This window comes from Trachypithecus francoisi, unplaced genomic scaffold, assembly GCF_009764315.1.
Source record: "Trachypithecus francoisi isolate TF-2019V2 unplaced genomic scaffold, Tfra_2.0 Lachesis_group21, whole genome shotgun sequence".
Lineage (NCBI taxonomy): Eukaryota > Metazoa > Chordata > Mammalia > Primates > Cercopithecidae > Trachypithecus > Trachypithecus francoisi.
Genome location: NW_022681467.1, coordinates 26,967,999 through 27,109,518, shown reverse-complemented (window position 1 = coordinate 27,109,518; position 141,520 = coordinate 26,967,999). Strand labels below are relative to the sequence as shown.

General features: G+C 50.2%; 4 protein-coding genes and 1 pseudogene across 13 annotated transcripts in view; all 5 read right to left on the bottom strand.

The window, feature by feature from the left end:
- The window catches only part of LOC117068615, a 10,355-nt gene extending 7,379 nt beyond the window's left edge, over positions 1–2,976 (bottom strand). The window contains exons 1-4 of one of the 6 annotated variants that reach the window (XM_033186025.1): positions 2,865–2,976; positions 1,731–1,812; positions 761–925; positions 74–148 (exon numbers count right to left, since the gene is read on the bottom strand). In XM_033186025.1, coding sequence (XP_033041916.1) covers positions 74–148; positions 761–925; positions 1,731–1,812 — 322 coding nt within the window. In that variant the 5' untranslated portion in view covers positions 2,865–2,976. Of the gene's footprint in view, positions 1–73; positions 149–760; positions 926–1,730; positions 1,813–2,040; positions 2,310–2,864 lie in introns of those variants that run through there. The other 5 variants (XM_033186028.1, XM_033186029.1, XM_033186024.1 and 2 more) reach the window with 5 other exon arrangements.
- Positions 2,977–30,934: 27,958 nt separating this feature from the next.
- On the bottom strand, positions 30,935–32,176 carry ID1 (inhibitor of DNA binding 1, HLH protein). The gene is made up of 2 exons (XM_033186023.1): positions 31,631–32,176; positions 30,935–31,387 (listed from the first exon to the last, which is right to left on the bottom strand). The coding sequence occupies exons 1-2, from the start codon at positions 32,051–32,053 to the stop codon at positions 31,346–31,348; spliced, it is 465 nt and encodes a 154-aa protein (XP_033041914.1). The 5' UTR covers positions 32,054–32,176; the 3' UTR covers positions 30,935–31,345.
- A 23,893-nt stretch (positions 32,177–56,069) lies between these two features.
- Positions 56,070–56,187, bottom strand: LOC117069208 (annotated as a pseudogene).
- Positions 56,188–65,226: 9,039 nt separating this feature from the next.
- HM13 (histocompatibility minor 13) lies at positions 65,227–122,287 on the bottom strand. 5 transcript variants are annotated; one of them, XR_004431186.1, is made up of 13 exons: positions 121,952–122,287; positions 110,011–110,109; positions 97,731–97,813; positions 90,058–90,146; positions 85,930–86,015; positions 85,712–85,837; positions 84,869–84,926; positions 79,488–79,571; positions 74,971–75,007; positions 72,915–73,017; positions 68,529–68,614; positions 66,527–66,729; positions 65,227–65,688 (listed from the first exon to the last, which is right to left on the bottom strand). XR_004431186.1 is itself a non-coding variant. In XM_033186021.1 (13 exons), exons 1-13 carry the CDS (start codon positions 122,132–122,134, stop codon positions 65,592–65,594), a joined length of 1,278 nt encoding a protein of 425 aa, XP_033041912.1. In that variant the 5' UTR covers positions 122,135–122,287; the 3' UTR covers positions 65,227–65,591. The 5 variants fall into 5 exon arrangements, 3 of the variants coding, with proteins under 3 accessions (XP_033041912.1, XP_033041910.1, XP_033041911.1); XM_033186021.1 differs by having other exon boundaries at positions 66,583–66,729; XR_004431187.1 differs by lacking the exon at positions 79,488–79,571.
- LOC117068613 (malignant T-cell-amplified sequence 1-like) lies at positions 86,086–88,215 on the bottom strand. Its single transcript, XM_033186022.1, has one exon. The coding sequence runs from the start codon at positions 87,536–87,538 to the stop codon at positions 86,993–86,995; it is 546 nt and encodes a 181-aa protein (XP_033041913.1). The 5' UTR covers positions 87,539–88,215; the 3' UTR covers positions 86,086–86,992.
- Positions 122,288–141,520: the final 19,233 nt, after the last annotated feature.

The following is a 141,520-nucleotide window of genomic DNA, read 5'->3' as shown; positions in this document are numbered from 1 at the left end:
TTCCCAGTGCATGGTATTGCAGTAGGTGCTCAATAAGATGTTGACTGAATGAATGAATTTGAGAAGCACGAACCTTTCCCCACTAGGAATCCCTTGAAATCTTGGAGGTCAGGCTGAGTGTTCCCATTCATGGAATGAGAATAAGGTGCTAAAAATATCAAAGGGTCAGCTCAGGGGTGCTCTGGTGGACATGACAAGGGACCACACATCCCTCCAGTCTCCCAGGGTCAGAGGGCTCCTCCCCAACCGCCTCACCTGCCTCTCTCTGTTCCATCTCCCCCACATCACTCAATTCCAGGAGCCTCCACAGTCTCCTGCTCTGACACCCTTCCCCATGCACTTCCCACTCCCTGGCAGTGCCCTCCTCTTCACCCTTAAAGGCCAGCTGGAAAGTGCCCTCCTCTGGGAGGTCCACCAAGATTTCATCTCACAGTCCTTGAACACACCTCACCCTAGTCACATATTCTGTATTACAATTATTGGGGTCTGTACTGGTTTTTCCCACGGGACTGGGAGCACCATGGGGACAGGGACTATCCAGGTGATTCACCTCTTGTCCCCAGCATTGCCTAACATCAGGCTATGCACAAATAGGTGAGTGAATCAACAAGCAAACAAAGGCATAAACTTCACCCCTCAGGTGTTTGGAGGTTTCTGGTTGTCTGGGGGCTTCTCTCTGCCCTCTGATCCCTGACAGGCCCTTCTTTCCAAAGCCAGGCCCCAACCCACTCTCTCCAGCCATCCCCACCCTGACACCTACGGGCCACCTTTTCGGCGTGGGTCAGCAGGGTCCAGCTTCCCTTCTCCTTCTCCTTCAGGGCCTGCTGCTCAGCGTTCAGTTCTGTGCAGAAGGGCTCTTCTGGCATGGGGTAGTGGCGCTGGGCATAGCAGTTGGTGTAGGGGGGCGTCTTCCCCCCACCACGGGCTGTAGACACAATGGAGGGAGCTGAGTCCAGGCTGCCCCTTGGATACCCTATCTCTAACTATATTAATAAAGAAAGTGGCCTGGCTTGGTGGCTCATGCCTGTAATCCCAGCACTTTGGGAGGCCGAGGCGGGTGGATTGCAAGGTCAGGAGTTCGAGATCAGCCTGGCCAAGATGGTGAAACCCCGCCTCTACTAAAAATACAAAAATTAGCCGGGCACAGTGGTGGGCGCCTATAATCCCAACTACTCGGGAGGCTGAGTCAGAAGAATCGTTTGAACCCAGGAGGCGGAGATTGAAGTGAGCTGAGATCACGCCACTGAACGCTCTAGCCTCGGCGACAGAGCAAGACTCTGTCTCAAAAAAAAAAAAAAAAGGTTTATAATAGCTTGGGGTACTAGCAAGGGCTCAATAAATGTTTCTTTGTTATTCTCCATGGGTCAGCAAGGCCCTTTTCTATCTGGCTGAAGTCTCTTCTGCTTTAGGTCTCTTTCTTCTTACTAGCATTCAAACTAGGGTCTGGAAAGGAGGAATCAGGGTCCAAGGTTCTGTCAGCATCCTCCACCTCAGCACAAAAGACCTAGGGACCTGAGGCTTGGGGGCTGGCTCCTAAGGAAGCCTGGAATGGAGATGGCCACTGTCTGCTCACCCCGCGGACTCCATTTCCTGGAGAAACTTGGCCTGGGACCAAGGAGTGGGATCATAGGAAGTGTGGTAGGAACAGGCCCAGTGTGGCATGGAAGGGCAGAGGGGACCCCTGGCCCCATCTCTGGAGTTAGGCTGGGAGGAAGGACTCCAGGTCTCACCGGTGCCTTCTGAGCTATGCATCCCTCGTCTTCCGCGTCCACCTTTCCTCAGCAACAAACTCCAGGCAGCTTTGGGCAGCATCTGGGGGCATGAAGGTATAGATGAGTTCTGACCCCACATCACCCTCTGCCCCCAAACCTTAGGGCCAGATGGAGAAACCCTTTTCCACTGGTACGGTAGTGGTAGGGATCCCAGAGTTTCAAGGTCGCCCTCAGGCCCTTGACCCTTCTAATTTTGTCTGATATCCCTGGGAGGGGGGGCAATGGGGGTCCTAGACCTTTGGAGCCCCTTCTTGGGACCTCAATTCACCATCTGAGAAGTGGGAGGAGGCCTAAGTGTTGGGCCAAGGTCTGAAGAGTTTGAGGCTGAGGGCTTGGGTTCTGGTGCCAGTCCCAGCTCAGTCTGGCCAGACTGGAGAACTCTGCTCAGTTGTTTGCTCCCCAGAGGAAGCTGGGTGGGGGTCCAGGCTGAGAGGGAGCAGGTCCTGAGGCTCTCTTCCCTGCACTGCACAGGCAGAACAGACAGACCGTCTGGCCCCCACCCCTTCCCCCGTAATTGGCCGCCTACGTGCACACACGCCTGCTCTGCTGGATCTGGTCGGGGCTAAGGGACTGGGTTCAGCCAGACCGGCTAAGCCCAGTCCCCCACCCCCAGGGAAGCCTGGGGGTTTGGCATCCATGGGGGTGGGGAGGGGCTTTAGAGGATAGGGACTTAACTGGGTCAGAGGGAGGGAGACACACATCTGGGGAAAAGAAGGGGATCCCACATCTAGGGAGAGAGAGAGGGACACCCAACAAATAGAGTGAGGGAGGGGGTACATTACAGGTGATAAGTGGGAGGGGGCGGCCCGCACTTCTGGAAAAGAGGGGCTCCGGCCAGTGATTATGATTAGTGGGTGGGAGAGCTCCACATATCCAGAGAGGGAGGGTGTAATCTGTATTTGGGGAAAAAGATGGCATACATATGCAGACGGAGGACTCTCCAGGAACCCTCAACTCTAACCTGCATGAAGCCCCCCAACCCTCTAAGACAGGGACCACTCGGGGCGTGACCCAGCGGCGAAGGCAGGAGACCGAGCCGCGCCCCTGACGCGCGCGGGCTTGGGTTGCAGGGTCCTCCGCCAACTCACTCACCTCGCGGGCTCGGCAGCGGGAGCGCGACCTGGGTCTGCCCAGAGAGCAACTGAGAACCCGCTGCGGAGGGACCTGAGCGCGGGCGCCCGCCCCCGGCCCGCCCCACAGCCTTTCAGGGCCGCCCCCGCGTGGGAACGTCCTGCTTCAGCTGGGCGTGGGAGCGCACAGCCCGCGTCCCTGGGGGCACCCCGGCCCACAGCTTCGGGGGAGGGGCTGCAGAGCGACTCCTGCATCAGTGTCCCTACCCCTGGGGTCCTGCCTCTGGACACCCTCTGCAGACAGTAGTCCCAAGAGCAGGGTCTCCCTGCCTCCTCCACACGTTCCCTCCTTGCTGTTTCTCCCACCTGGGATGTTCTCTTCAGGCCTTTGAAGACGCAAACCTTCCAGCTAGGCCCAAAGCCTCCTACTCCAGAAACATCTTTTAGGCCAAGCGCTGTGGCTCACGCCTGTAATCCCAGCACTTTGGGAGGCCGAGGCGGGCGGATCATCTAAGGTCAGGAGTTCGAGACCACGCTGGCCAACGTGGCAAAACCCCATCTCTACTAAAAATACAAAAATTAGCCGGATGTGGTGGCATGCGCCTGTAGTCCCAGCTACTCGGGAGGCTGAGGCAGGAGAATCACTCGAACCTGGGAGGCAGAGGTTGCATTGAGCCGAGATCCCACCATTGCACTCCAGCCTAGACAACAAGAGCAAAACTCCATCTCAAAACAACAACAAAAACAACAACAAAAGAAGAGAAGTCATCTTGGCCAGAGTGTCATGGTTAAAGGGGAGGCTGGATTGAGGGAGAGGTGGGCTGGACCACCAAGAAGGTCCTGTAGGTCATGGTGAGGAGCTTGGATTTTATTTAAAGAAGGTGATTGGCCGGGTGCGGTGGCTCAAGCCTGTAATCCCAGCACTTTGGGAGGCCTAGATGGGCAGATCACGAGGTCAGGAGATCGAGACCATCCTGGCTAACATGGTGAAACCTCGTCTCTACTAAAAATACAAAAAACTAGCCGGGCGACGTGGCGGGCGCCTGTAGTCCCAGCTACTCGGAGGCTGAGGCAGGAGAATGGCGTGAACCGGGAGGCGGAGCTTGCAGTGAGCTGAGATCCGGCCACTGCACTCCAGCCTGGGCGGCAGAGCGAGACTCCGTCTCCAAAAAAAAAAAAAAAAAGAAGGTGGAAAGAAGGTGATTAAACTGGCGTGGTGGCATACCTGTGTAGTCCCAGCTACTCAGGAGGCTGGGGTGGGAGGTGGAGGTTGCAGTGAGCTGAGATCACACCACTGCTCTCCAACCTGGGCAACAGAATGAGACCCTGTCTCAATAAATAAATAAATGAATTAATTAAATTAAATTAAATTAAATTAAACAAAAAGAAGGTGGGAGGCAACCAAAGTTAAGAAGAGGAGTGATGTGTTCGAATGAAGCAGAGCACGAGTTCAGTAAATGTGTCCCGGGACTGTCAGTATACGGATGGCGGATGAATGGGCGAGGGCTGGGGGTCCCCTCGGTGGCCTGGAGACAAGAGCTTTTCAGATCTCCCTGCTCTAGGTCCCTGAGGTATGCCCAGCCTCCATGCCTTCCATCAGGGTTCCTGTACCCTAACGAGGCCATAGCGGCCTGCTCCAGACAGTCTCTAAAGACTGGCCAGGTGTGGTGGCTCACGCCTGTAATCTCAGCACTTTGGGAGGCCGAGGCGGGCAGATCACTTGAGGTCAGAAGTTCGAGACTAGCCTGGCCAACATGAAGAAAACCTATCTTGCTGGGTGCGGTGGCTCATGCCTGTAATCCCAGCACTTTGGGAGGCTGAGGCGGGCGGATCACACACAAGGTCAGGAGATCAAGACCATCCTGGCTAACATGGTGAAACTCCGTCTCTACAAAAAACATAAAAAATTAGTGGGGCATGGTGGTGGGCACCTGTACTCCCAGCTACTTGGGAGGCTGAGGCCGGAGAATGACGTGAACCTGGGAGGCAGAGGTTGCAGTGAGCTGAGATCGAGCCACCGCACTCCAGCCTGGGCGACAGAGCAAGACTCCGTCTCAAAAATAAATAAATAAATAAATATATAAAATAAGGCCGAGACGGGCGGATCACGAGGTCAGGAGATCGAGACCATCCTGGCTAACACGGTGAAACCTCGTCTCTACTAAAAAATACAAAAATCTAGCCGGGCGAGGTGGCGGGCGCCTGTAGTCCCAGCTACTCGGGAGGCTGAGGCAGGAGAATGGCATAAACCCAGAAGGCGGAGCTTGCAGTGAGCTAAGATCCGCCACTGCACTCTAGCCCGGGCGACAGAGGGAGAGTCCGTCTCAAAAAATATATATATATATATATATATATATATATATATATATATAAAATGAAATAAAACCTATCTCTACTAAAAATACAAAAATTTGCCAAGCATCATGGCATATGCCTGTAGTCCCAGCTACTAGGGAGGCTGAGGTGGAGGTCGCAGTGACCCGAGATTGCACCACTGCACTGCAGCCTAGGCGACAGAGCGAGACTCCGTCTCAATAAATAAATAAATAAATAAATAAATAAATAAATAAATGGGGGGGCTTAGTCCTGGGGGCAGATAAGCCTAGAAGGGAAGGTGTTAGAGAGACCCTAGAGTGCACATCACCTCCATTCTGGATGGTGCCAGAGACAAATCTTCGAGAAGGCAGCTTGGGAGTCTTCCCGAGTTCCAAGAGATGTCCAGCTCCCAGAACTGGCCAGGTTGGGCCCACTGCTGGTCACTCTGGGAGCTGCTCCTTCCCTCCCCCAACCAAGGTAATTCCAAATGTGAGAGACCCCCAAAAGGACCATCTTGGCTGGGCGTGGTGGTTCATGCCTGTACTCCCAGCACTTTGAGAGACCGAGGAGGGTGGATCATCTGAGGTCAGGAGCTCGAGACCAGCCTGGCCAACATGGCGAAACCCCATCTCTACTAAAAAGACAAAAATTAGCCAGGCGTGGTGGGGGGCACCTGTAATCCCAGCTACTTGGGAGGCTGAGGCAGGAGAATCGCTTGAACCCAGGAGGCGGAGGTGGCAGTGAGCCGAGATCGCACCACTGCACTGCAGCCTGGCCCACAGAGTGAGACTCCCTTTCCAAAAGAAAACAAAAAAAGACCACCCCTTACCTCTTGGTTGCTGAGCAGGGTGTTCCATAGAGTAGTCCTATGGACAGAGGACAGGGGAAGACGCTTCTTCAAGAATCTGGAGGAAAGCATGGCTTTTTTTTTTTTTTAAAAGCTTTGTAGAGACAGGGTCTTGTTATGTTGCCCAGGCTAGTCTTGAACTCCTGAGCTCAAGGGATCCTCCTGCCTTGGTCTTCCAAAGTGCTTGGGATTATAGGCGTGAGCCACTACGCCAGGCAGAAGGTGATGAGTCTTGCCAGACCTTTTTCAGGGTGGCTGGGAGGCTGGTGGCTGCACTGGAGTGAGTGGCCTGTGTCTATGCATGGCTCTACTACAGCCACTCTGAGTGGCCAAGCGGCACCATTTCTGGGTCTAATTTTCCCCTCCTCTCCTCAGTTTCACAGGGTCTCCCAAGGGAAGGCATTTGGGAAAGGCGTCCCTCTGTTCTTCCCTGCGCTCTTCCGCCCCAGTCTCTGTGGGAACATCAGGTTCCAGAAGTTGAGTGATGCTGTGATAAGGAACATCTGTGGGGGAAGCCCACCCTTGGGCTGAGAGCCATGGGGTGGAGGCAGGCCCTGAGCAGCTCACAGTGAATATAGCCTGCAGGACGATTGCGGAGCCTCCTTTCGAGGTCCTGAACCTGGGAAGAGACGGACTGTCCCTTAAGGCAGGCCACTCGGGGTCCCAGAGCCAAAGAATATGGGTCTTCTGGAACCCTGGTGGGTCCAAGGGTGGAGAGGGCTCCGGAGAGGGCATTCAGGCCACTTGCCACAACAGGGCCAACATGCCGAGAGCTCTGGGACAGGTTAAGACCTACCAACGGGAGGGATGGCAGCTCACACTCACTTGGTCGGCTCCAGGGAGCCCCCCAGATTCTGCCCAGACGCTAAGACCTGAGCCACAGCCTCAGCATCCCCCTGCCAACAAGATCCCCACCCAGGCTCTAGGTTTCACAGAGGACCCACCTCCGGCCTGCCAGCCTAGAGGGGATACTGTGGAAGAGCTAGGCCTCACACAGGACCCTAAGGTAAAAATAGGAAGAGGTGCTGGACAAAACGTCACAGACCTGGACTCCCAGCCCTTCGGGAGACCCGAGGGCCCCTTGAACCCAAGGAGGAGGTCTAGTACAGAAGGAGCAGAGAGAGGAGGGAATGGGCAGAGCTAACCACGAGGAGCGAGGCCAGGGTACAGCAAGGAAACCAGGAGCCCAGGGGGCAGGGCCAGCGAGCTGATGGGCGTGGTCAGTGAGCCGAGGGCTGTGGCCAGGAGCAGAGAGCAAGGCCCACCCAGCTCACCTGTGAGAGCGGAGGCTCTGCGGAGCCGTGGGAATCGCTGAACAATGAGAGTGTCCCGGCAGCAGCTCGGGCTCGGAGGATGTCGCGGGAGGATGTCGCGGGAAGACCCGCAGCTCTGGTGGCCCGTCAAGCAAGTGCTTCTAAAACCCTGGACAGGCACGCCAGGTCAGAACTGACACTGAGAGCTGGGCGTGGTGGCTCGCCCCTGTAATCCCAGCACTTTGGGAGGCTGAGGAGGGAGGATTGCTTGAGATCAGTAGTTCAAGACCAGCCTGGGCAAAATGGCGAGACCTTGCCTCTACAAAAAATAAAGAAAAAAATTAGCAGGATGTGGTGGCACACACCTGCAGTCCCAACTAAGGAGGCTGAGGTGGGAGGATTGCATGAGCCCAGGAGCGCGAGGCTGCAGTGAGCTGTGATTGCACCACTACATTCCAGCTTGGGCAACAGAGCAAGATCCTATCTCAAAAAAACAAACTGCCAGGTGTGGTGACTCACGCCTGTAATGCCAGCACTTTGGGAGGCTGAGGTGGGCAGATCACGAGGTTAGGAGATTGAGACCATCCTGGCTAACATGGTGAAACTCTGTCTCTACTAAAAATACAAAAAAATTAGCCGGGTGTGGTGGCGGGCACCTGTAATCTCACCTACTCGGGAGGCCGAGGCAGGAGAATGGTGTGAACCCAGGAGGCGGAGCTTGCAGTGAGCCTAGATCGCACCACTGCACTCCAGCCTGGGTGACAGAGTGAGACTCCGTCTCAAAAACAACAACAACAGAAACTGACGTTGAGCTGGGACTGCCATAGGGGTGGATGGCCACTAATGGCAGGTTTCCTGGCCTGCCACAGAGCCCATAGCATGATCGGGGTAGATGAATGCCCTTAGCTAGATTTCACTGGGACAGGACATGACAGGTGGCCTAGAGATGGAAACCTCCTGGGGGCAGGTCAGATCTCTTCATACTATTCCTGTTTCCTCCTCCCGACCAGGGCAGACACACTAGAGGAGGGGGGCTGAGGGAGGGATCCAACCTGGCAAAGGGGCTGAGGTGGTGAGATCTGGGAGTGCCCTAGGGTAGGCACTAGTCCCTTCACATCCTGGAGGCCAGGGCCTCTGTCTTCGCTGAGACACAATTGGCCTGCACATGGGCATGGGTATTTGGCCCCCAGATGTGGGGACAGCCTATGTGGGGACAGCCTCATGGCATCCTTGAGCCTTTCTTGGCACCGCTGGCTTCCCAATAAACTCCTTAGCCTGACGTTCAAGGTCCCCACTACCAAACCTTCCAAACACAGCTGCTTCATCAGCCTCTCCTGCTCTCCCACCACGCCCCAGCCACACTGGACTTCAGTTCCTAGAACACACCCAACCTTGCCCATGGCAGGGCCTTTGTAATTGCTCTTCCCTCTGCTAAAATGCTCTTCTCTCAAGGGCAAGTCTTATTCCCACTCACCTGTTTCCATCTGAGAAAGCTCTACTGGAGCAACACACCTGGCCTCTCACTCACAGACCAAAGCTATGCTTTGCTAAGTAGTTTATCAGGAATTGTGGCAAATTGTATTTTCAAAGAAGATACCCTCATCAGTATCTCCAATTCCACATGCTCATTGGACCATTGTGACCTTGACACTCCTGCCCTGGAGTGGTGGGATCTATGTCCCTCTTCCTTCAGCCAGGATGTACCTTTGTGACCGCATTAAACAGCAGAATATGGTGAAAGTTGCTATGTGACTTCTGGATCATAAAAATGCCATGTGGGCCCAGGTGCGGTGGCTCACGCCTGTAATCCTAGCACTTTGGGAGGCTGAGGTGGGTGGATCATGAGATTAGGAGTTCAAGACCAGCCTGGCCAAAATGGTGAAACCCCATCGCTACTAAAAATACAAAAAAAATAGGCTCGACGCCGTGGCTCATTCCTATAATCCCAGCACTTTGGGAGGCCGAGGCAGGTGGATCACCTGAGGTCAGGAGTTTGAGACCAGCCTGACCAACATGATGAAACCCTGTCTCTGCTAAAAATACAAAAATTAGCCCGGCGTGGTGGTGGGCGCCTTTAACCTCAGCTACTCAGGAGCCTGAGGCAGGAAAATTGCTTGAACCCGGGAGGCAGAGCCGAGATCGCACCACTGCACTCCAGCCTGGGCGACAAGCAAGACTCTGTCTCGGCCGGGCGCGGTGGCTCAAGCCTGTAATCCCAGCACTTTGGGAGGCCGAGACAGGCGGATCACGAGGTCAGGAGATCAAGACCATCCTGGCTAACATGGTGAAACTCCGTCTCTACTAAAAAATACAAAAAACTAGCCGGGTGAGGTGGTGGGCGCCTGTAGTCCCAGCTACTCGGGAGGCTGAGGCAGGAGAATGGCGTGAACCCAGGAGGCGGAGCTTGCAGTGAGCTGAGATCCGGCCACTGCACTCCAGCCCGGGTGACAGAGCGAGACTCCGTCTCTAAAAAAAAAAAAAAAAAAAGACTCTGTCTCAAAAAAAAAAAAAAAAAAAGCCGGGCGTGGTGGCTCAAGCCTGTAATCCCAGCACTTTGGGAGGCCGAGGCGGGAGGATCACAAGGTCAGGAGATCGAGACCATCCTGGCTAACACGGTGAAACCCCGTCTCTACTAAAAATACAAAAAACTAGCCGGGCGATGTGGCGGGTGCCTGTAGTCCCAGCTACTCGGGAGGCTGAGGCAGGAGAATGGCGTGAACCCGGGAGGCGGAGCTTGCAGTGAGCTGAGATCCGGCCAGTGCACTCCAACTTGGGCGACAGAGCGAGACTCCGTCTCAAAAAAAAAAAAAAATTAGCCAGGCATGGTGGCAGGCGCCTGTAATCCCAGCTACTTGGGAGGCTGAGGCAGAGAATTGCTTGAACCCGGGAGGCGGAGGTTGCAGTGAGCTGAGATTGTGTCACTGCACTCCAGCCTGGGCGACAGAACATGACTCCATCTCAAAAAAAAAAAAAAGAAAAGAAAAGAAAAGAAAAAAAAAGCCACGTGGTTGGGACACTCTCCCCGGGAACCCAGCCATCATGCTATGAGGGAGCCAAGCCCGCCCAGGTGGAGAGACCATATGGAGAGGTCATGTGTAGATGTGCTGGCTCAGGGCGCTGCTGAGGTGCCAGCCTACAGCCAGCATCCACTTCCAGACGTGTACAACTCCAGATGATTCCAGCCCCAGCCATCAAGGCCCTCGTAGCCATTGAGTCTTTCCTGCTGAGGCCCCAGACTTCACAGGGCAGAGACGAGTCATCCCTGCCATGCCCTCTCTGACTTCCTGGCCCACAGAAACCATCAGCATCAGTTATTTTACGCACTAAACACCAGGTGGCCTGTCATGCAGGAACAGTGACTGGAAGAATAAGGAAGTGTTATTTTGATTTCAATATACCTGATTACTCATCTGGCTGTCTGTTGTGTCAGAACTTGGGCAAAGAAGAGGTTGTTATATATTGACACCCAAACCCCAACCATTGTCCTTCAATTTGCAGCTCAAATGTCCTCTCAGAGAGACTTTCCCTAAGATCCCTATGCAGTTTAGATCTCTTTTCTTTTTTTCTTTTTTTTTTTGTTTTTTTTTTTTTTTTTTTTAGTAGAGACGGGGGTTTCACCATGTTAGCCAGGATGGTCTCGATCTCCTGACCTCATGATCTGCCCGTCTCGGCCTCCCAAAGTGCTACGATTACAGGCTTGAGCCACCGCGCCCGGCCTCTTTTTTTTTTTTTTTTAAAAAAAAACAGGGTCTCTTATGATCACCCAGACAGGAGTGCAGTGGTGTGATCTCGACTCACTGCAGCCTCAACCTCCTGCGTTCAAGCAACCACGCCTGGCTAATATTTTTATTTTTAGTAGAGACGAGGTTTCACCATATTAGCCAGGATGGTCTCCATCTCCTGACCCCGCGATCTGCCCACCTTGGTCTCCCAAAGTGCTGGGATCACAGGCGTGAGCCACCGAGCCCGGCCTAAACCAGGTTTTTTTGTTTGTTTGTTTTTTCTTTTCAGACAGAGTCTCACTCTATGGCCCAGGCTGGAGTGCAGTGGCGTGATCTCAGCTCATTGCAACCTCCGCCCCTGAGGCTCCAGCGATCCTCCCACCTCAGCCTTCTGAGTAACCGGGACTACAGGTGTGAGCCCACCACACCCAGCTAACGTCTTGTATTTTTTTGCAGAGATGGTTTCACCATGTTGCCCAGACTGGTCTCAAACTCCTACACTCAAGTAATCCTCCCCTGCTCAGGCTCTCAAAGTGCTGGGATTACAGGTGTGAGCCACCACACCTGGCACCAGCAGTCTTTTTCAATCTGTGACAGTTCCTCAGTCTTTCCTTCTTTTTTGTGACCTTGACACTTTTGAAGAGTCCTATTCAGCTGCTTAGTAGAATGTCTTTCAAGTTGGATTTGTCCGAAATTTTCTTGGGATCAAATTGAAGTCATGAATTATGGGGAAAATGTCACAGAAGTGGTGTCATGCCTTCCTCAGTGCATCCTTGCAGAAGCACCTGATGTTGACATGTATGACCAACGACATTAACCTTGATCAGTTATCTAGGGCAGTATCTACTGGACTTCTCCACTGTAAAATTATTATCTTAGGCTGGGCGCAATGGCTCACGCCTGTAATCCCAGTACTTTGGGAGGCCGAGGCGGGTGGATCACGAGGTCAGGAGTTCAAAACGAACCTGGCCAACATGGTGAAACCTCGTCTCTACTAAAAATACAAAAATTGGCCGGGTGCAGTGGCTCACGCCTGTAATCCCAGCACTTTGGGAGGCTGAGGCGGGCGGATCACAAGGTCAGGAGATCGAGACCATCCTGGCTAACACGGTGAAACCCCGTCTCTACTAAAAATACAAAAAAAAAAAATTAGCCGGGCGCGGTGGCGGGCGCCTGTGGTCCCAGCTACTCGGGAGGCTGAGGCAAGAGAATGGCATGGGCCCGGGAGGCGGAGCTTGCAGTGAGCCGAGATAGTGCCACTGCACTCCAGCCTGGGCGACAGAGCAAGACTCTGTCTCAAAAAAACAAAACAAAACAAACAAACAAACAAACAAAAAAATACAAAAATTAGCCGGGCATGGTGGTGTGCATCCATACTCCCAGCTACTTGGAAGGCTGACGCAGGAGAATTGCTTGAACCCGGGAGGTGGAGGTTGTGGTGAGCCGAGACTGCGCCACTGCACTCCATCCTGGGTGATAAAGAGAGAATCCATCTCAAAAAAAATTATTATTTTACTCTGTGTAGTTATTAAATATACTTAGGGAGATACTTTGAAACTATGAAAATATCCTTTTTCTGCTTGAAGTTTAACCCCTTGAATTGGGCATCCTTTGGTAGATCATTATCGTCACAGTCAGTGCTTAGTAAATTACAGTCATGATGATGATAATGGTGATGATGACGATGATGATAATGATGAACTGGATCCCAGAAGAGCACCTGCCAGCCAGGTACCTGGAACTAGTGTTTCCTCTTGGAGCCTCACCTTTTTCATTCATAAAATGGGACAATCATGGATCTGACCTCACTGAGTTGTGGAAGTGTGTTGAACTGAGATACTGGCAGCAAAACACCCAGCACAGGATTTGACACATAGCAGGTATTTTGGGTAGGGAATGTCATTGCTAGGGGACTGAATTGTGCAGGGTGGGAGGTGGCCGTATGGGGCACCTGGGGGCTCTGGGTGGGAATGATCCTAAAGCAATCCCTGCAACTGTCTGTAGTCAACAAGCGGGAGGAAGGTTGTCTCTGGATGTCAGGAAGGGAGCCTGAGAGAGTTTCCAAACTAGACCAGCTTTCTGGAGGAGGTGAATTCAGACAAACGAGGCTTGGAAGACATCACCAGAAGTCATTTGTGCAAAGTCTGGAGGTTGGAACAGAAAAGAGAGGTAGGCATTAACTGAGCCCTCATGCAACAATAGGTTTTGGTGACCAAAGCCACTCTCAGTACCCCCTTCCAGGACTGGGGACTAGGCTGCCAGGGGATGGCAGGTGCCTGAGTGCCCCTCTTCCCAATGCCAAGACATATGCAGGATTATCCCAGAAACGCTACCCAGCTGGATGAACGGAGTTGAACCCAAGTGTGGTGGGCATACATCTATTCATCCACTCTCTCATTTATTCAGCAAATATTTATTAAGCACCAGCTATGTGCCAGGCTCTGGGCTGGACAGTGAGCACATGGCAGGGAACAAAGCAGTTCATGGAGCACCCATTCTAGAGGCAGAAAACATGGTAAGCAATCAAATAAACATGATGGCTCTGGCTACAACAAATTACCATAACAAATGCTCCATAACAAATTACCCCAAAACTTAGTGGCTTAAAACAACAACCATTTTACTATATCTCACAGATTCTGTGAGTCAGGGATTAAGGTGGATCATAGTTGAATAATTCTTCTGTTCCCTGTTTTTGTTTCTGTTTTGTTTTTGTTTTTTTTTTTGAGTTAGAGTCTCACTCTGTAGCCCAAGATGGAGTGCAGTGGCATGATCTTGGCTCACTGCAAGCTTCACCTTCCTGAGTTCAAGCAATTCTCCTACCTCAGCCTCCCAATTAGCTGGGATTACAGGCATGCACCAACATGCCTGGCTAATTTTTTTTTTCTTTTTTAGACGGAGTTTTGCTCTTGTCACCCAGGCTGCAGTGCAGTGGCACGATCTCGACTCACTGCAACCGCCCCTTCCCAGGTTCCAGCAATTCTCCTGCCTCAGCCTCCTGAGTAGGTAGCTGGGATTACAGATGTCTGCTACCATGCCCGGCTAATTTTTTTGTATTTTTTTTTTTTTTTTTTTTTTTTTTTTTTTTTTTTTGTTGAGACGGAGTCTTGCTCTGTCGCCCAGGCTGGAGTGCAGTGGCCGGATCTCAGCTCACTGCAAGCTCCGCCTCCCGGGTTTACGCCATTCTCCTGCCTCAGCCTCCCGAGTAGCTGGGACTACAGGCGCCCGCCATCTCGCCCGGCTAGTTTTTTGTATTTTTAGTAGAGACGGGGTTTCACTGTGTTCGCCAGGATGGTCTCGATCTCCTGACCTCGTGATCCGCCCGTCTCGGCCTCCCAAAGTGCTGGGATTACAGGCTTGAGCCACCGCGCCCGGCAATTTTTTTGTATTTTTACAGGTGAGAGCCACGTGCCCAGCCAGCTAAGTTTTTTTGTATTTTTAGTAGAGATGGGGTTTCACCATGTTGACCAGGCTGGTCTCCAACTCCTGACCTCAGGTGTTCCACCCACCTCAGCTTCCCAAAGTGCTGCTATTAAAGGCGTGAGCCACCACGCCCGGCCCCCATCTCCTTTCAACCTGGTTTTTGTTGTTGTTATCACCATTCACATCTGTAATTGTTCTCCGGGCAAGGAACTGAACCTCTCTGAACATACTGCACTTAGAATAGCTTATTGTCCTCATGACAGTTTTTGTTTGTTTGTTTTTATAATTAGCGACAAGGTCTCATTATGTTACCCACTCCTGGGCTCAAGTGATCCTCTCGCCTCAGCCTCCAAAGTAGCTGGGACTACAAATGCACACTGGCACCCCTGGCTCAGTTTCTTTTCTTTTGTTTCTTTCTTTCTTTTTTTGAGACGGGGTCTTGCTCTGTCACCCAGGCTGGAGTGCGGTGGGACGATCACGCTGACTGAACTCTCCACCTCCCGGGTTGAAGCAATTCCCGTGCCTTAGCCTCCTGAGTAGCTGGAATTACAGGTGTGCGCCACCATGCCTGGCAAACTTTTGTATTTTCAGTAGAGATGGGGTTTCACCACGTTGGCCGGGCTAGTCTCGAACTCCTGTCCTCAAATGATGCGCCCACCTCAGTCTCTCAAAGTGCTGGGATTACAAGCCTGAGCCACTGCGTCCAGCCTTATTTTCTTTCTTTTTCTTTTATTGTTCTTTCTTTCTTTCTCTTTTTTTTTTTGAGACCAAGTTTGGTTCTTGTTGCCCAGGCTGGAGTGCAATGGTGCCATCTTAGCTCACCAAAACCTCTGCCTCCTGGGTGTTTGGACGAACGGAGGCAAGATGGTGCACTTCCGGGTTCTTCTTCACCAACTTTTCCCGCGCGCGCGAAAATGCAGCCGGCGACCCGGGCAGGTGCAGACCAACTAGGCATGCGCCAGGTGATGTCAATCCGAAGAGACCAAGATTTACCTGGTCGCACCTGCGGAACGCCCCCCGACACGCCCGTGCCCCGCCTATTGCCCTCCCACTCCTAGAAAAGCCGCTCCGGAGGGACGCCACACGCGGCCTTCTCACAGCCCCACTCCTATCGGTATGTCAGGACTGTGGGAACTCCGTCCGAGAGCCCCACCGGGGGACTCTGTCGGCCTTCTTTGCCGGAGGCCGACAGACCTCTTCCCCACACCTTAGGTGACCAAAATAAACTTGCAGTTTTGCTCCTACACTTGCCTAGTCGCTGGTTCTTTTGTGCCCGCTCTGGTGGTCTTAGAAAAACAAATCAGTTGGTGCCGAACCCGGGAGGAGACCCCTCCTCAGGGCCCCCAGGGTCTGGGGAGCCTCCTCCTCCTCCTCGTTCCACGCCGCAGACGGACCAGGACCTGAGACCCGCTTCCCTCACTCTCACGGCCTCTCTGGGGTAAGTGCCCTTGTCTCCTCTTTACCTCCCTCGGCCAAAATCCTGCGCAGGTCCGAGGTCCATTTGGAGCCACCAAGTGGCTCGGGAGACCCGTTCAGGACGGAGACGTCCGCCTGAAGGTAATCTCCACTTTGGCTCCATGAGCCTCCAGTCTGTCTCTGCTGGTTCCAAAGGACGCTTTGAAGACAGGCAGGGATCCATTTCCATTTCTATTGTGTCCATTGTGTCAGTAAAGAGGAAACAAACGGGAAACTCCCCAGTCTAAATTTCCAAAGAGCACCCCCTTAGGGTGCCTCCTAGCCAATTTAAAAACCTTACAGCTCGAACAAGACCTTAGGAGGAAGCGGTAATTTTCCTTTCCACTGTGGCATGATCGACCTCAGCAATTTCTGCCAGTGGCTAGGCAAGTGGTCTGAAATTAATTACATTCAAGGCTTTTGGGCCTTACGCTCTCGTCCCGACCTGCCCTATACTCCTCCTCCTCTCCCCGCTCTCTCCAACCCTCCCTTCCTGCCCAGACTCCTCCTCCTCCCCCCATCCAGACTCCTCCTTCCTCTTCCTACCTACTAGTAATCCACTCGGTCCCGTGCCTCCTTCGGGGCCCCCAACTGGCTGTCTTGAGTCCCCTATCTCTGCCCACAACCTCCTACAGTGTTAGCGCCTTTGCGAGAGGTGGCTGGGGCGGAGGGGGTAGTCAGAGTACATGTCCCTTTTTCATTGGCCGATCTTTCCAAAATTGAGAAGCGTTTAGGGGATTTCTCAGCTAATCCTACCGTATACATAAAGGAATTTAGATACCTTTGTCAGGCCTATGACTTAACTTGGCATAACCTCCAGGTTATCCTAACCTCTACCCTAAACTGACTGAGGTTCTAACCCAGTACACCCGCTTAGATCCGGCCTCCCTCACAGGGGCCACCATTTTGGCGTCTTATTTCATTTCTCAATCAGCTCCTGACATTCGTAAAAAACTTCAAAAGGTAGAGGATGGTCCTCAGACACCAATACAAGACCTGGTTAAATTAGCCTTTAAGGTCTATAACTCCAGAGAGGAGACGGCAGGCTCACCTCAAACAGAAGTTACAGCTCCTAGCAGCGGCTTTACAGCCCAGTCGTAACCCCAGGCCAGAGAGTACACACTCCGCAGACTCCAAGGCTACGAAAGGAGCTGCTATAAGTGCGGCAAGGCAGGACACTATGCCAACAGGTGTCCGCAAGGTCCCCGAGCCCCAACGCAGCCTTGCTATAAGTGCAAGGCATCAGGACATTGGGCCAGTGAATGTCCTAACCCTCGTCCACTAGCAACTCCTGCCCTGCTTGCTAGCAGGGAGGACACTGGAAGTCTGATTGCCCCACCCTGAGAACAGGTGCTGCGTCTCCACGTGACCCCCTTTCCCAGGATCCTGGGAGCTCCTTCCAGTTCCTACATCTGGACGACGACGACAACTGAAGGTGCCGAGACTCGGGGACCCCCATCACCCTCGCAGAGCCGCGGTAACTCTCCTGGTAGCGGGTAAGACAATCAATTTTTTAATCAACAGCGAGGCTACCTATTCTGTTTTGCCGTCCTTCTCTGGACCTAGCCTTCCATCCAATATCTCTGTAGTAGGAGTAAGCGGAAAGCCATCCACCCACAAAAACTCCACTCCTTAATTGCTGCCTGGCCAACAACTACTCTGCACACTCGTTCCTCATTCCCAGCTAAAAAGGGCCCCTACCGAAAGCAATCAGTGGACATCAGTTTGGCTTTCCCCCACTCGCCTCAAACTTACTAAATTTTCTTAACTATCTCATACTCCTCAACCTTGCTGGGACCTTCCTTCTGGGTTTTGCCCCTATTCCAACAAATGCTTCCATTCCTCATTCCTATACTAATACTGTGCCTTATTTTATTTTTCATCCGTGCGTCCAAATGCCAACCATGGGCCCCGACCTTAACGACGCCCCTTAACAGCAGGAAGTAGCCAGACAGACCACGGCGCCCCTTATCACTATTACCAATAAAAGGTTGGAATGTTTGGACGAACGGAGGCAAGATGGTGCACTTCCGGGTTCTTCTTCACCAACTTTTCCCGCGCGCGCGAAAATGCAGCCGGCGACCCAGGCAGGTGCAGACCAACTAGGCATGCGCCAGGTGATGTCAATCCGAAGAGACCAAGATTTACCTGGTCGCACCTGCGGAACGCCCCCCGACACGCCCGTGCCCCGCCTATTGCCCTCCCACTCCTAGAAAAGCCGCTCCGGAGGGACGCCACGCGTGGCCTTCTCACAGCCCCACTCCTATCGGGATGTCAGGACTGTGGGAACTCCGTCCGAGAGCCCCACCGGGGGACTCTGTCGGCCTTCTTTGCCGGAGGCCGACAGACCTCTTCCCCACACCTTAGGTGACCAAAATAAACTTGCAGTTTTGCTCCTACACTTGCCTAGTCGCTGCTGCTTTTGTGCCCGCTCTGGTGGTCTTAGAAAAACAAATCACTGGGTTCAAGCGATTCTCCTGCCTCAGCCTCCCGAGTAGCTGGGATTATAGGCATGTGCCACCACGCCCAGCTAATTTTTTTGTATTTTTTTTTAGTAGAGATGGGGTTTCTTCAGGCTGGCCTCAAACTCCCGACTGTCAGGCCTCTGAGCCCAAGCCAAGCCATCGCATCCCCTGTGACTTGCACGTATACACCCAGATGGCCTGAACTAACTGAAGAATCACAAAAGAAGTGCAAATGCCCTGCCTCGCCTTAACCGATGACATTCCACCACAAAATAAGTGAAAATGGCCGGTCCTTGCCTTAAGCGATGATATTATCTTGTGAAATTCCTTTTCCTGGCTCAAAAAGCTCCCCCACTGAGCACCTTGTGACCCCCCACTCCTGCCTGCCAGAGAACAACCCCCCTTTGACTGTACCCAAATCCTATAAAACGGCCCCACCCTTATCTCCCTTCACTGTCTCTCTTTTGGGACTCAGCCCTCCTGCACCCAGGTGAAATAAACAGCCATGTTGCTCACACAAAGCCTGTTTGGTGGTCTCTTCACACAGATGCGCATGACACCAACCTCAGGTGATCCGCCTGCCTCGGCCTCCCAAAGTGCTGGGATTACAGGTGTGAGCCACTGCACCCGGCCATTTTATTTCTTAATGGCCTCAAATTTTTGACACTTCCTGTCAAAACGCGGGTGTATGTCTACTCCCCATGAACCTGAGAGGGCTTCTGTGACTGCTTGAACCAATAGATTACAGAGAAATGATGCTGTAATCCCAGCACTTTGGGAAGCCGAGCCAGGTGGATCAATTAAGCCCAGGAGTTTGAGACCAGCCTGGGCAACATGGTGAAAGAAAAAATACAAAAATGAGCTGGGCATGTACACCTGTAGTCCCAGTTACTTGGGAGGCTGAGGTGGGAGGATCACTTTAGCACTTTGAGAGGCCCTAGTTGGAAGGACTGCTGGAGCCCAGGAGTTCGAGACGAGCCTGGACAACAAAGTATGACCCCGTCTCTACAAAAATTTTTTTAAAAAAGGCCGGGCGCGGTGGCTCAAGCCTGTAATCCCAGCACTTTGGGAGGCCGAGACGGGTGGATCACAAGGTCAGGAGATCGAGACCATCCTGGCTAATACGGTGAAACCCTGTCTCTACTAAAGAATACAAAAAACTAGCCGGGCGATGAGGCGGGCGCCTGTAGTCCCAGCTACTTGGGAGGTGGAGGCAGGAGAATGGCGTAAACCTGGGAGGCGGAGCTTGCAGTGAGCTGAGATCCGGCCACCGCACTCCAGCCTGGGCGACAGAGCCAGACTCCGTCTCAAAAAAAAAAAAAAAATTAGCCAGGCATGATGGCACACACCTTGGTCCCAGCTACATGGGAGGCTGAGGCGAGAGGATCACTTCAGCCCAAGAGTTCAAGGCTGAAGTGAGTCATGATGGCACCACAGTACTCCAGCCTACAGACTGAGACCCTGTCTCAAAAAAAAAAAAAAAGAAGGAGATGGGATGGTCGGGGAAGACCCTCTGAGCTAACCTTTGCGCTGAAAGCTGAAGGACATGAAGATTTGCAGGGTGTAGAATTTGAGGCACAGGCAAAGTCTCCCCAGTTAGGAAAGAGCAACTGAAAGGAAACCAAAGTGACTGGAGGGGAGTGGGAAAGGGAGAGTTAGGGGAAGTGGGTGGATGTAGGCAGGAACCAGGCCTTACTGTGCCTTGTAGGCTATGGTAACAAATTAGGATTTTATTCCAAGAGTAATAAATGCTACAGGGAGCATTTAAGTGGGCAAGTGACATGATCCTTATATTTTTTAGAAGGATCCCTCTGACTATCATGTGGAGAATGAGGGGGAAATGGAAGCAGGGTGACTGAGGAGGCTACTGCAGTATCCCAGTGAGATGACGGGCACCAGGGTAATGGCTAAGGGGAAGGGCAGAAATGCATAAATTTCAGATATATTTACAAGTTAAGGCTGGGCACAGTGGCTCATGCCTGTAATCCCAACACTTTGGGAGGCCGAGGCAGGTGGATCACCTGAGGTCAGGAGTTTGAGACCAGCCTGGACAACATGGTAAAACCCCATCTCCACTAAAAACAAAAAAACTAGCCGAGCGTAGTGGCACATGCCTGTAATCCCAGCTACTCAGGAGCCTGAGGCAGTAGAATTGCCTGAACCTGGGAGGCGGAGGTTGCAGTGAGCCAAGATCCTGCCACTACACTCTAGCCTGGGCAACAGAGCAAGACTCTGTCTCAAAAAAAGTGGTAAGACCAGGTTCACTGGCTGACGTCTATAATCTCAGCATTTTGGGAGGCCAAGGCAAGTGGGTCAGTTGAGCCCAGAAATTTGAGACCAAGGCCGGGCGAGGTGGCTCAAGCCTGTAATCCCAGCACTTTGGGAGGCCAAGACGGGCGGATCACGAGGTCAGGAGATCGAGACCATCCTGGCTAACCCAGTGAAACCCCGTCTCTACTAAAAAAATACAAAAAAAAAAAAACTAGCCGGGCGAGGTGGCGGGCACCTGTAGTCCCAGCTACTCGGGAGGCTGAGGCAGGAGAATGGCGTAAACCCGGGAGGCGGAGCTTGCAGTGAGCTGAGATCCGGCCACTGCACTCCAGCCTGGGCGACAGAGCGAGACTCCGTCTCAAAAAAAAAAAAAAAAAAAAAAAAAATTGAGACCAGCCTGGGCAACATGACGAAACAAAAAATACAAAAATTAGCCGGGTGTGGTGGTATACACCTGTAGTCTCAGATACTTGGGAGGCTGAGGTGGGAGGATCACTTGAGCCCAGGAGACAGAGGTTGCAGTGAGCCAAGACTGTACCACTGCACTCCAGCCTGGGCCACAGAGTGAGACTGTCTTTGGTGGGGTGGAGGGAAAGAGTTAGAGTTGGCAGGAGGACTTGGAGGTGCAATGAGTGTGAATGTGTATTTGTCTTGGGATGGTTTTCTTTTTTTTTTTTTTTTTTGAGATGTAGTCTCACTCTGTCGCCCAGGCTGGAGTGCAGTGGCACAATCTCGGCTCACTACAAGCTCCGCCTCTCAGGTCCACGCCATTCTCCTGCCTCAGCCTCCCCAGTAGCTGGGACTACAGGTGCCCACCACCACACCCGGCTAATTTTTTGTATTTTTAGTAGAGACGGGGTTTCACCATGTTAGAAAGGATGATCTCGATCTCCTGATCTCGTGATCTGCCCGCCTTGGCCTCCCAAAGTGCTGGGATTACAGGTGTGAGCCACTGCACCCAGCGGGATGGTTTTCAAAGAGCATCCTGGGCTTCTAGTTTGCCCAGATTCTTTTGTTTTATTTGTTTGTTTGTTTTTTGTTTTTGACGGAGTCTTGCTCTGTTGCCAAGGCTGGAGTGCAGTGACCAGATCTCAATATGCCCCCTCCCTGTTTTTTCTTCTTTTTTCTCCTTCTTCCTTCTTCCTCCTCCTCTTCCTCCTTCTTCTTCCTTCTTCTTTTCTCTCTCTCTCTCTTTTTCTTCTGCCTCTTGGATTCAAGCAATTCTCCTGCCTCAGCCTCCCAAGTAGCTGGGATTACAGGCGTGCACCACCACGCCCAGCTAATTTTTGTATTTTCAGTAGAGACAGGGTGGCACCATGTTGGTCAGGCTCGAACTCCTGACCTCGTGATCACCCACCTCGGCCTCCCAAAGTGCTGAGATGACAGGCGTGAGCCAGCGCGCCCAGCTGCCCAGATTCTAAAACCAGCCTAGAAGACAATTTTAAGAGTAAAATATATCTTGTTAATCTTCAAAATGAGAAGGAAATATATTCTCACGCCTCACTCCCAGAATCACTTCCAAGGCTGTGACCTTAGCCCAAGAGGCCAGGTCTGAGGGATTCTGGGCAAGTCACCGAACTCTAGGCTTTCCTTTTCCTATCTCTACAATGAGTGCGCTGGGTTAAGCTGTATGTAAGGGACCGCCCAGTTCTGATTATTCTGTTTAATCAAAGTAGACTCCAGATCGGGCACAGTGGCTCATGCCTGTAATCCCAGCACTTTGGGAGGCTGAGGTGGGCGGATCACGAGGTCAGAAAATCGAGACCATCCTGGCTAACACGGTGAAACCCCGTCTCTACTAAAAAAATACAAAAAATTCCTGTAATCCCAGCACTTTGGGAGGCCGAGACGGGCGGATCACGAGGTCAGGAGATTGAGACCATCCTGGCTAACACGGTGAAACCGCGTCTCTACTAAAAGATACAAAAAAAGAAACTAGCCGGGCGAGGTGGCGGGCGTCTGTAGTCCCAGCTACTCGGGAGGCTGAGGCAGGAGAATGGCGTGAACCCGGGAGGCGGAGCTTGCAGTGAGCCAAGATAGCGCCACTGCACTCCAGCCTGGGAGACAGGGAGACTCCGTCTCAAAAAAAAAAAAAAAAAAAAAACGAAAAATACAAAAAATTATCCAGACGTGGTGGCAGGCACCTGTAGTCCCAGCTACTTGGGAGACAGAGGCAGGAGAATGGCATGAACCTGGGAGGTGGAGCTTGCAGTGAGCAAAGACGCACCACTGCACTCCAGCCTGGGCGACAGAGCAAGACTCCGTCTCAACAACAACAAAAAATCCAACCTAGTAATGTTTAAATTGTGCATCACCTAGGATGCAGCCATCCTCCTCCTTTTAACACATATTCACTGGAGATAGGTGCCAAGGCATTCAGAGCAGCACTGATGATAACAGGTAAGCCCATGAAACAATTCAAAGGTCCATCACAGGAGCTTGGGGCAATAAATCACATAATAGAGTACTACAAAGTGGGGTGGGCGCGGTGGCTCACGCCTGTAATCCCTGCACATTGGGAGGCCGAGGTGGGCGGATCACCTGAGGTCGGGAGTTCGAGACCAGCCTGACCAACATGGAGAAACCCGTCTCTACCAAAAATACAAAATTAGGGCGTGGTGGTGGGCGCCTGTAATCCTACTACTCGGGAGGCTGAGGCAGGAGAATCGCTTGAGCCCAGGAGACTGAGTTTGCAATTAGCCGCTGCGCTCCAGCCTGGGCTACCAAAAAAAAAAAAAAGAAAAAAGACATTTCCAAGATTAACCCAAGCTCCCCTCCTTTAAAAGGGAGGGAATGAGGCTTATAGGGGGTTGTCACAAGAAAGGAAGAGGAAAGAGGATGAGAATGGGGGAAACGGTAGCGAAGGGGGCCCTGGGAGAGGGAGCTGAACTTTCTTGTGGGCACAACTCTTCTCTCTCCTAATATGCTTACAACTCTGGCTGCAGTTCCCAAGACGTCCACTAGAGGTCACCAAGGCATCAGCCTCCGCCTCTCGCAGCAACCAGGTCGCCTTTCTCGCCCACGGTGGCGCAGCCCGGGCTCTGCTCGGGAGGGGGCGCTGGTGGCCAGAGGAAGACAGGAGCCGGGCACAGCGCCTGCGTTTGCAGCTGCATGCATGAGACCAGCTGCTCTGGACAGCGCTGGCCTGCCTCCCAGCTCTTCTCTGCTGCCCAGATATTTTAGGGTCTCAAACCCAAAAGCCGGGCCGGACAGGGTGGCTCACGCCTGTAATCCCAGCGCTTCGGGAGGCCGAGGCGGGAGGACTGTTTGAGCCCAGGATTTTGAGGCCAGCCTAGGCAACCATGCAAGACCCTGTCTCTATTAAAACAATAACAGGCCGGGCGCGGTGGCTCATGCCTGTAATCTCAGCACTTTGGGAGGCCGAGGCGGGTGGATCACCTGAGGTCAGGAGTTGGAGACCATGTTGGCCAATATGGTGAAACCCCATCTCTACTAAAAATTCAAAAATTAGCCAGGCGTGGTGGCAGGTGCCTGTAATCCCAGCTACTCAGGAGGCAGAGGGTGCAGCGAGCCGAGATCGCACCATTGCACTCCAGCTTGGGAAAGAGCAAAACTCCGTCTCAAAAAATAAAATAAAATAGGCAGGCTGTGATGGCTCACACCTGTAATCCCAGCACTTTGGGAGGCCGAGGTGGGCAGATTACGAGGTCAACAAATGGAGACCATCCTGGCCAACATGATGAAACCCCATCTCTACTAAAAATACAAAAAATTAGCTGGACGTGGTGTTGCACGCCATAATTCCAGCTACTCGGGAGGCTGGGGCAGGAGAATTGCTTGAACCCAGGAGGCAGAGGTTGCAGTGAGTCGAGATCGTGTCACTGCACTCCAGCCTGGCGGCAGAACGAGACTCCATCTCAGAAAAAAAAATTAGCTGGGCGTGGTGGCAGGCGCCTGTAACCCCAGCTACTTGGGAGGCGGAGGCAGGAGAATCACTTGAACCCAGGAGGGGGGGGTTGCAGTGAGCTGAGACGGCGCCATTGCACTCCAGCCTGGGCGACAAGAAGGAAACTCCGTCTCAAAAAATATATAAATAAAAATAAATCAATAAAATAAAATAATAAAATAACAAACCCAAGAAACGAACAGCACCCACAGACACGATTCTTCCTGTCTTCTACAGCTGTATCTTCAAACTTGGGCTCTGCTCTGTCTCCTCTAAAGGAGAGGATCTAGGTTTGTACAGCCTCTAAGGAAAAGAATACAACATATTGCAAATCTTGCAAAACACAGAAATCATGTGAACACATGGCTGATACTCTTTCCAGGTGAGGAGGCTTGAAGTTTAAGCTTCAGTAATTTCCAGGTAAATGCACCTCTGATTACACATATGCATATTTATCTACTGCATGTCTCCCACTAAGAATGTAAGTTCCAAGACGGCAAAAATTTGTATCTGAATTGTTAATTCCTGGGACCCTGTTCCTAGTATATTGTAGAAGCTTTATAAACTATTTGTTGAAAGAACCAGTTGGGGCTATTAGTTTTCCAGGTAGAAGTACAATGGCCTAGCCTGAGGCTTGAGGAGTGCAAAGGTTTGGGATGCTATCACTGTAACTCAAAACAGTGAGTATAATACTCATTTAAAAGCTGGGAATGAGGCCAGGCGTGATGGCTCACGCCTGTAATCCCAGCACTTTGGGAGGCCGAGGTGGGCGGAGCACGAGGTCAGGAGGTTGAGACCATCCTGGGCAACATGGTGAAACCCCGTCTCTACTAAAAACACAAAAATTAGCTGGGCGTGGTGGCGCACACCTGTAATCCCAGCTAGTTGGGAGGCTGAGGCAGGAGAATTGCTTGAACCTGGGAGGCAGAGGTTGCAGTGAGCAGAGATCATGCCACTGCACTCCAGCCTAGCAACAGAGGGAGTCTCCGTCTCAAAAACAAAACAAAACAAACAAACAAAAAACCTGGGGATGGCAGGGTGCAGTGGCTCATGCCTGTAATCCCAACAATTTGGGAGGCCGAGACACATGGATCACCTGAAGTCAGTAGTTCGAGACCAACCTGGCCAACATGTAGAAACCCCGTCTCTACTAAAAAATATGCCCGCCAAAAATTGCTTGAACCCAGGAGGCGGAGGTTGGCAACAGAGTGAGACTCCATCTCAAAAAAAAAAAAAAAAAAGTGCTGGGGATCCTGAGAGCCCAGGAGGTGAAGCAGGTGCCCAACCAGAAGTGGCACTGGGCCTAGAACCCGCATTTGCCTTACCTCTCACCCTGCCTTTGCTCCCAGCCACTGTCCCCCACTTAACTACCCTTGCACAAGGCCTTGATGCAACCGGTACTGGCCTGGGGCACCCTGCTTGAGGACAGCGTTGGGAAGGAGGTTTTGCAAGAGTTGCAGCAGGAAGCAGCACCAGCCAGGGCGGGTCCAGGGAGATAAGGGCACCCTCGCCCCTCCCTGTGCTCCTCCTGGCCTTCTGGTTTCCTCTTCCCTTCCCTTTCCTGGAAAGTGGCGCCCGCCTGGACCCTGGCCCTAGCCTCGCCCAGCTCCTGGCCTGGCCCTGTGACTCACCTCCTTTCTTTCTGGCAGCTGTGCTGGGATGTGAGGCCTGCCTGCCACCAGGAAGGCCTGCTGTGTGTGACCCTGGGCAGCAGGGAGTTCTCTCTGGCTGGCAGTTCCTGGTGCTCAATAAGAGTGACTGGCATGGGTCAGGTGTGATGGCTCACGCCTGTAACCTCAGTACTTTGGGAGGTTGAGGCGGGCGGATCACCTGAGGTCAGGAGTTCGGGACTGGCCTGGGCAACATGGTGAAACCTCATCTCTACTAAATATACAAAAATTAGCCAGATGTGGTGGTGCACTTCTGTAATCCCAGCTACTCAGAAGGCTGAGGCACGAGAATTGCTTGAACTCGGGAGGCGGAGGTTGCAGTGAGCCAAGATCACGCCACTGCACTCCAGCCTAGATGACACAGCGAGACTCCGTCTCAAAAAAAAAAAAAAAAGCCGGGAACGGTGGCTCATGCCTATAATCCCAGTACTTTGGGAGGCTGAGGCGGGTGGATCACCTGAGGTCAGGAGTTTGAGAGCAGCCTGGCCAACATGGTAAAACCCCGTCTCTACTAAAAATACAAAAATTAGCTGGGTGTGTTGGCAGATGCTTGTAATCCCAGCTTCTTGGGAAGCTGAGGCAGAAGAATTGCTTGCAACTGGGAAGTGGAGGTTGCAATGAGTCGAGATCGCCCCATTGCACTCCAGTCTGGGTGACAAGAGGAAAATTCTGTCTAAAAAAAAAAAAAGGGCCGGGTGTGGTGGCTCAAGCCTGTAATCCCAGCACTTTGGGAGGCCGAGACGGGCGGATCACGAGGTCAGGAGATCGAGACCATCCTGGCTAACACGGTGAAACCCCCGTCTCTACTAAAAAATACAAAAAACTAGCCGGGCGAGGTGGCGGCCGCCTGTAGTCCCAGCTACTTGGGAGGCTGAGGCAGGAGAATGGCGTGAACCCGGGAGGCGGAGCTTGCAGTGAGCTGAGATCTGGCCACTGCACTCCAGCCTGGGCGACAGAGTGAGACTCCGTCTCAAAAAAAAAAAAAAAAAAGACATTCCCCAGTGTGGGTTGCAAAGGTTGTGAAAAGTGTGTATTTCTTGCATTTATCTGATTTATGCTTTTAAAACAAATAAACATAATGACCAGGTATTATTTCAGTTGGAAATAAGATGAAAGGCTTTATCAACTGGAATACTGTGGGAACATGAGGCCCCTCAGAAGCCTGATTTGGACAAGTCTGATTTCTGGAAAGTCCTGTAAGTCAATGTGCAATGTGGCCTTGGGCAGGTCACCTCACCTCTTTGATGCCTCCGTTTTCTCATCTGAAAAGTGAATATAGGCTGGGCACGGTGGCTCACTTCTGTAATCTCAGCTCTTTGGGAAGCTGAGGCGGGCAGATCCCTTGAGGTCAGGAGTTTGAGACCAGCCTGGCCAACATGGTGAAAACTATTTTCCACAAAAACATACAACAATTAGCTGGGCATGCTGGCACGTGCCTGTAATCTCGGGGACTCAGGAGGCTGAGGCAGGAGGACCGCTTGAACCTGGGAGGTGGAGGCTGCAGTGAGCCAAGATGGTGCCACTGCACCCCAGCCTGGGGAACAGAGGAAGACTCTGTCTCAAGAAACCCCCCTCCCAAAAAAAAGTGAATATAGCAGTAGGCCCACACCTGGCAGGGCTGTTGAGACAATCCACTCAAAACACTTTATTGCAACATGCACTAAGTATCTACTGTGAGCCTGTGCTGTGCTTTTTAGGTGCATTGGTTCAATTAATCGTTGAGGCCCAGGTTCTGAAGTCCACTTTCCAAAAACGAAAAGAGGCTCTGAAAGGTGAAGTGATGAGCATCAAGGCTGATTCTGGGCTTGGGTTCTACCTGCCTCCCTACTAAAATGTTAGCCTACTACTCTTGTGGTAGTGGTGGTTGTTACTGTTATTAAAATGAGCGTATGATGATAGCACTGGCCTCGTTAAAGTTCTGACGATTAAATGAATTGATATTGTAAAGAGTTTAGTATGGTGCCTAGCACATAATAAGCTCTCCATATTTCTTTTCTTTTTTTTTTTTTTTTTTTGAGACGGAGTCTCGCTCTGTCGCCCAGGCTGGAGTGCAGTGGCCGGATCTCAGCTCACTGCAAGCTCCGCCTCCCGGGTTTACGCCATTCTCTCGCCTCAGCCTCCCGAGTAGCTGGGACTACAGGCGCCCGCCATCTCGCCCGGCTAATTTTTTGTATTTTTTTAGTAGAGACGGGGTTTCACCGTGTTAGCCAGGATGGTCTCGATCTCCTGACCTCGTGATCCGCCCGTCTCGGCCTCCCAAAGTGCTGGGATTACAGGCTTGAGCCACCGCGCCCGGCCTATTTCTTAAATAATATTAACATTACATCCCCGGAAAGGCAGAGTTCAGTGCTCAAGAAACTTGGTCCTGGGGTTTCTCGGCATCTTCCACCCCAGCTCCTGGCTGCGGCCTGTCCAGGAGAGGTTAAGGAGTTAATGATTTCCAAAGGAGCAGGGTTTTGTGTGCTACACGCACACACACCGGTGGCCTCTGTCCCCCTCCCTCCCTCTCTCTGCGAGGCCCGGAGCCTCTTATGCAAGCCGCCGGCGCCCGCCGGTTCCCAGGCCAGGCTGCAGCTGCGGGCGCAGGGGCAGGGCGGGGGCGGCGCGCTGTTTGTCTAGCGCGGCCGTGCCAAAGACTGCGGGCCCCAGACAGCCAGGCGCCTCCGTACACCTGGGGATGCTCAGGTTAAATAGCTCCGCATTCCTCGGGCCCAGCTGATGGAAACGCTCCCAGGCCGCCGCCGAGCCGGCCTCCAGATGGGCTGGGCCTGGGCCAAAGGGGAAAAGAGGGGAACGTGGAATCCAGAGTGTGCCTGAATGGCGGGGGAGGTGGCCCAGGCCCCTGCCGCAGCCCCTTCCTCCCCTGGAAGAAAGGCCCTGCATGTCGGAGTACGCGAGGGGGAACCTGCTTACGTTCCCGTGGGTGGGCTTGCAGGCGAGGGCCCACAGGTGAGAGGGAGTGCGTGCACACGTGTGCCTCCGAGGACACTCCAAGGATGCACAGGCGACAATTAATCATGATAATATATAATTGTGCAACATTGTGCCAAGCATTGTGCTAAACGTTTTACCCGCTTTCATTTATTCTGTACTACTTTCCGTGAGGTTAGTAATATTGATACAGCAGCCGGTGGAGAGGGGGTAGTAAAGAACACAAATCGCCTGCAAATACTGTGTTTGATAAAAGCCATAAACTGCTTGTGGAGGGGGTGTAACTGGCTTAACGTTACTGCTCAAGGAATCTAATCTTTCATTTGATTTTCTGTTCATCTCGTCTGTGAGCTTGTTCCTTCTGCTGTAAAACTGGGACCACAATCCTGCCTTAAGCCCCACAGGGATCCGTGAAATCGTTTTTGTAAAGGGTTGAGTTGAGCAGAGCCAGGGTTCTGGTGCTACGGGCTATTTATTTGATTCTATCGTTTATTGACAAAATGTATGAATAGCCTTTACCTTTCTGGGACAAGTTATTTGCCATTCCTGGGACTCAGTTTCTCCGTATGTAATACATGGGGATTTACCTGGCATCTATTCTTGAGGGTTGGTGCCCCCAGGACCTAATGATAGCCCAGGGAGTTGCCACGTGAACTTTTGAGGAAGGATTTGCCCAAACACAGCTGTCCCCACCTTCACTCCAGATCCGCAGAGGCCCAGGAATGCCAACCAATCTATAGAACAACTATACACACAGAAACCCACAGTGTGGTTCTGTGGCCCCCAGACATTCAAACCCATCCATCATCCCAGACCCATGCAGAGATGCCCACAATGCATTTAGGCAGAACACACAAGCCCAAACAGCTGGAGGTTCCACACTTATCTGCAGAACACATGTGCTCTATTTGCCCTTCTGCACACAGCCCCGAGCATACCCCTACTTACACCCCCAGGCCTATATGTGAAGTTGGCCCATCCCCACTGTGGAGTAGCAGGGGGAGACCAGCTTACTCCTGTTACATACACAGGAGTAGACACCCATACATGCTCCCCAGAGTAGAAATCCACATACATGTCCAGGCAGATAGGCCGTTGCCAATGACATATTTATCCTGCTCAGGAGCTAGGGAATGAGATTCCACTCCTCAGATCCTACGCAGGAGCCCTGGGGTTGGGGGGAGATTTGTTTGAGCTGCCAACAGAGCCAGGCCAGGGTGATGGGGCTGAGTCTGGACCTAGAGCAGGTGTGCCAGCAGCTGTGCCCAACCTGGCCCTGCCAACTTGCTCACCCACTTGGATGAGCCAGGAGCCCCAGGGCGGCCTGCTGGAACCCAGAGGTAGGCTGTTGGGGGAGGCACCTCCTACTGGGGAATGGAGTGATAGAATCACTGCCTCTCACAAGCTATGGCCCTAAGCAAGTGCTTTACCACTGGGTCTCACTTTATCCACATCTTGGCAAGGAAGTGGGTGGTCCAGCGGCCAGGTTCTCCAACTTAAATGGGTTGCTCAATACTCCAACACAGAGGGGCCCTGGCAGGTTCATCTGCATTTTAACAACCTCCCCAGGTGATCCAGATGGCCCAATGATCACTTTGAGAAACCCCAAAGGTCTAGAGTATTTAGTTTTATAACACTAGGGAGCAGGGAAATGGCCGGGGATGGTGGGGGGAAGAATAGACTTTAAAGACACCGGAAACACTCATTCAGGCCGGTAAGAGCAACAGTCCAGATGTAGCCCTCCAGTTCTCCTCCCAGAACTAGCTGTGAAGAGGGTCAGGGGTCAACCCCCAGCCCAGGCCCCTCCCCTCAATCCAAAAAGTCACTGCAACTTTACCACCATCTAAATTATTTGTTTAATAACAAAGAAACAGCCCCACATAACTATTGTAAAACAATATTCTCAGTCGGTGATCATTGTAATATACAATACAAAGCAATTTCCTCAGAAATCTGAGAAGCACCAAACGTGACCATTTTTAAAAATGTCTGCTTTTCAAAAAATAGAAACACATGAGTGGAATCCCACCCCCTAAAGTCTCCGGTGACTAGTAGGTGTGGAGAAAGGGTCGCCCTCTCCTCTCCAGTCCCTCAGCCCTAGGCTGGATGCTGTAAGGGCTCAGTGGCCGCCGATCTGTCTAGTTTGCCCCCAGATCCGGCGAGGCGCGTTGGAGAGACCACAGAGCACTTAATTCCTCTTGCCCCTGGATGGCTGGGGTGCGCCGATCCCTGGGGAATGCGCTTCAGCGACACAAGATGCGATCGTCCGTAGGAACGCATGCCGCCTGTGAAAACGAGAAAAGAGGTGAGACGGGCGCGTTGGGGGGGGACGCCGCTCCGAGCGCAGCGGACGCCCCCTTCCCCAGGAGTACACGACGGGGGAGCGCTTTTTCCAAGCTCCTTAGGCACCCCCGCATAGCCAGCTACTCGCAAAGATGGGACGGAACTGGTGCAAGCGCCCACGCCCTCTCTGGCCTCAGTTTCTCCGTAGGTATAAGGATAATCTAGTGGTCGGATCTGGATCTCACCTCGGCCGTCAGGGCGCTGATCTCGCCGTTGAGAGTGCTTAGTGGAGCGCGGACCGGCAGCCCTCGGCCCCCGGGGGTCCCGACTTCGGATTCCGAATTCAGCTCCAACTGCAGGTCCCTGATGTAGTCGATGACGTGCTGGAGGATCTCCACCTTGCTCACCTTGCGGTTCTGGGGCAGGGTGGGCACCAGCTCCTTGAGGCGTGAGTAGCAGCCGTTCATGTCGTAGAGCAGCACGTTCACCTGCTGCTCGTCAGGCAGGGCAGGCAGGCGCGCCCCGGCGCCCCCGGCGCAGCGCGAGATGGCCACGCTCTGCTCAGACAGGCAGCGCACCACCTCGCCCGCGCCGCCCGCTGCCTTGCCGGCCTTCAGCGCGCAGCTGGGGCCTGCAGCGGCGGCGGTGCTGCCACTGGCTACTTTCATGATTCCTGGCGACTGGCTGAAACGGAATGGGAAAAGCGAACGCAGAAGGCGGGAGCCCGAAGCAGAGGTAAAAAACGGAGCAGTTAAGAACGTGGAATGAAAACTCGGAGCCACCGCAGGTCTTTCATAAACATGCCACGGCCCCCGGAGGGGCGGGCTCAGAACGTTCAAAAGCAGCCAATGGGCAGCATGGGGGCGTGGCCCGCGCTCCTAGGTCCCGCCTTATGCTCTTCTAGTGCACCCTCTCAATCTGGAAAAACTACCCGAGTTTCAAAAACAGCTAGGGTGGGTGGGTGGCAAGGCACCGGGCAGGGCAGCGGGTGGAGGCGAGGGCTGCACTGGGCTCCTCATGAAGGAGGCAAGGAAACTAAGCCGGCATTGCCTTATAATGAAAAGACCTCAGGTATCAGTTTTTCCCATATTCACTTTCTCACTTCTCCAGCTCCATTTCACAGATGAGAGAAGTTGAGGCCCGAACGGAGAAGCGGCTGGCTCTGGATAGCCCAGAGAGCCTGGGTTTCCGGACCCTCTTGGACGATACCTGTGGGACCCTGATCTACAAATATCAGGACCGAAATTTAAAGCGGGCGCTCCTTTACATCTGCTCCCCTGGGGTTTTTCAATTTCTAGATAATGTTGCTGTTCGTGTTCCTGAGACCCGGAGGGCCTACCCAGATCCCTCCTGGGTGGGAGCAATTAATTCGGGAAGGTCTAGTAAGTTTGGGGCTGGGTGGCTGGGAAGTGAACTAGATAGAGCGCAGTGGAGTGAGGCTGCATTCGATTCCACCTTGAATTTGCAGCCCCTTGCAAAAATTTCCTAAACCTGCAACAACTCGTGATTTTTAAATGTTTTTTCCCATTTTTGGCTACATTTTAAAATTTTTTTCTCAAAGACCTCAGAGCAGGGTCTCCCTCCCACGGCGCAGCAGCTGCGGAGCTAGTCTCCCCCCTCTCCTTCCCGGGCCGGTCTGTGTCAGCGTCTGAACAAGCGGCTCAGACCGTTAGACGCCAGGCTTGTGACGTCACCCATTCATAAAACCCGGACGGACTGTCAGGCTGGCGCCGCGCGGGCGGTCGCCATGGAGACGACAAACTGAGCTAGCTAGTTCCCTAGCTCCCCACAGCCCGTCACCTGGAGACCCCGGGCGGGAGGCCTGGGAATGCGTTCCTCGCGGGCGCGGTCGCTGAGCAAGGGTCACCTTACCTCCCCGCCCCACACCTGCGGATCTCCCCACCCAGACCACAGCACAGCCTGGGCCGCTTGGGAGGTTTCCTCACTGGTCCCCCCACCTCCCCGCCCCAGCTACCCGCTCCAGCGTGGGGAAAAAGGCCTGAGTTCCCTTTCCAGCTCTGGAGCTGGGTGGATTCAGGCGGGTCGCATGCCCTCTCTGAGCCCTAATATTTAATATTTGCCTGGTATTTAAATAATCACAAACGTGACCATTACTTTGTACACTGGGTACTGTGTGAAGAGTTTGTCTTGATCATCTTTTTTCATTTATTTCTTAAATTAAAAAATGAAGGCCTGAGCGATGGCTCACGCCTGTAATCCCAGCACTTTGGGAGGCTGAGGCGGGTGGATTGCCTGAGGTCATGAGTTCAAGACCAGCCTGACCAATATGGTGAAACCCCACCTCTACTAAAAATACAAAAATTAGCCCGGCATAGTAGCGTGTGCCTGTAATCCCAGCTACTGGGGAGGCTAAGACAGGAGAATTGCTTGAACCTGGGAGGCGGAGGTTGCAGGGAGCCGAGATAGAGCCACTGCACTCCAGCCTGGCCACAGGGTGAGACTCCATCTCAAAAAACAAAAAACCAGGCCGGGCGCGGTGGCTCAAGCCTGTAATCCCAGCACTTTGGGAGGCCGAGATGGGCGGATCACAAGGTCAGGAGATCGAGACCACCCTGGCTAATACGGTGAAACCCCGTCTCTACTAAAGAATACAAAAAACTAGCCGGGCGACGAGGCGGGCGCCTGTAGTCCCAGCTACTTGGGAGGCGGAGGCAGAAGAATGGCGTAAACCCGGGAGGCGGAGCTTGCAGTGAGCTGAGATCCGGCCACCGCACTCCAGCCTGGGCGACAGAGCCAGACTCCGTCTCAAAAAAAAAAAAAACAAAAACAAAAAACCGGGCGCGGTGGCTCAAGCCTGTAATCCCAGCACTTTGGGAGGCTGAGGCGGGCGGATCACGAGGTCAGGAGAGCTAGACCATCCTGGCTAACACTGTGAAACCCCGTCTCTACTAAAAATAGAAAAAAATAGCCGGGCGACGTGGCGGGCGTCTGTAGTTCCAGCTACTCGGGAGGCTGAGGCACGAGAATGGCGTGAACCCATCAGGCGGAGCTTGCAGTGAGCCGAGAGTGCGCCACTGCACTCCAGCCTGGGCAACAGAGAAGACTTCGTCTCAAACAAACAAACAAACAAAAAGATACCGGGGTCCGGGCGCAGTGGCTCACGCCTGTAATCCCAGCACTTTGGGAGGCCGAGGCGGGCAGATCACTAGGTCACGAGTTCGAGACCAGCCTTACCAACATGGTGAAGCTTCGTCTCTACTGAAAATAAAAAATTAGCTGGGCATGGTGGCACGTGCCTGAAAATAAAAAATTAGCCGAGCGTGGTGGCGCGCGCCTGTAATCCCCCAGCTACTCAGGAGGCTGAGGCAGGAGACTCGCTTGAGCCCAGGAGGCGGAGGTTAGAGTGAGCCGAGATCACACCACTGCACAACAGCCTGGGCAACAGAGCGAGACTCCATCTCAAAATAATAATGATACAGGGTCTCACTCTGTCACCCGGCTTGATCAAGTTCTGTAGTCTGTTTCACAACTCCAAGGAGAGGAGCTGTTTGGTGTCTTTATACAAAGGAGGAAACTGAGGCTCCAGAAGACTCCTGAGAGTTATAATCATAGTTGCGTTATTATAAGGAGGGTACAGTATTGCAGTGCAATCGCTTCCTGCTGAGAGCAGGCAGTCTGATTGCAGAGTCCTGGACATGCCACAGGTGGGGAAACTGAAGCTCAGGTTAGTCACCCAAAGCCAGACAACATTAGCAGGGGTAAAAATCTGTGCCCACCAGTGAAGGGTGATATTATGGTCCCTCCCTGCTCCCCTCCGACCCACTACCCCGCAGCAATGAATTCACTTGAGTTATCAGCAGGTTCCGTTTTCCCACAGAAGTTTGTGGGGGGAGGGAACAGTAAAGGAGCCTTCTGTCTCCACATCAGGAAACCAGGAAAACCAAACCAATCAGTGAGACCAGCTTCAAAAGAGAGAGACATCATCAATTAATTAGCTAGACTCCTCATCCCCTTACCACACACACCAAAACTCTCTAAACTCCCTATGCCTTGTTTAGTAATCCTAAATTAATGATGGGAGAGAATAGTTTGCTGCTCAAAAGAACTGCCAAAAATTGGAAGAACAATGGTCAACCAGAGGAAATTAGAGTATTAATTCATCACCAAGTGTTTATTTTTATTTATTTATTTTTGAGACACAGTCTCGCTCTGTTGCCTAGACTGGAGTGCAGTGGCGCGATCTTAGTTCACTGCAACCACCACCTCCTGAGTTCAAGCAATTCTCCTGCCTCAGGCTCCCCAGTAGCTGGGATTACAGGCACCCACCACCAGGCCCAGCTAATTTTTGTATTTTTAGTAGAGACGAGGTTTCGCCATGTTGGCTAGGGTGGTCTCAAACTCCTGATCTCAGATGATCCGCCTGCCTTGGCCTCCCAAACTGCTGGGATTACAGGCATGAGCCACTGTGCCCGCCATCACCAACTGTTTTATTTATTTTTATTTTATTTTATTTATTTATTTATTTTGAGACGGAGTCTCGCTCTGTCACCCAGGCTGGAGTGACAGCCTGGAGTGCAGTGGCGGGATCTCGGCTCACTGCAAGCTCTGCCTCCTGGATTCAAGTGATTCTCCTGCCTCAGCCTCCCGAGTAGCTGGGACTACAGACGCCCGCCACCATGCCCAGCTAATTTTTTCTATTTTTAGTAGAGATGGGGTTTCACCGTGTGTTAGCCAGGATGGTCTCGATCTCCTGACCTCATGATCCGCCTGCCTCGGCCTCCCAAAGTGCTGGGATTACAGGCGTGAGCCACCGTGCCCGGCCTATTTATTTCTTTTGAGGTGGAGTCTCAGACTGTTGCCCGGGCTGGAGTGCAATGGTGCAATCTCGGCTCACTGCAACCTCTGCTTCCTGGGTTCAAGCGATTCTCCTGCTTCAGCCTCCCGAGTAGCTGGGATTACAGGTGCCAGCCACCATGCCAGGCTAATTTTTTTGTGTTTTTAGTAGAGACAGGGTTTCACTATGTTGGCCAGGCTGGTCTCAAACTCCTGACCTTGTGATCTTTCCTCCTCAGCCTCCCAAAATGCTGGGATTACAGGCATGAGCCACGGTGCCTGGCCTTCAACTGTGAATTAATTGACCAGCAATCCTGTTTACTGCAATGAATTCCAGAGAAACCAGCCTGGCCAACATAGCGAAACCCAGTCTCTACTAAAAGTACAAAAATTAGCTGGGTGTGGTGGTGGGCGCCTGTAGTCCCAAGTACTCGGGAGGCTGAGGCAGGAGAATCATTTGAACCCAGGAGGTGGAGGTTGCAGAGAGCCAAGATCAAGTCACTGCACTCCAGCCTGGGCGACAGAGTGAGACTCTGATTCAAAAACATAAAAATAAATAAAAATGAGAGAAAAAATTATGCTGTAGAAATTAATTCAGGGTCGGGCGCGGTGGCTCACGCCTGTAATCCCAGCAGTTTGTGAGGCTAAATAAACCAGGTGGATAATCTGAGGTCAGGAGTTGGAGATCAATCTGGCCAACATGATGAAACCTCATCTCTACTAAAAATACAAAAATTAGCAGGGCCTGGTGGTACATGCCTGTAATCCCAGCTACTCAGGGGGCTGAGGCAAGAGAATCTCTTGAACCTAGGAACTGGAGATTGCAGTGAGCCAAGATCGCACCACTGCACTCCAGCCTGGGTGACAGAGCAAGACCCTGTCTCAGAAAATAAATACATAAAATAAATAAAATGACATAGTATTTGTATGAAACCTATGCATATCCTTCTATACACTTTTTTTTTTTTTTAAGACGGAATTTTGTTCTGTCACCCAAGCTGGAGTGCAATGGCATGATCTTGGCTCACTGCAACCGCTACCTCCCGGGTTCAAGCGATTCTCCTGCCTCAGCCTCCCGAGTAGCTGGCACCCACTACCACCCCCAAGTAATTTTTGTGTTTTTAGTAGAGACAGGATTTCGCCACATTAGTCAGGCTGGTCTCGAACTCCTGACCTCAGGTGATCCGCCCTTCTCCGCCTTCCAAAGTGCTAGGCTTGCAGGCATGAGCCACCATGCCTGGCCTTTTTTTTTTGGTTTTGTTTTTGAGACAGAGTCTCTCTCTGTCCCCCAGGCTGGAGTGCAATGGCGGGATCTCGGCTCACTGCAACATCCGCCTTCCGGGTTCACGCCATTCTCCTGCCTCAGCCTCGAGTGAGTAGCTGGGACTACAGGCGCCTGCCACCATGCCTGGTTAATTTTTCGTATTTTTAGTAGAGATGGGGTTTCACCGTGTTAGCCAGGATGGTCTCCATCTCCTGACCTTGTGATCTGCCTGCCTCAGCCTCCCAAAGTGCTGGGATTACAGGCATGAGCCACTGAGCCCGGCCTTTTTTCTTTTTTTCTTTCTTTTTTTTTTTTTTGAGACGGAGTCTCGCGCTGTTGTCAGGCCAGAGTACAGTGGCGCGATCTCAGCTCACTGCAATCTCCGCCTTCCAGGTTCAAGTGATTCTCCTGTGTCAGCCTTCTGAGTAGCTGGGATTACAGGGGACCGCCACCACACATGGTTACTTTTTGTACTTTTAGTAGAGATGGGGTTTTGCCACGTTGGCCAGGCTGGTCATCTCAAACTCCTGACCTCAGGTGGTGATCCACCTGCCTCAGCCTCCCAAAGTGTTAGGATTACAGGCGTGAGCCACCGGGCCAGCGGTCATTCCTTCTTATTGCTAAGTAGTGTTCCATTATATAGATATACCACCACTTGTTTATCCAGACACTTGGGAGGGGCATTTGGATTGCTCATAGTTTCTGGTTAGTAAAATAAAACTGCTATGAACTTGTGTGGCTGAGGTGGGCAGAATGCCTGAGCTCAGGTGTTCAAGACCAGCATGGGCAAGATGGTGAAACCCCATCTCTACACAAAATACAAAAATTAGCTAGATGTGGTGGTGCATGCCTGTAGTCCCAGCTATTTGGGAGGCTGATGTGGGAGGATTGCTTGAGCCCAGGAGGTTGAGGCTACAGTAAGCCAAGATCATGGTGCCACTACGCTCCACCATGGGCAACAGAGTAAAACCCTGCCTCCAAACAAAACAAAAAAACCCAGCCAAACTGTTTTCCAAAGGTGGTTGTACCGTTTTATATTCCTATCAACAGTATTGGAGAGGTCCAGTTCTTCCATATCCTTTCTAACACTCCAACAGTTGGTATGTCGCATAACTAAAATACAATATCGCAAGCAGAATTCAGGTGAAATTCAGTTTTCTTTTCTTTTCTCTTTTTTCTTGAGATGGAGTTTCGCTCTTGTTGCCCAGGCTTGAGTGCAATGGCATAATCTTGGCTCACTGCAACCTCTGCCTCCCGGGTTCAAGCAATTCTCCTGCCTCAGCCTCCCAAGTAGCTGGGATTACTGGCATGCATCACCATGCCTGGCTAATTTTTTGTATTTAGTAGAGAGAGGGTTTTACCATGTTGGTCAGGAGGGTCTCGAACTCCTGACCTCAGATGATCCACCCGCCTCAGCCTCCCAAAGTGCTGGATTACAGGCGTGAGCTACTACATCTGGCCTTTTTTTGGAGACAGAGTCTTGCTGTGTCACCCAGACTGGAGTGCAGTGGTGCGATCTCGGCTCACTGCCACCTCCGCCTCTCAGATTCAAGCAATTGTCCTGTCTCAGCCTCCCGAGTAGCTGGGATTACAGGCACATGCCACCACGCCTGGTTAATTTTTTTGTATTTTCAGTAGAACTGGGGTTTTGCCATGTTGGCCAGGCTGGTCTCGAACTCCTGACTTTAGGTGATCTACCCGCCTTGGCCTCCCAAGGTGCTGGGATTACAGGCATGAACCACCGCACACGGCATGGAATTCAGTTTTCGCCCGATTTATATGCACTAGTTTTTGTGTGTTTTCAGTTCTATGTAATGTTTTTTTTTTCTTGGAGACAGGATCTTTCTCTGTCCACCAGGCTGTGTACAGTAGTGCAATCACAGCTCACCACAGCCTTGACCTGGGTCAAGCGATCATCCCTATTCAGCCTCCCAAGAATCTGGGACTACAGGCATGTACCACCACACCTGGCTAATTTTTTATTTTTTTGTAGAGAAGGGGTCTTACTATGTTGCCCCAGGCTGGTTTAGAACTCCTGGACTCAAGTGATCCTTCCACCTTGGTCTCCCAAAGTGCTGGGATTTACAGGCATGAGCCACCACACCTGGCCTTATCTTTTACATTTTTAAGGCCTGACAAGGAGTTTAAATAAAGATTGCCCGCTTATCTTGTTGTCAGATGGGCATTCTTCTGGTCTTGTTGGTAGTTTGAATTGAGTGTGCGTTTTCTTCCCAGTACTCCTTCTCTGAGTCACCTTAAGAAAACAGACACTTCTTGCCGGGCGCGGTGGCTCAAGCCTGTAATCCCAGCACTTTGGGAGGCCGAGACGGGCGGATCACGAGGTCAGGAGATCGAGACCATCCTGGCTAACATGGTGAAACCCCGTCTCTACTAAAAAATACAAAAACTAGCCGGGCGAGGTGGCGGGCGCCTGTAGTCCCAGCTATTGGGGAGGCTGAGGCAGGAGAATGGCATAAACCCAGGAGGCAGAGCTTGCAGTGAGCTGAGATCCGGCCACTGCACTCCAGCCTGGGCGACAGAGCGAGACTCCGTCTCAAAAAAAAAAAAAAAAAAGAAAAAAAAAAAAAAGAAAACAGACACTTCTTCTGGTGGCCAGGAAGTTTGGAGGGCTCCTTAAATGAACCGCCATATTCCCAACCCAACATTCATGGTCATAGTCCCTGAGGAAGCCCTTTTCACATACCTGGCACATCTGATTTCACAACTGCTCCCTGGAGCTGGTGCAGCTGTATTATTGTAATGCCCCATTTCACAGATGGGACTGTTGAGCCCCAGAGAGAAAAAGGGACCAGCCCTTCACTGCTTCCTGTCCTGGCTGTGCCATTGACAAACTGGGGCACAGTTTCCTTATCCATAAATTGGAGCTAATGCTCATCATCCCTGGTCGTAAGGTGGTTGTGAGAGTGAAATGAGCCATACCAGGAGCTGACCTCAGCACCTGGTGATAAAAGGGAGTGTCTTTTCCTTAGGATTTTTTCTGTCACCACGCCTCCTCTCTGCCTTCCAGGGTGCCTCCTCTGGCCTCCAGGGCTCCAGGCAAATGGCTCACATTTACTAAGAGTTGCCTCAATGCCAGGCCTGGTTCTAAAGTATTGTGTGCTTAGAAGGGAAGGGTCCACGGGGGTCCTGTTCCCTGCTGTCGGGCAGCGCCTCATGCAGCGCCTGGCACGTGGGAAGTGCTCAATGAATATTTGTTGAATTAGAAATAAACAGCCTGGGAGCACTTTGGGAGGCCGAGGTGGGTGATTCACCTGAGGTCAAGAGTTCGAGACCAGCCTGACCAACATGGTGAAACTCTGTCTCCACTAAAAATACAAAAAAATTAGCCAGGCGTGGTGGCGGGCGCCTGTAATCCCAGCTACTAGGGAGGCTGAGGCAGGAGAATGGCTTGAAACCTGGAGGCAGAGGTTGCAGTGAGTTGAGATGGTGCCACTGCACTCCAGCTTGGGTAACAGAGTGAGACTGTGTCTCAAAAAAAAAAAGAAAAAGGAACAGCCTGTGGAACAGGTAGTAATATCATGTCCCCTTCACAGCTGAGGACATGAGACCTAGAGAGGTTGCGTGATTACGTGATTTGCTTCAGATTACAAAGCTGGGAGGTGGCATTGAACCCAGGCACTCTCTCCTGAGGCAGGGGCTGTGTGGGGCTGCAGAGGGCCATGTGCCTGGACGTCTACAGTGCACAGTTCCTCGTTGTTGACGCACGTTCTGGTCCAGAGTGTTCTCCACTGCCCCTCCTAGGAGTCTTGGCCTTGTAGGCTCCAGGGCGGTGCTGCCCTGTGCCACGTGACCCACTCTGGCCCTGGTTCGGCAGCTGCTCCCCAGATGTGCCCACAGTGCAGTCTTCCAGCCGCCAGGCCGGCGCCTCTGGGCTGGGACTGCCGGAGCTGCGGGGGAGAGACCTTTGGCTCTGGCTGTCCCCACACCCCCAACCCTTGTAACAGGAGACTACGGCCCACCCCCCACTACCACCATGACTGTGAGCCCAGCACATCGCATGGAGAATAAGATCCAAACTCCTCCCCTGCCCACTACCCAGCTGGGCCCCTTCCCTTTCTGTCACCAGCCTCGAGGCCTCCCTCCTGAAACTATTAATAGCTCCGTCCTGCCTCAGCGCCCTTGCCCTTGCTGTTCCTTGTTCCTAGAACACTGATCAACCCCAGGTCTTTGCCAGACTCCTCATTCTTCAAGTCTCAGGTCAAATGTCACCTCCCCAGAGGCCTTCTCAGACCCCTCCTCAGCTACTTTCTTTCAAATTCTCCTGCTCTTATTCACTGAATTCATTACTATAGGAAATGATCTTTGTTTTCTTGTGTATTTTCCATTCCTTGCCTCCTCTTCCCTGCCCAGGCTATGCGCTCTAAAAGAGCAGGAACCATGGCTCCTTTGGTCACTGCTGTGTCCCAGAGCTGAACTAGGGTCTGGCCCAGAGAAGTTAAGCAACTTGCTCAAGGTCACACAGCATGCTACTTGAAATACAGTAATGTTTAGAGTAGTGTCTGTTGAAGAATAAAATGTTGCCTTATGGTTCAGTGTCCTCCTGTGCAAAATGGGCACAAAATATGAACTTAACCTGCAGAATTATGACACTTCGGCACTTAGCACATGGTAAGCATTCAGAAATGGAAACCACAAGAGACCGTTCTGTGTCCATCCCGGGGTGTCATTTTTCCATCCCCCAAACCCGGCGGGAGGCTGTGAGTGGGCACATAAAGGGTGTGGGGATTCAGGCTCCCTCCCCTTTAACAAGCATGAAACCCCTCAGTTTTCTCATCCACACAATGGGGACTGTCCCCAGGCCCTCCCTCCTAAGGATTCCGCGCTGTGCCCCTGGGTGGTTTCAGGGAGTGTGGGGGTCCAGGCCTGTGTCCACCTTTCACCTCCCATCCTGTTTTCCAGAGAGGCCCCAGAACAATGGACGGGAGGCTGGAGCCTGCCAGTCTGGGCCCCTCCCAGGTCCCCTGCCGATGAAGGGGGGTGGGGCCTTCCTGTGGCTGGACAAAGGGCCACTGCTGCCCAGGTTCTCCAGCAGCCAAAGGCAGGGGCAGAGCCAAGGCTCAGGGAGCTCCCATCTTAGGTTACTCAGCACAGGCCAAACCTGCAGGGTTACACAAACACACTGCTTCGCACACCCACAGAGCAATATACAAATGCACACACCCACACGCCCAACGTGGCACTTATATGTACGATTCACACAACAGACAAACCCAACAGTCACACACCCATAGACACAACCTGCCGAATGCACAACGCACAACAGTACACCATCATATACAACCAACACACTGACCTCAGCGCACACCACCGAAACACCAAATCTGCACAACCAACACACCAAAAAATAGAGAATAAGGAAGCAATGTCTCAAAACAGCCCCTTATCACTCCTAACAGAACCACATGCAATCAATCCCCTCAACAAACAGGACACACAGACACGCGCACCCACACTACAACACTGCAAACATAACACGTACACCTATACAGTCCTGCTCACGCCAAAACACCTGGGACTCCAAGATGCCAACACACATGCCTGCAGCCTTAGAGAAATCCACCACCTGCAAAAGGATCAACTGGCTTCCTGCAGGCACCCATCCCCACCGTGCGCAGACCCAACCAACACCCACCTGCACCACGTCAGAGACCTCCCACCACAGCCTTTCTAGAGTACACAGTCCCCTTACTCTCCACACATACACAATTCAGAATCCTGAATAAAGGCCGGGCGTGGTGGCTCATGCCTGTAATCCCAGCACTTTGGGAGGCCAAGGCAGGCAGATTACATGAGACCGGAAGTTCGAGACCAGCCTGGCCCACACGGTGAAACTCCCTCTCTACTAAAAAGACGAAAATTAGCCAGGCGTGGTGGTGCGCACCTGTAACTCCATCTATTTGGGAGGCTGAGGCAGGAGAACTGCTTGAACCCGGGAGATAGAGGTTGCAGTGAGACGAGATCGTGCCATTGCACTCCAGCCTGGGCGACAGAGCAAGACTTCGTCTCAAAATAAAATAAAATAAAATAAAATAAAATAAAATCCTGCATAAGCCCCAAGGACACACAACCACACCCATCCAGGGCCCAGGCCTCTCTCTCCTCTTGCACCCATGAATGCAGACCTTGGCCCTGCCCATCGTGGAGGCGTGGGAGCTGACCTGACCCTGGCAGCCTGGGAGGCATCAGCCACCAGTCAGGAGTGCCCCGAGGCCAACTGGCTACACCCTGGGCAAAGCTCAGCAGAGACCACTGCCCCTAGCTGCAAGGACCTCTGAGGTGAAAGTGGAGAGACTGGGCAAGAGGCCTCCGGGCCTCAGTGGTGTCCCCATATGCCCACTGGGTGAGGGACGGAAGGCCCCAGAGGCCCGCTCCCAGAAGCAGTGGCCCTCCTCTCTGGCACCCAACCTGACCCTCCTTTGACTCACCTGCCTCCCATATAACTGGCTTCCCGCACTGCTCCAGGGCCCGGAACCAAGGAACCAGCTGAGGTTGAATGTCTCAGGACCCCGCCCAGCTCCCTGCCCACCTCACAGAGCCTGGGGCAACCACCACCCTCCTGGCTCAACCCAACCCCGAGTACCCAGTCACCAGGGGGCGGCGCCTCCAGCTGCACCCTCACCTTGGGCCGATTCAGAGCTGTACTCCTCAAATACTATGACTCATGATAATGTATGTTTTCTTTTAAAAAGTATTTTTTTTTTCTGGCTGATGCAAAAGCAATGATGTGCTGTTTAAAAGGAAGCTAAAGGCTGGGTGTGGTGACTTACGCTTGTAATCTCAGCGTTTTGGGAGGCCAAGGCAGATCTTGAGGTCAGGAGTTTGAGATGAGCCTGGCCAACATGGTGAAACTCCGTCTCTACTAAAAATACAAAAAAAGGCCAGGCGCGGTGGCTCACGCCTGTAATTCCAGCATTTTGGGAGGCTGAGGCAGGCGGATCATGAGGTCAGGAGATCAAGACCATCCTGGCTAACATGGTGAAATCCCGTCTCTACTAAAAACACAAAAAAATTAGCCTGGCGTGGTGGCCTGTAGTCCCAGTTACTCAGGAGGCTGAGGCAAGAGAATCGCTTGAACCAGGAAGGTGGAGGTTGCAATGAACTGAGATTGCGTCACCGCACTCCAGCCTGGGCGACAGAGCAAGACTTGGTCTAAAAAAAAAGAGTTTATGTGATTTAAGCCTGGGCGCAGTGGCTAATGCCTGTAATATCAACACTTGAAGAGGCTGAGGTGGGAGGATGACTTGAGGCCGGGAATTCAAGACCAGCCTGGGCAACATAGCAAGAACTCTCTATAAATAAATTAATAATAAAAAATAAAAATTAAAAAAATATCAGCTGGGCCTGGTGGCACATGCCTGTAGTGCTAGCTACTGGGGAGGTTGAGATCAGAGGATTCTTTAAGTCCAGGAGTTTGATGCCGCAGTGAACCCCATCTTGCCATTCACTCCTGCCTAGGCAACAGAGGGAAACCCTATAAAAAAAAAAGAAAAAAAAAAAGGATGGGCTGGGTGAGGTGGCTCACACCTGCAATCCCAGCACTTTGGGAAGCCAAGGCAGGAGGATCACTTGAGGTCAGAAGTTCAAGACCAGCCTGGACAACACAGCGAGACCCTATCTGTACAAAAAAATTTTTTAAAAAGCCGGGGCTGGTGCAGTGGCTCACGCCTGTAATCTCAACACTTGGGGAGGCCGAGGAGGACGGATCACCTGAGGTCAGGAGTTTGAGACCAGCCTAGCCAACATGGTGAAATCATCTCTGCTAAAAATACAAAAATTAGCCAGGTGTGGTGGAGGGTGTCTGTAATCCCAGCTACTCAAGAGACTGAGGCAGGAGAATTGCTTGAACCCAGGAGGTGTAGGTTGCAGCGAACTGAGATTGTGCCATTGTACTCCAGCCTGGGTGAAATTCTGTCTCAAAAAGAAAAAAAAAAAAAGCTGGTGTGGGTGGCATGTGCCTGTAGTCCCAGCTACTGGGGAGGTTGAGGTGGGAGGATTGCTTGAGCCCGGGAGGTCAAGGCTGCATGATGGTGCCACTGCACTCCAGGGTGACAGTCAGACCCTGTCTCAAATAATTAGAAGGAAAAGAAGGCTGGGCGCAGTGGCTCACACCTGTAATCCTAGCACTTTGGGAGGCCAAGGTGGGTGTATCACGAGGTCAGGAGTTCGAGACCAACCTGGCCAATATGATGAAACCCTCTCTCTACTAAAAATACAAAAAGTAGCTGGGCGTGGTGGCGTACACCTGTAGTCCAGCTACTCAGGAGGCTGAGGCAGGAGAACTGTTTGAACCTGGAAGGCGGAGGTTGCAGTGAGCCGATATTGCACCACTGCACTCCTACCTGGGCGGCTGGGCGAGACTCTGTCTCAAAAAAAAAAGAAGAAGGAAAAGAAAAAAAAAAAACAAAAAAGCCACGCAGGTTCCTGGCAGTCAGCATTCAGTAGGCACTAGTTATTATTACAGTGACTATACCTCTAATTGGGCATATCCTCCACCACTGAAATACACAGCTTTAGAATCATTAAATAATAAATGATTAGTGTGCACTTGCTTTGTGTTAGGCAAAGCATGGAAAGAACATGACCTAGGCTCATGGTCTTCAGAGCTACATTTAGTTGAGGGTACCCAAATGGGAATAAACACCACCAGTCATGTGGTTGCTTCCTTGCTGCTGTATCCACATCCGAGGACACAGAGGTGCGGTGGGTAGGTGAGCTACTGCCATCCCAAGGGTGTGCTTTGTAGGAATTAGAAAAAGGAACCCCTTACTTCAAGTAGATGGAGCCTTCCACAAAAGCACTATTTGTAGCACCTTTGTGTTCCTTTCAGCCTGCTCAGTGGCCCTGCAAATGTGACCTCTTCCTGGGGAGCTCATAGTCCGCTGGGGAAGACAGACCATAATGAGACAGTCACCCCTCAAGTCCCCAGTGCTGTGATGGGAAAGCACACGAGGTTATGGGAAGCTGCCAGTCAGCTAAGGGAGATCCGAGAGGCCTTCCTGCATGAGGAGGTGATAGTCCAGCTGACAGACAAAGTGAGGAAGCGTTATGCAGATGCTCCTGAGCCCCAGCATTTGCATATCTGGGATGTCAGCAGGAGACAACTGCCATGTCACCCTGCAAAAAACATTAAAGTCTGGCCTAGCACGTGGCTCACATCAATAATTTCAGCACTTTGGGAGGCCAAGGTGGAACGGTGACTTGAACTCAGGATTTTGAGACCAGACTGGGCAATATAGTGAGATCCCATTCCCAGCTCTAGAAAATATTTTAAAGGGCCGGGCGTGATGGCTCACACCTGTAATCCCAGCACTTTGGGAGGCCGAGGCAGGTGGATCACCAGATCACCTGAGGTCAGGAGTTCAAGACCAGCCTGGCCAACGTAGTGAAACCCCGTCTCTACTAAAAATACAAAAATTAGGCCGGGCGCGGTGGCTCACGCCTGTAATCCCAGTACTTTGGGAGGCCGAGATGGGCGGATCACAAGGTCAGGAGATCGAGACCATGGTGAAACCCCGTCTCTACTAAAAATACAAAAAAAAAATTAGCCGGGCGCGGTGGCAGGTGCCTGTAGTCCCAGCTACTCAGGAGGCTGAGGCAGGAGAATGGCGTGAACCCGGGAGGCGGAGCTTGCAGTGAGCTACTTGGGAGGCTGAGGCAGGAGAATCCCTTGAACCCGGGAGGCGGAGGTTGTGGTGAGCCGAGATTGCGCCATTGCACTCCAGCTGGGGTGATAAGAGCGAAACTCCGTCTCAAAAAAAAAAAAAAAAAGAAAAAATATTTTAAGGAAATAATTAGGCATGATGGCATGTGTGTAGTCCCAGCTACTGGCTACTGGGGAGGCTGAGGCAGGAGAATCACTTGAGCCTGGGAGGTTGAGGCTGCAGTGAGCAGAGACGCTGCCACTGCACTTCAGCCTAAGTGACAAAGCGACATGCTGTCTCAAAAAAATAAAATAAAAATAAAATAAAGGCTTGCCTTCCAAAAGAAAAAAATTAATAAAAGTTTAAAGTCTGATAATATAGAAAATGTTGGTGAGCATGTGGGAAAATAACGCTCATCCAGTGCTGGTGGGTGTGTAAACTGGTATGACTACTTGGGAACTCAATTTGGCAATATCCACCAAAAGTGAACATTTGAAAACACCCTATGAGCCAGTGATTCACTCCCACGGACATACCCTGGGAGTCCTGCACACAAGAAAGCAGATGTGGGCAAGAATGTGACAGCCATTTCTCCAAGAACAACAAATTGAAAACTAGGCCAGTCGCAAGCGGCTCATGCCTGTAACTCCAGCATTTTGGGAGGCCGAGATGAGAGGATCAGTTAAGGCCAGGAGTTCAAGACTAGCCAGGTCAACATAGCGAGACCCTATGTCTATTTTAATAATAATAATAATAATAAATTGAAAACTACTTACTTGTCCAATGACAAGAAAACAGGGAAATGAAATGGCAATGGAATCGTACCCAGTATTGAACAGGAATGAGCTACATCTGTGTGTATTCTGCTAGATACCTGCATAATAAAATGTTGCTTAGGGAAAATGCAGAATGTTTTTTTAGAAGTATAAATTTTAAAAAACATACAATGCTAATATATTTACATGTAGTAAAAGTATCAAAAAACATAACCTGGAAGAAAACATACCCAAGTCATTATATTAATATTAATTGGGGAATTGCATGGTGGGTGGGGTGGCAAATAGTCTTAGAGAAAAGGGAAGACGGCTCTGGTTCAAAGAAGGCTAGTAGCTTGGTTTGCTGGCTCATACCTGTAATCCCAGCACTTTGGGAGGCCAAGGTGGGAGGATCACTTGAGCCCAGGACTTCCAGGCCAGCCTGGGCAACACAGTGAGACCTGCTTCTCCAAAACAAAAATTAGCCGTTCCCGGTGATGGGCACCTCTAGTCCCAGCTACTGTGGAGGCTGCAGTGAGCAGATCCCTTGAGCCCTGGAGTTCAAGGCTGCAGTGAGCTGTGACCACGCCACCGCACCACTCGCCTGTAATCCCGGCATTTTGGGAGGCCGAGGTGGGCAGATCATGAGGTCAAGAGATCGAAACCATCCTGGACAACATGGTGAAACTCCGTCTCTACTAAAAATACAAAAATTAGCTGGGTGTGGTGGCATGCGCCTGTAGTCCCAGCTACTGGGGAGGACTACAGGGCAGGGGAATCCTTTGAACCTGGGAGATGGAGGTTGCAGTGAGCCGAGACTGCACCATTGCACTCCAGCCTGGGGACAGAGCGAGACTGTCTCAAAACAAAACAAAACAAAACAAAAAACACAAAAAGACAGGAGCACTCTCTGTAAAGGTTTGTTCTTTGGAGAAAGAGAAATAGGCACAAATACAGCTGACAGTTGTCAGTCTTGGGTGGTGGGAATGTGATACTAGGAACATAAATCGCTATATTTCTCGGTAATTTTTATATTTCACAAAATCAAGAGTTAAGCAGGCAATGAGGACAAGGTGTATTCCAGGGTGAGGGGCCACCGCAGTTGGGAGTTTTTATTTTCACACGTCCTCACCAGCATTTTATCAGACTTTAGCGTTTTTTGCAGGGTGACATGACAGTTATCTCCTGCACTTTGGAGGTTTGGGGTTCAGGATGGAGAGGACGCCTTAGTGAGCCCGAAGTGTTCGGTGCGGGGGAAGAGCGGGTGTGGGGCTTCGGCCAGGGGGGCACGCGGGCCCTTCTGGGGAGAGGCAGGAGGGGCGGCGGCCGCCCTTGGACCCAGCAGCCCCGGGCAGCGACTTTGGGTACAGCCGCGCGGGGAGAGGCCATTCACCCCGACTTTGTTCGGGGTCGCACCCGCCTGAAAGGCGTTCCTGGGCGCCGTGTCCCGCCCTTTGGGACGCCTGGGGGCTGGACCCGCCGCGCCTGGCAGCCGCTCGCGGCAGATGGGCCGCCCTGGCTTCCCGCACTCGGCCCGTGGGAACCGGGCCCGGCGGGCGGGGGCGAGGGCGCGGGGAACCGCCTCAGGGGAGCGGCGCGCAGATGGGGCGGGAGCCGAGAAGGCGGCAGATGGGTGCGAGGCCGGCCTGCGGCCGCGCGACAAAGCCGAAGGACAGATGTTCTTGGCCAGATGTTCCAGGAGCGGGGGGACCCTGGGAAAAACCAGCTTGCCTTCTCTCCGCCCTTCCCCAGCGGCAGCTCTGGGCGGGCCGGTGGAAAGTGCGGCTGGCTTGGCCGCCGCCCGGGGCCACTAGGAAGGTGGGAGCTGAGGTCAGGGTCTAAGGGCTTCTCAGGTGAAGCTTGTACCTCTAGCCTCCTCCACCACACCAGCTGTCCCACCTTCTTGCTGGAGAATACTAAAAAAAATGACATCTCAGGAATCTGGTCTGAACGCCCCTCCCCCATGTGACCGCCTTCCCCCCACCCCTCTTCTTCTGCACCCCGCTGTCTGCCACAACACCATCAGCATAGTGGCAGCAGTGCTCGCTGATATTTATAAAGCTCTTACCAGGGCTTTAAAGCATTATCTTATTTAATTCTTACACCCACTCTGTGCTGAAGGTCGTCTCTATTCTGATTCAGGCAGCCGAGACAGAATTAAAAAGTTAAAATAATAATAATCATAAAAATAAAAATCCGCCGGTCGCGGTGGCTCATGCCTGTAGTGCCAGCACTTTGGAAGGCCGAGGCGGGCGGATCAGCAGTTCGACACCAGCCTGGCCAACATGGTAAAACCCCGTCACTAGTAAAAATACAAAAAAATAGCTGGGCGTAGGCCGGCGCAGTGACTCACGCCTGTAATCCCAGCACTTTGGGAGGCCGATGCGGGCGGATCACGAGGTCAGGAGATCGGGACCATCCTGGCTAACACGGTGAAACCCCGTCGCTACTAAAAATACAAAAAATTAGCCGGGCGTTGTGGTGGTGGGCGCCTGTAGTCCGAGCTACTCGGGAGGCTGAGGCAGGAGAATGGCGTGAACCCGGGAGGTGGAGCTTGCAGTGCGCCGAGATCGCGCCACTGCACTCCAGCCTGGGCGACCCAGCGAGACTCCGTCTCACAACAGCAACAACAACATAGCTGGGCGTGGTGGCGGGCACCTGTAATCCCAGCTACTCGGGAGGCTGAGGCAGAAGAATCCTTTGAACCGGGAGGCTGAGGTTGCAGTGAGCCTAGATCTCGCCATTGCACTCCAGCCTGGGCGACAGGGCGAGACTCCATCTCAAAAAGAAAAATCCCTTTCAGGTGAGGGATTGTGAACAGGGAGCTCCTGAGTGATAAGTAACTTGTCCACGGTGGCAGCGAGTACCAGGCAGAGCTGGGGTTGGAGTCTAGGATTCTGGGAGCTGTGGAGCACCTCTTGCTTGCCAGGCTGTGGGCCAGCGCTGGCATATTACAGTAAGCAGAATATTGTTGCACTAATCGGACTGGTATGAACCCAAAAGCAGCTGAAACAGGTCTCAATCAATTTAGAAAGTTTATTTTGGCCCAGCACAGTGGCACACCTGTAATAGTAGCACGTTAGGAAGCCAAGGTGGATGGATTGCTTGGGCCCAGGAATTCGAGACCAGCCTGGGCAACACAGCGAGACCCTGTCTCTACATAAAAAAAAGAAAAAAAACGGCTGGGCTTGGTGGCTCAGGCCTGTAATCCCAGCACTTTGGGAGACCGAGGCGGGCAGATCACCTGGCATCAGGAGTTCGAGACCAGCCTGGCCAACATGGTGAAACCCCATCTCTACTACAAATACAAACGTTAGTTAGGCATGGTGGTTCGCACCTGTCATCCCACCAACTCGGGAATCTGGGGCAGGAGAATCATTTGAACCCGGGAGGCGGAGGTTGCAGTAAGCCAAGATTGCACGATTGCACTCCAGCCTGGGCGACAGAGCAAGACTCCGTGTCAAGAAAAAAAAAAAAAAAAGAACTTTTATTTTGCTAAGGTTAAGGACATGCCCATGATGCAGCCTCAGGAGTGTGCCCAAGGTTGTAGAAGGGAATGTCTGGGTTACAATAAGTGGTTGTGGCGACCAAGGTTTTATCATGCAGATGAAACCTCCAGGTGGCAGGTTTAAGTGAGAATAGATTGTAAATGTTTCTTATCAGACTTAAGGTCTGTGTTGATGTTAATGCTAGTCAGCGTTTCCTGAATTCCAAAAGGAAGGAGGGTGTCATGAGACAAGTTCGACGCTCCCCCAACACCTGCTTCCATCATGGCCTGAACTCATTTTTCAGATTCATTTTGGAATGCTCTTGGCAGAGAGGAGGGGTCCATTCAGATGGTTGGGGGCCCTTAGAATTTTATTTTTGGTTTTACTCGTGTATATAGTGAACAGCATCGACAGAAGTCTGTCTTGTGTGGTTTTTATTCTGGGGGACACAACACAGTAGGTGCAGTATCTATGATCTCATCTGGTGATAAAAACTTAGGCGCTGGGAGCGGTGGCTCACACATGTAATCCCAGCACTTTGGGAGGCCGAGGCAGGCGGATCCCCTGAGGTCGGGAGATCAAGACCAGCCTGGCCAACATGGTGAAACCCTGTCTCTACTAAAATACAAAAATTAGCCGGGTGTGATGGCAGGCGCCTGTAATCCCAGCTACTCAGGGGCTAAGGCAGGAGAATCACTTGAATCTAGGAGGCAGAGGTAGCAGTGAGCTGAGACCATACCACTGCACTCCAGCCTAGGCATCAGAGCCAGACTCTGTCACAAAAAAAAAAAAAAAATTAGCTACCTCTCCTATCCAGAAATGGAAGTTGAGGTTTCTGACTTCCCGGGCTCAATTTATCCTCCCGTCTCAGCCTCTTGAGGAACTGGGACTACAGACGTGTACTATCGCACTTGGCTAATTTTTTTTTTGTTTTTGAGATGATGTCTTGCTCTGTGCCCAGGCTGGAGTGTAGTGACACAATCTCAGCTCACTGCAGCCTCCGCCTCCAGGGTTCAACCAATTCTCTTGCTTCAGCCTCCCAAGTAGCTGGGATTACAGGCGTGCCCCACAACGTCCGGCTAATTTTGTATTTTTAGTAGAGACGGGGTTTCACCATTTTAGCCAGGCTAGTCTCAAACTCCTGACCTCAAGTGATCCGCCCACCTCAGCCTCCCAAAGGGCTAGGATTATAGTTGTGAACCACTGTGCCTGGCCAATTTTTGTATTTTTTTGTAGAGATGGGGTTTCACTATGTTACCCAGGCTGGTCTTGGACTACTGGCCTCAAGCGGTCCTCCTTCCTTGGCCTCCCAAAGTGTTGAGATTACAGGTGTGAGCCACCACACCTAGCCTGGAGTTTTCCCTTCTCCTGTGACCACCTATTAGTGTTCATGTCTCATCACCACCAGTGCTTTTTGTTCTTTTTAACTGACCCTGTATGGAAACACCACTTGTGTCTGAAGCTGGGCATGGTGGCATGCTCCTGTAGTTCCAGCTACTTTGGAGGCTGAGGCCAAGGATCACTTGAGCCCAGGAGTTCTAGGCCAGCCTAGACCCAGTTTCTTTAAAAAAAAAAAAAAAAAAAAGATTATATATGTATTTGCTTGTATCTCACTAGGAAACTGATGACTGTGGCTGCCTCCAATGGGGAAGAAGGGAGACATCTGTCCTTTTTGAATGTTGTATCAGGAACATGTATTACCTATTCAAAAATGAAATGAAATTAAAATAGAAAGGGGAGAGATCTGGATTTGGAAAAGATTAAGAAAAAGCTCTATGGCCCTGGGGTTTTTACCCACTCTGAGATTGCGTGGTTTGGAGACATCTGTGAACAAGTGGGTTAAACTCACCTGGACCCATGATTGATTAGGTCTAATAGTTGCTCAGTCATAGCCACCTGGAAGTGGGATGGGTGTGCAGTGGGGGAGGGGTGTGGGAAGTGGGGACCTTGGAGGTAGTGAATGCCTTATCATTGTGCTGGGTGCTCAGAAACAGGAGCATTTCTTTTTTTTTTTTTTTTGAGACAGAGCCTCACTCTGTCGCCTAGGCTGGAGTGCAGTGGCGCGATCTTGGCTCACTGCAAGCTACAACTCCCAGGTTCACGCCATTCTCTTGCCTCAGCTTCTCGAGTAGTTCGGACTACAGACGCCCACCACCACGCCTGGCTAATTTTTTGTATTTTTAGTAGAGACGGGGTTTCACCGTGTTAGCCAGGATGGTCTTGATCTCCTGACCTCGTGATCTGCCCCCCTTGGCCTCCCAAAGTGCTGGGATTACAGGCGTGAGCCATGGTGCCCGGCCAGAAACAGGAACATTTCTAGAATTTACCTTTTTTTTTTTTTTTGAAATGGAATCTCGCATTGTCGCCCGGGCTGGAGTACAGTGGCACAATCTCGGCTTACTGCAACCTCCGCTTCCCGGGTTCAAGCGATTCTCCTGCCTCAGCCTCCCGAGTAGCTGGGATTACAGGCGTGCACCACGATGCCCGGCTAATGTTTTGTATTTTTAGTAGAGACGGGGTTTCACCGTTTTAGCCAGGATGGTCTTGATCTCATGAACTTGTGATCCGCCCGCCTCGGCCTCCCAAAGTGCTGGGATTACAGGTGTGAGCCACCGCACCAGGCTTTTTTTTTTTTCTTGATGTGGTAACTTATTTTCTTTTTCTCCCCTTTTTTCTTTTTTCTTGAGACAGGGTCTCACTCTGTCGGCCAGGCTGGAGTACAGTGGCATGATCTTGGCTCACTGTAACCTCCACCTCCTGGGGTCAAGTGATCCTCCTGCCTCAGCCCCCCAAGTAGTTGGGACTACAGGCACATGCCACCACATCCGGCTAATTTTTGTATAATTTGTACAGATGGTGTTTCACCATGTTGTCCAGGCTGGTCTGGAACCCCTGAAGTCAAGGGATCGACCCTCTCAGCCTCCCAAAGTGCTAGGATTACAGGTGTGAGCCACCACACCGGGCCCTTTTTTTCTTTGAGATGGAGTTTCACCCTGTCGCCCAGGCTGGAGTGCAGTGGCATGATCTCGGCTCACTGCAAGCTCCGCCTCCTGGGTTCTCGCCATTCTCCTGCCTTAGTCTCCTGAGTAGCTGGTACTACAGGCGTCAGCCACCACACCCGGGCTAATTTTTTGTATTTTTAGTAGAGATGGGGTTTCTCCATTTTGGTCAGTCTGGTCTCGAACTCCTGACCTCAGGTGATCTGCCCACCTTGGCCTCCCAAAGTGCTGGGATTACAGGCGTGAGCCACCGCGCCTGGCCCCCTTTTTTTCTTTAACAGCTTTATTGAGAGATGATTCACATACCATAAAATTCACCCATTTAAATTGTACAACTTGGATGGGTGTGGTGGCTCACACCTGTAATCCCAGCACTTTGGGAGGCCAAGGTGGGCAGATCACTTAAGGTTGAGTTTAAGACCAGGCTGACTTACTTGGCAAAACCCTGTTGCTACTAAAAATACAAAAATTAGCCAGGAGTGGTGGCACATGCCTATAATCCCAGCTACTCAGGAGGCTGAGGCAGGAGAATCACTTGAACCTGGGAGGCAGAGGTTGCAGTGAGCCGAGATTGCACCACTGCACTCCAGCCTGGGAGACAGAGGGAGACCCTGTCTCAAAAAAAAAAAAAAAAAAAAAAAAGATAATACTGATTTTCTGTTACTTGCTATAATTATCCTCACCTCCCAGAGGCCTGCTGTGATTGCTCCCAGCCACCCCAGTCTCTGTCACTTCTCACAAGGTGGAATAGTGTATTTATTTGGTGAGTTATTTATTTCACCAATATTTGAGTTCCTGGTGGGTACAAATCAAATAGAAATAATAATTCCAGCTAGCCATGCTGGCTTACACCTGTAAACCTCAGCCTCCTGGGTTCAAGCGATTCTCCTGCCTCAGCCTCCTGAGTAACTGGGATTACAGGTACCCACCATCATACCTAGCTAATTTTTGTATTTTCAGTAGAGATGGAGTTACATCATGTTGCCCAGGCTGGTCTCGAACTCCCGACCTCAAGAAATCCGCCCGCCTTGGCCTCCCAAAGTGCTGGGTTAGTAAAGGCATGAGCCTCCCAGGGTGCTGGGATTACAGGCGTGAGCCACTCTGCCCGGCCTTTCCCGCTTTATTCTGGCAATCCAGTTCCCGAGCGTGTCCTTACTACCATTCCCATTATAATCCTCCCAATCACCCTGTTTGAGGGTGAGGAAACAGGGTGCTGAGGATGGACTGGGAGTCCGAGGACATGGGTGCCCTCGCTGACTGACTCTTGCAACCAGGGCGCAAATGGGGCTGGGGGCTGGGAGGAGGCGGGCTGCTCTTCCCCTCCATCCGCCTCCCTCCCTTCCCTGGGAAAATCCAACAGGTGGTGGGGCCGCGGCGCTGTGGGCCATTGTGCCGGCCCTGGGAGGGTCGGAGGGCCCAGTGTGTGTCTGGGAGAAGATGGATGCCTTCATTACCATGTGAATCCTGGGAAACCGCTGCCGAGGCTGGGTGGTGGGTGGGCGTGGGCCGCGGGTCGGGGGGCTTGGTGTTCTCAGGCCCAGACCACACAGCGGCTGGGAAGGGGGCGGGTCTGGTGGAATCCCGAGAGACCCATTAAACACCACCACCACCACCACCACCACCCAAAAACCAGAACAGATCATGGACTTCCCCTCTCATTTAATGTTTTATTTTAGGACATTTCTATCCTGTGGGGCTTAAAAGAGACACAGACTGGGGAAAAAAAATGTATTTTACTTTTTATTGAAAGCGTCACGAATTTGTGTGTCATTCTTGCTCTGGGGCAATGCCAATCTCTGTCTAGTTCCAATTTTAGTATATGTGCTGCCGAAGACAGCACCGAAACCAATTTTACTAAGGAAGTAAAAACCCTCGTGGTTTTTCTTTTTCTTTTGGCTTTCCCTGTTGCAACTTCCCCACAGATTGTGCTGCCCATTTGGGCCTGAACAGAAAATTCTGAGCCTTTCACAGCATGCGCACAATCAGCAGCTCTGTGGAAGCATTCCCAGGAGCACTTTCCCCCAGTGGCTTCACTCTGGATGATTAGCAAATAGCTGCTGAGCAAATTGGAAGAAGAAGGTTTTAGGCTTGAAAAACAAAGCTGTCCTCAATTTGGCCAGAGCAGAGAAGACTGGCTGGTGTTTTGGAAGGGGGCAGGTAGCAGAGAGAGAATAATCAGAATAATAACAAGGACCACTGACTATTTTTTTTTTTTTGAGACGGAGTCTAGCTCTGTCGCCCAGGCTGGAGTGCAGTGGCGCGATCTCGGCTCACTGCAAGCTCCGCCTCCCGGGTTTACGCCATTCTCCTGCCTCAGCCTCCCGAGTAGCTGGGACTACAGGCGCCCGCCATCTCGCCCGGCTAGTTTTTTTGTATTTTTTAGTAGAGACGGGGTTTCACCGTGTAGACCAGGATGGTCTCGATCTCCTGACCTCATGATCCACCCGTCTCGGCCTCCCAAAGTGCTGGGATTACAGGCTTGAGCCACCGCGCCCGGCCAGATTCTTTTTTTGTTTGTTTGTTTGTCTCATTTTGTCACCCAGGCTAGAGTGCAGTGGTGCAGTCTCGGTTCACTGCAACCTCTGCCTCCCAGGTTCAAGTGATTCTCCTGTCTCAGCCTCCTAAGTAGATGGGACTATAGGTGCCTGTCACCACACCAGAGTAATTTTTGTATTTTTAGTGCAGACGGGTTTCACCATGTCGACCAGGCTGGTCTTGAACTCCTGACTACAGGTGATCTGCCTGCCTTGGCCTCCCAAATTGCTGGGATAACTGGCATAAGCCACCATACCCAGTCCATTAGAATAGATTCTTACAAGAGCAGGCAGTCTCAAACACCTACCCCCCACCCCAGCAGGCACACATAATTGCACAGAGAACCTGTCAAGCAGAAAGGACCCCAGTCAGGCAGAAAGAGGCTCAGCTTCTCCCCCAAACTCCACACCTAAGAATCCTGCTTTCCAGACTCAGTGCCCTGGGTTTTCTCTTACCTTCTCTCCATCTGAGTGTTACCAGTGCCTCCACCTTCCCTCCCCTAGTTCAGAGCCCAGCTGGGCCCTGGGCTAGCCTGAGAGGGGGTGGGTGCCCAGCTTCTGGCAGCAAAGGAAAGCACCTGTCTGAGGTGGACAAACCCATGGGGGTCTTGAAGCAGCACCTTCTCTGGGTACCCCTAACTCTGGGCTGATTCCAGGGGGCACAGAGCTGGGACCTATGGCTTTGGGAAGGCAGTAGGGAGGGCCCATTGAAGACTCCACCAGGCACCCTCTGCAGCGGTCTGCCTTCACATGAAGATAGCCTTGTTTGTCACACCTGTCTGCCTTAAAATGACAAAGGTTGGAAGATGGGATGACAACTGACTGAAATGGGAAGAAGGTTGTTAACTATGGAAAAAATACCTCATTTAGATCTGATTTGGGTTAAAAAAATGATAAGCATAGAAAAAAATCTGAAAGTAATCTATGGGTGGCCGAATGTGCTGTTTTATTTTCAATGTTTTTTACATCTATTCTAATTTTCTTTTCTTCTTTTCTTTTTCTGAGACAGGGTCTCTGTCACCCAGGCTGGAGTGCAGTGGTGCAATCATGGCTCACCTGCGGTTCAGGTGATCCTCCCATTTCAGACTCCTGAGTAGCTGGGACCTCAGGTGTGAGCCACCAGACCAGCTAATTTTTGTATTTTTTTGTAGAGATAGTTTCGCCATGTTGTCCATGCCAGTCTGTAACTTCTGGGTTCAAGCGATCCACCTGCCATGGCCTACCAAAGTGCTGGGATTATAGGCTTAAGCTGTGGTGCCCGGTCTTTTCGAGACTGAGTCTCGCTGTGTTGCGCAGGCTGAAGTGCGGTGGCACTATCATGGCTCACAGCAGCCTTGACCTCCCAAGCTCAAGCAGCCCTCCTTGGCTCAAACAATCCTCCTGCCTCTGCCTCATGAGTAGCTGAGGCTACAGGTGTGTGCCATCATTTCTGGCTAATATTTTAATTCTGTAAAGATGGAGTCTTGCTATGTTGCTGAGGATGGTTTCAAACACCTGGCCTCAAGCAATCCACATGCCTTGGCATCCCAAAATGCTGGGATTACAGATGTGAGCTACCGTGTCCAGCCTAATTTTTTTTTTTGAGACAGAGTCTCCTTCTGTTGCCCAGGCTAGAGTGCGGTGGTACAATCTCAGCTCACTGCAACCTCTGCCGCCCAGGTTCAAGCAATCTCCTGCCTCAGCCTCCTGAGTAGCTGAGATTATAGCTGGCCACCACCGCACCTGGCTAATTTTTGTTATTTTTTTTTTTAGTAGAGATGGGGTTTCACCATGTTGGCCAGTCTGATCTCAAACTCCTGACCTCGTGATCCACCCGCCTCGGCCTCCCAAAGTACTGGGATTACAGGTGTAAGCCACTGTCCCCAGCCTTTTTTTTTTTTCTTTTTTTGAGAAGGAGTCTTGCTCTGTTGCCCAGGCTGAAGTGCAATGGCACAATCTCGGCTCACTGCAACCTCCACCTCCCGGGTTCAAGCGATTCTCCTGCCTCAGGCTCCTGAGTAGCTGGGATCACAGGTTCCCGCCACAATTCCTGGCTAATTTTGGTAGTTTTTAGTAGAGACGGGGTTTCACCATGTTGGTCAGGCTGGTCTCAAACTCCTGACCTCAGGTGATCCACCTGTCTTGGCCTCCCAAAGTGCTGGGATTATAGGCATGAGCCACCGCGCCTGGCCAAGGAAATTGTTTTTAGAGATTGGGAGGAGTCTTGCTATGTTGCTCAGGCTGGTCTTGAGCTCCTGGCTTCAAGCATTCCACATGCTTCTGCGTCCCAAAGTGCTGGGATTACAGGTGTGAGCCGTGTCCAGACTAATTAAAAAACTTTTTTTTTTTTGAGATGGAATTGCACTCTTGTTGCCCAGGCTGGAGTGCAACGGCACAATCTCAGCTCAATGCAACCTCCACCTCCTGGGTTCAAGCGGTTCTATGGGCATGTGCCACCACACTCAGCTAATTTTTTTTTTTTTTAATTTTTAGTAGAAACAGGATTTCACAATGTTGGCCATGTTGATCTCAAACTCCTGACCTCAAATGATCCGTCCGCCTTGGCCTCCCAAAGTGTTGGGATTACAGGTGTGAGCTACTGCGCCTGGCCGTATTTCTTTTTAATACAGACGGGGTTTCACCATGTTGGTCAGGCTGGTCTCGAACTCCTGACCTCATGATCTGCCTGCTGCGGCCTCCCAAAGTGCTGGGATTACAGGGGTGAGCCACTGTGCCCGGGCCAAAGGTTTAAAAATACAAAATGAGGCCGGGTGCGGTGGCTCACGCCTGCAATCCCAGCACTTTGGGAGGCTGAGATGGGTGGATCACGAGGTCAGGAGATCAAGACCATCCTTGTTAACACGGTGAAACGCATCTCTACTAAAAATACAAAAAAAAAAAATTAGCCAGGCCTGGTGGTGGGCGCCTGTAGTCCCAGCTACTTGGGAGGTTTAGGCAGGAGAATGGCATGAACCCGGGAGGCGGAGCTTGCAGTGAGCTGAGATCCCGCCACTGGGTGACAGAGTGAGACTGCTCAAAAAAAAAAAAAAAAAAAAAAAAACCACAAAATGAGCAGGGTGTGGTAGCACGCACCTGTAGTCCTAACTACTCAGGAGGCTGAAGTGGGAGGATGGCTTGAGTCCAGGAGTTTAAGGTTACAGTGAGCTATGACTGCTCCACTGCACTCCAGCCTGGACTACAGTGACAACCTGTCTCAAAAACAAACCAACAAGCAAAATACGCATCCATCCACACACAGCTTAGTTTACATATATAGCAAAAATATTCCAAGCCACCTAACTCCTTTGTATATTCCTTGCCCTCAAATTTACTCAAATAGTATTTCCCTTTTTTTTTTCATGTCTTGGAGACTCTTCCATAAATATCTATTGAGGACACACTATGTGTGATTTCCATGTATTATTTATTTTACTTAATCCTCACAGCCATGAAGCAGACGAGGAAAGTGAAGCTCAGAGATGGGAAGTCACTTGCCTGAAGCCGCAGGTTGGTAAACATTAGACTCAAGGTAATTTGATAATTTGTGTCCATTTATGAAGTGCCTGCCATAGCCAGGTCCTCAGGATTGTTCCAAACCTTTATATTCACTCCTATAACAAATACTGAGTGCCTTCATGTTTCAGGCAATGGGCCAAGTGTTGGGGCTACGGTGGGGAGGAAAACAAAGGCTTAGCCCATGGTTGAGGGAGGTTCAATTGTTCACCCCATTTTTTCAGGTAAGAAAACCAAGGAAGAGAAGGGAAAGAAATTGTCCTAAGGTCACACGAAAATAGCTGAGGCTAGGCGCGGTGGCTCACGCCTCTAATTCCAGCACTTTGGGAGGCCGAAGTGGGAAGGTTACTGGAGCACGAGTTCGAGACCAGCCTGAGCAAGAGTGAGAACCGCCGTCTCAACTAGTAAAACAAACAAACGAACAAACAAACAAAACAGCCAGGCGTGGTGGGACACATCTGTAGTCCCACCTGAGGCGTGAGGATCGCTTGAGCCCAGGAGGTCGAGGTTGCAGTGGGCCGTCATCACGGCCACTGCACTTCGGCCTGGGCGACAGAGTGACACTCTGCTGCACAAATAAAAAAGGAAAAAGGGAAAAGAGCGAAGACAAGCAGCCCCGCTTTACAGGTAGGGAAACTGAGGCACAGAGAAGTAAAACGACCTATCCAAGGAAACCCAGCTAATAAAGGCAGGAACAGGGATCGCAGGCTCTCGGAACTCACCAGTCCCCGCCGGGCGGCGTTTGGCCCCTCCTTTCCCCCCGGCGGGCGTGGCCAGGCCGGCCCGTCCCCTCCCCTGAGCGCGTTCCTGGCAGCCCGGCGGGCCGTTTCCTGCCTGCGTCGCTGAGCGGGCGGGCGGGCAGCCCGTCTGGCGGCCCCCGCGGGGCGGCGCGGGGAGGCGGCCCAGACTTGCTGGAGCCAGGCGCCTGCCCGGGGGCCCCCCTGCCCGCCTGGAGAACCCAGGTGTGGCCGCGGCGGGGGTGGGGGGTGGTGCTTTCCTTCCCGCTCGTTCGGCTCTTCCTGACGCACGAGGGCAGGATGCAGCCTCCTCCCGTCCTCTCCTCGGCCTCCGCCTCCCGCGCTCTGGCCCGGAATCCTGGAGGGAATCCAAACGCGGGGCGGGGAGGCCGGGGCAGGCCCCTGAGGCCCCGCCCCTGATAGCCATTTGATACCACCGCAAGTCTTGACCGTGTTTTGGGGTGACCCAGCTTCCTTGCTTGTGCAAGAACAGCTGAACTCTGACCTCCTGGATGGCTGACTTTTACCTTGCTCCTCAGGGACCCCAGACACGATCGTAGGAACCGTAGGCACTACTGCTGTAAGCCATAGCGCTTGACATTATCCATTTATTCAGCGGTTTCAAGTCGCGGCAAGCGGCGTTTGACCACTTCTGTTCCCTGCCCAGTGCTTAACTGGTACCTGGTGCCGGCCTGATGGAGGTTCTGAAGGCTTTCCCTCAGAAAGCTGGACCTGCCCTGGGAAGCAGGTCCTTCCCCGCTTCACAGTCGAGCACAGGACAGCGTGGGCTAGACCGCTCCATTCACACTGCAGGAGCCAGCCCTGCTGTCAGACAGACTCCGAGGTTGCCGAACCTTCTCCATCGCTGCCCGGCAAAAAGGGAACGAGGGATCCAGTATCCTGATCATGTCAAACAGCACCACGGTGAATACGAGTCTTGGAAGCCAGACACTCTGGGTTCACATGCCCCCTGGGCCCTTACTTACGGTCTCTGCCTCAGTTTCCCCATCGTAAGAATGATGTAGGTACCTCAAAGGGTGGTTACAGCGATTAAGTAAATCTAAGATACATTTGAAACTTGAACACGGGTTTGAACTGTGCGGGTGCACTTATACATGGACTTTTTTTTTTACCTCTGCCACCCCTGAGACAGCAAGACCAACCCCCTCCTCTTCCTCAACACAAAGACCAGGATGAAGATCTTTACCTGGTCACCCCAAACCAGGTGAGACTGGCATCAAGCCCACTCAGGGCCCTGCCCAACCACCCACACCCCCTCCCCAGCATGGAGGCCCAATCCTTTATGTATGATGATCCACTTTCACTGAATAATATATATATATATATTTTTTGAGACAGAATCTCGCTCTGTCCCCAGGTTGGAGTGCAGTGGTGTAATCTTGGCTCACTGCAACCTCCACCTCCTGGGTTCAAGTGATTCTCCTGCCGCAGCCTCCCGAGTAGCTGGGGCTACAGTAGCCTGCCACCACGCCCAGCTAATTTTTGTATTTTTAGTAGAGACGGGGTTTCACCATATTGGCCAGGCTGGTCTTGAACTCCTGACCTTGTGATCCGCCTGCCTCAGTCTCCCAAAGTGCTGGGATTACAGGTGTGAGCCATGGTGCCCGGCCCACTTAATGAATAATGTATTTTTAAAATTTATTTTTGCATTCCCTCTACTAAATATGTTTCTCTTTCTTACGATTTTTTTTTTTTTAGACAGAGTCTTGCTCCGTTGCCCAGGCTGGAGTGCAGTGGTGCCATCTTGGCTCACTGCAAGCTCCGCCTCCTGGGTTCACGCCATTCTCCTGGCTCAGCCTCCTGAGTAGCTGGGGACTACAGGCGCCTGCCACCACGCCCGGCTAATTTTTTGTATTTTTAGTAGAGACAGGGTTTCGCTGTGTTAGCCAGGATAGTCTCGATCTCCTGACCTTGTGATCTGCCCATCTCAGCCTCCCAAAGTGGTGGGATTACAGGTGTGAGCCACCGCGCCTGGCTCTTTTTTCTTAGTAACATTTTCTCTAGCTTACTCCATGATACAAATACACTGTAGTACATATAACATACAAAATGTTTTGACTGTTTTATGTTATCAGAATTATGTTATCAGGTAAGGCTTCTGGTCAACAGCTGGCTATTATTTGTTTTGGGGGACTCAAAAGTTATACACAGATTTTCGACCATGCAGGTTAGTGCCCCTAGTCCCTGTGTTCTTCAAGGGTCAGTTGCACTAGCAGAATGCTAGTGACATGTGAAACACAAAGCGCACACTGGGGTCTCAGCAGGGCTGGTTTTCCCCTTGGAGCCCTCTCTCCTATCGTCGTCCTGGGATACTGAGGCACAGAAACAGAACCGAATGAAGCAGGGTAGAACTTGGGTTCTAGAGCAGTTTCCTAAGAATCCACCCCAAACCAGGTGAGACTGGCATCAAGCCCACTCAGGGCCCTGCCCAACCACCCACACCCCCTCCCCAGCATGGAGGCCCAATCCTTGCCCGGCCTGGTGCCATTTTTCCATGGGACTCTGGCGGTGGCGGTTCACATCTGGAGTCTAGACTCGCAGGCTCTGCGGGCCGGGCCTACCGCCCGGGCTGGGCCACCACTGCCCGCTGTTTGCTCAGCTGAAGCTGGTTAATTGGAATTAGAGTGGCCTCTGCGGTGCCGGCTGGCCGGGCGGGCCCTGGTCCACTGCTCCGGAGGTCTGCGGAACATCTGGCTGGGCCAGGACAGTCATTAGGTGGCAGGCGCTTGGCGCCACTGCCACCTCAGCCTCTGCCGGGGGCTGGTGGTGACTCAATAAGGCTTTTGTGGGCCCTGGGCCGCAGAGCCAACCATGCTGTGTGCCTGGGCCGCCTGCCCCATCTGCCGCCCTCAGAGGGGCCTTGTTCCAGGACCACATGGCCTCAAGAGTCGGCTGGAGTGGGTAGAGATTCCAGAAGCCCCTGAGAGGGAACCCCCCTCCCTGAAAGGAAGAAGCCTTTTGAGATTTTCTACCCCTTTTCCTTCCTATAGAATCCTGGAGCCAGTAAAGTTGAGTGGCTGGGCCTCAGGGATGCCTAGCACACCAGCCACAGTGACTTGGTCACAGGGGTCTAGGGAGGAGCTGCGGTCCTTAGGAACTTGGAATTCAGTTTGGCTTGGCTAAGGTCAAATTGATGTCCATAGGCAAGCTGCCTCAATTCCCTCATCTGCACAGTGGAGCTAATAATAGCACCCACAGCCCAAGACTCAGAAGGCAGTGAAATCCTCTATCAAGGTACTTAGTACATGTTAATACCTAGTGAGGGTACTACAATCACGCTCCTGAGTCTCTGGTCATGATTGTCCTTCGGTCACTTCCAAACTGGAAGCCACTGTTATTTTCAGCCTTTGAACCTGAAGCTTTGGGTGAAGAAGAGCCCTGGGTCCGTCAGTCCAGTGGGCACCCTCTTCTGTTTCCCCACTCAGTGACCTCATACCAGGTGCGTGGATGAGGGTTGTGGCCACTGTTTGCCTGGTTTGGGGTGGTGCGGGATCGGTCTCCTGCTGGCCAGGGCTGCTGTCTTCAGCAAACGTTAGGGAAACCTGGGCCCTAAGATTTCAGCTCTTAGGCCCCAGAAAGCCTCTGACAATCACTAGGCTCAATCCTTCCTCACTCCAGCCTCTCTAGAGGTCCTGTCCTGGCCTTGTGCTGTGACTGGCCCCACAGCAATTTTGGGAAGAAACCCAGGAATGTGCAGAATGGGAGAGATAAAGCCTTGATCTTCAGGGTAACCTAGACTCCAAGCCCTCACCAGGCGAAGCCATATGGACACAGGGACCAGGGAGGTTGGCAGGTTCTACAGTTACTGCTTCCCTTGTGAGTCAGGTCAGCCCTGGGTACTCCGCACTGCTCTCACCACGGTGAGTGGGGGACTCTCATCTGCCAGCACCCTTGCTGCCCCCAAGTGTTTCCAGGAAGGTGGTGAGAAAAGTGACAGCTGGTGAGAGAGAAGGCTCGTGGGCCCCCTCTACTGGCTAAAAGGTGTTTTTGGGGTGCAGGGCTGGCCAGGCACTGGGGTGGGCACCCTCAAGGGGCTTGCAGAAAAGATTCTGGGTGGGCAGGTGAGACCTAGAAAACCTACGGCAAGACACTGGGTGCTTACGCAGAGAACCTTCCGGGAGCACAGTGGCTCGCCCTGGCCATGGGATGAGTTTTTAATGTGAGGCAAAATCAGTCCACAATACAAAATCTAAAAATCACACCCACTTTTCCCACTTGGCTCCGGGGGAGGGGGGAAGCTGGGGGTTTCTTTTGCCTGCAGGGTGTGGGGAGGAGCAAAGGAGGGCCAGGAGAAGGAGAGGGAAACAGAGGCCACAGAGGCCTGGCTGGAGGTATCCTGCTGCCCCCTGCCCTGTCCTGGAGCTGCCCTCAGCCTCCTGTGCCCTCTGCCCATGCACGCCTGTGTGGGCCCAGCCCCCATCTGTCTGGTCTGGCCCTGAAAGGCCCGGGCACCAGCCGCATCATTTCTCTTTCTTCTCCAGCCCCTTTGATGCTGATGCCTCTGTTCCTTTGGATTCTGTCACTGCCGCTGGATCCTTAGGATTTGACTCCTCATAACTGACCAAAAACAAAACAATAATAATTCATTTAGACGACAGGGTGAGCAGAACCTTGGTTGTCCCCTTCCCCCACCCCCATTCTAGGAAAGCGCCTGGTCACGTGCAGAGCGTCAGCCCTGTGTCCACTGCCCAGCACCTAACAGCACCTGGCCCCAGCCCTACCGCATGCCCTCCTCAGACAGGCTGCTCTGCTTTCTCTGAGCCCGGGGGTGCCAGGAGGCAGTAAGGGCAGCACCCAGTGGAAGAGAGGTTGGGCCTGGGCTTGTGTGGGCTGACTTCAAGCTTCCTGAACCTTCTGCTATAGCGTGGAAAAAGGGGCGGCCATGACAAGGCTACAAGAGGTGGAGATAGGCTGCCTTCCAGGGCACACAGCATCAATCAAACAGCTCAACCCCAGAGGTGAGGGCACTGCTGTATGGGCAAGTGGCAAGGTGCTGCTTTGAAGACAGACACCCTGGCTTAGCTCCTTCTATGGGCTTCACTTTTCAAGCAACTGAGTTCATGCCAAGGACAATACACATATTTCCTCAGCAGATCAACCCCGTAAGGCAGGAATGTGCCCACTTACAGATGAAGAAAGTAAGTGACTTGCCTAAGGTTATACATATTCCTTGAATGGTAACAGTATTTACTACTGCATGACAAGGGCCATTTCTATCCACTATGATGTGGGCCCCGCATTACTGTTGAGGGCAGGAAGCTTAGGCGTTGTCCTGCTTCCCAGCCCCATGGCCGGGTGCAGCCACTGCCCAGTGGTTGTGGAGGAGCTGCCTCTTGTGGCCTACTCCTGGTAATGTTCCCTGCCCTGTACAGTGGAGCTGCAGTGTCTGCCCTACCTTGGGCCTCGGGGCAGTAGGGGGAAGCGGGCAGGTGGGCACCCGCTGGGCATTACATGGCGCTGGGATTCTGCGGGCGCCGGCGGCGAGGGCCAGCTAGCTTCTGTTGCATGGAGTCGGCCAGGCTGGCTGGGGAGCCCGAGACTGTGGGGAAGTGGGTGAGCCTCGGGGTATGAGGCAGGATTTCCGCCGAGGACTCGTAGCTGTGTGAGAGACAGAGAAGAGACAGAAAAAAGAGATGGATAGGGAAAGACTAAGGGAAGACAGAGACTTCCTTTCCAAGGAGCAGAGAGCAGAACCATCTTGTTTTTACCTATTTCTGCACTTCCAGATTTTATGGAAAGAATATTTGGAAAATGAAAAAAGAAAAGATGTACCTAGACAAAGGGACATCAGGCCACTGTGCAAAAGAACAAGCATGCTCTAGAAGTGTATGTGCTGCTGTGGAAACACCTCTAAGAAATACCGTGGAAACGCAAGGTGCAGAATGCTCGAACAATGCCACCGTCTGTGCAAGATGATGTATACACACGTCTGCATTTCAGTGCACAGGTGTCTGAATGTGTAACACTGTTGGCCTCTGTGGGGTGGCTGGAGCATGAGGGTGCTCTCTCTGTTACAGCTCTGGAATTTTTAACTATGTGAATGTGGCACCAATATAAACATAAGTAAATCAATTAAAAAAAGGGGGGAATAAAAGGGAAAAGTAAAACAAAAGGTGGAGAATCAGGGGAGAAAATGGGGAGGAAAGAGGGAGAGACAGAGAAAGAGAGAGAGAGAGAGATCACTTGCTTTTCACCCCAATCTAAGAATGTCCAGGGTAGGGGTGGAGGACAAAAAGTGGGGGCAGGGTACCTGTATGGCAGAACATTTAGCACCAAGCAGGTAAAGGCCACGGGCACTCTCTGCCTTGTGTATTCAGAGCTTTGCCTGATGAGGGCACAATAGCATTGGGAGGTTACCCCAAGGGGAAGGGCAGGGAAACCTGGGCTGGATGGGAGGCAGAGGGAGGGTGAGAGGTGGGTGCTAAGCTCAGGGATGAGGTGCCATGCCCACTCCCAAAGCTCCCCGAGACCTGTCCCCAAGTTCACCCCTAGCTCCCACTTGCCTAAGACCACAGAGCTTTGCTGGGCGAGGCAATGTGGGCAGGCAGGCTGCGGGCTGGGGATTCTAGGCAGGACAGGGAGGGCAGAGGCAGGTCCGGGGGAGGGGTGAGTCACAGGCTCCCCTGCGGGCAGCCAGGTGCACAGGAGGCCCTGGCAAGCACTCTAGGGACAGCTTGGAGGCCAGGCAAGTGGAACTGGGCGGAAGGCACCCGAGTAGGCAGCTTTAATCGCAACTGGCAGCTATTTCTAGGTCCCTGGCAGGCAGGGTCGGCAGTGCTGGGGGCAGACAGCTGTTGGAGTCACGCAGGCCTTGGGGTATGGGTGGGGCTGTGTGCAGGATGTGGCAGGTGTGGATATGGCCCTGGGGAAGGGGTATCTGTGTGAGATACAAACAGATGAAGAGAAAGCAGTGAGCTGTGGGTTACAGCCACAGAGGTGAATGAACAGGGACTGACACCTGCCTTCTACTCAGGGCACTTTCTACCACACTAGGGCATCCCACACGCCCCCTGTTCTATTACTCACATGTGAAAACTGAGCCCATGAGACGGGAAGACATGTCTGAAATCACCTGGGGGCAGAGTCACCAGGGCTTCTGACAGTAGGCAGAGAAAAACCCACAACAGCTATTCTTAAGATCTGGCTAGCATTTGGATGGGGGGATGCCTAGAGGGCCCTGATGCCTTGTGCTCCCCTGGATCCTGGCTCAGGGGGAGGTTCCTACTGGTACCCACAGGCCAGGTACCCATGTACTACTGGTGGAAAGGGCGAGGGTGGGGCTGCTGGCAGGAACAATGTTCCCCCAGAGAGTTGTACAGACACCACCAGCAGGTTCCACTGACTGCCAGCAGGTGCACTGGTGCCCATGAGGACATCTGCCCCCCACTCTGCCTTACCTGAACATCTCTGTCACTTCTCCCTTGGCCAGCGCCACCAGGACAGGAAAACCGATGCAGGCGGGAACCAGGTAGAGGAGGGCAGGCTATGAGAGGACACAGGCTAGTGAGACCATGCTGGGCACAGCACTGCTTCAGGGCCACACCCAGCACCCCAAACCCCTCCTGGGCTGAACTGAAGGACAGTGACTGGTCCAGGACCACAGCAAATCAGTGGCTGGGCCTGAACCCAGGGCTAACTCCCAGACAAGGGTTGCTCCTCCTGAGAGGGAATGCAAGAAAACTAAGAAACTCAAGCAGGCAGGGCTTCATGGGTTCCCAGGGGTTTGGCTGGCAGCATCTGAATCACCTGGGTCACTAGGTTCAAAATGCAACTTCCTGGTTTGGTCCTACTCCCAGAGACTCTGCTTCCTGACATCTGGGGCTCACACCTGCATTTAGCAAATGCTCCAGATGCTATTATAGTGATGATGACGCCACAGCTGCTATGTAATGAGTACTTGTTGCAGCCTGTATTAAGATGACCTAGCTGGTCACTGGCTCCCCCAGGATTCACATCCAAGCAATTTGGCACGTCTGTGCCGAGACTCCTGATAAAGCTGGGTTTGGAGAAAAGGATAGTTATACTAAGACCCCAATCATGAACATCTACTGTACAGGCACTGAGCTTAGCCTTCCCAGGAATAGTCAGCCCACTGGCACATCCCATGATGGTTATCCTTTTGCAGAGGAGGAAGATCAATGCTTCACAAGGAGAGGGCTCAGAGACCCAAATATTTTTTTTGAGATGGAGTCTTGCTCTGTCACCCAGGCTGGAGTGCAGTGGCGTGATCTCGGCTCACCGCAAGCTCTGCCTCCCGGGTTCATGCCATTCTTCTGCCTCAGCCTCCCAAGTAGCTGGGACTACAGGCACATGCCACCACGCCTGGCTTGCTTGCTTGCTTATTTATTTATTTATTTATTTGTATTTTTAGTAGAGACAGGGTTTCACCGTGTTAGCCAGGGTGGTCTTAATCTCCTGATCTCATGATCCGCCTGTCTTGGCCTCCTCAAGTGCTGGGATTACAGACATGAGCCACCGCACCCGGCCTATTTTTTTTTTTATTTTTACTCCTTCTCTTCCTCTTTTGCTCTCCTCCACTTCCTGGTACTCATTCTCCCCTCCCTTGTCTTTCTCCCCAATCCCCCCACTTTGTATTCATAGTTCTTTATTGTTAAGAAACCTACCTAGAAACATGACAAGTAGGGAGAGGAAGACAGTGCATTTAATTAGAAACACCACGCCCGGCTAAGTTTTTATAGTTTTAGTAGAGACAGGGTTTCACTGTGTTAGCCAGGATGGTCTTGATCTCCTGACCTCATGATCCACCTGCCTCGGCCTCCCAAAGTGCTGGGATTACAGGTGTGAGCCACTGTGCCCGGCCGAGTTTCTTTTTTTGTTTGTTTTTTGAGACAGAGTCTTGCTCTATCTCCCAGACTGGAGTGCAATGGTGTGATCTTGGCACACTGCAACCTCTGCCTCCCAAGTATCTGGGATTACAGGTGTGCACCACCATGCCCAGCTAATGTTTGTATTTTTCAGTAGAGATGGGGTTTCACCATGTTGGCCAGGCTGGTGCACTTGCGTTCCTTCACATGGAGTCAAGTCCCTTGCTACATGCTCTGTAAGTCCCTCTAATTTCCCTCATAGCATTCCCCAGCAAAAAAATTTTTTTTTTTTTTTTTTTTTTGAGACAGGATCTCACTTTGTCTCCCAGACTGAAATGCAGCGATATGAACATGGCTCACTGTAGCCTTGACCTCCTGGGCTCAAGTGATCCTTTCACCTCAGTCCCACAAGTTGCTGGGCCTACAGGTGTGAGCCTCCATGCCTGGCTAATTTTTAGGGCCTGGTAAATACTCAATGAATGGCTCCTTCATGGTGCTTCTTCATGGGTGCTCATGAAGTGAAGAGATTGTCCTGAAGAGGGTGACAAGACTTCATTTTTTTTTTTTTCTGAGACATTGTCGCTCTTGTTGCCCAGGCTAGAGTGCAATGGTGTGATCTCAGCTCACTGCAACCAAACCTGGCTGGAGACTTCAATTCTTAATGTAAAGCCTGCCCTTGGCCAGAGAACAAATAAATCTTTCCCACATGCCCTTGATCCTAATATTCAGACTTATTTCTTGCCATCTGCCATAGGTGGGCTGTGATCAATACTGTATTATGTATATTAAATTATTGAATCTAACAATCCCTAAGTAGGCTGGGAGTGGTGGCTCATGCTTGTAATCCCAGCACTTTGGGAGGCTGAGGTGGGTAGATCAGCTGAGGTCAGGAGTTTGAAACCAGCCTGGCCAACGTGGTGAAACCCTGTTTCTACTAAAAATACAAAATCAGCTGGGAGTGATGGTGCATGCCTATAACCCCAGCTACTTGGGAGGCTGAGGCAGGAGAATTGCTTGAGCCCAGGAGGCGGAGGTTCCAACAAGCTGAGATCACACCACAGCACAAAGGCAGAGGTGTCCCTTACCTAGAGCACTGGGACTACCTGTGTGTTGGACAGCAGGAGACCCCATGGAACACGGTCCCCTCACGTCCTGGATCCCCTTTCCAAGAAGAATTTTTAGAGGTGCCCACTTGGATGACCAGGGAGAACGGCTGGGCTGCTGCCATTCTCCCTAGTCATCAGGACTTGGGCCAGGGTTCAGGAGTTCATTAGTCCGGAGTCCAGATAGCCACCCAGGGCCCAGCCTGGCTGCAGTTTCCCGATAAAGGCGGACTCCTGTGTGACAGAGCTCTGAATGGGAGCCTTTTCCCAGTCCACGAGGTTGCCACCTTGTGGCCACTGGGGGAACTGGCTCTGGGCTTGGACTCCAATAAGGGGCTGAGAGCTGCAGAGACCTCCAAAAGGCCTCTTAACTAGTCCTCCAATCCAGGTCCAGTCACTCTCTGCCACCCCTTGCCATATGCATGTTACTCTCAGCTTACACGCGCTTGAAGCCCTTGAGCAGAAGTGAGAGGCAGTTCCACAATGGTTCTTGGTTTTTCTACTTATGGGCTAGGGGCTTTTGACCTTCTATGAAGTAATACTAGGACTAAATGAGTCATTAGCAAAAGAGTTCAGCACACTGCCTGGCACAGAGTGATTTAAAAAAAACCCCAGTGGCCGGGCGCAGTGGCTCAAGCCTGTAATCCCAGCACTTTGGGAGGCCGAGATGGGCGGATCACGAGGTCAGGAGATCGAGACCATCCTGGCTAACACGGTGAAACCCCATCTCTACTAAAAATACAAAAACGAGCCGGGCGAGGTGGCGGGCACCTGTAGTCCCAGCTACTCAGGAGGCTGAGGCAGGAGAATGGCGTAAACCCGGGAGGCGGAGCTTGCAGTGAGCTGAGATCTGGCCACTGCACTCCAGTCCGGGCGACAGAGCGAGACTCCGCCTCAAAAACAAACAAACAAACAAACAAAAAAACCCAGCTTTGGTGATTAATTCAAAGATGACTCGTCTGTATTTGGGCCCTGGGGAAGAGGAAAAGGGACAGAAGCAGCAAGCCCAGAGTTCCATGGTTACTGGGTAGTGCCGGGATTCACAACAGGGCTCCCTTAGCCCCTGTTCCATGCTGTCTTTCCCATGGCCAGGGCTTGACAGCCTGGGTGTGGTTTCTATGCTGACCCAGGTTTGAATCCCAGCTTTATCACATACTTGCAGTGTGGCACCTCAACTCGTTTCCCCACCTGTTCACAAGGACCCTCATGGGTGCAGAGCCTGGCACGTGGAAGTGCTTAGCGAACAGGAGTTCTTATTATTTCCAGCGGAGAGTAGGGCAATCCTGTCTGCTCACTTTCCCCTGAATCTTCCCCTCTCAAGGCCACAATGAAGGCTCCCAGTCCTTGTGCTATGTTGCCTCATTCTGTGGCAGCTCAGTACTCCATCCTCATCTTGGTGGGAGAAGGAGGCAGAGCCTGGGCTACTTGGGAGTAGGGGGAGGGAGGCCCCAATACCCAACACCCACTCCAATCCTGTTCTTCTCTGTCTGCTTCCCACTACCAAGGCTGAGAAGCCAAACCCTCTTTCCTGGACTCTCCTGTAGCCAGGGTTGCTTTAGGACCCCAATCTGGCCCATGAGAGGGTTCTGGGAAAGTTCCTGCCTTCCTGATGAAGGAAGCAGTCATGGCTGTTATGCTTTTCCCTCCTTCTTGCCTCTAACGTGCCCATGCTACTTGGCGCAGTGGCAGCCATCTTGCAACCACAAATGAAAGGCCAAGAGAATCACAGACATGACTGCTTCAACACCAGTGGAGAGTGCTTATCTCTGGACTGCTTGCATTTGCAAATAAATCCTCTGTAAGTTCCTCTATTTGCAGTGAGGTGTTCTTGACACTCTGATACCATCCTGCTCACCTGAGCATGCTTGAAGATGTGCATGATGAAGATGGTAAGGCCCAGGCCAAAGATGTAGGCTGCAAAGCTGGTGTAGAAGTAGGTGTGGGTATTCTTCTTCAAGCTTCAGGGAAGGTGTGAAGAAAGAGGCGGGTTAGATATAGGTTAGATATAACACCCCTTCTGAGGGAGCTGGGGAAGACCCTAGAGGTTGTGGGGGTGGGAGTCTGGAGGTGGGTGTCCATGCTGATACTGCCCCCAGCTATGTGTCTCTGGACAAGTTGCTTTCCTTCTCCTAGCCTCAGTTTACTCATCTGCAAAATGGGAAAATGAGGAGCTCATCTCCTTGGTAGTTATGAATGTCAAATGCTACAACCTAGAACAGTGGCCATAAGATTTTAGTCAGCATAAAAATCATCTGGAAAGTTTGTGAAAAAATGCAGGATTCAAGGTCCCATCCCCAGGGAGTAGATCTAATAGCTCTAGAGCAAGGTCCAGGAATCTGCATTTTGAAAAAACATCTGCGGTGAATCTCATACTGTTGGATCATGCTTTGAGAAACACAGATACAGAAAATGCAAAGGTAAGTTACTACTTTTAAGTGCAGTGGACCTAATAGTTCAGTAGCCGATTTGTGGTACTAACAGATGCTGGCTGCATAAATAAATGCCAGTGGCTTCCTGGAGGTGATTCATCCAAGATCAGCTTCAGAACAGATGAATCACATGCAGCCCGACATTGCCATTACGTGACTTCCCTCTCCAATGCCAGCTCCATAACCTCTGCATGTCCCCAGTGCCTGGGATGTGCCCAGCCAGTAGTACTAAGGACTCAATTAACATTTGTGGAATGAATGAGTGCTTCTGATGCCCTTCTCTCCTTGTCCTGGGTGCTTCTAAGCCTTCAGCTGCAAGTACATTGAGAACTTGCCTATCGTGAGAACTTGGGTACAAGTGACTCCCTTTGGGAATGTTGCACTGATTCTGGAATCAGCTGAGGAGCTGCTTATGCTGTGAGCCCAGGCTAGAAATGAGACTGTCTCTGAGGGTGCTGGCAGTCGAATCTGTTTCCAGCAAATAGCCTGGGGGCTTCTGATGGGTTTCACTTTGTATTACCTCTGAACAGCCAGGAGTAGACACGGCTGGCATAGACATCCCTCTAGTTACAGACTGGCCAGGCCTCTTCCAAAGGTGACTGTGAGCCCATATGCTCCTAAGGTTCAAAGTGGCACTACACTAATAACCCAGGTGTATGTGAGTGGGAAAAACCTAAGTTTCACATGGAAACTGGATTTCAGTGATGCTGGTAGTAAGTCTCTCATTATCACTGTCACTGTTATTACTGCTTTTGCAACTATCAGGCATGAGGAAACCAAGAGTTCACAAACCACCCCAAAGTTAAGTGCACACACTGCCAGCCCTCACAGGGATGCGGAGCATAAAATGAATGGAGCTGTTGCTGGCGCCCCCTGCTGACGGCAAGTCCTGTTGCACACAGGTGCATTAACTCGGATAAGACCTTTCCTGTGTTTTAAATGCTGACCTAAGTTGGCCCATCTTCTCTCGTGCTGTCTACAACAGACTGAAAAATGTCTGAGTAAAGAGAGGGCAGGGAACAGCTAGAGCAGCTGAGACATGATGACCTGACCCTAGGCTGATAAAAGATGATGACGATGACTGCAACCAGGATTCAACCAAGAGCTTACTGAGGTCAGTATGTGCTCAGCACTCTCTCCAGATTTTCATGGTAGGAACTCTTGTTATTAACTCAAGATGAGAAACCGGAGGCTCAGGAAGGTCAGGCCACTTGTCAAGGTCACACAGTGAAAAAGGACTGTGAGTACCACCAGGCCCTTGTGGGTTTAAAACTCTTGGCCTGTGATTCTTAAAACATTTTTTTGACCACAAGCTCTTCAAACACTTAGAACTTCAAGATGCAAAATGCAGATAAAATCAGAATTGCTCTGGCTGCTGTGGGGTGGAGGGTCTGGTCCCCTGAGGTACCTTCTCTGGGTTCCTGAAGGCCACTGGAGAATCCCTGGAGAACCCCATGCTGGGGCAGGCCCTTACTCACTCACCTGATGTCAAAGCGCAGCAGCAAGGCAATGAAGATCCCTGTGGGAGAAAGCCGGGGTTAGAGAGTGAAAGGCAAGCAGCAGGGCAGTGACCTAACAAGAGACTGGGTCCTGGTCCCCAACCTGGTGTTCCGTCTTGGAGCAATCATTGGAGACCAAGAGTGTGGCCAATACTCTCAAGTGCCAGCAGAAAGTCCCATTTCTCTGCCTACAACAATGAGAGTGGCCCAGGATTTTGCTTTGGCCTGGGACTACAATGACCCAGCCCCTCACTGCACCATACTGTCACACTGTGACTGCCCAAATGCTTATCAAGTGCCTACGTACCAGACGCTATGGGCAATGCAGGAGTAGGCAAAATAACTGCTCCCACAGAGCTCATCCAGGGAGACAGGGTAGCCACACTATGACATACCTCAAATAGTCATTGTAATCACCGTGAGACTGCAACTGTTAAAGAGCGCTTCCACTTTGGAAGGCCGAGGTGGGTGGATCACGAGGTCAGGAGTTCAAGACCATCCTGGCCAACATGGCGAAACCTGGTCTCTACAAAAATACAAAAATTAGCCAGGCATGGTGGCACGCACCTGTAGTCCCAGCTACTCAGGAGGCTAAGGCACAAGAATTGCTAGAACCCAGGAAGTGGAGGCTGCAGTGAGCCGAGATCGCACCACTGCACTCCAGCCTGGTGACAGAGCAAGACTCTGTCTCAAAAAACAAAACAAAAACTGAAAAACAGCCAGGTGTGGTGGCAGGCACCTGTAGTCCCAGCTACTTGGGAGGCTGAGGTTGCAGTGAGCTGAGATCACACCACTGCACTCCAGCCTGGGTGATAGAGTGAGACTCCGTCTCAGAACAAACAACAAACAACAAACAACAAACAACCCCCCTTCCCCCAATCTGCCAGGCATGGCGGTGCATGCCTGTAATTCTAGCCACTTGGGAGGCTGAGGCAGAAATGTGTTTCCCATGTCTTGAGAAGGTGTAACAGGATGAGACCTAGGCTGGGCGGGGGCGAAGAAGGGGAAAGAAGGAAGGCTTCTTGGAAATGCCACATGCCAGGAGGAGAGAACAGCATGTGCAAAGGTCCTGGAGAAAGAGGGCTCAGGAGATGTGGCAGGGACTGAGGGGCCACTAAGGCAGCTTGCCTACCAGCAGGAGATGAGATGGACCAGCCCTGTAGGGCCCTGAGGATCATGGGGAGGAGTCGGGTCTTTATCCTCAGTGAAGAGATGCCCTGGAGGAGTTCTGAGCAGAACCACCTAAATAGATTTTGAAAAAGGCCCCTGTGGCAGCTGTGTGGCTGGATGGGAAAGGAGGAGGGGCAAGTAGTGGGCCATTTGAAGGCTCCACAGGAGCACAGGAGAGGGTTACCTCGGTCCACCCACCTCACTCTGAAACTTCAAAACCAAGCCAATTATAAGCAATGGTTCTGCTAAAAAAGAAAAAAGAGAAAGAGACATCCCAGAAGTCTAAGCATCCCCAAAACACAGCCAAGCAGTCCTGCCCCTGTGCTATACACAAACCCTGTGTGTCTGCCTCCCTCACTGGGCTCTGAGTCTCATTTACTTGAAGGAAGGCGTTGATAAGAAGCACTGCCTGGGCGGGCACAGTGGCTCACGCCTGCAATCTCAGCACTCTGGGAGGCTGAGGCAGGTAGATCACCTGAGGCCAGGAGTTCAACACCAGCCTGACTAACATGGTGAAACCCCGTCTCTACTAAAAACACAAAATTAGCTGGGTGTAGTGGCACATGCCTGTAATCCCAGCTATGCAGGAGGCTGAGGTTGCAGTGAGCTTAGATTGTGCCACTGCACGCCAGCCTGGGCAACAAGAGCAAAACTCCATCTCAAAAAAAAAAAAAAAAAAAAAAAAAAAAGAAGCACTGCCTGTCAACATATGATTAATTTTAAAGAGGGAAATGACTTAGTTCTCGATGAATACTCTGTAGGAGTAGGGAGTTGGTTGGGGAGAGAGCAGACAACTGCAGTTATTCTGCAAACAAACTGGGAACTCAGCGTCCCCTGGCAGCTGATTTCTACAAGTGTTCTCCAGCTAATCCAGGAGTCAGAGCTCTGCCAGGGGCTCTCACTCCTAAAGTGCATCTGGCCTTCCAAGCAACGCTCCACTGAGACTCTGTTATCAACTTACATTTATTGTGATTGCGGGACTACTTGGGATATATATAGAGGGTGGGGGAAGGACAAATATGCCGAGATACCCTGTGCTTGTCTCAAGCCCAGAACTTATGACAAGGACACGGGGCAAGTTTGTGTGGGTGCCTGACAGACCGTGCCCTGGAGAGTGAGTCAAATGCTTTACAGGACTCCATTTCTTCTTTCTGACGGAGATGCCTTCTACTGGGGAAGCAAGTCTCCCTGCCTCACAGCACTGCAAATTATGAAGACACATGGGTGCAAGCCCACACCCCCATGGCCTCCGGCAAGTCAAACCTGTGTCCTTATCTGTAAAATGCAAATGCCCTCTATCTCACTGGACTGCTGGGAGAAGTAAAGATAACATATAAAAAGCACCTAGCACCATTCTTGGTACACAACAGGTGCTTGATAAATGGTAGCTGTTGCGATTACCATCTTATTACCGCTAGTGCTGCTGTAACAGCAGTTCTGACAGCGTAGCCTTTCCTCCAGCCGGATAGCGCTGGTCTGAGTCCTGGCCTTGCTGCTTACTAGTGTGTGAATTTGTATCAGTCCCTTTACTTCTGAGCTTCAGTTTCCTCACTGGTAAAACAGGGAAAGCCTCTGTGTCACCTCCATGTGTCACAAGATGCAACTGTCACAAATAGAAGTGCCTGTATCAACCTAGGTGATCAGAATTGCTAATAGCATCCTGCCCTGAAAAGTAAGTCAGCCTTTAATCTGCTGCTTTAAAAGAATTCCTCTTCTTTTGAAAAAAATAGATGGGGTCAGCCAGGCGTGGTGGCTCATGCCTGTAATCTCAGCACTTTAGGAGGCCGAGGTGGGCAGATCACCTGAGGTCAGGAGTGTATACACACATACACATACACACACACACATATATATATATAATCTCACAATTTGCCCAGACTTTCTTAACAGAGTCTCACTCTGTCACCCAGGCTGAAGTGTAGTGGCACAATCATAGTCTCACTGCAACCTTAAACTCCTGGGCTCAAGCCATCCTCCTATCTCAGCCTCCAGAGTAGCTGGGACTACAGGCATGAGCCACCATAAACTGGCTAATTTTTTTTTTGGTAGAGATGAGGTCTTGCTATGTTGTCCAGACTGGTCTTGAACTCCTGGCATCAAGCGATCCTCCCCACTCAGGCTTCCAAAGTGTTGGAACTACAGGTGTGAGCCACTGTGCCCAGATAAAACCTTTTTTTTTTTTGAGACGGAGTCTTGTTTGTTGCCTAGGCTGGAGTGCAGTGGCACGATCTCAGCTCACTGCAAGTTCTGCCTCCTGGGTTCACGCCATTCTCCTGCCTCAGCCTCCCTAGTAGCTGGGACTACAGGCACCCGCCACCATGCCAGGCTAATTTTTTATACACACAGGGTTTCACCGTGTTAGCCAGGATGGTCTCGATCTCCTGACCTCATGATCCGCCTGCCTCGGCCTCCCAAAGTGCTGGGATTACAGGCGTGAGCCACCACGCCCGGACTAAAACCTTCTTCTAAGCAAGCTTCTAACCCTCTGACTCTGAGACTAGGAAGACAAGTACGTCCCCTGGGTTCACTGCTCCCATTACTGAGCCCAGATCAGCAGACACACAACACCTGAGCCTCAGTCACTTCAGCTGCCTTCAGAGTGGCAGCTCAGCTTTGCCATTAGTCTCTTTCTTGACTGGTAGTTTGAGCTGCTGCTGCCCCAAGGTGAGGCCAGGCTGTGGGTGTGCAGAATGTGCTCTCCTGCTTGGACCATGGATGGGGCCCCTGTATCCATACCCACAGACACACTGACTAGAACCCACACGCAGATCCAGGGACTCAAAGGCCAGTTTCTGCAGACAAGCAAGTTTGCATGCACATGCTCCTCTGCTGAGTAGGCACAGGAGCCCATGTGTGTGTTCTCCCTGGAGACATCTTGACACAGGGAGGAGGAGCAAGGGGGCTATGGCAATTCTGGTACATCTGTGATGCTTGCAGACACTGGGAAGGGGTATGTGTATGTGTGGGTGTGTGTGAGAGGGGTTCAGTCCATTAAGATTGTCATGAAATGTGCTTTTTCAGAGTGTACCTCAGTCTGTCATTAGACTTTTACTTTTGTAGTTCTTGAGCAACATCTGCTCACCTAGACCAGAGGCTCTGTGAAGACAGTCTTGTTCACTGACGCCTGACCAGGGCCCAGCCTGGGGCATGGCACCTGATTGGCACTCTGTAAATAGATGTTAAGGTGGAACGCTTCACCAAACCCTGGCCTGATCCAGCCTTACTTTTCCTCTTTCTCAGCTGGTAAGCCTGTCTGTGTAGCAGTAATCCCCTTGCTCCAGGGAATACTCTCTCCACCCCTTTCACATGGCCCCACCCTAGCAGGCTCACCTGGAATGACGACATCTCCAAGTCCCAGCATGGCAAAGTTGTTTGCTTCGAGGCCTTTCTCCAGCAGATCCTGGGGAAACACCACTGAAGGGGGAGGTGGGGATGTGAGGAGTCAGCTGGAGCCCAGTTTACTTTGTTTTTTTTTTTTTTTTTGAGACAGGGGCTTGCTCTATTGCCAAGGGCAATGAGGATTGCAATCGGGAGTGCAATAGCATGATCTTGGCTCACTGTAACCTCTGTCTCCTAGGCTCAAGTGATTCTCCTGCCTCCTGAGTATCTGGGATTATAGGCACCCGCCCCATTTTTGTATTCCCAGCTTAATTTGACTCCTAACCCCGCATTCTTGTTGTATGAAACTCACACATTTGTGTTTCTGGGTGGGACGTGGGGGATGAGGCAGTGAGAGGTTGCAGGGCAATGTCTCCATCGGAGTCACAGCTGGTTAGAGGGGGGAGGAATCGGGTCATCTAGGTTGAAGGTTTAATGCCTTTACTGAGCTATAACTCAAATAACCACACAATTTCAATGCCTTTTTATAGCTATAGAACACTTTGGTTAAATGGGATTGACACTAAAGCCCAGTATATAAGACAAAAGCCACACAGTGCCAACATCTACGAGGTTTCCCATCTCACAACAGGGGTATGGACAGATGGTGGCCCTTGTTCTGAAGCAGGGTGAGCCTGGGCTACAAGCTCCTTCTGTATTTGCTGAGGGAGAAAATGCCACACACCCGCAGATTCCTTCCTTAAGGCCCCTCACTCAGAAATCTTGCTGGACAGCTTGTTTGAATAAATACAGATTAGGGAGAAATGTCTCCCTCTGTGTCTAGTTGTAGCAAAAGGAGGTTGTAACTGGATTTCATCCATAGGGCCTTGCAAGCAGAGTAGTTACAAGTGGGCTTTAAAGTCTGACTTGTGGGTCTGTGGGTCTGAGCCCTAGCTCTGTGCTCTGCACAGTTTACTTACCTGCCTTAGTTTTCTCACCTGTGAAATGGGTAGACAACAGAACTGACCCCTCAGGATAGTAGTGAAGATTAGATGATTTGTACACACTGTTAACTGCTACCCCATGCCTTCTTTACTAATCCAGTCCTGGTTTTGTGTGAGGCAGCCTTTCCAGGTGATAGGTCAAGTGTGGTGCAAGACTAAGCCACTCAGGAAAATCCTGTTCCTTGAATTCCTTACTTGCGGGTAGGGGGTCAGCTCTGACCAACAATATGTTTTTTCTTTTTTCTTTTTTTTTTGAGACGGAGTCTTGCTCTGCCACCCAGGCTGGAGGGCAGTGGCCGGATCTCAGCTCACTGCAAGCTCCGCCTCCCGGGTTTAAGCCATTCTCCTGCCTCAGCCTCCCGAGTAGCTGGGACTACAGGCGCCCGCCTCGTCGCCCGGCTAGTTTTTTTGTATTTTTAAGTAGAGACGGGGTTTCACCGTGTTAGCCAGGATGGTCTCGATCTCCTGACCTCATGATCCGCCCGTCTCGGCCTCCCAAAGTGCTGGGATTACAGGCTTGAGCCACCGCGCCCGGCCTGTTTTTTCTTTTTGAGATGGAGTCTCGCTCTGTCGCCCAGGCTGGAGTGCAGTGGCACCATCTCGGCTCACTGCAACTTCCACCTCCTGGGTTCAAGTGATTCTCCTGTCTCAGCCCCCCTGAGTAGCTGGAATTACAGGCATGCGCCAACACACCCGACTAATTTTTGTATTTTTAGTAGAGATGGGGTTTCACCATGTTGGCCAGGTTGGTCTCAAATTCCTGACCTCGTAATCTGCCTGCCTCAGCCTCCCAAAGTGCTGGGATTACAGGTGTGAACCACCACACCTGGCCATTTAAAAAAAAATTTTATTTTTTATACATACATACATACATATATATATATATATGTATATATATTTGAGACAGAGTCTTACTCTGTCACCCAAGCTGGAGTGCAGTGGTGTGATCTTGGCTCACTGCAACCTTCATCTGGCCAACAATATGTACACAGAGGTACACAGGGTTTTTGTGTAAGCTTGTGCTTCCCTAATACATGGATAGGTACCCTTGCCCTGCCTGCCTCTTCCTGCCTTGTATGTACAACGCACAGTGATTTGGCAGATTCTCTCTCAATCCTGGTACCATTCAATTCTGAGTGGCAGAGACTATAGTCTCCATTTTACAGTTCTAGAAACCAGGGCTCAGAGAGGACAAGTGTTCTCCCCAAGGCCACACAGTCAGCAAGTGGCAGAGCTGAGATTCAAGTCCAGGAAGCCTGACTTCAGCATATGTGCACTTCACTGTTCTGCCTTTCTGCCACTGAGCTCTAGTCCTAGCAGTAGAAGGCAGTGGGTCTTCCCCCAGCCCAGAAAACCAGACCCTAAGTATCAGAAACCAAATATGACAGTACCACTTCCCTGCTCGGAGCCTTCTAGTGGCCTACGGGGCAGTGTTCAAGCTCCCTGGACAGGCATCTTTGGCTTCCCAAATCTGGCCTCTGCCTACCTCTTTCCCGCCTCTTTTCCCTGAACTCGGCTACGCCCACTCCCTGATTCTCTGCTCCCAGGTCCCTCCATGCACCTTCCTGCCTCCAGCCCTTTGCTGAAGCTGTACATTATCTTTCAAATGCCCATACTGCCCCTGCATGGTTGGGCAATGTGTATTCATCCTTCATGACCCAGAAAAGATTTTCCTGACACTCTGGCTGGGTTCTCTGGGCTTCCACACTTCTGGACTCATACATTAAGGCATGTGAGGAATGGAATAGCTGTTGCTCCAGCTGGCCCAGCATCTGTTCCCTTGCTCTGGAGAACTACTCTCCCCTTGTACACTTGGTTCTGGGGGGCCGCCAATTCCAATACTCTGCCCCCAGGCACTGGAGAGGACAGTGACACTGGCCTGTCCGTCACGATCCTCCATTTCTCCAGTGGGAGTTTCTGGCTCATGGGTCAGGCCAGGCCTTGTAGGTTTATTCACGCCAAAGCTGGGAGAAACCTGTTTTCCTCTGGGGTCACTAAGCTGGAACCACAGAATTCAGGAGCTGTTTGTGGCCATGAAGCTCTCCCCAACGCAGGGAGAAAGGCTGTCCACAGTGGTGGGGAGTGAGTCATGAGAAAGATAGCTGTTTCTTGATTCCCTGAGTGGAATCTCCCCCAGTCTCCCCCAACTACTGCCTGTCGCCATGAGCCAGTGCTTTCATGGCACGTGCTCACTGTTGCCTGCCCTCCCGGCAGCATCTTCCTCTCTTCCTTGCTAGCATGCCTGACGGATTCTGTTCCCTTCTTTGAGTCTTGTAATCCCAGGAGGTGATTCTCCACTAGTCTAAAGCTTAAACTCTAAGCCAATCATGTTTCCTATCCCCCTCACTGGTGAATGGTTTAGACTTGGGCCTGTGACCCAGTTTTGGCCAATAAAGTATGAGGGAGGCTGCACGGGAGATTTGGGGAAAACCATCCCTCCCTGAGACATCATTTCCCCTTTCTTTTTCTGGACATGGCTATGTGAGGAGTCAATGCTGGGAGCTGCGGCAGCCATCTTGGGACCATGAAGGGATGACCTAAGGGACAGGTGGACATGCTAAGAATGCTCCTGAAGTAAACTTGGCTCTTGGTGAAGAGAGGGTTATTAACCCACTCTGAGCCTGCTACCCCTGGGCTGGCTGTAGTGTGAGATGACAAAACTCCTCCCTGTTTAAAGACAGTTACACAGGTTGAGTATCCCATATCTGAAATGGTTTGACCAGAAATGTTTCAGACTTTTTTTGAATTCTGGAATATTTGCATATACATAATGAAATATTTTGGGGATACAACCTAAGTTTAAACATGAAATTCACATTATACATATAGCTCGAAGGTAGTTTTTTTTTTTTTTTTTTGGAGACGGAGTATTGATCTGTCGCCCGCCTGGGCTGGAGTGCAGTGGCCGGATCTCAGCTCACTGCAAGCTCCGCCTCCCGGGTTTACGCCATTCTCCTGCCTCAGCCTCCGGAGTAGCTGGGACTACAGGCGCCCGCCATCTCGCCCAGCTAGTTTTTTGTATTTTTTAGTAGAGACGGGGTTTCACCGTGTTAGCCAGGATGGTCTCGATCTCCTGACCTCGTGATCCGCCCGTCTCGGCCTCTCAAAGTGCTGGGATTACAGGCTTGAGCCACCGCGCCCGGCCGAAGGTAGTTTTATATATGTACACATATACATACATATATTTATATATATATAAATTTTAGAGACAGGGTCTCATTCTATCATCCAGGCTGGAATGCAGGGACATGATCATAGCTCACTCCAGCCTGGATCTCCCAGGCTCAAGTGATCCTCCTACCTCAGATCCTCCCAAGTAGCTAGGACTACAGGTGTGTGTCACCACATCTAGCTAATATTTTAATTTTTTGTAGAGATAGGGTTTTGCTGTTACCCAGGCTGGTCTTGAACTGCTAGCCTCAAGTGATCCTCCCGCCTCAGCCTCCTAAAAAGAGTTTTATACAATACTTAAAATGCTATTTTCTGCATGAAACAGTTTGTGTTAAGTCCTTATGTGTGGAATTTTCCACTTGTGGTGTCATGTCAGTATTCAAAAAGTTTTGGGTCTTGGAGCATTCTGGATTTCAGATTTTCGGATTAGAGATGCTCAACCTGTAGGTGGATTTTGTTTTGTTTTGTTTTGTTTTGTTTTGTTTTTGAGACGGAGTCTCGCTCTGTCGCCCGGGCTGGAGTGGTGCAGTGGCCGGATCTCAGCTCACTGCAAGCTCCGCCTCCTGGGTTCACGCCATTCTCCTGCCTCAGCCTCCCGAGTAGCTGGGACTACAGGCGCCCGCCACATCGCCCGGCTAGTTTTTTGTATTTTTAGTAGAGACGGGGTTTCACCGTGTTAGCCAGGATGGTCTCGATCTCCTGACCTCGTGATCCACCCGTCTCGGCCTCCCAAAGTGCTGGGATTACAGGCTTGAGCCACCGCGCCCGGCCTGTGGATTTTCTATTACTTATAAAGAGTGGATACACTGAAGAACCAAACCAAGGCAGTTTCAGCGGCACGGGATAGATAGCACCTGACACTCAGGTGCCAAGGGGACCCCAGTGAGGGGTGCTACAGGTCTCGGCTTAGAGGTTTTCTCTCCTGGAAAGCCCCTGCATGTGCCCCCCAAGTTGGGTTAAACAGTTCCCTCTACGCTTGCTCCCATTTTGCCTCCTTTCACACCATGCTGCACCATGACCAAGTGGCCAGAGGCCGGGGCCTGGGCATGATGAACACAGTCAGATGACTCAATGAGAATAAGGAAACCAGGCTGGAGAGCCACAGGAGGAAGAGGTACATGGGGAAGAGATAGGAGGATGCACTGACTGAAACGGGCTGTGGGGGCATGGCCTGGCAGGGGTAGGGGAGGGGTTCCCTGTGGCAGGGTGGTCACTTACGTTTTATTGGTGCCTCAAAGGACTTGGCCACTGTCACCATCACATTGGTGCCAAATACCTAGAAGGAGAGAAGAGCAGTATGAAGGAAGGAAGGGGCTGTGGGGAAAGAATAGCTGTCCCTAGGCTTCTAGAAGTGCTGTTGCCTGGAATCTGAGGGGAGCTGGGAAGGGCTCTGGTGCAGATCTGAAGTTGAGGTGAGGTGGCCACTGATACTGGTTCTGGGCAACAAAGGGGAAATTCGAGGGAGTATAGAAAGGACCTCTGATGGCCCAAGCCAGGCAGCCTATGTTTGTTCACAGTTCTGTTCCTCCCAAGTGATAAAATCCCCCAGCGCCACCCACTCAAGAGAAGAGGCTGCTTGGGGCCAGGAAAAGCATGCCTGAGTCAAGCTGACCTCAGTCCCTCTGCGATGCCTCTCAGAGTCAATGTGAGAGGCATCACAGGCCAGGGCTGGTGTGCAGCTGAGCACAGATGGCCTGTCCTCCCAGGTAAATGCCCTTGCTGGGCCCATTCATCAACATTCTTCCACCCCTACCTGAACTTCTCTGAGTCTCAACTCCCTTGCTGAGGAGACATGGGATTCGGTAACACCCCTACTGGCAAGGAAGATATGCAGGTGGTTGGAAGGCACCGGGCATGAGTGTGCTCTCAAAAAGAGGTGGAATCTGCTCTCTGGCTCCATCTCACATATGGGCCCAGAGAGGACTTGCTCTGGGGTCTGGAACTTCAGCCCAAAACAGCTCTTCTCCATCAGATGACTGCCACTTGGGCCAGAGAGGCAGGAAAGCAGGAAGATAAGATGGTCCTGGAGCCAGACATCCTTGGCATCCCTGCCTGACTCACCCAGAAGACATCGTAGATGAAGAGTCCGCCCAGCAGGATGCAGCCAGTGCTGACATTGTTGAGGTGCAGGAGCTCTACTCCATTAAGGGAGAAGGCCAGGCCAAAAAGGTTGTTGGCAATCCAGTGCTGAGGAAAGCGGGAAGTGAGACCAGCTTGCTGTGCCCCACCCTGCCCTGTCAACCCCATCCTCCCCTTCTGCCCAGGTCCTGGCTACTCACCTTCCTCAGCAGGTACCAGACGCCAACGATGCTGCTCAGGCCCAGGCACACCAGGTCCTTGGTGTCAAATTCATAATTGATGATCTCTGAGCAGAGAGGCCAGGTAAGTCCACTCCCTGGGGCGGGGCTATCCCTCCCACCTGTCAGCCCCTGGATGGAGGAGGGCATGGCTATGGGCACTGTGAGAGGTTCACAGGCTGGGGGCGCTAAGCTTTGGCTGCCCCAGATTAGTATGAGTTTCAGGAAGGGGAGAGCTCACTGGAGCCACTCCAACCCCTCCAATTTCCTACAGGAGGGAATGGAGGCCCAGAGAAACTCACAAGCCTGGCACAGGGTCAGCGGGAAGTGGTCTTTGGTGTTAGAAGCACAGGCTTTGTTACTTGTACCTGGGTGACCTTGGGGAAGGCAGTTCCCTCTCTGAGCTTCCGTTTTCTTATCTGTAAAAAGGGGATAACAGCATCCCCTCTGAGGGCTGCTGTGAGGAATAAGTAAGACAGTCCTTACAATGCGTCCAGCACAGTGCCTGGCACATAGCGGGTGCTCAGTCAATGCCAGCTGCCACTGAACCCAGGTCTTTAGAAAGGTCTAAGTTAATTCTGGAATCTTTCTTCTTTGCCACCAAAGGATGAAGAAGGTTAGCGGCAGCCTTAGTTCACTAGCAGGCGATGAAGAAGGGAAGAGATGCAGGTCTCAAGGAAAGGCCAGAGTCCCCGAGGCTGCTTTCGTAGAGGGCCCTGTGGCAGACATCTTGATGTTAGACCATTCTTGATTGCTTCCAAGCTTCCTAAGAAGACAACTAGAGGCTGTGGAGTTTGCCGGGAGTCACAGAGTCCAGCCACTCCTTTCACATTCCCGAGTGCAGCCGACTGCTTGCTGCTTGTCCCCTAATTTGTTTTTTCCTCTGTGGTAAGAGCACCCTGATTTGTTTTCTATAAAGTATCTGCTAAACTTATTTAGCATAACCACAGAGGCATTGCCTTCACGCTGTCACACACAGACACAAACACACGTACGACACAATCAACATCTACATTTAGCCCCCCAAATGCATTCCTTCTGAGGCTCATTTATATGTCTTCATGTGCCACAGCCCATCATTTAAATAATGGATGTTTTCAATGCCAATTCCTTTGTTGACTTTCTCAATATCTTCTGCAGACATCTTCATGACCCCAACACACAGAGCATGCTGTTTTCCTTCTGCTGTGACTGCTACAATGGTATCTACCGCAGCAGGGTACAGCTTAGCTCCAGCAGAAGTTAAACCTGGACACATAATATTTGCGCCGCTGAGTACAAATTTGATAGCTCCTTTATCAACCTGCTGGTGTGGCAGGATAAAAGGGTATTTGTGAAGCAATCTTAGAGTTGGACAAAAAGGCCCCTTTCTTTGTCTAAAAAACAGTAATTCTCCACTTACGGTAAGGATTTCTGTATGTTCGTGGCATCGGACTATTTTGACAGGATCTTTCTTAGGCATGATTTGATTAAGCCATGGTTCAATACCTGGAAATTGCTCTACCAGTTGGCTCTTAATGCCCTTAATAACTGACGTTTTCAACTGGATGCAGTTGGACACACTTTCCTTTTCATCAAACTTCTTGAACATGATCCAGGGTGAAGCGGGCGACAACAGGGAAACAAACGGAATTGGCAAAGCTCCGGTAGAGTCCCCCTGCAGGCAGGCTAGCGCGGGCGCCACGCAGACTGCCGGTCAGAGCCGTTGTCGCTAACCGGAAGATGACACAGCCAGCGCGCTTTACGGCCCGGTGAAATCTGACAACTTCCGCTCTCTGAACGCCACGTCACGACTGCGCTTGGCCCGCTGTTTTTTCGACTGCTGGTTCTTCTCCAATGAGAATCGCTGAAACAGTAGGGCTTGAGAAGCAAGAAGTGATACGAATGCTTTCTCCTTGCCGAAAGAGAGGACTGGAGCTGCGCACCCTGATGAGTTAGGTCTAACTGGACACGAGCCCGACTCACGGCCATTTTCCAGCTTCTCTTACAGCTAAATGGACCCGGGATATGGATGCCTCTCCTTCCCTCTGGCTGGGCAGTGGAGTGATGACACCACCCTGACCCGAGGGCCAGCGCTGTATATGACGGAGCATGAGATAGATAGGGTCTGGGATCTTGAAGGCTCTGTGGTACAAGCTTAGCCTTTTTACTATTTTATTTATTTTTTTAGACAGGGTCTTGCTCTGTCGCCCAGGCTGGAGTGCAGTGGTGTGACCGTGGCTTACAGCAGCCTCCACCTCCACGGCTCAAGCGACCCTCCTGCATCAGCTGCTCAGTGTTGGGATTACAGGCATGGGTCACCGCGCCTGGCCAAGCTTAGTCTTTTTTTTTTTTTTTTTGAGACAGGGTCTCACTCTGTCGCCCGGGCTTGAGTGCAGTGGCGCGATTTAGGCTCACTGCAACCTCTGCCTTCCCAGGTTCAAGCAATTCTCCTGCCTCAGCCTCCCAAGTAGCTGGGATTTCAGGTACACTCCACCATGCCTGGCTAATTTTTTTTGTATTTTTAGTAGAGACGGGGTTTCGCCATGATGGCCAGGCTAGTCTGGAACTCCCGATCTCAAGTCATCTACCTACCTCAGCCTCCCAAAGTGCTGGGAGGCATGAACCATCTCACCTGGCCCAAGCTTAGCCTTAAAAAAAAAAAAAAAAAAAAAAAAAAAAAAAAATCAACAATTGTTTCTTTGACAGAAATTCCTTAGAGATGCACAAAGCAATCACATAAAATTGCTGCCGATTAGGGACAAGACAGCATGTGCTAGGCACCAGTAAGAGAGAGTGCTATGGCCGGGCACGGTGGCTCACGCCTGTAATCCCAGCACTTTGGGAGGCCGAGGTGGGCGAATCAAGAGGTCAGGAGATGGAGACCATCCTGGCTAACACGGTGAAATCCCATCTCTACTAAAAGTACAAAAAAATTAGCTGGGTGTGGTGGCGTGTGCCTGTAGTCCCAGCTACTCGGGAGGCTGAGGCAGGAGAATGGTGTGAACCCAGGAGGTGTAGCTTGCAGTGAGCCAAGATTGTGCCACTGCACTCCAGCCTGGGCAACAGAGTGAGACCCTGTTTCAAAAAAAAAAAAAAAAAAAAAGTGCTAGATTTCACATGCTCAGTATTTTACACAAGAGAAATACCTGCTGGGCGTGGTGGCTCACTCACGCCTATAATTCTAGCGCTTTGGGAGGCTGAGGTGGGCAGATCACTTGAAGTCAGGAGTTTGAGACCAGCCTGGCCAGCATGGCAAAACTCCATCTCTACTAAAAATACAAAAAAATTAGCTGGGCGTGGTGGCACACACCTGTAATCCCAACTACTCAGTTGGCTGAGGTTTCAGTGAGCTGAGATGGCGCCACTGCACTCCACCCTGGGTGACAGAACAAGGCTCTGTCTCAAAAAACAAAAAACAACAACAAAAAAGAAATACCTGCTATTTGGTCAAGCCATTGATAATCTTGTTACAGTATTTGAATCCATACCCTAACCTGCAAATCCCAGGATCTCCACACTTCCTCATAGTTTGCATTTTTTTTTTAATTAATTTTTTTGTAGAGATGAGGTCTCACTATGTTGCCTAGGCTGGTTTCAAATTCCCGGCCTCAAGTGATCATCCTCTCTTGGACTCCCAAAGTGCTGGGATTACAGACATGAGACACTGTTTCTGGTCAGTTTTTATTTTTGAAAAAGAGCTGTGGAACCCCCTTTTCAAACCTTAGGTGAGGCACTGATCACACTAAAAATATATATGAATAAAATAATCACGAAGGCCAACTTTGACTGAGTGCTTATTATGAGCCAGGCAGCATGCTGAATGCTTTCCACTTACTGACTCGCCATCTTAACAACATGACTGTGGAGGTCCCAGATTAACACTTTCATTTTACAGATGGGAAAAAACAAAACAAAACAAAACACCCAATGCTCAGAGAGGTAAGGCATTCACCCAGGGTCCCATGTCTAGGTAGTAGCAGAGTTGGGATGTGAATCCAGGCCATGAGATTCCAGAGCCCACTTCTTCCATCATTCGCTCTATTGGAGAACCCCAATATTGGAGAGACAAAGGGAATGGCAGAGGAAGATACTCAAGGGACACTACAGAGGAAAGTGGTTAGCACTGACCTTCCTTGTTTTCCCCAGAACCCTGTGTGAAGAGCAGCTGGTACTGTCGATTTGGAAAGGTGGCCGGAAAAAACTTATTCATGAAGGGGCTGGAAGGAAAGACAAAGCAAGTCGGCAAACAGAGCCCCCATGGGTAGTCAGCCTTAACACTCCCCTGCCCCATTTACAGCTGGCACCCCTACAGCTGTCCTGATAGGTAGGTGTTATTGTTCCCACTCTACAGATGTGAAAACAAAGGCCCTCAAAAGGTAAATGATTTGCCCATAGTCACACAGGGGTCCTATATCTCGGCTGAGACTCAAACCTAGGTCTTTGCACTCATAGTGATTTCTGTACTGCCTTTTTGTTAACATCAAAGAAATGCAAAGCAGAAGCAGATAGACTTTCAGGCAAAATACCATTTTTGGGAGAGCACAGGATCCCAAAGTCTGGCCCACATGCCACCTATATGAGTCCCTTGTCAAGAAGCATATTTGTGGACTCCCTTCCAGGCCTATCAAGTTGATGACCTGACAGTCACCCCCACCCCACTCCATGACTTGACATTCTGCTCTCCAACAGCAGGCCTGAGATTTTTACAGACTCAGCTGGAATCAATCAGCCAGATGAATCATAGCCCCCGGGCAGGATGACCATCACATTCACTCCTTCCACAAGGCCTCAGTTGTTTAAGACCAGCTTGGCCTTGTCTCCAGAAGCATTCTCTCTGATTACCCAGCATGCCCCACCTCCCAGCCAGGCAGGAAGCAGAGACCTTTTCTGGACCTTTTTCAGAGCAAGATAAGCAAACCACGGCCTCTTAACCCAGCCTCGTGGCGGTACTGTGGAGTGGCTACAAGCCTGGGTGGCCCAGCCCTGAGGCCCTGCTCTGCCATGTGGCTGTGGGAGACCATTTCAATGGCTCTGTCTCCCTGGACCTCAATTTTCTCACCTGTATACAGGGCTAACAATACCACCTGTCTCAGAGCATTGCTATGAAGATATGAAAAGCAGAACGAATGCTTTGCCTGGCATGGAGTCTTTAGCAGGGATGAGGCAGGCCAGGAAGTACCCATATCACAGTGAAAAAGGGAGGGAAAAGGGAACTCCCTTTTTTTTTTTTTGAGACGGAGTCTTGCTCTGTCGCCCAGGCTGGAATGCAGTGGTGCAAGCTCTGCCTCTCGGGTTCATGCCATTTTCCTGCCTCAGCCTCCCGAGTAGCTGAGACCACAGGCACCTGCCACCATGTCCGACTAATTGTTTTTGTATTTTTAGTAGAGATGGGGTTTCACCATGTTAGCCAGGATGATATCCATCTCCTGACCTTGTGATCCACCCTTCTCGGTGCCCCAAAGTGCTCGGATTACAGGCATAAGCCACCGCACCCGGAAGGCTTGGTGGGAACTCTCTTCTAAAGACCCTGGTGGCATGGAGCAAGATGTAGATTCAAGAACCCTCTCTGGCCAGGTGCAGTGGCTCACGCCTGTAATCCCAACATTTGGGAGGCTGAGGTGGGTGGATCACCTGAGGTCAGGAGTTTGAGACCAGCCTGGCCAACATGGCAAAACCTCATCTCTACTAAAAAAATACAAAAATTAGCCCAGCGTGGTGGCAGGAGCCTGTAATCCCAGCTACTCAGGAGCCTGAGGCAGGAGAATCGCTTGAACCCGGCGGGGGCAGAGGTTGCAGTGAGCTGAGATTGTGCCATTGCACTCCAGTCTGGGTGGCACAGCGAGACTCTGTCTCCAAAAACAGAAACAAAAAACCATCTGTGGGCCTCCATTTCTCCACTTTTCAAAGAGCCGATCCCTCCCAGCCTGTAGAGCTGTGGTGTGAATGATGGGAGGGCTTTGTGAACAGAAGCGCAGCAGGTGTAAGGGCAGACTTGGAAATGGGCTCCCACAACAGGGTTTTGAGGCGGTGGGAGGCAGAAGCTGGGTGGGTGACTGGAAGCTACTTTCAGATTAGTTTGCTGAATCAGTTTTGGGGGAGTCTGAAGTCAGAGTGTGAGTGCAGGTATGGACAGAGGCAGAAAAGCAGGCTGAAGAGCTAAGCCCTTTGCCCATCTTAGCCGGCCTCTTCCTCAGGAGCTTGGTGCTCAGTTTCTCAACCAGCAGAGTGTGATAGTTAAAGACACGGACTCTGGAGCCAGACTTCCTGGGCTCAAATCCTAACTCTGCCACTTATTAGTGGTCTGATCTTGGGAAAGTTACTTAACTGCTCTGTGCAACTGTTCCTCATCTGGAATGCTATAACACCTTTCTTGTAGGGCTACTGAAAGGATTAAATGAGCACTTGGTACCCTACAAACTTAACTGCCGCTTCAATTTCAAGTAGCAAGTCTCCAGATTGGTGTCTGTTATTCTGAGAAAAGAGAGGCTGCTCCACACTACACAGGGGAAGAGTCAAGCGACCAGGCTAGCATTGAGTCTGTGGACTTGAGAACAGAGGCCCTGTCTCATCATCTTCACCCTCCCCTGGGGTGAAGATGCCTGGTGCCTGCTAGACATCTGCTAAATGCTTACTGAATGACTCTGAATGCAGACTTTTGTAGCAGGCAGAGATTCTTCCTGGCCCTTGATGGCTCATGTCAAATGTAAAGGTCATTCCTTCCCACTGACAAGCCACATCCTGGTGCCCTTCTCCCCTGGGGGTGGAAGGCAGGGTCAGTGAAACTGGTGACGTGGCTTCCTCCTCTGGGGTGGCAGATCTGGACCTTCTGGGCTTTTCTTCCCTCTAAGGTCAGCTAGGTGGGGCGAGCTCAGACACAGATGATGAAGTAAGCCGAGGTTCCCTTTGCAGGAAGGATGTCTTGGGTTTGAATCTTGGTGACTACACAAGGTAAGGCAGGCTGTGGCCTCTGCCTTCCTCCAATACCCCAGCTGGGGTTTGTTCCCAAAGAGGCTTAATGTGGGCTTGGAAGTGGTAGTGGAGGTGGAGGGGATCCTAAGAACCTCAGCCTGTGCTGACACAGCTCAGGTGCAGCTCTCTACAGCCTTTCAGCAGGCCTCTCCTCTGCCAGTCCCCAGGAGACCACAGGCTCAATGACAGGAGGTGGCCAGCCCACCCTCTTTAAGCTCCCCCGACTTCACTTTTGCCAAAACTGTAAAGAATAGGGGTTTTGGAGTCACACAGACCTGAGCTCAAAATCTCACTCTGCCCTTACCAGCTGTGAATCCTGGTGGTCACATAACCCCTCTAAGCCCAATTTCCCTGTCTTAAACCTTTGGATCTGTTGTTTGGATCCTGAGGAAGGTCTACGTTTATGGATACAGGCAGCTGATCAAAATTCTAACAACACTGTAGACTTTCCTTGAGAAATTATTTAAGAAAACTCAATTTAATGGAAACATCAATGTAATTAATGGACCAACTTTCTAAAAAGTATGATCAAATAATCCCTTACTTACTAAAATTATTTTCACCAGATTCAGTTCTTTTCCATGTTAATTTTACAATAATGATTTCCTTCATCTGATAGTTTTTGGTCCCCATCAAATTTTTTAGCCCCGTATGGTGAGCATCCCTTCTGCCTACAGCCATCCATTATTCTTATTTTTATATTTTTGAGACGGGGTCTCACTCTGTTACCCATGCTGGAATGCAGTGGCACAATCACAGCTCATTGCAGCCTCTCTGCCTCCCAGGCTCATGCGATCATCCCACCTCAGCCTCCCGAGTAGTTGGGACCACAGGCACACACCACCATACCTGGCTAATTTTTGTATTTTTTGTGGAGACAGCGTCTCAACATGTTGCCCAGGCTGGTCTCGAACTCCTGAGCTCAGGTGATCCACCGGCCTCGGGCTCCCAAAGTGCTGGGATGACAGGTGTGAACCACCATGCCCAGATGATCCATTATTTTTAAAAGGTATGGTTTTCCCAGGTCAAATTTTGTTGCTCTAAATTTCATTAAGAAAATGATTCTTCTGTTAGTTTCTAGTCACTCATACATTTTACCATGTGCAGTTTTGGCTGCTGTTGGTTTTTAATTTTCTGTTGATAATATCTATCTATAAAAATTACGAAGTGGCTAAAAGATAATCAATTCTTTCTCTCTCTCTCTCTCCCCCCACCCCCACTCCCCCTCCTCCCTCCCTCTCTTTTTTTTTTTTCTTTGAGATGGGGTCTCCCTCTGTCACCCAGGCTGGAGTACAGTGGTACGATATTGGCTCATTGCGACCTCTACCTCCTGGGTTCAAGGGATTCTCCTGCCTCAGCCTCCTGAGTAGCTGGGATTACAGGGGCATGCCATCACACCCGGCTACTTTCTTATATTTTTAGTAGAGATGAGGTTTCACCATGTTGCCCGGGCTGGTCTTGAAATCCTGACCCGAGTGATCCACCTGCCTTGGCCTCCCAAAGTGCTGGGATGACAGGTGTGAACCACCATGCCCAGATGATCCATTATTTTTAAAAGGTATGGTTTTCCAGGTCAAATTTTGTTGCTCTAAATTTCATTAAGAAAATGATTCTTCTGTTAGTTTCTAGTCACTCATACATTTTACCATGTGCAGTTTTGGCTGCTGTTGGTTTTTAATTTTCTGTTGATAATATCTATCTATAAAAATTACGAAGTGGCTAAAAGATAATCATTCTTTCTCTCTCTCTCTCTCCCCCCACCCCCACTCCCCCTCCTCCCTCCCTCTCTTTTTTTTTTTTCTTTGAGATGGGGTCTCCCTCTGTCACCCAGGCTGGAGTACAGTGGTACGATATTGGCTCATTGCGACCTCTACCTCCTGGGTTCAAGGGATTCTCCTGCCTCAGCCTCCTGAGTAGCTGGGATTACAGGGGCATGCCATCACACCCGGCTACTTTCTTATATTTTTAGTAGAGATGAGGTTTCACCATGTTGCCCGGGCTGGTCTTGAAATCCTGACCCGAGTGATCCACCTGCCTTGGCCTCCCAAAGTGCTGGGATTACAGGTGTGAGCCACCATGCCCAGCCTCAATTATTTCTTGACATAGATTAATCATCTATGAGAAATTTGGGAGAATGTCCCTTAGTTATTGTTCTAAAAGGGAAAAAAAGTCTTTGGTGTCGAGATGATAAAGGTTCACAATACCGCGCCTGGGCAGCTGGGCAGAGACAAGATCTTCATTGTAGGGTTGTTGCAATAATGTTAAATAATCAGTTCCTCAGCAAACAGCTTAATAGTGGCTTTCAAAACACACTGGGCTCTCTCTCAGGTGGAGGCTGGGCTGTGGGGAGACCTGGGGGTCTCAAGCCTCTCACAGATGCTAGGGTAGGATGGGCTAGAGTTGGGGAGGATCCTAATCAGCATGGGAAAGGACACCCAATGTCTGGAAGTGACTGCCCCCACCCCACCCCAGGTCCACCACGAAAGGACAGGTATGTCCTGTGAGCAAGGGCGACTGGGCCTGCCATTATCTTGGTTGGGTCCAAGTCACTCAGGTTGCCTGGGCCTCCATTATTCAGGATGCAGGGCTGGACTAGAATTCTCCCAAGCTAGCTAGAATAAAATTCTGTGGGTGAAGAATCAGTGCAGGTGAGGACAACAATGACCTCAGTTGGAAGACGAGAGGTGAAGTCCCAGCTATGTAACCCTGGGCCAGCCACTAGGCTCACTGTGTGCTTGGCACTGTGCTCTAGGAATGTTATAGCCTGGGGCTCACTAGACCCTCCCCACACCTCTGAGGAGGTACCTGCAGTCTCTCCATTTTATAGGTAGAAGAACTGATGCTCAGAGCTTGAGTAACTTACACAAATTAGAGCTGGCAGCGCCAGGTGTTGGTCCCAGGGCTGCCTGCCTCTTGACCCCATGCTCCTGACTACCACACTGTCCTGCCAGTGTGCCTAGAAGAATGAAGCCACATTCATATTGGCCTTTTTTTTTTTGAGATGGAGTCTCACTGTCACCAGGCTGGAGTGCAGTGGCACGATCTCGGCTCACTGCAATCTCTGCCTCCCGGGTTCAAGCGATTCTCCTGCCTCAGCCTCCTGAGTAGCTGGGACTACAGGCATGTGCCACCAAGCCCAGCTAATTTTTTTGTATTATTACCAGAGACGGGGTTTCACCATGTTGGCCAGGATGGTCTCGATCTCCTGACCTCGTGATCTGCCTGCCTTGGCCTCCCAAAGTGCTGGGATTACAGGTGTGAGCCACCACCTGGCCTCATATTGCCTTTCAGTGCTTTTGGGAGCAGATTCTGCCTATGCCCTCAATGTGCACAAACTTTCCAGCACCTGACTCTCCCTCCTTTGTATGTCTTCCAGGTTTCCTACCCTTCAAAGAAAGCTAAGTTCAAGTTGAGTTCCTTCCTTCTGGGAACCCTGGCCACCTCTTGGTCTATCAGTGTTTCTTAGCCTGAGGCTGCACCTCTTCAACGGGGTAGACAGAAACATACTGGGACATCTTTGTAGTCACAAGCTGGGGAAGACGGGTATGCAACTCCCATTTGGTGAGCAGGGCAAGGATGCCAATTGTTTGTAATGTGTGGGATAGTCCTGCAGACTGGAGAACTGGCCTGTCCAAAACACAAGTAGCAACCCCCCTAATGAACCACTCTCCCCACTGAAAGGACATGAGCATGTGGCAGTTTGAGTTAGGGTAGCAGTGGGAAGAGGATGGGGTCTGGACCACACCTGGGTTTGAATCCTGGCTCTGTTGCTTATTAGCGGTGTGATCCTAGCAAATTTCTTAACCTCTCTGGGCTTCAGCTTCCATGACTATCATACAGGTGTGAAAGCAAAAGCAACCCATATGAGGTTGTCTGGCAGGTTAACACAGATAATGACAGTGACAGCTAATAGTTACTGAACACTTTATATCGCCAGATACTGTGCTAAAGCTTTCCACATGACCCCATGGGAAGGGTACTATTATTTTTCTCCACATTCACTAGGAAATTGAGGCCAGAGAGATTAAGTAACTTGCCCAAGATCACAGAGCTATTAAGTGGCAGGATCTGGACTCAAAGGTAGTCAAATTCCAGAGCCCACGCTCCTAACTTTTTACCATGCTGCCTCTGGCTCCTTATGAAACAAGATCATGTGTGAGAAGTCCAGCATGGCGCTTAGCACACAGCTAGGCCACAACACCTGGCAGGTGGTACTGGTGTTACTCACCTGAGTACTGTCACAACTAACATGACATTACTGCTCACAAATCACTTTCCCAACAGCTGTGGTGGTGGAAGCACCCACCAGATCCTTATCATTTCTTTTTTTTTTTGAGACGGAGTCTCACTCTGTTGCCCAGGCTGGAGTGCAGTGGCCGGATCTCAGCTCACTGCAAGCTCTGCCTCCCGGGTTCACGCCATTCTCCAGCCTCAGCCTCCCGAGTAGCTGGGACTACAGGCGCCCACCACCTCGCCCGGCTAGTTTTTTGTATTTTTTTAGTAGAGACGGGGTTTCACCGTGTTAGCCAGGATGGTCTTGATCTCCTGACCTCGTGATCCGCCCGTCTCGGCCTCCCAAAGTGCTGGGATTACAGGCTTGAGCCACCGCGCCCGGCCGAGATCCTTATCATTTCTATAAGGAAACTGTGGCCCAGAGAGGTCATTGTTCTTGTCCTAGTCATCTACAGTGTGCAGGGGAAAGAGTCCCTTGAGTTTTACAGCCAGGATTCAAACCTGGCTCTGAGTGATGCCAAAAGTCATGTTCTCATCCAAGACCCTGTACTGGTTTCCGAGAAAGCTGCTTCAAATGTTGCAGAGAGATGCCTTCTGACCTGATGGTGTGGGATAGGGCCAGGATTCCCAGCACGAAGAAATACATGGACAGCAAGAGGTTGATGTACTCCTGGGAGAATATCTGAGGCAGAAATACAAAGAGAAACAGGAAGTTAGGGTTGCCAGTGGCTGTGAGGAAACCAGAGTCCCTGCTTCTCTTCTGGAGGTTGGTTTCACCCTTCTTGAGTTGGGGGACCGTCAGGAAGAGTCTCAGACAATACTAGCGGCATTCTAGTTTCTGCAACTGTGGGGGAAAGGGAGAAACCTCAAGCCCCCAGATGTACCTCGCAAAGGGGTCTGCAGGTTTACGTTTAGTGGCTCTATTATCTGGAGAGAGGCAACTATGTTTGTGCTCAGAGTGCTGCACAGGGGTTCTGAAGGGATAAGGGAGTCTTCAGTATAGAGCCCCAAGAGAGCTGCTGGAACCTCAGAACTCACTCTTCCACACTTCCTTCTTCCTGTTTAATCATCCAGGGAGCCCCTACAGAGTGGCCACCCAGGCTCCAAGCATGCTAGTTACAATACATCTTTCCCACTCCATTTTCCACATTCTGCTTTCTGATGACTCCTCCTGCAGTGATGGCTGAAGCTATGACAGCATCCCTGACAGCTGCTTCTTGGTCTTTTTGTCGTTAGGTGAAACTTCAGAAATATTCTGTCACAATGCTCCAGTCAATGGTCACGTGTTAATTCTGGACTTTGGAAAGGCTATGCCATGGTGCACCATGTTTGCTGCATCACTGCTGAATTTATTACTATGATGGTCTCTAACCTGGAGGGAATAATGTGCTGTTGTGTGAGGTGTAGGGAACCTGGCCACTCTCAAGCAGGGCTGTTTTAGAATCTGCTGAACACCTGTCAGATCATATCACTCCCTTGCTGGAAGCCTCTCTGCAGCTAACTTCTGCTCTCATAAGCTGAAAGCTCATATCCACCTGTTGGCCTCTTGTCCTCGTGGTGGCCACCACAGGTCTCCTGAGCCTTGGCTCACACATGCTCTTGCTCTACACACTGCAGCCACACTGGCCTTTTTGCAGTGTGATGTGTGTGCTACATGCCCACCCACAGGCAGCCGTGTACAAGCTCTCCTGCTGCATGAGATGTTCTCCTCTCTTCTCTCTTCACCGAGGCCACCCCTACTCAACCTTCTTTAGCTCCCAGATCAGAGAAGCTTTGCTCACATAGTTCCCATGACAACAATCAACCCCTCAGTAATTCAGCCCATATTGACTGATTGCCTACTATGTGCAGAGCATTGTGCTAGACACCAGTGATTAGCAAGGAATCAGGCAAAGTTGCTGCTCTCCTAGAGTTCATGGGCCAATGAGGGAGAAAGAATCTCAAAAGAAACAGTTACATATATTGTTAGGTGGTAATGGGCACTAAGAAAAGCAAACCAGGGCAGGGAGATAGAAAATGAAAGGGCAGAGCTGCTATTTTAGACAGGTGGTCAGGGAACGCTCTGGAGGAGAGGACATAGGACGAGTCATAAATGAAGGGAACAGGTGCAAAGGTCCTGAGGTGGATGCATGTTCATGTATGCAGGGACTACAGAGGGCCTGCGAGCCTAGAGCTAAGGGAGCATAGGCACAGTGTCGGGAAAGGAGGCTGGGTGGGAAGAGGGAGCCAGACCCTGCAGTGCCATGGGAAAGTCTTTAGATTCACCTGCATGAGACAGGCTGGTACTGGAGTGCTGAGGGCAGGGTTTGACATGATTAGACAGCATGAGAGGACCCCTCTGCTGCTGTATAGAAGACCCTGCAGGGCAAGAGTGGAAGCAGGGAGCAGGAGGGGGATGGTGCCCTGGCTTGGGGGGATGGAGGGGAAGTGATGAGCAGTGTAAGGATTCCAGATCTGTTCTGCTCCCACCACTCCTGCCCTCCCCGAGATGGAGTTTCACTCTTGTTGCCCAGGCTGGAGTGCAATGGTGCAATCTTGGCTCACTGCAACCTCCACCTCCTGGGTCCAAGTGATTCTCCTGCCTTAGCCTCCCAAGTGGCTGGGATTACAGGCATGCACAACCACGCCTGCCTAATTTTGTATTTTCAGTAGAGATGGGGTTTCACCATGTTGGTCAGGCTGGTCTTGAACTCCTGACCTCAGGTGATCCACCCGCCTTGGCCTCCCAAAAGTGCTGGGATTACAGGTGTGACCCACTGCACCCAGCCTCCAGATCTGTTCTGGAATTGGAGCTGCAAGATGTGTGAAGGAGCTGGATATGAGGGCTTGGCGGGGCAGGGAGGATGACTCCTGGGGTTTCGGCGGAGCTAGGTCAATGCAGGTGCTGTTGTGTGTAAGGGGCTTGGGCAGAACCTTCACCCTGAAGCTGGTTCTTCCATGCTTTCCTGGTGCTATGGACCTCGCCTTGACAGCACTTTGTACAGGTGTAACTTCACATCTATCTATGTGATTGGTGTCTGTCTCTACCACTTAACAAGATGCTTCTTGAGGGCAGGGATGGTCAGCTGTTTTTTTTCACTTCAGTATCCCCAGTACCCAGCCAGGGCCTGATGTCGCAGGCTCTCAATAAATGCAGAATGACTGAATGGAAGGGCAAATCGGTGGTCCATAATGTTAGTGCTACAAGAAAAAGACCTATGAGCAGACTTTGTAGGCATATGAATTGTGCTTTATTATGAAGATGTGGCATACCTCTCACATTGCATTCTTTCAATCTGAGCCCTTGGGGCAAAATGCTCTCAGGCCACACCTCTGAGCTTCTGGGTGGTTTCACTGTGACCCATGCGGATTGGGCACCACGTCTCACTTTCCTTTGTGCTTTGGCTGCTAAAAAGCCAGAGCCACAACTAAGCCCATTTCTAGCAAGAGGACAAGCTTTAGAGCATGGGGTATGGGTGTGGTCCTCACCCAAGGATTGTTTTATCTTATTTTAATTTTCTCCTTTTTTTTTTTTTTTAAATTTTTTTTTTGAGATGGAGTCTCGCTATGTCGCCCAGGCTGGAGTGCAGTGGCGCCATCTCGGCTCACTACAAGCTCCGCCTCCCGGGTTCACGCCATTCTCCTGCCTCAGCCTCCCAAGTAGCTGGGACTACAGGCGCCTGCCACCACGCCCGGCTAATTTTTTGTATTTTTTTTTTTTTTCAGTAGAGACGGGGTTTCACTGTGTTAGCCAGGATGGTCTCGATCTCCTGACCTCCTGATCCGCCCGCCTCGGCCTCCCAAAGTGCTGGGATTACAGGCGTGAGCCACTGCGCCCGGCCTAATTTTCTCCTTTAACTCTATTTCTTCTTTTGTTTTTCTTATGCTGTTGGATTTAATTTTTTGAGTTGCCTCAAAGGAATCAATTTCAAATAAGGTAGGATAAAGTAAATGCTATGATTTTGTGAAATGTTACCGTATTGTAAAAATTTAAAACTTATTTTAAAAACCTATTTTACAGATGATGCCTCAACATTCCCACAAATAGGCTATGAACATTCTGCCCAGGTTCTCCTTCTGGCCCTTTTCTTCTTTTTTTTTTTTTTTTTTTTGAGACGGAGTCTTGCTCTGTCGCCCAGGCTGAAGTGCAGCGGCACGATCTTGGCTTACTACAAGCTCTGCCTCCTGGGTTCACGCCATTCTCCTGTCTCAGCCTCCCGAGTAGCTGGGACTACAGGCGCCCGCCACCAAGCCCAGCTAATTTTTGTATTTTGTTTAGTAGAGATGGGGTTTCACTGTGTTAACCAGGATGGTCTCGATCTCCTGACCTTGTGATCCGCCTGCCTCGGCCTCCCAAAGTGCTAAGATTACAGGTGTGAGCCACTGCACCCGGCCCATTTCTTCTTTTTTTTTTCTTTCAAGACAGGGTCTCACTTTGTTGCTCAGGCTGGAGTGCAGTGGCCCCATCTTGGCTCATTGCAGCCTCGACCTCCAGGGTTCAAGTGAACCTCCTGCCTCAGCCCCCAAGTAGTTGGGGACACAAGTGTGTGCCATCACACCTGGTTAATTTTTGTATTTTTTGTAGAGACAAGGTTTCACCATGTTGGCCAGGCTGATCTTGAACTCCTGGGCTCAAATGATCTGCCGCCTTGGCCTCCCAAAGTGGTGGGATTACAGGTGTGAGCCATGGCGCCCGGCCTCTGGTCCTCTTCTTCTATGACCTAATACCATACAAACATACTGGTAAATCCCCTCATGCTCTTTGCTTGTACCACCCTGAGCCCCAACAAAGGCACTTGCCCAGGGGTCCTCCCCTCTCCTTCCTTCTCTCTGTCCTCTCCCCTTTCTCCCCACCTGCTTAGTTGAGTGGCTTCCTCGGAGCTCCTCCCATATGGCCGCCTGTGTGGCATGCATGCCTCCTTCTCTAGAACATGTGAGTATAGTAAATCCTGTAATTTCATAAGCCTCTCTGAGCATAGTTTCTGTGGCTGTGTGTGAGTGATCCTTAACGACTTCATAAAGGGGGCTGAGTGCAGTGGCTTGTCCCAGCACTTTAGAAGACCAAGGCGGGAGGATTGCGTGAGGCCAGGAGTTCAAGATCAGCATGGGCAATGTGGCAAAACCCCAACTTTACAAAAAATAAAAAAAAAATTAGGCGGGCATGGTGGTGCATGCCTGTAGTTCCAGCCACTCAGGGGGCTGAGATGGGAGGATTACCTGGGCCTAGGAGTTTAAAGTTATTGCGAACTATGATCGCACCACTACACTGCAGCCTGGGTGAAAGAGTAAGACTCTGTCTCTAAAAACAAGAAAAAAAAAAACCTCACAAGGGGAACTTCCTTTTTACAACACAATTGGTGATGAGGATGGGATCATTCTAAACTCAAGGTGAAAGTCCTTGAGAGAGAGGTATATGAAATGAAAGGATTTATTATACTCATAGGTCCTACAGAAGGAGACCCATGGCCAAGTGCCTTTCTTGGGGCTCAGGGTGAAAGACACAAGCAAAAGGAGATCTCACTGATATGTCTGAATGTCACTAGGTCATAGTAGAGGAGGGCGAGAAGGGAAATTGTGGCAGGGACCAGCCTTATCACAGGTACCTGTTCACATGGGCAAAGTGTTCATGGCCTGTTGGTGGGACGTTGAGGCAACAGGAAAATATGAAGTTTTTTTGTTGCTTTTTTTGAGACGAAGTCTCACTCTGTCACCTAGGCTGGAGTGCAGTGGCATGTTCTCGGCTCACCACAACCTCTGCCTCCTGGGTTCAAGCGATTCTCCTGCCTCAGCCTCCCAGTAGCTGAGATTACAGGCATGGGCCACCACGCTCGGTTAATCAACTTTTTTGTATTTTTAGTAGAGATGGGGTTTTACCATGTTGGCCAGGCTGGTCTCGAACTCCTGACCTCAGGTGATCTGCCCGCCTCGGCCTCCCAGTGTTGGGATTACAGGCGTGAGCCACTGCACCCGGCCCTGAAGTTTTAAAAATATACAATATAGTTACAAACTCCAGTGCCCCAATCAGGAAGAGGGGAGGAAAAGGGCTGAGGGAGAGCCGCTGTGGTGGGCTGTTTTTCTGTTAAGCAAACCAACCAGCCAGACGTCAGGGGGGAGTCCAGGAGGAGCCCAGTGGCTGTGCTGTCCAGGCAGCTGCCTTTCAGAAATCTTACTGGGGACACTTTAAAGGCATGGGGAAGAGTATGTATACTCTGTGCTTCTGGCACGAGGCAGACTGAGGCTTACCTGCCCAGAGAGGAGGAAAGGCTGAGCAATAGGAAGCCAGTGCTTTAAATAAAAATGCTCACACCCACTGCTGCCAGAAATTCCTTTTGGGAGCATCTGGTCTAAGGAAAGAATCCTAAATACTAAAAATGTTAGAAGGTCTCTCAAGACTTCAGAAATAGGCTGGGCATAGTGGCTCAAGCCTGTAATCCTAGTACTTTGGGAGGCCGAGACGGGCAGATCACGAGGTCAGGAGATCGAGACCATCCTGGCGAACACGGTGAAACCCCGTCTCTACTAAAAAATACAAAAAACGGCCGGGCGCGGTGGCTCAAGCCTGTAATCCCAGCACTTTGGGAGGCCGAGACGGGTGGATCACGAGGTCAGGAGATCGAGACCATCCTGGCTAACACGGTGAAACCCCGTCTCTACTAAAAATACAAAAAACTAGCTGGGCGAGGTGGTGGGCGCCTGTAGTCCCAGCTACTCGGGAGCTGAGGCAGGAGAATGGCGTAAACCCGGGAGGCGGAGCTTGCAGTGAGCTGAGATCCGGCCACTGCACTCCAGTCCGGGAGACAGAGCGAGACTCCGCCTCAAAAAAAAAAAAAAAAAAAAAAAAAAAAATACAAAAAACTAGCTGGGCGTGGTGGCGGGCGCCTGTAGTCCCAGCTACTCGGGAGGCTGAGGCAGGAGAATGGCGTAACCTGGGAGGCGGAGCTTGCAGTGAGCTGAGATCCGGCCACTGCACTCCAGCCTGGGTGACAGAGCGAAACTCTGTCTCAAAAAAAAAAAAAAAAAAAAAAAAAAGACTTCAGAAATATCTGCCAAAAGCAAAGGCAGAAGCAATGGGCTGGATGTACACAGAGCCACAGAGAGATTTTAAGGTACAGAGAGTGGAAAAGGAAACAGAGGGAGATGCAATGCACAGTTCTATTTATGGAAATGCAATTCCCACTCATACACACAGATACACCAACACTATATATTTTATAAGAAACATATACATCTAACGACAGAAGTCAAATGCATTAAAGCAGCTGCCTCTGGCAGAGGGAGAAATGAAGGTGGGAAATGGAGGTGGATATTGGAGTGAAGTGGGAGAAAAAAAAAAACAAAGTAGGGGGGCCTGGCATAGATCAAGAATGGTATGCTATGAACCAAGGCACTTGATAAATTCAGCTGTTTTTTTGTTTGTTTTGTTTTGAGATGGAGTCTCTGTCACCAGGCTGGAGTGCAGTGGCGCGATCTCGGCTCACTGCAACCTCCAACTCCCTGGTTCAAGCTATTCTCCTAACTCGGCCTCCCAAGTAGCTGGGATTGCAGGAGTGCGCCACCGTGCCCCACTAGTTTTTGTATTTTTAGTAGAGATAGGGTTTCACCATGTTGGCCAGGATGATCTCGATCTCCTGACCTCATGATACACCTGCCTTGGCCTCCCAAAGTGCTGGGATTACAGGAGTGAGCCACTGCGCCTGGCCTAAATTCAGCTCTTTACCCGAGGTCCAGGAAAAAAGAAAAATAAATCTGTGAACAGTCAATGTTATTTAGTGCACTCTTATTTCTTAGAGTAAAAATCAGAATGACATTTTCTGTTTAAAGTGAGGGGGATGCTTTAAGTCAACTGTGCTGTATCTGCTTATAGGGATATTTCTTTGTCAGGGTAACATTCATGTCCAGGCTGGAGTGCAGCGGCGTGATCATAGCTCACCACAGCCTTGAACTCCCAGGCTCAAGTCATCCTTCAGCCTCAACCTCCTGAGTAGCTGGGAATATAAGCCTGCACCACCATGTCTGGCTAATTTTTAAATGTTGTGTAGAGATGCAGTCTTGCTATGTTGCCCAGGCTGGTTGCTCGTGGGGATACCCTGTAACCATTAAAAAGAGTATTTCTCAGGAGGCTCAGGCAGGAGAATCGCTTGAACCTGGGAGGCAGAGATTGCAATGAGCCGAGATCATGCCACTGCACTCCAGCCTGGGTGATAGAGAGAGACTCTGTCTCAAAAAACAAAACAAAACAAAACAAAACAACAATAAAAAAAAACAACAAAAAAAGAGGATTTATAGCTGGGTGTAATGACATATATCTCTGGTGCCAAATACTCAGGAGGCTGAAACGGGAGGATCACCTGAGCCTGGGAGAACAAGGCTTCAGTAAGCTATGATTATGTGACTGCACTCCAGCCTGGGCAACAGAGCAAGAACTCATCTCTAAAAAAAAAAAAAAAATCTGATCCAAAATGAGGGAGCTATGCAATAGGAAACAGGTGTTAAAAAATTATGTTTTTGGCCAGGCGCAGTGGCTCACACCTGCAATCCCAGCTCTTTGGGAGGCCAAGGCAGGAGGATTACCTGAGGCCAGGATTATAGCAAGGTGAAACCCTGTCTCTACTAAAAATACAAAAATTAGCCGGGCATGGTGGCATACACCTGTAATCCTAGCTACTTGGGAGAGGCTGAGGCAGGAGAATCGTTTGAACCTGGGAGGTGGAGGTTGCAGTGAGCAAAGAACGTGCCAGTGCACCCCAGCCTGGGCAACAGAGTGAGACTCCATCTCAAAAAAAAAAAAAAAAAAAAAAAAAGGTTTTTATTCACTCACAGACTGGAAAAAACTAAAACTTTTGGTGCTATCCAACGCAGGTGAGCGCCTGGGTAGGACAGCACGCTTGTAACTGTCAGTGGGAATGTAAAATGATACAATCTTTTTGGAGGGTGATTTGGCACTATCTAATTACAAATGGAGATGCACTGGACCTGGTAGACCTACTGCAGATAAACTTGAAGAAAATAAGTGCACAAATTATGTGTATGAAGTGTTCACGACAATACTGCTATGATAACCCTAACACAGGACAGATCTAAACACCCTCAGGGTACACTGTAAAACAGAACCATGAGCAGCTGTTAAAAAGAATGAGAGAGGCTGGCCACGGTGGCTCATGCCTGTAATCCCAGCACTTTGGGAGGCTGAGGCGGGCGGATCACAAGGTCAAGAGATCAAGACCATCCTGGCCAACATGGTGAAACCCCATCTCTACTAAAAATACAAAAATCAGCTGGGCATGCTGGCACGCACCTGTAGTCCCAGCTACTCGGGAGGCTGAGGCAGAAGAATCGCTTGAACCATGGAGGCGGAGGTTGCACTGAGCTGAGATCGCTCCATTGCACTCCAGCCTGGTGACAGAGCGAGACTCTGTCTCAAAAAAAAAAAAAAAGAATGAAAGAATGGGGTAATGTTGACTTTGTTGATATAAAAATACCTCTGTGGTAAGAATCATGTATTTGATACATATATAAATATATATAATTTAACATAAGTATAGATTTTATGCATGACAGAATCACAGGAAACTACTGGGGAGAGGATTATGGTTCATTTGTACTTTAGGTTGAAAAAAAATTTTTTTTAAATTTTGAGACGAAGTCTTGCTCTGTTGCCTAGGCTGGCAACAAATTTTTAAAATGATGTACATTATTGATGAATCGGTTTATTTATTTACTTATGAATGAGATGGGGGCTCACTATGTTGCCCACACTGGTCTGTAACTCCTGAGCTCAAGTGATCCTCCCACCTTAGCCTCCCAAAGTGCTGGGATAACAGGTGAGCCACTGCACCAGGCCTACACGTATTTTTTTTTTTTAATTGAGCCTTTTTTTGTTTTTAATTGAGACAGAGTCTTGCTCTGTCGCCAGGCTGGAGTGCAGTGGTGTGATCTCAGCTCACTGCAACCTCTGCCTCCTGCGTTCAAGTGATTCTCCTGCCTCAGCCTCCCAAGTAGCTGGGACTACAGGCACACGCCACCATCCCCAGCTAATTTTTGTTATTTTTAGTAGAGACTGGGTTTCACCATGTTGGCCAGGATGGATTTTTTGTAGTTTTTGTAGAGATGGGGTTTCACCATGTTGGCCAGGCTGGTCTCGAATTCCTGACCTCAGATGAATTCCTGACCACCCACTTTGGCTTCCCAAAGTGCTGGGATTACAGGTATGGGCCACTGTGCCCAGCCTACATTTTAAGATGTAAATTAAAGTCATCCTTGAGGAATTTTCAATGACCAGGAAAAAATTTGATGTACTATTAAAAGAACAAGAAGGGGCCAGGTGTGGTGGTTCATGCCTGTAATACCAGCACTTTACAAGGTCAAGGCAGGTGGATAGCTTGAGCCCAGGAGTTCGAGACCAGCCTGGGCAACATGCAAAACCCCATCTCCACTAAAAACATGAAAATTAGCTAGGTGTGGTGGTACACGCCTTGTAGTCCCAGCTACTCTGGAGGCAGAGGTGGGAGGATCACTTGAGCCCAGGAGGTCAAGGCTGCAGTGAGCCATGATTGCACCACTGCACTCCAGCCTGGGTGACAGAGCAAGACCCTGTCTCAAAAACAAAACAAAACAAACAAAACAAGGGCCTGGCATGGTGGCTTACATCTGTAATCTTAGTGCTTTAGCAGGCCAAGGAATTGGTAACCAGCCTGGGCAACATAGTGAAACCCTATCTCTAAAAAAAAAATAGAATAAAATAAAATCAGCCAGTTTTTTCCACTTGAGTCCAGGAGTTGAGGTTGCAGTGAGCCATGATTGCGCCAGAGAACTCCAGGCTGGGCAAGAGTGAGACCCTGTCTCTAAAAAAACCAATCAACAAAGAAAAACCTAACATAAACAACAAAAAGAAGATCCAACACTACAGTTATGATTAGAATAATGCTAAACAGGCCGGGCACGGTGGCTTACGCCTGTAACACCAGCACTTTGGGAGGCAGAAGTGGGAGGATTACTTGAGCCCAGGAGTTTGAGACCAGACCGGGCAACAAAGCGAAATCTTGTTTCTACTAAAAGAAAAAATTGGCTGAGTGCAGTGGCTCACACCTATAATCCCAGCACTTTGGAAGGCCGAGGTGGGCGGATCATGAGGTCAGGAGTTCAAGACCAGCCTGACCAACACAGTGAAACCCTGTCTCTACTAAAAATACAAAAATTAGCTGGGCGTGGTGGTGTGCGTCTACTCCCAGCTACTCAGCCGGCTGAGGCAGGAGAATCACTTGAACCCAGGAGGTGGATGTTGTAGTGAGCCGAGATTGCGCCACTGCACTCCAGCCTGGGCGACAGAGCAAGACTCTGTCTCAAAAAAGAAAAAATTAGCCGGGTGGCCGGGCGCGGTGGCTCAAGCCTGTAATCCCAGCACTTTGGGAGGCCGAGACGGGCAGATCACAAGGTCGGGAGATCGAGACCATCCTGGCTAATACGGTGAAACCCCGTCTCTACTAAAAATACAAAAAAACTAGCCGGGCGAGGTGGCGGGCGCCTGTAGTCCCAGCTACTCGGGAGGCTGAGGCAGGAGAATGGCGGAAACCCGGGAGGCGGAGCTTGCAGTGAGCTGAGATCTGGCCACTGCACTCCAGTCCGGGCGACAGAGCGAGACTCCGCCTCAAAAAAAAAAAAAAAAAAAAAAAAAAAAAGAAAAAATTAGCCGGTGTGGTGGTGCGTGCCTGTAGTCCCAGCTACTTGGGAGGCTGAGGCAGGAGGATCTCTTGAGCCTAAGAGGTTGAGGCTGCAGTAAACTGTGATGGCGCCACTACACTCCAGCCTGGGGGACAGAGTGAGACCCTGTCCTAAAATAAATAAATAAAAAGCCCAAAAGGAGATACGCCAAATTTTTTTTTTTTTTTTTTTTTTGAGACGGAGTCTTGCTCTGTCGCCCAGGCTGGAGTGCAGTGGCCGGATCTCAGCTCACTGCAAGCTCCGCCTCCTGGGTTTACGCCATTCTCCTGCCTCAGCCTCCCAAGTAGCTTGGACTACAGGTGCCTGCCACCTCGCCCGGCTAGTTTTTTGTATTTTTTAGTAGAGACGGGGTTTCACCGTGTTAGCCAGGATGGTCTTGATCTCCTGACCTCGTGATCCGCCCGTCTCGGCCTCCCAAAGTGCTGGGATTACAGGCTTGAGCCACCGCGCCCGGCCAGCCAAATTGTTAATGACTACTTCTGTGTTGTGGAATTAATTTTTTCCTCTATTGATATACTTTCTTTAGTTTTTCTGAATATATTACTTTTATAATCCAGAAAATAGTACAACTAAAGAGAGTTTGCAGTAACATGAGAAAATGTTTATGATGTTATTAATGTGAAGTGAAAAAAGCAGCTACAAACTGAATACACCATGTGGTCACAGCTACGGAGAAACCATGCACAGGGAGAAACAGTGGAAGGACACACCTCCGAAGGGCAACTGTGACTGTCTCTGGTAGTGGGGTTTTGGATGACTGCTGTTTTTCCCTTTTTACTTTTCTGTGTTTTCCAGGTTTTCAACACTGAGCCTGTGTAACTTTTATTGGGAAAATAAACCTCGATACATTAAAAAAAAAAAAAAAAAAGGCCATTAGTATGGCAGAGGTATGTCTGGGCACAAGCTATACCCCATCCCAACATAAACAGCATAATGAAACCAAACTGATATCACACAAACAAAACAAAAAGCTACATGGAAAAAAGAAATACAGACTAGTGAGAAAGGGCCCCAAACACTAACAGTTGTTGTCTTTGGGTAGGTCTATGGGTGAATTATTAATTTTTCTCTCTTCTTTATTTTCTATAAATGAACATGCATGGCTCTTGTGATGGGAAAAATAAAACAAAATAAGATAAAGTCATTTAGATCAAATGACACAACAGGTGGCAAAAGACTTACTTTGAAGAAGAGGTAGAGTCCCAAGAGTGTACAGCTGGCGATGATGGGGAAGCGGGCAGCATCCCGGCTGGTGATCGTTTCAGGCATGTCTGAAGCATTCTAGAGGAGAGAAGAATGGCAATGGCTCAGCATGGCTGGTTCCCGTGTGTTCCTGCAAGGCTCTTCAAATGCTGTTCCCTTGGCTAGGAATGCTGCCTGCCTCATCCTGGGGCAGGATGCTCTGATCCTGCCACTTTTTTTTGAGACGGAGTCTTGCTCTATCACCCAGGCTGGAATGAAGTAGCACAATCTTGGCTCACTGCAGCCTCCGCCTCCTGGGTTCAAGTGATTCTCCTGCCTCAGCCTCCTGAGTAGCTGGGACTATAGGCATGTGCCACCATGCACAGCTAATTTTTGTATTTTTAGTAGAGATGGAGTTTCACCATGTTGGCTAGGCAGGTCTTGGACTGACCTTAAGTGATCCACCTGCCTTGGCCTCCCAAAGTGCTGGGATTACAGGTGTGAGCCACCACGCCTGGCTGATCCTGCCATTCTGCCATAAGGAGATCTGGACCCTGATCAAGAGACCAAGGAGAACCCAGGGCGTGTGTGACACATCTGGAGAGAAGGGCTATGGCAGAGGCCATTCCAATATGGAATAACTGAAAGAAGAAAACTTGGACACGAGTGATGCTACAGCAGTTTCAGACCTCTCGAAGAGAATTGTTTTCAATTTTCTAATGGATCAGCTAAGAAGGAAAAATGACTATTCTGTCATCCAGTAGGTACTTAATATTATGAGTTGAAATTAACAACAAACAAGACAGACAATGGCTGAAACTGCACATAGGGAGACACCAAGTGTGAGGAGAAGCAAATCTTGACAAAACTTAAATTTAAGAAATTTGACTGGCAGACTTGAAAATGGTAAAAATAAAAGCCACAATTAAATTTATAATAGCAGATGCTACAGTTGGCAAGAATGTGATGTGGGTAAAGAACTGATGAAGGATAAATATTTACATGAAAAAGAACTAAATGCAATAAAAACAATTTCAGTGTTATAAAAATGAAAAGAATTAAAAATGGAGTAACAGACCAACGTAGGAATAAATTAGCTTCATAGAATTCATGCCAAAGGAGGCTGGGCGCAGTGGCTCATGCCTGTAATGCCAGCACTTTGGGAGGCTGAGGTGGGTGGATCACGAGGTCAGGAGTTCAAGACCAGCCTGGCCAACATGGTGAAACCCCATCTCTACTAAAAATACAAAAATTAGCCGGGTGTGCTGGCACACGCCTGTAATCCCAGCTATAGGAGGCTGAAGCAGGAGAATCACTTGAACCCAGGAGGCGGAGGGTGCAGTGAGCCGAGATCATACCACTGCATTCCAGCCTGGGCGACAGAGTGAGACTCTGTCTCGGAAAAAAAAAAAAAAAATTATGGGGAAGAACTTTCTTTTTTTTTTGAGATGGAGTTTCACTCTGTCACCTAGGCTGGAGTGCAGTGGCACAATCTTGGCTCACTGCAACCTCTGCCTCCTGGTTCAATCAATTCTCCTGCCTCAGCCTCTTGAGTAGTTGGACTACAGGTACATGCCAACATATCTGGCTAATTTTTGTTATTTTTTGTAGAGAGGGGGTTTCGTCATGTTGGCCAGGCTGGTCTCAAACTCTTGGCCTTAGCCTCAAAAAGTGCTGGACTACAGGCGTGAGCCATTGTACCCGGCCAGAAGTTTCTAATGAAAATTTATCAATGATAATATAGTACTGGTATAAATTTATTTTCTTTCTTTTCTTTTTTTTTTTTTTTTTGGTATAAATTTGTATTCCAAACAGGGTCAAAAGCTTTCAGGATCACAGTGCTTTCTACCTGCCCTCTCTCTGCTAGGCAAAATCCGCACAGTCCTCAAGGGCCTAGTAAATGTCACTGCCATGAAGCCCTTCCAGATTTTCCCACTGGGACAAGCCTACTCTACAACTGTTTTATATCATGGCTACCAAAAGTCCTAACAATGCCAGATTAGACTTCTGCTCATGCCGAAGTCCTTTCCATAGTAGCCACAGACTCATTACAGTGCCTGAGATTCTACCATCACCATGTCCGTCCTGTGAGTAAAACACCAGCATCCCTAGAAGATGGGATCACATTCAGTTATGGAGACTCACAAATATTTTGGCTCAAAAAAACCAACAATAAAAAACCTGCTAAGAGAGAGGGTGTCTGGAGAAGGTAAGGCTGGCTCAGAGAGGCCCTAGTGTCCCAGGTGGAAGGTTACAAAGAGGGAATGAGATGGGGCAGAGGGCAGTAAGCCCACAAAATGACTACTGGGAGAGGGAGGTGTGGGCTAGATTCGAAATCCTGCGTTTAAGTAATCCTCATGCTTCAGCCTCCCAAGTAGCTGGGAATACAGGCATTTGCCACTGTGCCCAGCTAAAGGAAGTACATAGACAGCACTGGCCTAGAGTATAAACCTGTCCAGCCTTTTGGGGAGGGCAATTTGGCAGGATGCATTAAATTGAAATTTCCACATGCCCAAAGATACAAAAAGAAGAGCCACAGAACAAGAACTACAAATGGCTCTTAATAGTAAAAAAAGAGTGTTTATTCTCACTCCTAATGAGCTCAAACTAAAGCACACTGAGATTCTGTTTTTCGTCTATCAGAAAGATAAGAATCCACACACTGGGTAACATACTGAGTCGGTGGGGTTATGGGGGAAAGAGGTAGTCTCCCACACTGCCTATGGGAGTCAATCTGTCTTCCTGTAGAAAGCAACTAGGCAATACATAAAAAATCACAAATGCACATACCCTTTGACCAAGCAATTCCACCTGTGGGAATTCTCCCTACAGATATAGTTCATACATAAGTAAAATGCTACACATAAAGTGTATCCAAGGTATTCCTTGCCCTGTTAATGGCATGCTGAGTGACTGGGTTTACTTCTCTGTCAAACAGGAGGATAATCTCTAGCCTCACTTCAAAAAAGGTCTAAGAGCCTTCTTTTTTTAAAAAAAAAAAAAAAGAAAAGAAAAGAAAAGAAAAAAAGTGACAGGGTCTTGCTCTGTTGCCCAAGCTGGAGTGCATAGCTTACTACAGCCTTGAACTCCTGGCATCAAGTGATCCTCCTGCCTTGGCCTCCCAAAATGCTGAGATTATAGGCGTGACCCACCACACCCAGTCCCATAAGAGTCTTAAACCAAATGAGATATGGGATACGAAACAGCCTGGCAAACTGTAAAGTACTGTGCTTGTATTGGGGGTTGTGACTATCAGGGAGAGGTGAGTAAGGAGGCCCCTAACCACACCCTTGCCTATGCATGGCTGAGGCAGCCCAGGCACTGGGCTGGAAGGTAGACCATCCCCTCTGGAGCCACTGGAGGTAGCTACATGTGAGTCACTTGGATGGCTTTGCCAGGAGGTGGAAGCGGGGTGGGTGAGCAATACCCACATGAGAGGCCCGGTTTCCTTCCTTCCCTATTCTCTCCCAACCCTTGGCTTCTGCTTTTGCCAGTAGTGTGCTGTTGGACTTGGGCAAGTTCCTCATCCCCTCTGAGTACCTCCACACATTTAATACATTTCCTGTGTAGCAGTAGTATGGATACAAAAATGAGTTCCTGATCTTGACGCACTCATAGGCAGGTAGGTTAATACTGTGACATGATACGTATCACAGAGAACATATATTCTATTTTATGGAATGCAAAGCAAAACTGGTTGGGTATGGTGGCTCACGCCTGTAATCCCAGCACTTTGGGAGACGGAGGCGGGCGGATCACCTGAGGTCAGGAGTTCGAGACCAGCCTGGCCAACATGGTGAAACCTCGTCTCTACTGAAAATACAAAAATTAGCTGGGCATGGTGGTGTGCACCTGTAATCCCAGCTACTCAGGAGGCTGAGGCGGGAGAATAGCTTGAACCTGGGAGGCAGAGGTTGCAGTGAGCCGAGACTGAGCCACTGCATTCCAGCCTAGGCGACAGAGCGAGACTGTCTCAAAAAAAAATAAACAGCCTGGCCAACATGGTGAAACCCCGTCTCTACTAAAAATACAAAAATTAGCCGGGTGTGATGTTGTGCGCCTGTGGTCCCAGCTACTCAGGAGGCTGAGGCAGGAGAATTGCTTGAACCCGGGAGGTGGAGGCTGTAGTGAGCGGTGATTGTGCAACTGAACTCCAGCCTCGGCAACAGAGTGAGACTCTGGCTCACACACACACACACACAAAGCCTCCCCCAAAACAAAACCCCAAACAGGCTATTATAACACAGTATGACACATGATGCAATAGACACATTTATCAGTGTGACACACAGTATGAACATCAGCAGGTATGAAGGGACTCTGAGGTCAGGAAGCCCATTTGGACTCCCAGCTCTACTTCTTCCTAGCTGTGGGACCTTGGGAAAGTGATTTTTTCCCCCCTAAGCCTTGGTTTCCTCAGCTGTAAAATAAGTTGTGAGGATTCTGATTTCTGCTTTGGAAGTACTCAGCATTGTGCCTTGAGTCATCACGTAAACTGTATACACCATTTGTATCATTATTAAGCACAAGGGAATCACGAGAAGGCCAACAAGACACTATTTCTGCAGAGAAGTAAAGGAGTCAGAGGTGGCAAGAGCAGGTACCACTTAAGCAAGGCCCTGATGGTCAAGCACAGGGTCTGGTAGTTTGGAGCCAGATAAATGCTGACTGGGTTGAGGAGTCTGCCTTTTTTTTTTTTTTTTTTTTTTTTTTAGTGGAGTTTTGCTCCTTTTGCCCAAGCTGGAGTGTAATGGCACAATCTCAGTTCACTACAAATCAAGTGATTCTCCTGCCTCAGCCTCCCAAATAGCTGGGATTACAGGCATGCACCACCACACATGGCTAATTTTGTATTTTTAGTATAGACGGGGTTTCACCATGTTGGCCAGGCTGGTCTCAAAGTCCTGACCTCAGATGATCTGCCCGCCTTGGCCTCCCAAAGTGCTGGGATTACAGGCGTGAGCCACCGCTCCCAGGTGGAAGAGTCTGCTTTGTGTACAAGGAAAGGAAGTACTTATCAAGCAGAAAGATGTGCACATGCAGAGAGAGGCTCAGGGCTGTCAAAGGAAACACAGGACTCTGTGGCTTCACCTACAAACCAGTATTATGGCTCATTTCCACATATTCCTTTCAATTCAACTCAGCACCCTGGGTGGGAAGAGGCCTAATCTTATTCAGTGACAAACCAAGGTTGGACAGATCCTCTCCACCACACAGAGGACTCTGGTCTCCTTTGTGGGTGACTTATAAATATCCCATGCTGCAATGTTGAGTCAGAATGGGAGACCAGACAGTAATCCCAGCACTTTGGGAGGTCAAGGTGGGAAGATCGGTTGAGCCCAGAAGTTTGAGACCTGCATGGGTAACGTGAAGAAACTCTGCCTCTATTAAACAAACGAACAAACAAACAAACAAAAAGAAGGGGAGACCTGAAATCTGACGATAACAGTAATAACAATAACATTACTTCACTGTTCTAGGTACTTTACATGTTTTCATCCTCACAAAAACCCCACAAAGCAGGTACTTTTTGTGTGTTTTTTCTTTTTTTGAGCCAGAGTCTCGCTCTGTTGCCCAGGCTGGAATGCAGTGGTGCAATCTCGGCTCACTGCAACTTCTGCCTCCTGGGTTCAAGCAATTCTCCTATCTCAGCCTCCCGAGTAGCTGGGACTACAAGCATGTCCCTCCACGCCCAGCTAATTTTTTGTATTTTTAGTAGAGACGGGGTTTCACCGTGTTAGCCAGGATGGTCTCGATCTTCTGACCTCGTGATCTGCCTGCCTCGGTCTCCTAAAGTGCTGGGATTATAGGTGTGAGCTACTGCAGCCAGCTGGAAAGGTACTTTTAATAGTTCTTTTACAGATGAGGAAGCGGAGGCCTAGAGAGGTGAAGTAATTTGCTTAGTGTCACACAGCTGGTGAGTGCCAGAGCTAGGATTCAAACTGAGGCAGTCCAGTTCCAGACCCTAAACTCTTGGCAGCTGTTTCCTAGAAGACCTCTATCTTTCTTATCTGAAAATTTCTGTTGGAAAGTTGTAACAGGAAGATACCTGGGAAGCCTGCAACCTTTCTGAGGAACAGAATCTTGAAGGTAACTGAACAGTTAATCTTTGTAGTTACAAAAATACTAAAAAGTTGTTAGGATTCTTTACCAATCCAATTGGGATTTTTTAACCAGATGTGCATATGTAAATACAATAGCTCCTGCAACACGAAACACAATTAGAGAGTGGGGGAAAAACCTGACACAAACAGCAGAAGTAAATGTAGCTTCCAGTGACATTCTGCATGTTGTTATCAGAGCGGAAACAAAAGCTGTAAGAGAGGACAGATGCCTGCTTCAAGCCAGTGGCACGGCTCAAGCTCTCGGAGCACTGCGTCTATGCCATGCCCTGGAAATGATCTGGAATTCATGGGCCATTCTGTTACTGTTGCCCCAGCTGGAGACTCCAGGGTCTCCACTCCTTACCACAACATCCAGTCACTCAGCTCTCCAAGGTTACCTTTCTTGACCTAACTTCCTACCCCAATCCTTTGACCCCCATTGCTGTCTTCACAACCCCTGCACCAACATTACACTTTTCCCTCCTGCCTATCACCCACCCTGCCACTAGCTCTTTCTAAAGCCCATACCTGATTGTATAATGTACCTGCTTAAAAACCTCTGGAGAGGCCAGGCACGGTGGCTCATGCCTGCAATCCCAGCACATTATGGGAGGTCGAGGCGGGCGGATCACTTGTGGTCAAGCGTTTGAGACCAGCCTGGCCAACATGGTGAAACCCTGTCACTACTGAAAATATAAAAATTAGCTGGGTGTAGTGGCACACGCCTGTAATTCCAGCTACTTGGGAGGCTGAGGCACGAGAATTGTTTGTACCCGGAAGGCGGAGGTTGCAATAAGCCAAGATCACACCACTGCACTCCAGCCTGGCCAAAGGGTGAGACTCTGTCTCAAAAAAACCAAAAAAACAACAATCATTAAACAAGAATTGAGGTCACTGCTGTGGGAAAGTAAACTGATACAACCTCTATAGTGGATCATATGGTAAAATCTATCTAAATAAAAAGTGTGGGCTGGGCACAGTGGCTCACGCCTGTCATCCCAGCACTTTGGGAGGCTGAGGCTGGCAGATCACCTGAGGTCAGGAGTTTGAGACCAGCCTGGCCAACATGGTAAAACCCCATCTGTATTAAAAATATGAAAATTAGCTGGGTGTGGTGGGTGCGCGCCTGTAATCCCAGCTACTCAAGAAGCTGAGGTGGGAGAATTGCTTGAACCCAGGAGGCAGAGGTTGCAGTGAGCTGAGATGGTGCCACCACACTCACACTCCAGCCTGGGCGACAGAGTGAGACTGTCTCAAAAAAAAAAAAAAAAAAAAAAGTGTGCATAGCCTTTGACCCACCAATTTTGAGAAATTTATCCTACAAATATACAAATACACAGACAAGTGTGAAATAAAAATGTGTAAAGACATTAATTTCAGCATGGTTTGTAATAGCAAAAGACTGAAACAACCTAAATGACCAGTGGGGGACAGGACTCAAATTCTCAAATTTGAGCATGCATCAGAATCACTGGGTGGGCTTGCTAAAACACACATTGCTGGGCCCACCTTAAGCTTGTGATTCAGAATGTGCATTTCTAACAAGTTCTGGGGTGATGCTGACACTGCTGGCCCAGGGACCAGATACTAGAGAACCAGCATTCTAAGCAAACTGGGGTACAGGTGGGACACCATACATCTGTGAAAGAACACACCCACACCCTATGTACTGGCATGATCGGATCTGTAACACATATTAGGTGAAAAAAGCAAGGTGCAGAGAAGAGTGTACTGGCTGGGTGTGGTGGCTCACGCCTGTAATCCCAGCACTTTGGGAGGCCGAGGCAGGTGGATCACCTGAGGTCAGGAGTTCAAGACCAGCCTGGCCAACCTGGTGAAACCCCATCTCTGCAAAAATACAAAAATTAGCCGGGCATGATGGCAGGTACCTTTAATCCCAGATATTCGGGAGGCTGAGGCGGACGGACGAACTGCTTGAACCCAGGAGGTGAAGGGTGCAGTGAGCTGAGATTGTGCCATTGTACTCCAGCCTGGGTGACAGAGCGAGACCCCCTCGTGCCTCAGCCTCCTGAGTAGCTGGGATTACAGGCGTGCCCCACCATGCAAAGCTAATTTTTGTATTTTTAGTGGAGACAGGGCTTCACCATGTTGGTCAGGCTGGTCTTGAACTCCTGACTTCAAGTGATCCACCTGCCTCGGCCTCCAAAGTGCTGGAATTACAGGCATGAGCCACCGCGCCTGGCCAACATATTGTTAAAGAAACAAAATTGCTTGGTGCGGTGGCTCATGCCTGTAATCCCAGCACTTTGGGAGGCCGAGGAGGGTGGATCACATGAGGTTGGGAGTTTGAGACCAGCCTGACCAACATGGAGAAATCCTGTTTCTACTAAAAATACAAAATTAGCCAGGCATGGTGGTGCATACCTGTAATCCCAGCTACTCGGAAGGCTGAGGCAGGAGAACTGTTTGAACCTGGGAGGTGGAGGTTGCAATGAGCCAAGATCACACCATTGCACCCAGCCTGGGCAACAAGAGTGAAACTCCGTCCAAAAAAAAAAAAAAAATTAGGTTGCAGAGAAATATGTATTATATAATCCAATTTTTATAAAAATAAATTTACATATGTCTATATATACAGACACATACACAATGTTTGTGTATACATAGAAAAAATTCTTGAAGGTTATATACCCAACAGCCAATTGGGTTGCTTCCAAGGAATACTGCCCAGGAGGCTTTTCCTTTATACTTCTGCACTGCTTGATTTTTTTTCAACAAGTGTATAGTATTTTTGTAACAATAATGATTAACCGCTGCGTTGCTTTCAGGATTCTCTTCCCTAGAAAGGCCACAGGCTTCCTGAACATCTTGTCACTACATCCAAGCCCCTCTCCTGGGCTCACACCATACTCCTCACTGCCTCCCTGAACACATCTTGTGGTCCCCCACTCCACCTTCTCCTGTTCTGCCTGTTGGACTCTCCCCATCCATGCAAAGAAAACTGCTGCCCCCTCCAGGAGGCCTATGAGAACTCTATTTACTTGGCTAGTCACATGTCTGTTTCTCCTTGGTGGCTGGGCTCAGCGAGGGCAGGGCTTGGCCTTCTTTGCCCCGGAACTCCTGGTACCCAGCCCAGAGCAGGCACCCAGTCCTGTTCACTGAGGGCCCTTTCAACCAATGTTTACTGTGCAGCTATTAAACCAATGTGCAGCTACTGCCTGGGCCAGATTCGCTTCTGTCTGGGATACAGGCCTCTGACAGTGATGTGTGCTGCTCTGAGACTGCTCCTCCCAAGGCTACTTCTTCACAACATACTCCTGGAGGCTCTACCTTCTTCTCTCCATGACTTCACAATTTTCCCTGCCTGTTATGGACACCTTGACCCCTGGGGAGAATTCTGTCCTCACATTCCCTCTCTCCCAACTGGTTTTGGGGTCTAACACTAGTGGGAAATCAAAACTGGGTCCCCACACTAACTCTTCTCTCTCCTTTTCACATGACCAGGGAAACGACTCAGGGTGGAAAGGAAGTCATTTGGCCTGTCCTTTCCTTAGGTCAATGCTGCTTGTCTTTAAGGGTGCCTGTATTAGGAGAGAGCCCTGGACTAGGGCTAGGCATACCTGGTTCTGCCCCTAAATGGCAGAGTGATCTTCAGAAGTCATTTCTTTGACTCTCAGTTTCTTTTTCTGTACAACGAGGATAATGAAACTGGCTCTGCCTGCCACCTCAGTTGCTGTGAGCATCAAAGGGCATAAAGGTTTTGCAAGTTTTACAGCATCTGGGTCATTGGTGGTGGCAGGCTCTTAATGGTCAGGTCCTGTTTGTAAATTCATACAGTCCTCCACACCCTGCTGCCCTGCAGGAGATGCTTGGGAGAGGTATTCAGAGGCTAAGGCTTTCTCCTATCCATACCCTCTGTTCCAGCCACACCATACCTTCCACTATTTCCTGAACTGCCTCGTAGCCTCCTGCCTCCATGCCTCTCTCTGCTTACCTGGTTTCTTCTGCTTAGAATGCCTTCTCCTGGCTGAAATTCTATCTCTACGTCAAGGCTCAGGCCTACCTCTAGCACAAAGCCTCCCTGTACGGTCCCAGATGTGCTCAATTTTTCTCCCTAAACCTTGTAGCACTGTTTGTATTATAATCACAGATCTAGTTATTATTCTTTCACCCAGGCTACCGAATTCCTTGGTGACAGGGCTCTGACCTACTCATCTTTGCAGCAATCCTCCCTTACCCCTGACAGTGGTGGAAGTTCAGGAAATACTGATGCCTGGAAGGTGTTTTCTGCAGAGATTAGTGATCCACCTACAGGAGGTGCCAGGGAAAATTACTCAGTTTGGAGAGCAGCTCAGATCAAGCTGCCTAGCCTTATGCCAGCTGTCCTTTGCCTCCTCTGTCCTGGTTTATCTCAGAACTTCTCTCTACACTAAGTGTCTACCTGACAGGCATAGTAGAGAGGCTTAATATCACCTGAACTCTGCTTAGAAAAAGCCAAATAAAAAGGAAAATGGAGTCATGTTTGAGTCTCTCAGCCTAAGCCCTACCTAACTACTTTCTTTATATCTGATCACATACAGAGCCAGTAGTGAGTTCTCTGCTTTTGGGGAAGGAAGGTGGCAGGCCTCAGCTACTGCTCAAGTTGGGTAGTGTTTTGAGAACCTCAGCTTCAGCAGTTTCAAAAGTGGCAGCTGCTTTGTGGGCCTGCCCTCTTTGGGCAAGACAGCTTCCACTTAGGTCCATCTTCAGGTCTGGGTGGGGGAAGAGCATCTGGGAGGTGCAGATTAAGAGGTTGTGGAGGAAGGGAGAGGGTGCCAGGAAGTGAGAAGCCATTGGTACAACGGGCTAGAGAGGGCTTAATATAGGGAAGAAGTGGCGCAGGGAAGGGGGAGGGGGAAGCAGAAGGTGAAATGTGCTGGAGTCCTCCTAGGTATCCAATGGGACAGATGTTGAGGAAGGCCAGGGATGGAGTCTGGCCCAGTCTCACAAGAGGGGCCAACAGTGGCCCAGCAGGCAGGCCCAGTTTGGTGGGGGGATTGTCTTGGAGGTATAGGGAGAAAAGCTATTTTAAGGTAGAGTCAAAGGCTGGGTAGGAAAAGGGTTACAGGTTAGGAACAAGGTCTGGGTTTTGACTAGGCCATGTCTAAGGTTGGATGGTAGTTAGAGAGAGGAAACCAGGAAAATAAAACGTCCATGCCTGGTTGGAAAGTAGAGGCATCAAGATGCCAGGTTCTGAGGAGCTAGCTGACTGGGATGGTTCCAGAAAGTGATGTGAAAAACTGGGGACTGAGAGATCGTTGTTTTTGAGGCAGGGGCAAAGGCCAGGTGTGGGGGCACTAAGAGCACATAAGGTGCCTTAGATTCCAGTGACACAGGAGTCAGACTCTAGGGATGGGTCTGAATGGTAGAAAGGGCCCTGGGGTGGGCCGAGGCAGAGTTCCTAACCGGGGATGACATGAAATTCTACCATTCAGTAAGTTGTGAGGACCAGTATCCATCAGGTATAGATGGGGCTGGTCTGACTGGGCCCAACAGGCTCAGAACAATCAGTGCCCGAGTCGCAGTGGGGGACCGGCTGACAGCGTTCCCAGCCGCGGCATGATGCACAGGGAGGGAAGTGTCAGAGTCTGAGTCAGGAGCAGAAGCAAGTTCCTATTGGGGAAGGTGTCATACCCTGGTCGGGGGTCGGTGCCCAGATCCCGCGGCAGGAAATGCCAGCTCTGGAATGTGGGCCCGAGGTAGAGGGAACGGCGATGATTAGGGCTGGGAAGACTCAGTGTCCGGGGAGAGGAGGTGTCTGTCCCGCCTAGGAAGGGCTCATGTCGGCCGTGTTCGGCATGGGGGTGGAAAGTACCCGGTTTTCCCGCTGACCCTACCTTGCCGCGGGCGCAGCGTACGGAGCGCAGGGCGCCGAAGAAGATGGGCAGCAGCGCCATAAGCAGGAGGCTGCCGTAGGCCAGCGCGATGCCCTCGGGAGTGGAAGGCGGCCGCGTCGTGCTGTTGGTGGGGCCGCCTGCCTCGGCGCTGCCGTTATGCGGGTCGCTGAGGGCCGAGTCCATAGCGAGGGTGCGCTCGCGATCCGACTCCAGCTCCGGTTGATGCAGCAGGGACGCTGACGGAAACAACGACTCTGCAGGGAAAGCCACGTTCCCCTAAGGTAACAGGAAGTGACGTGCTCCCTCCCAAGCCCGCGCCGCGCACGCGTGCACACAGGCTTGCACGCGCGCGCACGTCTCCCCGCCCGCTCGCCCTCTAGTGGTGGCCGAGGGCCGGGCGGCGAGTTGCTAAGCAACTTGTTAGTGGTCCAGACAGGGGCTCTGGACCACTGCGGTGGGCCCGAATGCCCATTTCCCAGTCTCAGCCGGTCTCCTCAATCCCAGGCTGTCCACTCTCCGCAAATCTTCATATTCCGAATAACTAAGAATGTGTTTATTCATACATGCATTTATCGGGTATTCAGTTGTTTATTCACTCCTTAAGTATTTATTGAGTGTCCCTCAATATGCCAACGCCTGTCCTAGGCTCTGGGGACACTGAGGTGAACAATACAGGCAAAAGTTCGTCCTTGCCTTCGTGAAGCTTGCATTTTAGTGCAGTGTGTGTGGGGGGACGTTGGGAAGACAATAAAGAAACTGAACAAAATAAAAGGCTGTAAAATGGGCCGGGAACGGTGACTCACGCCTGTAATCCCAGCACTCTAGGAGGCTGAGGCGGGTGGATCACCTGACGTCAGGAGTTCGAGACTAGCCTGGCCAATATGGTGAAACCCCGTCTCTACTAAAAATACAAACAATTAGCTGGGCGTGGTGGCGTGCACCTGTAATCCCAGTTACTCGGGAGGCTGAGGCAGGAGAATCCCTTGAACCCGGGAGGCGGAGGTTGCAGTGAGCCAAGATCGAATCATTGCACTCCAGCCTGGGCAACAAGAGCGAAACTCCATCTCAAAAAAAAAAAAAAAAAAAGAAAAGAAAAGAAAAACAGAAAAAAAAGAAAAAGTTTGTAAAATGTGAATGTATAGTTATGTGTTACACAGCATGTTAATACAGATAGAGAAAAAGCAAAAGAAAGTAGGGTGTGTGTGGAGTTTGCAAATGTATTGAGTGCCTACTATGTGCCAGGCAATTATAATACCTCACCAGTTCATGCCCCTGTACAATTTATAAAGCTTTGTGGCTCTTTTCAGAATTGGAAGAATCTGTTTATTTATGTGATTCTTATTTTTTGTATTGTTTAAAACGTTAAAAAATATATTTTCTTAGACATGGCATTTTGCCATGTTGGCCAGGCTGGTCTCAAACTCCTGGGCTCAAGTGATCCTCCTGCTTCAGCATCCTAAAGTGTTGGGATTGCTGGTATGAGCCACTGCTGGCAGCCTACCGTGGCTATGTTATATACTGGAACATCTAAGCATCAGTGTGTGACTGTGCAAACAAAAAACTTCAAATAGTGCCTATTATTATTATTATTATTATTTTGAGACAAGGTCTCACTCTGTCGCCCAGGCTAGAGTGCAGTGGCGCAATCACAGCTCACTGCAGCCTCTACCTCCTGGGCTTAGGTGATTCTCCCACCTCAGCCTCCCGAGTAGCTGGGACTATAGGTTTGTGCCACAATGCCCGGCTAACTTTTTGTGTTTTTAGTAGAGCTGGGGTTTCGGCATGTTGCCCAGGCTAGTCTCAAATTCCTGGGCTCAAGCAATCTGCCCACTTCAGCCTCCCAAAGTACTGGGATTATAGGCATGAACTGCCATGTCCCACAAGAGTGCCTATTTTAGAAAAGGTTTCTATATATTGAGGCAGTTGTTTACCGCAGAATCAAGCCCACTTTAGGCTTACTACCAGCTTCTATCTAAAAATATTGACTGATAACCGAAAGTGTTCTAAAGGTGGTTATTCTGATCTATAGTTTTGTTTGTTTATCTGTTTGCTTGTTTTGAGATGGAGTTTCGCTCTTGTTGCCCAGGCTGGAGTGCAATGGTGCAATCTCGGCTCACCGCAACCTCTGTCTCCCTGGTTCAAGCGATTCTCCTGCCTCAACCTCCCGAATAGTTGGGATTACAGGCATGTGCCACCACGCCCAGCTAATTTTGTATTTTTAGTAGAGATGGAGTTTCTCCATGTGGTCAGGCTGGTCTCAAACCCCCGACCTCAGGTGATCCACCTGCCTCGGCCTCCCAAAGTGCTAGGGTTACAGGCATAAGCCACTGCGCCCAGCCTCTGATCTATAGTTTTTTAAAAAAAGTATTTACAGAAAGTATAGAAGTTTTTGTGAATTTAATACAAGTTAGCCTCCAGTTTTCTCTTCTCAAATGCTTGATTTATAGTTTTTGCTCCTTTATACATTTGCTTTTTTAATTTCAAAATTTGTAATTTTACCTTCAAAACAGTTCATTTTTAAAATTGTAAAACATGTTAAACATATGCAGAAATAGGCCGGGTGTGGTGGTTCATGCCTGTAATCCCAGCACGTTGGGAGGCCGAGGTGGGCAGATCATGTGAGACCAGCCTGGGCAACATAGCAAGATCGCATCTTTAAAAAAAAAAAAAAAAAAGGAACATATCTTGAAATAAAAGTCAGCATTTTGAAATTAGTTGAGCTCAATGCAGTTCTACTCTTTGGAAGCAGATTAGCTAACTGAATCTGGTGCTCTTATTGAATAGAAATAGGTGATAGGAAATGCCTATCATTTGACTTTATAAGGAGAAGCAAGATTTACCGTGATGTTTTGATTTGGGGGTGGATTCCAGTCCATCATTGCCCTGGCACATGTCAATTAGTACATACAAAATTCAATGTCAAATCTAGAGCCCCAGAGGAAAAGAATTATTTCCCAAGAGAACAATGATAACATAACAAAGTAAAATGTTATCTAGATTATATTGGCATTAAATTTATCTCTTACATAAAGTATATTGACTGTAACTATACATAGAAGATGCATAGTAACACCTGGAAGTTCCTTCTAATGTCATGTATACATTGAATTATGAAAGCTTTTTATATTACCTGTTTTATGGCCTTATAGATTTAATATACCAAATGAAAACTTCCCACTCTACCTCTACATAAGATAAAATCTATATTTATTTTCAAAGTAGAGTTTTAAGTGACCATATTTCTTAAGCCACACTCAAGGGAAAATTTTATTTCAAGACACTTTCACTCTGTTACCCAGGCTGGAATCCAATGGCATGATCACAGCTCACTGCAGTCTTGACCTCTCAGGCTCAAACAACCCTCCCACTTCAGCCTCTCAAGTAGCTGGAACTACAGACGTACACCACCATGCCCAGCGCTAATTTTTCCATTTTTTGTAGAGATGGGGTTTCACCATGTTGCCCAGGCTGGTCTGAAATTCCTAGGCTCAAAGCGATCTGCTCACCTTGGCCTCCCAAAGTGCTGGGATTACAGGCGTGAGCCACCATGCCTGGCCATCAAAGAAATTATGTCTTAACTAAGTTTGAATGTTGTTCCTCTTCATTTTGTATATGAAACTTCAGCTGATTTAATATTGGCATTCATCATCTAGTCAAACCCTTCAGATGTTCTTCAAGCCAACCAAATTTGGGGTTCTTGACATTTTCTGTGTCAATAAAATAAGATGTGGATCTTATCTTTTTTTTTTTGAGATGGTGTTTCGCTTTGTTACCCAGGCTGGAATGCAGTGGCGTGATCTTGGCTCACTGCAACCTCCATGTCCCGGGCTCAAGTAATTCTCCTGCCTCAGCCTCCTAAGTAGTTGGGACTGCAGGCACCCGCCATCACGCCCAGCTAATTTTTGTGGTTTTGGTAGAGGTGGGGTTTCACCATGTTGGTCAGGCTGGTCTCAAACTCCTGACCTCGTTATCTGCCCGTCTTGGCTTCCCAAAGTGCTGGGATTACAGGCGTGAGCCCCATGCACAGCCAAGATGTGGATCTTATTTATTTATTTATTTATTTTTTGAGACAGAGTCTTGCTCTGTCACCCAGGCTGGAGTGCAGTGGCGCTATCTCGGCTCACTGCAAGCTCCACCTCCCAGGTTCATGCCATTCTCCTGCCTCAGCCTCTTGAGTAGCTGGGACTACAAGGCGTCCGCCACCATGCCCGGCTAATTTTTTTTTGGTATTTTTAGTAGAGATGAGGTTTCACCGTATTAGCTAGGATGGTCTCCATCTCCTGCCCTCGTGATTCACCCGCCTCGGCCTCCCAAAGTGCTGGGATTACAGGCGTGAGTCACTGCGCCCGGCCTGGATCTTATTTTATCTAGATCTACTAGATTTGATGAAGACTTGTTTTTTCCTTGCCATACTGGCCTTCTAAATGACCTTTGAATTGAATTTAGAAGATGGGAAAGTGTAGACCTGTCTTGGCCTGAGTTGTTTTTTTTTTGTTTTTTGTTTTTTTTTGAGACAGAGTCTTGCCCTGTCACCCAGGCTGGAATGCAGTGGAACGATCTCGGCTCACCGAAACCTCCGCCTCCAGGTTTCAAATAATTCTCCTGCCTCAGCCTCCCCAGTAGCTGGGATTACAGGCACATGCCACCACACCCGGCTAATTTTTGTATCTTTAGTAGAGACGGGGTTTCACCATGTTGGTCAGGCTGGTCTTGAATTCCTGACCTTGTGATCCACCCACCTCGGTCTCCCAAAGTGCTGGGATTACAGGCATGAGCCACCGTGCCTGGCGTTTTTTTTTTTTTTTTTTTGAGATGGAGTTTCACTTTTTTTTTTTTTTTTTTGAGACAGAGTCTAGCTCTGTTACCAGGCTGGAGTGCAGTGGCATGATCTTGGCCCACTGCAACCTCCAGCTCCCTGGTTCAAGTGATTCTCCTGCCTCAGCCTCCCCAGTAGCTGGGATTACAGGCATGCACCACCATGTCTGGCTAGTTTTGTATTTTTAGTAGAGACGGGGTTTCTCCATGTTGGTAAGGTTGGTCTTAAACTCTGACCTCAGCTGATCCACCTGCCCCGCCCTCCCAGAGTGCTGGAATTACAGGCGTGAGCCATCTTGCCTGGCCCGGCCTGAGTTTTTTAACAGCAGAGAAGAGGAAGAGAGTGAGACCCTGAGGAGTGAGGGAGGAGACTGGCTGTTTACTGCAGGACACTGTCAATGCCTTATTGGTAGCATTAGCTAGACTTGGGGGCAGCCGTTATTCTGGACGAAGTTACTTAAAAGTTACAACAGTTGTTTGAGCTGTATAAGTCTGCATTGGTAGGAGCAGTGCCAGAAGCAGCAACCCCTGCTGAAGCCTGGCCACCACCGCTCTGCCCATGCCTGCTCCAACCCTGCTGGGTGCATCTTGCTTGATGCTGATACTGGGTAGTGTAGAGAACTGCTGGCTCAGGGCAGGTGCAGGCAAGGTTGATGCTGCATGACTTCGGAGGCGAGGTCAGAAGAGACCAAACATGAAGGTAAAATACTGTAGAGGAAATTAAAGAAAAAGGAGATAAGGAAGAAGCCAAACAGCTTCCACCTTGTTCAGTGGAATACTTGCTCAAGGCCACTTTTAACAAGTCTGACTGCCCAGAGACTGCCATGTTGTAAGGAAGCCCAAGTCACATGGAGAAGCCGTGTGTAGATGCGTCAGTCAGCAATGCCAGCTGAGTCCAGTCTTTTCATTATCTCAGCCCAGGTGCCAGACATGTGAGTGAAGAGTCCTCCAGATGATCCCAGTCCCCAGCTGCTTGAGTCACACTAAGCCATCAAGTCTTCCCAGCTGGGGCTCCAGAGAACATGGAGCAGAGTCAAGCCATGCCCATAAAGTCCTGTTAAAACTCCTGATCCCCAGAATTAGGGAGTATGACAAGATAGTTGTTTTGTGAGTTCCTCTTTATGCAGCAATAGATAACCAGAACAACATGTCAGTTATGATTGGGTTTGGCTGGTTGCATGCAACAGAAAACCCTCAAGTAACAGCGATTTAAAACAGATGAACTTAAAGAGGCCGGGTGCAGTGGCTCACGCCTGTAATCCCAACGCTTTGGGAGGCCAAGTGGGCAGATCACCTGAGGTCGGGAGTTCAAGAGCAGCCTGGCCAAAATGGTGAAACCCTGTCTCTACTAAAAATACAAAAACTAGCCAGGCGTAGTGGTGTGTACCTGTAGTCTCAGCTACTGTGGAAGCTGAACCATGAGAATTGCTTGAACCCAGGAGGAGGAGGCTGTAGTGAACCGAGATCATGTCACTGCACTCTAGCCTGGGTGACAGAGTGAGACTCTGTCTCAAAAAAAAAAAAAAAGAAAGAAATTAAAACAGATGAATTGAAAGACATGTGGAGTCAGGCAGATCAGGGCCAGTACAGCAGCTCCATGGCTATTGGGGATCCAGCTCCTTCCGTCTATTGTATTCATCATCCTAGCATAGGACTTCCATCCTCAAGGCCACCTCATGATCTAAGAAGGGTGCTCACCTAGCACTCTAAGAAGGGTGCTATAGCTCTGGACACCTTGTTCAAATTGTAGTCTGGAAAGAGGAGGAAAGGGCAAAAGAGCTTTCATCCCCTCCCCTTTGACAATCACTCCAGGAGTTCTATATAATGCTTCTACTTACATTTAATTGGCCAGACCATAATTACCTGGCCATGTTTAGCCACAAGGGAGGCTGTGTGCGCTCTATTAGTGGGACAACATTAAGCTAGTTATTGGAAATCTTGCAATTGCCTAGATAAAAATGGAGTATTCTTTTTTAAAAAAAAAGTATGCCAAGCTGCAGAGTGCAGGAGTATTCTTACAATGAAAGAGGAGAATGGAAGTTAGGAGGCAACAGCAGTCTCTGCCATTGAAGGGCTCCCAGTGGAGTGGACATTTGAACCAAGTCTTGAATGGTAAAGGAGATTCTATTTTCTATGTTTTATTTTTTTAAATAGCTAATGTATGGCCGGGCGTGGTGGCTCACGCCTGTAATCCCGGTACTTTGGGAGGCCGAGGTGGGCAGATCACGAAGTCAGGAGTTTGAGACCAGCCTGGGCAACATGGCGAAACCCCATCTGTAATTAAAATTAGCCAGGCGTGGTGGCACATGCCTGTAATTCCAGCTACTCGGGAGGCTGAGACATGAGAATCAGCTGAACCTGGGAAGCAGAGGTTGCAGTGAGCTGAGATCGTGCCACTGCACTCCAGCCTGGGCGACAAAGTAAGACCGTATCAAAAAAAAAAAAAAAGGCAAAGGAATGAAAGAATGGTTACTCCATAGACAGAACAGTGGCATGAGCTGGTTGACTGAGTATAGTTATTTCTGGATTGTATATTAAACAAGGAGTAGATTATCCATGAGTGTTCTGGGAAAGAGGTGGGCAATTCTTGGAGCTGAGGGTTCCTCCCCTTTTTAGACCATAAAGGATAACTTCTGGACATTGCCATGGCATTTGTAAACTATCATGGCATGAGTGGGAGTGTCTTTTAGCATGCTAATGCATTACAATTAGTGTTCAACGAGCAGCGAGGACGACCAGCGGTCACTTTTGTCGCCATCTTGGTTTTGGTGGGTTTTGACCAGCTTTTTTACTGCATCCTGTTTTATCAGCAAGGTTTTTGTGACCTGTATCTTGTGCTGACCTCCTATCTCATCCTGTGACTAAGAATGCCTAACGGCCTGGGACTGCAGCCCAGTAGGTCTCAGCCTTACTTTACCCAGCCCCTATTCAAGATGGAGTTGCTCTGGTTCAAGCACCTCTGACAAACGTATATATCAGAAGGCCACATAGCAAATCTAACAAGGTTGTTTACATATTAAAGAATGCACGTCAAGCACATTGGAATGGTTGCCTATAGAGGGATGGGAATGAGAATGGCAACTGAGATTAAAACAACAACAACAAAAAATAGGTAGAGAAGTAAAATAAAACAGGGGCCTTGTGGAAAATGGTGATGATCAGCTATAAGGAAGGAATGAGTATAATGAACTTGTCACTCTGCTCCTTTCAAAATAGAAAACAAAGAGGAAAATAGAAGACTTTAAGAGAAAATTGTCATTTCAGAGTTCCCTTTGTTCTTTGTTGAGTTGGGGATGGAGGCTGGATTTGCAAAGGGAATGGGAAGTGTCAGAGGGAGAACCTCTGACAGAATCAGGGTTCTGTGGTTTGCAAGGGCTGGAAGCACAGTTTGAAGCCCTGTAGGCAAAGGCTGGAATGCACTGGCCTCTTGAACTCCAAGGAAGAGGGGAATAACCAAACCCTTGCAAGGACAGGCAGGGATGGAATTGGGCCTCACTAACCCCTGGAAGCCAGGATGTCCATGCTGCCAGGATCCTCTCTCTGCATCTCCTTTCTGCTTTTATTTGCTTAGTCTTCATTCTCTTTCACAGAAAACCAGGCTTTCTACAAACAGCGGTCCTCGGGAACTGGGTTAACATGTTATGGTTTGCTGCAGGAACCTAGAAGCTCCCAGATCTGTGAACTTCCTTGGCTCAAGTTGGTCAGGGGAGCCTTGAAGGGTGTCTCATTCTACTCTCAAAGTCCTCTGGGGTGGGTGGTGAGGCTTCTGTTACACAGGCTGAATCTGAGGTCAGTGAGGATTTCCATAATCTCAGACCAAGCCATAAGATGTTGAATGTCAGGCCGGGTGCGGTGGCTCACACCTGTAATCCCAGCACTCTGGGAGGCCAAGGTGGATGGATCACCTGAGGTCAGGAGTTCAAGACCAGCCTGGCCAACCTGGTGAAACCCCATCTCCACTAAAAATACAAAAAATTAGCCGGGTGTGGTGGTGCATGCCTGTAATCCCAGCTACTCAGGAGGCTGAGGCAGGAGAATCACTTGAACCCAGGAGGCAGAGGTTGCGGTGAGCCGAGATTGCGCCATTGCACTCCAGCCTGGGCAACAAGAGCGAAACTCTGTCTAAAAAAAAAAAAAAGACATCGAATGTCATGAGATGAACCTCAGGGTCATAGAATGAATGCTAGCCTCACAGTGTATCTGGGTGAAAACGTTATTGTCTTGATACTGGTATTTTTCCTAGGGAGGGGACTGTATATATATATATATATATATGTACATTACAGGAAGATACCATGGCAACCTGCTTGAGGAAAATGTGAGCCCTAAGCACCCTGGCTGGCAGGGCTGAAATGGCAAATCTGCTTTGCATTAGAAGTGAGCAGGAATTTGTGGGAGGCAGAGAAGTGGCAGACAGAAATATAAGGGAGCAGCGGCTGGGTGCAGTGGCCCATACCTGTAATCTCAGCAGTTTGGGAAGCTGAGGAGGGAGGATCACTTGAGGCCAGGACTTCAAGACCAGCCTGGGCAACACAGACTCTGTCTCTACCGAAAAAACAAAACCCCCCAAAAACAAAATTAACCGAGTGTGGTGGCACATGTCTGTAGCTACTCAAGAGGCTGAGGTGGGAGGATCATTGAGCCCAGGAGGTTGAGGCTGCGGTGAGCTGTGATTGTATCACTGCACTCCCAGTCGGACAGAGGGAGACCCTGTCTCAAAAAAGAAAAAATAAAATAAAATAAAATAAAATAAAGAAAAGAAAATAAATGGAGGGGAGGATGTGGAAGGAGAGGAACCAGTGAGATGGATGGCATGAGGCTGGGACACCGGTAGAGACAGGGGGAAACATTCCCAGTAGGAGGGTGGCCAAGCACCTTGTTTGTGGGGCTCTGATGTGAGCACCTCTGTTGTCTTGCATCTTCAGGACAGTTTTCTATATGGACAGGGTGCTCTGGTGGGTGGTGCTATGTATTTCTCAGGGATTTCCCCATCCTGCTCAAACACTGAGGAGAAAGGATCTTGGAATCAGAAGACACCACAGGGACTCCGGCTGCTAAGTGGGAAATGGATTGGCCAGGACAAGAGAGTAAAAGTGAATAAATAGACTAAAGAAGTGATGTTGGTGGCTTTGACTCGGGGTAGGGGGCAATGGAGACAAAGAAAGGTGGACAGGATTAAGATAGATCTAGGATATTTCCAATTTAGGATTGTGTTTAGGAAATAGGATGAAAAGGACTCCCTGATGGGACGTGAGGGAGGAGGAAGTGTGAAGACTGTGTCCTGGGTTTCTGAGCTGACCTACTGCATGATGGACGTGCCAGGACCTGAGATGGCAAAGATGGGTGGGGTGGAGGCACCCGTCCCTGTCTCCACCTGGAGTTGTTTCTTTTGTTCTTTTGTTCTTTCTTTCTTTCTTTCTTTCTTTTTTTTTGAGATGGTGTCTTGCTCTGTCACCCAGGCTGGACTGCAGTGGCACAATCTCGACTGCAGTGGCGCAATCTTGGCTCACTGCAACCTCTGCCTCCTCGGCTCAAGCAATTCTCCTACCTCAGCCTCGCTAGCTGAGACTATAGACGCGCGCCACCATGCCCAGCTAATTTTTTTTTGTTTGTTTTTAGTAGAGACAGGGTTTTACCGTGTTGCCCAGGCTGGTCTCGAACTCCTGACCTCAAATGATTCACCCGCCTCAGCCTCCCAAAGTGCTGGGATTACAGATGTGAGCCACCGCACTGTTAAGCCACCACGCAGTTCTTTGGGAGGCTCCAGCTCCCCTTGCTCAAGTACCCTCTCCTGCCAGCAGAGGGCAGCATAAGCCAGTTAACACACAGCCCCCGCGAAGTGGCTGGGTTCTGGAGGGAGGACACTGGGATGGAGGGCCACCACCTGGCTTATGGGGAGGCAGCAGGCCTGCTCTGAGGCTCAAATGCAGTCTTTGACTTTAAGGCCAATTCCAGTCACAGAAATATGGGGCTGTTCATATCTAAGGCAGCTGGCCAATCCAAGCCAGCCCATCTCTCCTGGGCTCATCAGCTTCTTAATTTGTCTCCTGGAGTCCCCTGCACATCGAATCTCTTTGCTTGAAACCCTTCAATGACTCCCCGGTGCCCCTGCCCTCAAGATAACTTCATGCTCTTCACCATGGCCTTGTTGTCCAGCTCATTCATTGCACGTCTCCTTTTGCGATCCAAGCTCTTTTCTGCCTCAGACCCTTTGTATAGGTGTCCCCTGCCTGGTCTTCTCACTCCCTGCTTTTATTTATTTTTTTAAAAATTATTATTATTATTAAGATAGCTCTTTCTTATGGGTCCTAGCTTCAAACTCACCTTCCACCCAGGCTGGAGTGTGGTGGCACGATCTTGCTCATTGCAACCTCCACCTCCCAGGTTCAAGCGATTCTCCTGCTTCAGCCTCTTGTGTAGCTGGGACTACAGGCACCCACCATCACACTCACCTAATTTTTGTATTCTTGGTAGAGACGGGGTCTCACTATGTTGCCCAGGCTGGTCTCAAACTCTGGGCTCAAGTGATCCTCCCGCCTCAGCCTCCCAACGTGCTGGGATTATAGGCATGAGCCACTACACCCAGCCCCTGACCACTTTTCTGTCTTTATCTGAGTTACTTAAAAGGCAAACAAACCCTCGCAGCACATAGCATTTACGTGCCAGGGTGACTGAATGTATTATTAATACTTTGCATCTTTCTCTCTCTGTTTGTCCCTCCCCTTTCTGTGCTCTCTTGCCTAGGGGAGCTTTGGTTCTAGGGCCCAAAGCAAAAGCTGCTTCCAAGACTCTTTTCTTTCTGGACTCCGCTTTCTACAAGCTTCAACATTGTAGAGCAGATACCGTAAATTGTCAGTTTTATGGGCCCAGTCTTGCTCACCGATGTGTTTTCTATGACTTTTGCCAAGGTTTAAAAACTGGCTTTAGTTGGGCGTGGTGGTGTGTGCCTACAGTTCCAGCTACTTGGGAGGCTGAAGTGAGAGAATCTCTTGAACCCAGGAGTTTGAGACCAGCCTGGGCAACGTAGCAAGACCTTGTTTCTCTACAAAACATTAAAAAAAAAAAAAATAGCCAGGCTTGGCGGCATGTACCTATATTACCAGCTACTCAGGAGACTGAGGCGGGAGCATCGCTTGAGCCTGGGAGTTTGAGGCTGTGGTGAACTATGATCATGCTACTAGATTCCAGCCTGTGCAACAGAAAGAGATATCATCTCTAAAAAACAAAACAAAGCAAAACAAAAACAAAAATCTGGGTTTACTTAGTTACCATAGTTAAAAAATGGAGCAGTTTCAGAATAAAAATGTGGATAGTTGTCTTCTTTTGAACATTTAGTAGGTCTGGCAGTCTTGGCCCTGTATTTTCCTGTGATGGGTGCTAATGTTTACTGAGTAACTACTAATGTCAGTCACTGTCCTAAGTGCTTTCTCACGTGAAGCTGCCGTACCTACCGGTACAAGTTTTGTTTTTTTTTTGGGGTACGGAGTCTCACTCTGTCACCCAGGCTGGAGTGCAGTGGCATGATCTCGGGTCACTGGAACTTCTGCCTCCTGAGTTTAAGCGATTCTCCTGCTTCAGCCTCCAGAGTAGCTGGGATTACAGGAATGTGCCACCACGACTGGCTAATTTTTGTATTTTTTCTTTTTGAGACAGTCTTGCTCTGTCATCCAGGCTGGAGTGCAGTGGCACGATCTTGGCTCACTGCAAGCTCTGCCTCCTGGGTTCACGCCATTCTCCTGCCTCAGCCTCCCCAGCAGCTGGGACTACAGGCGCACGCCGCCACACCTGGTTAATTTTTTTGTATTTTCAGTAGAGATGGGGTTTCACTGTGTTAGCCAGGATGGTCTTGATCTCCTGACCTTGTGATCTGCCCACCTCGGCCTCCCAAAGTGCTGGGATTGCAGGCGTGAGCCACCACGCCCAGCCTAATTTTTGTATTTTCTGTAGAGATAGGGTTTCACCACGTTGGCCAGGCTGGTCTCGAACCCCTGACCTCAGGTGATCTGCCTGCCTTGGCCTCCCAAAGTGCTGGGATTACAGGCATGAGCCATTGTGGCCGGCCACAAGTATTCTTTTTCATAGTTTAGGAAACAAGTACAGAGAGGTTAAGTGACTTGCCTAAGGACTCACAGACAGCAAAGAGTGGCACCAGAATTTGAACCTGGGCAGCATAGCTCTAGAATGCAGCCCCCTAACCACTAGGCTACATTACCTGATAAGTTTGGTAAGCTAAGTTGTGCTGACCTTTATTTATGGGAAAAAAAAAAAACTTTTCTGGGTGTAGAGATAATGTCTAACTGTGTTGCCCAGGCTGGTCTTAAACTCCTGGCCTCAAGCCATCTTCCTGCTCCAAAGCCCTGTGATTATAGATGTGAGCTATTATACCTGGCCTATGCTGGCCTTTTTAGGCAAGGCATGTGCTCTAGGTCACCAAGTCTCATACTTTTTTTTGTTGCTACCTGCTTGGCCCCTGGAGACTTGGAGTTTGCAAATGCTTGGTGCTCATTGCTTTTGAGGGCAGGAACAGAAGGACAGAAAGGAGGTGTCAGAGGCCATGAAGGTTGGTGGAGTCCACGATCAGGGAGCTCTCCTACCCCAAGAGGTGGCTAGACCGTGGGGATGGCCAGGTGGTGTGCTTAGAGAGGCTGGATTCAGGCCTGGTGATTCCAGCCTCTAGCAAGACTCCTAGGCCCCTCGCTTGGCTTGGCTTGCAGGGACTGCTGGACTTCAGGGGCTATTAAGGGCTTGGGCACTGTGGTCAGAGGCCTCACGTGGTCCAGTGCTAGGGGAAGTCCCTATCTTCCCTCCTTGTTTCTTCTCATGGAGAGGCTTCAGTAAGGATGGAGATTGAATTTCCATGCAGCTCAGAAGGATGGGAGTAGAGGATAGGAGTAGAATTTGCTTTTTGAGAAAATAAAAAATGAATATATATTGTACACTTGAATTTGGAGGTTAAGATTTAGATCTGATGCAATAATCTGTAATTCTTCTTCTTCTTCTTCTTATTATTTTGAGATGGAGTCTTGCTCTGTTGCCCAGGCTGGAGTGTAGTGGTGTGATCTTGGCTTACTACAACCTCTGCCTCCCAGGTTCAAGCGATTCTCCTGCCTCAGCCCCCTGAGTTGCTGGGATTACAGGTGTGAGCCACTGCACCCAGCCTCTTTTTATTATTTTAAAAACGTTGTCTTTTTTGGTTTGTCTCTTCTATTAGACTGTGAACTTGAGGGCAGAAATTATGCATGCTGTGTTCACACTGAGCTTCACCCAGTACTTCTACTGTCTAGAGAGTGCCCAGCACATAGTAGATGTTCCGTAATCATTATAATTATAACACACATCCATGGGGTACTGATTTGCCTTCCATGCAATGCACTAAACATTTACAAACTCACTTGATCCTCACACCATCGTATAGGGCAGACATCTCCATCATCCTCATTATACACATGAGGACTCTGAGGTACAGACAGGCTAAATAACTTGCCCAAGGTCACACAGCTTGGGTTGCATTTAATAAGTATTCATCGGCCGGGCGCGGTGGCTCAAGCCTGTAATCCCAGCACTTTGGGAGGCCGAGACGGGCGGATCACGAGGTCAGGAGATCGAGACCATCCTGGCTAATACGGTGAAACCCTGTCTCTACTTAAAAATACAAAAAACTAGCCGGGCGACGAGGCGGGCGCCTGTAGTCCCAGCTACTCGGGAGGCTGAGGCAGGAGAATGGCATAAACCCGGGAGGCGGAGCTTGCAGTGAGCTGAGATCCGGCCTGGGTGGCAGAGCAAGACTCCGTCTCAAAAAAAAAAAAAAAAAAAAGTATTCATCAAATGAATGGATGAGTGGATGATTTCCTGCAGTGCTCCTTGCTCTCTTTTGCCCGTCAACCTATGCAGCTCCAAACCCTCCATCCCATAGTATCAGAATTGCACAGGTTAGACCCAGGCAGGGGAGTGCCTCAGCACCTTTGGTGAGTCCCTGAGGCCCACAGGGCAATGTCCTTAGCCTTGGGACTGGTGACTGATCCCTTTTAATCTTCTCTGGCTTGTCCTGCTAGGCTACTTTCTCTGTGTTTGTTTATTTATTTATATTCTTTTAGATATGGGGTCTCACTATGTTGCCCAGGCTGGTCTCGAACTCCTGAGCTCAAGTGATCCTTCTGCCTTGGCATCCCAAAGTGCTGGGATTATAGGCCCTACTTTCTCTTTATCCTTACACTTCAACACACTAAGTATTCACAGGTTCCCTAGATTCTTTTCAGCCTCCCTGTTTTTGCCCAAGATCTTCCCTGTGCCTGGGACATCCTTCTAATCCTGAGATTCCATTTTTCCCAAAGGAGATAGCAGGAAGGTAGGCCAGTTCTTTAAACCATGGCCATTCCTTGTTTGGTTATACTGAAACACTAGATTGCGTCTGGTCTCTGGCAGTCTTCTGATGGTGGTGGTGGTGGTGATTGTAGAACAGTATCCTCATCCCCTTGTCTTCTGTGGGGATACTGAGTCCGAGAGAGGAAAAGGGACTTGATAAAAACAAACCAGGGGATCAGACTCCGAGCAGGGCAGCAACTTCTGCCTTTACACAGTGGATGGGCCCGACCACCCAAAAAGAGATACTCAGTTCTGAGCATACAGCTTGAAATTCCACCATTGGAGATTATTTCCTTTGGAGGGCAAAGGATGTTGAAGGCTCTTTGGTCTTCAGGGAGCCTCAGCCAATGTTGCAAACCCCTGTGATGAATCCTACACAAAGCTCATGTCAGCCTGTTCCCAGGAGGATTGGCTGGCTGACAGGCAGCCAAGGGTGAGATGCCGTGGGAAGGAGATCCTGACTGAGGGCTGTAGGAATGTGGGAAGCACCAAAGCAGGCAGAAAAATGGGGATGGATGGGGGAGGGGGCAGTGTCAGCTGTAGAGAGGGTGGGGCTGCTGTGAGAGCCTTGGGTGGGGGACTCAGGAAGCTTGGTTTCACTGCCAGCTTGCTGTGTGATGTTGGGCAAGTCTCTTTCCTACTCAGAGCTCTGATCTGGGTCGGTGCTATGGAACAGACTTGCTTCTGGGTTTATCTTAAGGCTCTTGGGTGTCAGAAAGTTGGTGCCCTGGGGTGGTGGTTGCTATGGCAACTATCTCTAAGGAGCCAATGACCAAGGAGACTGTAGCCATGACTATGGTGACCAGGTAAAGAGCCAAATGATTGGCTCTCGGTTCTTCCTTGAGACAGGTTCCTCCCCATCACTTCCTTCCATTACCTGCTCAAGGTCAGTGTGTGGGGGGCCAGATAAACTGACACCTAAAGGAAGTGTCAGGGGTCAGGGACCTGCGTTCTAATGCCTTGTTTTACACTGCCAGGCTGTGTGACCTTGGGCAAGTCTCTGCTTTTCCTTGGGCATTAGTTTCCTCATCTGAAAGATGAAGAGACTGCACAGGGCCTCTTCACCTCTAAATTTCTACCATTTGCTTTTAAACAGGAGACAAAGTTGTGATCCAAAGGGTTGTTTCCACGAGTGATATGAAAAGTATTAATAATGGTTGTGACCATCACTTACCAATGATCCACACAGTGCTGGGTGGCCCTGCCGTGGAAGGGGTACTACCCCTTTAATGGCTGTTAAGGGAAGGGCCCTGGAGGGTTCCAAAGGAAAGCCTGGATGGTCTGTTATGCCTGGTACTTGGAGGACACTCAGGGCAGGGGTTATTACCAACTATTAGGAATGCATTTAAATATTTTAACAATTAGTATGCCCATACCTTTGCATACTGAATAAGAGCCTTGGTTGTATCCACAATGGTGGAATTATGGGCATTGTGAGTAGCAAGAGGAGATTTACCAGGCAGAGGGACCACACTGATGTCATAGAGATCAGGATGCATTTGATGTGGCTGATGGCTCTCAGATTTTGACCAGCCCTGGTGAAGATCTCTGAGAATAGGATCAATCCTTCTTCCTGGCCACCGCACCCTCCCTGAGTCAGCTGTGCACATCCCCAGAGAGTTGAGTTTGCCAGCATCTCCATTCCAGGAGTGACTGATGTCCAGATACATGGGCAGGGCACAGCAGGGGTTGGCAGAGCCAGGGAGCCCAAGGAGGAAGCAGGGAGCTCGGGGAATGCCTGCCCCTCCTCTCCCAGGAGACCTGGTCCTGGACAGATGCCAGATCCTCATCCTCCCGGATCTGCCCTTCCCGCTCCTTCACCCACCACGGTCCCAGCAGTCCCCTCCCCCTGGCCTCTCCCAGCAGGACATTGCAGACAGTTTCTCCGGATGGACGCGGCTGCGCCTCCTCCCTACACACTTTCCATTCCCAGCCCTGAGCCTCGGCCAGGGTTCCTCAGGAAAATTGGCTGAAAGAGACATTTTCCATGCTCTTGCCTCCTCTGCTGGGTGGCTGTCCCTGCCTCCACTCTCTCCAGTCTCTTCTCCAGCTGGTCACCCAGACCCAGAAGGAAGGGGGATATTTCTTCAAATGGCTGCTTCTCACTCACCACTTCATTCCATGTGTCATTTCATCTCCCTGGGCCTCAGTTTCCTGATCTGTCAAATAAGCCAGCTACCCTGGGAAGCAGGCTTAGTTAGAAGTTGGACATTTCTGATTTAATCCTTAGCGCTGTTCTTTACTAACTCTGTGACTTTGGACAAGCTACTTAACATCTTTGAGTCTTAGTTATCTTTTATCTGTAGAATAGTGTTATCTCTTACTGTTGTGAGGATTAATGAAATAACCTGGGAAAAGGGCTTAAAACTCAGTGCTCTGCACCTGTCAAGTGCCCAGTGAATGGCTACTAAAAAATTTAATTGTTATTAATGCCTGCTAGGTGCTAGGTGCTGTGAGAGGTGCTTTACACACCCAGTTTCTAATCTATATAACACCTGTGCAAAGTGCTTGTCATCCTCATTTGTAAAACTGACTGTCCAAAGGTTCAGAGAAGCCAAATTACTTGCCCAAGATCACAGAGCTGGCAAATGGCTGAGCCAGAGGGATTCAAATTTAGACCTGGCTGATGCCAGATTTCCTGTTCTGGAATCAGGACTCTGGGCTGATACCAAGAGTATCAGTAACTGGATACCAAGGCTCTGGTAATGGAATAAAGCACACTCCTCTACCCCTGGCAGAGAATAAAGAATGAAATAGTCTAGGCTCAGAATTTAATGCAGCCCTTAAAAGCTATAATTGCAAAGCTTCACTGTGGTTTTGGGCAGCAAAAGGGCACAGTCATTGAGCAGAATACAGCTCAACTTTGTTATAATTAGGGAAATGCAAAATAAGCAATGAGACACCTTCCTTCCTACTTTCTCTCATCTTGTCCCCAGTAGAAGGTCAAATGAGAAGAGACTGGTAATATCTCATGTGGGTCATAAAGTAGGGAATTTGGCACGATTCATCTGAATATAAACACAACAGCCCCTTTGGAGGGTAATTTGGCAGGGTCTGTCAAAAGGTAGAATGTATGTGCCCTTTGACTAGTAAATTTGAATTTGGTAATCTCTTCTATACATGTGAAAATATTCAGTGTCACACTGTTATGAAGGGCAAAACATTTGCACAAACCTTAAATGCCCTTCAATGGGTGAAATATGTCATGGTACATTCATACTGCAGAAAAGTGTTACAGCCACGAAAAGCAAAAAGGTAAAGGAAAAATCGACTGACTGGAAGGAGAAACAGACACATACAACACTCCTTTCTCAGTAATTGATAAAACAAGTAGGCACAAAATCACTAAGTATAGAGAAGACTTGAACAGCATTATCAACCTCTTTGACCTAACTGGTATTTAGAACATTATGCCCAACAATGGCAGAATACATAGTATTTTCAGGTGCACATGAAACATGCATTGAGATGGACCATATGTTGAATTAGTAAACAAGTCTCAAATTTGCAACGGAAATAAACAGAGAACCCCCAAATATTTTGAAATTAACATACTTCGGAATAACCTATGGGCATAAGAAAAAATCACAGGGGAAATTAGAAAATGTTTTGAACTGAATGATAATGAAAAGCACAACATACCAAAATTTGTGGGATGCATCTAGAACAGTGCTCGGAAGGCAATTTATAGCTTTCAATGCTTAATTGGAAAATAAGAAAGTCCTCAAATAAATGATTGGGTTTTCTATCTGAAGAAGATAGAAAAATAAGGACGGGCCGGGCGCGGTGGCTCAAGCCTGTAATCCCAGCACTTTGGGAGGCCGAGACGGGCGGATCACGAGGTCAGGAGATCAAGACCATCCTGGCTAATATGGTGAAACCCCGTCTCTACTAAAAAAATACAAAAAACTAGCCGGGCGACAAGGCGGGCGCCTGTAGTCCCAGCTACTCGGGAGGCTGAGACAGGAGAATGGCGTGAACCCAGGAGGCGGAGCTTGCAGTGAGCTGAGAGCCGGCCACTGCACTCCAGCCTGGGCGGCAGAGCAAGACTCCGTCTCAAAAAAAAAAAAAAAGAAAAAAAAAAGAAAAATAAGGACAATATAACCCCCAAAATAACAAGGGAAATGTATAAGAATAAGGCATGGATAGAAAGCCAGTATACATTGAGTGAAAAAAGCATATTAACCAATATGTACGGCATTGTAGCAGAGATTACTGGTTGTCCCTTGATTGCTGGTTGTCTCTCAACTTCTTTCCTTCTTTTTTTTTTTCTGCCTTGTCCCTCAATGTCTATTTCCTCCTTCCATAAACACAGAATCCCTGATTTCGAGCTGGTATGTGGCTATTTAGAATACAATACATTTCCTGGATGGGCACAGTGGCTCACGCCTA

Coding starts and splice junctions, on each gene's coding strand:
- ID1 (XM_033186023.1), bottom strand. CDS start 32,053: ATGAAAGTAGCCAGTGGCAGCACCGCCGCCGCTGCAGGCCCCAGCTGC. Junction 31,388..31,630: donor TCAGCGCCCTGACGGCCGAG/GTGAGATCCAGA, acceptor TCGTTTTCACAG/GCGGCATGCGTTCCTACGGA.
- LOC117068613 (XM_033186022.1), bottom strand. CDS start 87,538: ATGTTCAAGAAGTTTGATGAAAAGGAAAGTGTGTCCAACTGCATCCAG.
- HM13 (XM_033186021.1), bottom strand. CDS start 122,134: ATGGACTCGGCCCTCAGCGACCCGCATAACGGCAGCGCCGAGGCAGGC. Junction 84,927..85,711: donor TCATCTACGATGTCTTCTGG/GTGAGTCAGGCA, acceptor CTCTCCTTCTAG/GTATTTGGCACCAATGTGAT. Junction 75,008..79,487: donor TGGAGATGTCGTCATTCCAG/GTGAGCCTGCTA, acceptor TTTCTCCCACAG/GGATCTTCATTGCCTTGCTG.